The sequence below is a fragment of the Pyrgilauda ruficollis genome, unplaced genomic scaffold, assembly GCF_017590135.1.
Source record: "Pyrgilauda ruficollis isolate IOZ18807 unplaced genomic scaffold, ASM1759013v1 scaffold18, whole genome shotgun sequence".
Classification (NCBI taxonomy): Eukaryota; Metazoa; Chordata; class Aves; order Passeriformes; family Passeridae; genus Pyrgilauda; species Pyrgilauda ruficollis.
The window spans coordinates 340,326-474,680 of NW_024516984.1; the positions used below are offsets into that span (position 1 = coordinate 340,326).

The 134,355-nt window shown below is 40.8% G+C and overlaps 5 protein-coding genes across 9 annotated transcripts in view; 4 read left to right on the plus strand and 1 right to left on the minus strand.

Moving 5' to 3' along the window:
* The window catches only part of VIRMA (vir like m6A methyltransferase associated), a 25,189-nt gene extending 24,670 nt beyond the window's left edge, over positions 1 to 519 (plus strand). For all 3 annotated transcript variants that reach the window (XM_041464418.1, XM_041464420.1, XM_041464421.1), the window contains one exon: positions 161 to 519. In XM_041464418.1, coding sequence (XP_041320352.1) covers positions 161 to 318 — 158 coding nt within the window. In that variant the 3' untranslated portion in view covers positions 319 to 519. The remainder of the gene's footprint in view (positions 1 to 160) is intronic.
* Positions 520 to 8,009: 7,490 nt separating this feature from the next.
* LOC121351918 (RING finger protein 151-like) lies at positions 8,010 to 22,625 on the minus strand. Of its 3 annotated transcripts, none has more exons than XM_041464381.1 (8): positions 21,871 to 22,004; positions 21,048 to 21,121; positions 18,286 to 18,399; positions 17,092 to 17,315; positions 15,723 to 15,862; positions 13,821 to 13,983; positions 11,977 to 12,097; positions 8,010 to 11,017 (listed from the first exon to the last, which is right to left on the minus strand). In XM_041464381.1, the coding sequence occupies exons 4-8, from the start codon at positions 17,295 to 17,297 to the stop codon at positions 10,784 to 10,786; spliced, it is 864 nt and encodes a 287-aa protein (XP_041320315.1). In that variant the 5' UTR covers positions 17,298 to 17,315; positions 18,286 to 18,399; positions 21,048 to 21,121; positions 21,871 to 22,004; the 3' UTR covers positions 8,010 to 10,783. The 3 variants fall into 3 exon arrangements, with proteins under 3 accessions (XP_041320315.1, XP_041320314.1, XP_041320316.1); XM_041464380.1 differs by lacking the exon at positions 21,871 to 22,004 and adding an exon at positions 21,744 to 21,863; XM_041464382.1 differs by lacking the exons at positions 21,048 to 21,121; positions 21,871 to 22,004 and adding an exon at positions 22,510 to 22,625.
* A 158-nt stretch (positions 22,626 to 22,783) lies between these two features.
* Positions 22,784 to 84,152, plus strand: RAD54B (RAD54 homolog B). The gene is made up of 15 exons (XM_041464521.1): positions 22,784 to 22,836; positions 25,797 to 25,957; positions 26,605 to 26,776; positions 61,702 to 61,902; positions 65,114 to 65,401; positions 67,791 to 67,953; positions 68,640 to 68,865; positions 73,462 to 73,669; positions 74,184 to 74,323; positions 74,886 to 75,176; positions 76,612 to 76,787; positions 78,946 to 79,207; positions 80,510 to 80,576; positions 80,899 to 81,099; positions 83,777 to 84,152. The coding sequence occupies exons 2-15, from the start codon at positions 25,820 to 25,822 to the stop codon at positions 84,001 to 84,003; spliced, it is 2,760 nt and encodes a 919-aa protein (XP_041320455.1). The 5' UTR covers positions 22,784 to 22,836; positions 25,797 to 25,819; the 3' UTR covers positions 84,004 to 84,152.
* LOC121351998 (fibrinogen silencer binding protein) lies at positions 40,520 to 46,846 on the plus strand. Its single transcript, XM_041464519.1, has 2 exons — positions 40,520 to 41,000; positions 45,225 to 46,846. Exons 1-2 carry the CDS (start codon positions 40,630 to 40,632, stop codon positions 45,748 to 45,750), a joined length of 897 nt encoding a protein of 298 aa, XP_041320453.1. The 5' UTR covers positions 40,520 to 40,629; the 3' UTR covers positions 45,751 to 46,846.
* A 33,465-nt stretch (positions 84,153 to 117,617) lies between the features above and the next one.
* On the plus strand, positions 117,618 to 126,489 carry GEM (GTP binding protein overexpressed in skeletal muscle). The gene is made up of 5 exons (XM_041464538.1): positions 117,618 to 117,733; positions 119,445 to 119,787; positions 122,856 to 122,932; positions 123,463 to 123,667; positions 125,285 to 126,489. The coding sequence occupies exons 2-5, from the start codon at positions 119,454 to 119,456 to the stop codon at positions 125,560 to 125,562; spliced, it is 894 nt and encodes a 297-aa protein (XP_041320472.1). The 5' UTR covers positions 117,618 to 117,733; positions 119,445 to 119,453; the 3' UTR covers positions 125,563 to 126,489.
* Positions 126,490 to 134,355: the final 7,866 nt, after the last annotated feature.

A 134,355-nucleotide genomic window follows, 5' to 3' on the forward strand; every position in this document is an offset into this window, starting at 1 on the left:
GCAGCAATGCTTGCCTAAAAGAAAAGTGAAAATTAAAAGGAGGAAACAGACGCTGTTTGTATCTCATCCTGGTTTTGTTTCTTACGCTTTCTCAGCAGCTACTCCGCCTAGGGCGTTTTTTTTTTTTTTTCCAACTGAGTATACTTTTCTTTGCTTTAAGGCTACCGACCGAGTCCTCGCGATCGTGCTTCCAGAGGCCGTGGAGGAATTGGACCGTCTTGGACAAGTGCTAATAGTAGTAGCAGTGGTGGCTCAAGAGGGAAATTTGTTAGTGGAGGCAGTGGAAGAGGTCGTCATGTACGTTCCTTCACACGATAAAATAAGACCCAGTGGTGGAACAGCTCAACCTTGTGGACTTCTGTGAAGATGACAAAGAAAGCAGCATCACTAATGGACCAATTCAGAGTTTCTTGTATCTGGAGGACACCAAGAGAATATTTTTGTCTGAAGAAAAAGCTTTTGTTTGATACAAGAATTGAAATTTCAATAAAATTGAAGACTTTTGTGTACAATTGTAAATTTTTTGTTCCTTTTGAAAGAATGTTTCAATTTTTTTGTGGATTTCAATAGACAATACTCAGTAAAGCACCTCTTTGAGTTAAGACTTGAAGGACTTCTTAAATATTCATTGTGCCAAAAGAAAGGTGCAAGTGTTTTGTGTGTGACTTATTACTGCAAGAAAATTAAAATATGTATGTAAGGCAGTTCTGGTTTTTTTTTTTCTCTCAGGTTTAGAGCCATTAGCCCTTTTTTCCTTTGTTATTTTGTTAGCTGGGTTATTAATGAATGAGGTGTGTCTGCCAGCAGATGAAGTAGCCGATGATAGAAGAATAACTGAAAATAATGAAACTGTTAAAGTATACAAATGTAAATGTAATTTATGTAGGTTTTGTTGGACATCTTGGGAAATGAGATTAGAAACTTCTAAGTTCCATACCAGATAAAATTTAAATAAAATCTGTCACTAAGTTCAGGGAGAATAAGTCAACATTCCATCACTTACTTTGCAACTCCAGCTCATGCATTAGGAGCACAGGAGTTATTTCACTGGAAAGCCACATGTACTTTCAGCTGAAAAGCAAATACTCATACCCTTAGAGTACCTGGAGTTAATTTGTTCCCTGCCTCTCCTCTGCCTAACATAGTTGAGGAGAGGGCAGAGACCCAGGTGTATAACCTGAGCCAGCATGTAGTCAGGTAGTGATGTTAAACCTGGTCTATAAAGATCTGGAGTTTTGTTCCTGTGATTAGACTGAGATACAGTGCAAAGAGAAAAAGGAGGAGTAGGAATTCATAAAGAAATATCACTACTTGATTAAATTCTTATTTTCATATTGCATTCAGTGAAGTAAGGTTTTATGTGTTTGCATTCCTTTGGGCTCCATGGGTTTCATAGAATTAACAGATTTTCAATAGCCATTGCATTTTTGGACAGGGTGGAGTGTGGTACTCTAAAAGCCACATGCAATATTAGCAAATGAGTTCCACTGTAAGACTTAGTTTGATTTTCACTTATGCTTGGTCTGTTGACATTACAGAAGTGCTATAGAGGGGTCTTACTCTACTTAAATACTCCCCATATCATATTTCAAGTGTTTCAAAAGTACGGTAATATTTAAATTGAAATTATTTTACCTTTATACTGCCTGACTAAATTAAGTAGGTTTTTCATTTGATACACAGAAGGCTCCTTTCATATTTTTCCTATGTGGAGACTCTGAGACTGTCCCACGGCTTGGGAGGTGATTGCATAACCTATGAAAGTGGGAAACATCCATGAATTGACTGGGTGCACCTATGGGGGGAACAATATCGGCTTAAAGGGTTTAACCTTATTTAAAATAACATGGACAGATTTGGATTGGAAGCCAAACAATTTTCTGAATGGTAAAATAAGAGGGAGATGTAATTTTACTAATTATGACTAAAATGGGTGGAGCTTTCACAGGCGTTACTGTTATTAATACTATTTTTTTAAGGAGCACTGCATAAATATTTTTAAAGCTGACTCACTCCTGTATACCATGTGTTTAAGGTGGTTTTATTTTTTTAGAAATTTTACTGTTTTCGAAACTAGCAGGGATATAAATCATTTGGTTTCTGTCAGGGAATTTGAAATGAAAAGTAAAGTGTCAAGCATGGAATAAATATGTAAATATTCAGTACTGGTTCTTCAGAGTTTAAAATATACAGCATGTCACATTAGTAATTTTCAAACTAGGAGGAAATAAAGGGTTGGTTACATTGGTGTACGAAAACTGTGTAAATTTAAACTTGAAAAAAGAAGTGTGTGTATATAATGTTTTTTGTTTTGTTTTGTTTTTTTACTAATGAATTTAGTTCTGTGACCCTTCAATACAAAGTGGTTCCTTTCATGGATAAATTCAGCATGAAATAATGCTGTTTAAAACTCAGGTGTTACTTGGTTTGCTTTTTAAAATGGGATTGCTACCATGAGTAAATAACACTTCAAAGAAGTGTTCAATTTTGCTTTTTATACTCTGGCTAAAAAAAGACATTTTCAGGTTTTGTTTCCTGACTGGAACAGCTAAGTGGCTAACTTCAGAGACTCCTGTGCTGACTTGATGAGCAGAACAGTGGGAGGCGGGTGAGTGAGGCAGGAGAGATCTCCAATGCAGCACGGACAGACAAAGGCACAGTTTGTGTGTGGCATAAGGGCGAGACAAGTTGTGTGCATTTGTTTTTGTTTCCATTGTCTTTAGCTGCTGTGCACTCTGTAAGGTGGCTGAGGGCCAGGTGCACATGGAGAGGTGTAGGAGATAAACAGGTTATCAGCCCCGATCCTGGGCTGGTCTCTGGTTGTGCCATGTTGGCTTTCAGCCTTTTTTCTTCTGCTGAGTAACTCCTCCATCAGGTAAGAGAATGTGTCTAGTCAGTGAAGGCAGAGGACTGCATGCAGCAAATTCCTGCCTGAGCGCCCCAAGTCCAGATTGCTCATGTTTAAGCAAGTACAACAGCTCCGTTGTTTTGCTCTTGTTACATGTTCCCACCAGTGGCCATAAAAAAATTGCATTGGGGTAAGATTCCTGCAGTTGATGGACAGAGAATGAGTTTTTCCCTCTTGCCCCTTCATTGTCCTATTGCCTGTGCAGGACTGGAGTGTCGTACTCCAGGAATTCTCAAATTTTTGCCAGTGCTTTGCCTTCCAAACTCATCCCATTCAGAAACTCCCATCTGTGAGGTGGGAGGGAAATCCGGAGAAGGGATAGTTTGACTGCACCCCTGCTTTGTTTATTGCTTCCTCTAGGAGGGAAAATGCAGCTTTGCCTACTCCAGGGCACCAAGCCTGTGATTGCAGTGCATTTGTGACTCCTGTGCTCTGCAGGCCAGTGTACCTAAATGTTGCTATTCCATCTGATAAACAGGGTACTCAAACTTCAGTACAGAATGAAGTGAACCAAAGTGCTGTAATTACGGTGTAGACCCTTTATTAGTTCAACTTTTATACAAAGTGTACTTCAAAGTGATACAAAGTGTTACCATTTCTTATACACACTAGAGATTAAGATCTGTTAAGCGCTGGTTTAATTCTTGTGCATATAAAGGTAGAAAATGTAAATAGACTGGCAGCGACCCATAATGCTGGAAGACAGTTCAATGTTTACCCAGTTAATAGAAAGTTGCATAGAATTGTAGGTCTTTATAAAGGCATCTTCTGCGTGGTAAAATCTCCCTGACCTACCGTACTCCACCTGACAACAGTACGGGAGAAAGGCAAGGCTAGTACTGCTCTTGTCAATGCTACCCAGCACTTCTAAGGAAAGCAGCTGTAGAGAAGCACCATGCCAGAAACATCCGAGAGGACAGCACATGGAAAATTTCATTTGCAAGGCTACCAATTTCTATAAATTGTAGGAACTGTTTGCAACCAGGGAGTATTAAAATGCTACTTCATACAAACACCTAAGAACAGTTCAGATAAAACCACTTTTGGCCAGTCAAAATACATCACCATAGCAGGTATTTTGCTTGACTGTGCAATTCCCTTCCCTTCTATGCTGCCAAGAAACTCTGGTATATGCAAGTTCCACCTACCTTACTTAACCACTTGCTCTGAGTTTTGTTTCTGAATCTCCCAGGCTTGGTACTGTGACATTGTGTATCCACCTAACTGGATAAAAGACTTAATCTCCATTTAATTCTAACTCCCTGCCACACACTGGCAACTCACACTGGTAAGCTGGCTGGTGGCACAAACTGGTGAAGCCACATCTCTGCTTTTGGGCTGAAGGAACAGACACACCACACTTTTCTCTCTCTTTGCTCTCTCTTCCAGCTGCAAAGACAGAAGCAGCAATTCAAAATACAATAATTTGCACAGTTACTGGTACACTTGGAGCAAGAGTTCCACTTGTGAGGAAATGGAACTGATTAAAGTGTGATTTAGTATGAGAATAGTAATACCAGTAATTCCATGCTGGAATCCTGTAATGCACTTTCATCAGTGTTTCATATAATGCTAAAGTATGATGATGACTAGGGAAGTGTCATTTTCAAGTGAATGCCTTTAACTTACATCAAGTCTAGTACAATATTTGGAGTCTTAGTTTTTGTGAACAGGATTAACAGACTATTTGAAAGACAGAAAAAAAAAAATCCCTTGCTGCTGCCAACTGCCATTAAGGTCTGCATAATACATGAGACTGGAGAAGCAAGAAGTAGATCAAATATTAACATAATGGGCTATTTAATATCAGTCTAGTCAGTTGTAAGACAGGTCAAATGATGATGATACTTCAGCAATGCCACCCTGTGAGGGGTTCATTAGCAGAGGAAAAGCTGAAATGCAGAACCATTACCAACCCAGAGGAATGGCATAAAGCTTAAAGTCACTAGCAGGACCTGATGCCATTAGCTACCGTGTGCCTATTTAAAACATCTCTGAAAGTGCTTCTTTGCTGCTAAAGGAAACCCAGACTGACAGCCCATGCCAGCAGCTGGTGGACCCAAAGCATTGGCACATTTCCACACTGGAAGTTCAGACTGTCAGAGCTTGATAGCGCAGCAGAAAGTTGTTTCTTGCCACCTAGGACATGTTTTCTCACACTTTCATATCCATCATTTAGGAAAAAGACAGCAGGCCAAGTGCTAGGTGAACATTAAATAAACCCTATTTCCCATACTAGGAGGAATTTAGTCAGAAATGTGTGGGTGAAGTTTCTAAAGCAAACAAATGCAGAGATCCCATTATGGGGAACGCACAGAGAAAATAGCTTGCTTTCTTCTGTGGTCAGAACAGAAGAGATTGGGTTACTGCTCTCTGACTCAGGAAAGATGATCCAGCTCATCAAGTTCTAAAGGATTTTGAAGGAATTTTCTTCTTTACATTAGGCAAAGTAGGTAAAGTCATATCACAACCACACAGTTACAGTACACAGAAAAGCACTAACTGAACCTAACAGCATGAAATTGGTGTTGCGAAAAAGCTTGAAAATTAGCGTGAATGCTGCAATAATGTCACGCAGAGCACAGACACTCACAGCTTGCTAGTCCAGAACAGAGTAACAGCATTCTTACTTTCTACCTATTGCTTTGATACACACATTGATGTAAGTGAACTGACCACTGAACATTTAGTGTGAATGAAGGTCTTCCCAAATTATAGCTACTGGTTTACTGTTTTAGATTATTAAATATGGCTGCTTAAGAGATGTGCTATGGCATGAATTGGTGAGATTGCTAGTGCCCCAAATACTCTCAATTACTTTACAGAAGAGCTATTTATGTCAGTTTTTAAATACACAAGACCAGTTTTTAAATACGTAAGACCTGAATATGTGCACATCTGCCTCAGTGGTACTAAAGAAACAGCAAGTTAGAAGGATTTATTAATGTCTAAAATTCAGACAGCTCTGACCACAAATCTTCATAATGTAGACTATGTGCTAAAGCAGATTGCTGCCTCTCTCTTTGGTTATGCTATTAGCTATAAAAGCACTGCTCTGAGCGACAGCAAGGCATGCACAGTAATGCATGCTTTCTAAACGATAAAATTAACATATTCGGGCTGTTGAACCTGCACACATCTTCCTGAGCCTCCAAAACTGATTTAATACATTCAGTAAACAGAAGGCCAGCTCTCTCTATAGTTAGTCCACTGGTGAGCTGAGAATATGGCTTAGTTACACCACTGAAAGCAACGTGAACAGGCTGTGTAAAAAGTTTGGAGAAAGTCTTTGAACAGATTTCTCATGCAGTGCTTATAGATAAATGCCTCCTTGATTTGTGGGTCTGTTAAAAAAATCCTACTGCAAACTTTGAATCATAGAATCATCAAGGGTGGAAGAGAACAAGTTCAATCGCCAACCCAGAACTAGCCCTGCAACCCCATCACCACTAAACCACTGCTCAGCCCCAGATCCTGACAACTCTTCAACACCTCCAGGGATGGTGACTCCACCAGCTCCCTGGGCACCCTATTCCAATGCTTGACCACCCTACCAGTGAATTTTTTTTTCCTAACATCTAATCTGAATCTCCCCTGTCTGACCTTAAGGCCATTTCCTCTTACCCTCTCACTGTAGACACAGTAGTAGAGACCAGTCCCCACCTGGCTACACCCTCCTTTCAGGGAGTTGTAGAGAGTGAAGAGGTCCCCCCTGAGCCTTCTCTAGACTCACAAACCCAGCTCTTTCAGCCACTCCTCACATGACAAGCTTTCTAGACCTTACATGAACTTTGTTGCCCTTTGCTGGACACGCTTCAGCATTTCAATTTCCTTTTTAAAGTGAAGGGTCAAAACTGGACACAGCACTCGAGGTGTGGCCTCACCAGTGCCAAATGCAGAGGGACAATCACTACCACACTATTTCTGTTACAGGCCAGGATGCCATTGGCCTTCTTAGCCACTTGGGCACATGCTGGCTCATATTAAGCTGGTTGTCAACCAGCACACCCAAGTCCCTTTCTGCTGAGCAGCTCTTGAGCCACTCTGCCCTCAGCCTGTAGCACTGCATGGGGTTGCTGCAAGCCAAGTGCAGGACCCAGCACTTTGCCTTACCTAACCTCGTGCACTTGGCCTTGGCACAGTGATTTGTCCAGGTCTGCAGAGCCTTCCTACCCTTAAGGAGATCAACACTCCCATCTGACCTGGTGGTGTCTGCAAATTTACTCAGGATGCACTCAATCCCCACGTCCAGATCATTAATAACAGTGTTAAAATAGGACTGGCCCAAATACTGAGCCCTAGGGAACACCACTAGTGACCAGCTGCCAATTAGACTTAGCTCCATTCCCCACCACACTCTGGGCCTGACAACCATTGGAGAGTCCACCCATCCAAGTCCTAAGCAGCCAGTTTTTCTAGGAGGATGCTGTGGAAGATGGGGTGAAATGCTTTACTGAAGTCTAGATAAATATCATCCACAGCCTTCTCACCAGGCCACTTAGTCATATGAGATCAGATCAGTCAAGCAGGACCTGCCTTTCTTCAATCTATGTTTTCTGGGCTTGATCCCGTGGTTGTCCCGCCTGTGCCATGTAATGGCACTCAGGATGATCTCTTCCAGAACCTTGCCCAGAGCTGAGGTCAGGCTGACAGGCCTGTAGTTCCCCAGATCATCCCTCCAACCATTCTTATAGATGGGTGTTACATCTGCTAATCTCCAGTCACCTGGAATTTCTCCAGTTAAGCAGGACTGCTGATAGATGATTGAAAGTGTTTTTGCAAATTCACAGAATCACTAAGTTGGAAGAGACCTTCAAGATCATTGAGTCCAACCCATGCCCTAATACCTCAACTACACCATGGCACCGAGTCCCACATCCAGTCTTTTTTTAAACACATCCAGGGATGGTGACTCCACCACCTCACCAGGCTGGCCATTCCAGTACCTTATTGCTCTTTCCATGGAAATCTTCTTCCTAATATCCAACCTATATTTCCCTTGGCACAGCTTGAGACTGTGTCCTCTGGTTCTGCCAGTTGCTGCCTGGTGAAAGAGACCAACCCCACCTGAACTACAGCCACCTTTCAGGAAGCTGTAGAGAGTGATAAGGTCACCCCTGAGTGTCCTTTTCTCCAGGCTGAACACCCCCAGCTTCCTCAGTCGTTCCTCACAGGGCTTTGTGTTCCAAGCCCCACACCAGCCTCATTACCTCCTCTGGATGTGCTCAAACATCTCAACGTCGTTCCCAAACGGAGGGGCCCAGAACTGGACACAGCACTCACCAGTGCCAGTGAGTACTTCTGCCAGTTCCCTCATTACTCAGGGGTGGATCCCATCAGGGCCCACAGCCCTGTGAGTGTCTAACTGGCACAGCAGGTCATTAACCATCTTGTCTGGACTACAGGAGCTTCACTCATTTGTACATCAACAACTTCCATCTCAGCGAGCTGCGTATTCTGAGGACAACTGATCCTCAGGAAGGATTGAAGACTGAGGCAAAGAAGGCATTAAGTACCTCTGCCTTTTCCTCAACGCCTGTTACTACACCACCCTCTGGATTCAACTAATGGTGAAGACACTCCTTGACCCTCCTTTTGCTGTCAATGAACTTATACAAACTTTTTTTGTTGTCTTTAAGTGTAGTGGCCAAAGTAAGTTCTAGTTGGGCTTTGTCCCTTTTAATCTTCTTCCTACATGACCTTGTGACATCCTTACAGTCCTCCCAAGTTACCTGACCCTCCTTCCAGAGATTATATATTCTCTTTTTTCCCCCTAAGTTCCAGCTTAAGTTCTCTGTTTAACCACACTGGTCTTTTCCCCATACAACTTGTCTTTCCACACACGGGGACAGTCTGTTCCTGAATATTTAACAATTCCTTTTTAAAGCCTATCCAGCCTTCCTGGACTCCTTTGCCCTTCAGAACTGACTTCCAAGGGACTTGGTCAATCAATGTCCTAAACAGGCCAAGATCTGCTCACCAAAGTCCACGGCAGAAGTTTTGCTGGTGCCCCTCCTTACTTCACCCAGTACAGAAAACCCTAACACTTTGTGGTCACTCTGCCCAAGATGGCCACTGACCATCATATCACCCACCAGCCTTTCTTTGCCCACAAGGAACAGGGTCCCTTCTCTGTTAGGCTCATTTACCAGTTGTGTTAGTTAGAAAACTGTCTTCCACACACTTCAGGAACCCCCTAGGCTGCTTCCTCTCTGCTGTATTTCCAGCCGACATCTGACAAGTTGAAGTCACCCATGAGCACAAAGGCTGGTGACTGTGACGCCTCTGCCACTCACTGCTTGTAGAACGCCTCACCAGCCTGTTCCTGGCTCGGTGGTCTCTAAGGGACTCCCACCATGACATCTGCCCTGCTGACCTTCCCTGTGATCCTTACCCAGAGGCATTCAACCTTGTCATCTTCATCATCAATTTCAATACAATCAAAACACTCCCTATTGTACAGTGCTACCCAACCACCTCTCCTGCTTCGCCTGTCTCTTCTAAAGAGCTCATATGCAGCCATTGCAGCACTCCCATGATGACAGTCATCCCACCATGTTTCTGTGATGGTGACATCAAAACCTTCCTGCTGAACAATGGCTTCCAGCTCCTCCTGCTTGCTGACCGCACCATGTGTTGGTGTAGATGCACTTTAGCTGGGCCAATGGTTTTGCCTACATCACAGACCTGCCACTCTAGGTTCATCTCTAGTGATCCTCCACTTTCTGAGGTGCATTTGACTGGTACATTTGCCTCAGGGGAGGCAGAGAATGGCTCTATCAGTCACTCTCTTCCTTAGATGCTCTAAGGTCACTTAACCCTTGCACCCCCGCTTTGAGTAGCACTGCTAAGCAGAGCAGATCACTGACCTACTTGCACTAACACAGGTGTTCTGTTACCCTCTGATGCCAGTACCAGGCTCTGGCACTCCCTGAAGCCTGCCTGAGCACTAACACAGATGTCTGAAGCCCAAGTGACTGTGCAAATATTCATCTCTTGTGCATATCAAGTAGCCTTAAACCTGCCACAAGAAAATTAAGGATACTCTAGGTATTTATATATAAAGACATTGAGTACCAAATTACTGGTCTTATGCTTAAAAGATCCTGTAGAAATACCTGATAGTTTTCACATATAAAAGCTTCAAATTCTACAGTAAGAAGCAGATCCATTCCCACAAACTCAAAGTTATTCACACATCTGTTTAAAGGGTTTTAGGTTATTCTACTACCTCAGGCTTTAGTATTAGTCTCTTCAGTGTGTTATCAGCCTCAGAAATGAGAGGAAGCTCTAAAGCTACAGTCAACCTCACCCAAAGCTGTTAGATAGCAGAAGAATTACAATTTAAAGTGCTTACTTTCCACCTTTGAAATAAGACCTTCTACTGACTACAAACAAACAAAATCTTATTAATTTCTATTACTGACTTACTAATTCTACTATTCACTTTTGCCCAAATTAAGTACATCCCAAAGGGTCACATTTGCTTTCTTGTTTCAAACAGCGATACTGAAATGTTTTTTTCTTCCTGGTCCATAATAGTCCACATCTTTGACTTTAAAAGGCTGTAGCTTTCAGTGTTGAAAGATTCCTGTAAGTGATGCAGTAAAGAGAGAACAAATCAAGTATCCTTTCCCTTTTTATAAAAACATTAACTAAAAATATGTCTTCCAATTACTGGTTTTAATGACCAGTATTCCCCTAGGAAAAAAATCTTCTCTTTGTTTTTATGGCCCCAAAGGAAATTCAGTTGTAATTTAGACTTAAAAAAAACCCAAGTAAATAATAAATTATATAAAGTTTACCAATTATTCAAAGATAGTAGTTTGCCAGAAGCCAGTATTTGAAGAAAATGCTTTTTGAGCTTAGTACTATTTAGATAACTGTAACTTCCCTAGGTTTTCTTTTTACACTCTCTAGTCGTGTCAAAGGACGGAAATTTGACTTCCTGCTTCCCTCTGTAGTAGTCAATCTACAGTCCTTCTGCAGCCCCTTCAGCAGCTCCATTAACTCCCGTTTTTCCAGCTCTGCCTGCTCCAGCTCTTGACGGTGCTGCCTCTCCGCAGCCATCAGAGACCGTACATCTGACATCATTCGTGACATCTGGCTCTGAAATGCAAATACAAATTTACTGCAAGAAACAAACCCTCTTCTAATGATGATGCAATGAAGTCAAACTGGCCACACACATAGGGTGGTGGAGTCTTCGGAATAAAAACCACCAAAATAATTTTTTGATAGTGCAACAAATGTAAACAATTTGAGACACAATCCAGCATTCACATTGTGGGATAGTCTTGGTCTAAAGATTCCCATGTTTTTCAAAAATATTTAGTTTTCTTATTTTTTTTCTTACGAAGTATGATAGAAACAGCCAACTTACCCACATGCTGCTTTTATTTTCTATTTCAAGAATCCAAATAAAATATGATTGTGGTTATGTTCAGATACATTCTTCAAGGATTTAACATCAAATCCAGTAAAAATAAAAATGTAAACTATAAATTTTTAAAATCCTTATAAAGCTTTTAAAAATGATTTCTTTAAAAATATTTTTTCTGTGATATACTAAAAAGAGGATGAATAAAAGGATAAGACAGTCTTGCTTGTTACTTGATGAAGTTTACTGTGAACCTTTCCAACCTTCTGGTCACAGTGCAAATACCACTCTTGACAGTAGGGCTCTGTGTCAGCTCTGGACTAAGCCACTCTGCACAGCAATTAAAAATGGAGCTGGATGTTTAATTACATCCAGTTTGTGATGTATACTCTACATTTAGACACTGAAATCAGTTTCAGATTGATCTGTTGACAATGTTACGCACGCACAGAACACGGGTGGAGTACCCAGGTGAGCTCCACTGAACGTGAAGCAGACAAACCACAGGAATACAGCATCCAGCCTGCTCCTCCACAGAGCTAACCTGGAAAAACTTTGATGGTTTTGCTTTCCATACTTAATGCCATTTTCCTCTATATGAGACTTTATTTACAAAATAAGAAACTGCTACTGGGAAAAGCAAAAACCTAGACTGTTAAGAGAGGAAAAAAAAAAGCATTGTATTTACCTTTAGTTCTTCAATTTCATTTTGCAGAATACTCTCTTTTTGGACCATATGCCTTCTCTGTGAATCTAACCTTGACTCCATCTCATGTTTTGCCTCTTCCACTCTGCAGATCATTTCTGACCTAAAAAGTTTATTTCTCCTTGTTAAGTCTTGCAAGCAGAGAAAAGAATGATCTTCAAAATCCAGAAAGCCTTCTGGCAGCCAAGCAGACTGAACTGATTCCCATCAAGCTCTACAGGATGCCTCTGTAGAGGCATGGTTTATTAATTTAAAAAGAAAAACAGCATAAAGAAGTGCATTGTGCCCAGGGGCATTAAAGTGCCCATGAGGGCCTATAGAGGGACAATCATACCATATTCCTCAAATAAAATATTCCAAGAGCTCAAGCAGGTGTATTTATGACTTTAAGTGATTTTCTGCTGTTTGCCTACAGTATGTTCTTCCTGAGTGTTATGAAATAGAGGCAGCCAAGACAAAAAGTCTGAATCCTATAGTACTGCTAAACATGTAAGGAAGTGAGACAGCCTGAGTGTGTGGACATGGCAGGCACAGTTCAGTGGTGGGCCTGGCAGTGCTGGATTAACTGCTGGACTCAATGATCTTAAAGCTCTTTTTCAATCTAAATGATTCCATGGCTCTGTGTAATCTTGTTCACTTTTATGGTGGATACTAAATGATAGTATGCAGTAAACTGTTACAGCCTAGTCACTCACACAGCTCCACAGCCAAAACCAGATGGCACTACATTAACCTTCTGAGTTCAGAAACCAGGTAGCAGAATCACTTGTGTCCCAATGCATTTAAATCCTATTTGAGCCTGACTTCACAGCAGTGTTCAAAAGCACAACACTTAGGAGCTGAAAGATACAAATGGGAAGGAGTGTGAGCGGGGAAAAAAAAAAGTACAGCTGGAATATAATGAAAAGGGAAACCTACGTAAGAGGAAAACAATGATGATGGTAAGAAGAGTCATTCACTGACTGTTTATCTAGAACTTTAAAAAAATCAAAATTAGACCTTCAGTGTTGAATCTACCTGTACCTGCCAAAATAATTAGATTTTTATCTTCTCAATATATAAAAACATAAACTAAATACAATTATTAAATAATGTGGCTTCGTCTGTATAACAGACCAGTGGAAAAATTAAATTGCCAGCTTCCATTTTCTTAGGTTTTTTGTCATTTTAAATAGCAATTCTGTTCAACTGCAAGGTATTTTAAGATTTATGGTAACTTGGAAAAAAACGCCCTGTGGTGTTACATTTTAGCTAAATGGTATGCTCTGTCTCACCCCTTGAAAATGTACAGTTTATTCCAAGCCTGTGATCCTCCCCTGAAGTCTTAGGTATCTGTAATCCCATTGGCACAAGTCTTATTCCGCGCCCACTTTGAATCTCCCTGTGCGAGGGAGATGAGACTCTCTCTTGGCCCTCCTCTCCCTGGGCTCTCCCTCTCTCCCCCTCCCTCCCTTCTCCCTCAGTAACCATGCTGCTCCCGGGGGTGGGACCCCCAATAAACCCTCAGCTAATCAGCACCCTCAGAAGCCGTGTGGAGTCTCCTTGCCTGCTGGCTGTTACCAGGGAACACACAGCTTAGGAGGCCCTCCGGAGACTCCCCAGGGAGCCCCCTCAAACGAACTGCAACAACACCCAACAAAAAAGAATCAAAACAGCAAGAATTTAAAATCTATGCTGACACATAATAAAATTCTGGCCCGTTAGCATCAAGCAATTAATGGACCATTTAACACATACCAGAATGCAGTGCTAGTATTTCAAAGTGCTTGACGCAATGCCCTTAAGCCCAGCCCAAGAGAGACCCGAGAGGAAGAGAAGCTTTGTACCGAAGCAGCTCCAGCTCGGTCCTCAGCTCTGCCACGCAGTTGTGCTGCGAGTCCTCTGCGCTGAGCATGGTGTAGCCGCAGCCGTTGGGGCACTCCCGGCTCCGGTACTCGCACACCGCCAGGTGCCCGTCCAGGTTACGCCGCTCGATCTGCACGGTGCAGCCTGAGCAAGGGGGAGCGAGGCAAGACAGCCGGCTACAACAAAAGCATTTGAGTCTTTCCAAACAAAAACACTCAAGAAAGGAAGGTGAGGGAAGTGATTTCTTTAGGATATGAAATATGACAGTTACACATATGTAGCTACTCATACAATGCTGTTAAGAGGTCTTATTAAGACACCCATTAACTAAAAATACTGAAGGGTTGAAGGAGGTATTTTCTATAAAGTTTACTACTGCTGGTCTGGCATTACATCAACTTCAGTAATGACAATCCTGATGCAAAACTAAGACACTAGCTACCATCATAGATTTCAATGACTGGAATTTATAAAGAATACACATGTGTAAAAAATATTATACTATTAAACTTAAAGAAAAGTCCAAAGACATAGTAAAGAGAGATGTGGGTGAGATGGAAGGTAAACTTGTTTTCTAGACAATTTGTTGGTCTTGTCCATAATGTACTAGACCATAATAATAAGTTAGAACATTTATTTATGAACATTTAATAACTCATAAAAAGATAGAAATATTTCCACAGAAATTCTAGGATACAAACTTTGTCGTTCTGTAGTAATTAAAAGTAAAATGTAAAGAATCAAAAATAAGCACTATGTAAATTATTGCTATATTTAACACTCTAAACTTGAAGTTTGTAGTCTCAACTTATGAAGTCAAATTCAGGAAGTTGTAGTTTAATTGTTGAGGCTCACTTTGTTGAAATACACACTTGCATTTAATTTGAAGAGAATATCAACTTAAGGAAACTGAAACAATGGAGTATTGAAACTTCCTAACAAACCATACCAGAAAATGACAAATGAGTACTAGAAGAGCTTTAATAATAAATATAATGATTTGTCATTGAGGTACTCAAAACACACTCCATGTATTTTTGGGAAAGAGTTGAAGAGATGTAAGAGCTTTCACATGACAAACACCAGACACCCAGTGCGGTGTAAAAACATAAATCTGTAAAAAATTACTGTTTCTGTAGGAAGTAGAACAGGTGAATCAATCATCTGCAGAAGTCACTTCTGAGAAAAATTATAACTTCAAGCAGAGCAGGTCTAGTACCTTAACCATTTCATAATTAATTACAATGGCAGACTCAACTATGCCCTTAGCATCATTAATTAGATTTTAACTTTATCTAGGACCAGACAACATTTCAAATTAATTCAACTTTCAACAGTATGTTCCTTTTTAGAGATATGTTTCTTTCTCAGGAGGTGTAGCCTTGCTTTAAATAAAAACCTCAATTCTACCTAGAATTTAGCTTAGAATAATTCTTTTTTCCAAGCTATATTCTTGTTAAAGCTATGTCCCAGAGTTGATACCTGCACATGCACCAGGCAACCAGGTGTTTTATAAATAAATTATGATCCCTAAGTCTTCTGCAGGGGCTACTGCATCCATTCAAAAATCAAAACATGCAGTCAGAACTGGAAAACAAACTCATAACTTCACAGAGAGCAAAACTAATGCACTACTACATTTTCATGCATTCAAAGTTCACCATATTAATTTTGGTTAGTTTTTAGATAAGAAACAGTTGCTAACCATCATGACTGCCATAAACTGGTATTATATTTTGTTCAAAAGCACTGCTGTAAAGAGCAGATCATGCCAAAGCTTTGCATTTCTGTTAAGAAATAATGGCCATTATTGCAGTTCTATTGATGGGAAGATGACAAACATGTTTGTTTAATATAAAGGATTCAACTTCTTTGTTACTCACCAGCATTGGAGCAAGGTATCTGACTGTACTCACACTCCCTTTCATGCCTGTCTATAGACTCCAGAGAACAAACCATTTCACAGCCATACTCTCTGTTTCTGCAATGTAGCTGAAGACGGTTTAAATCATTTTTCATATATCTACATGCAAAGAAAAGAATTTGTTCTTAAATCTGGGAACATTATTGAAACATTTGTATTTTCAACTTTTGGGAAAAGAAAGCAAGATTCTAATCTCCATTAGGAAAAATTGTGAGTAACTAGCTGAATTTATTTCTTTTTTTAAGAATTCAAGTGACCATATCAGGAAAAAACAAACAAGAAAGAATGAAAGAATGTTAATGGAAAATTCAGTCTCCAAATTTAAATGAGCAAATAAAATCTTTATTTTGGAACAATTTTTAATTGTGACCTTTCACTGGCTCAGCAGATATTATCAATTACAAACACCAGGGCTACTCATTTGCTATTTAAGTTCTGTGGTTCTAAACATGCCAGACTAAAGGACTACAGTAAGTACAGACAAAACAATTTAAAAATTAAACTCTAGTGCTCTGTCTACACTGTAGCTAACTTCCACATAGTAAAATCTCATGAATGAAATTACATTATGAGTACTAACAAAGTTAAATTTACTGTATCTGGAGACTTCAAATACATAACTGTTACTCTGAGCAAGATTAGATAATGCAGATGTTAAACAGCAAGCAGCATCTACTGTTGAAACTGTTTTGTTCTGACACTAGTAAGAATTAACAGTTTAAAACAGAACAGTTTGTTTGGGAAAGACCAACAACAATCATGGTCCAACTGCCTGACCAGTTATAGAAGGCACTAGTGAGAACAGCCTGATTTACATGACAAGGTGGTTCACAACAGACATTCCTATGTCTAAAGATCTTTTTTAAAAAGGATTTGAAGGTCAGAAATTTGGTTAATATCTCCAGGAACTGTTAATTACAAACCCCACTACAGCATCTAAATAAGACTGAAAAGAGATACAGAGTGTGCAGTGACTGTCATCCAGAGTCACTTTGCTTGCTTTCTCTAAAATCAAGCACGGAAAAGTTTTGATGCTGTAAAGGACATTCAGAATAATATCCAGACAGGCATCTAGAATCAGCATTCAAGATATAAAAAGGTGGAGAACAAACTAAGTGTCCCTTCAGTTTTGAAATCCTAACACCCTAACAGTTAGTAATAATAAACAGAAAATGCTAATGCTTTCATGTAAGTAGTTGGTGTCTGCCACAGGCATACCGGATAAAGACAGCCTGAGCAACAGTATCGACAGGAGATGAAGCTGTGCAAGCAAAACAGAGCAATCCTAAATTAATGTAATTTCAGCACACAGCAAGATTATTGGATACCTGTAGAGAGGTCGCAGCAAAGACACATCAATCACTTGTCTGTCTTCAGGGCAGTTACTGTGATGAACAAGCCACCCATGGATACAGGCGGTGCAGAAAGCGTGCTCGCAAGGAGCCTGCAGCGGATCTTCCAACACGTCTCGGCAGATGGAGCACAACAGCCCTTCATTAACATAGCCCACGAAGCGCTCAATATCGTAACCCATGCTCTCCACACCTTCAACCTGATCAAAAACCCCAAACACACAGAAATAAAGCAATCTTTGTGCTGAATCTGTATGGGTAGGTTCACAAAGAGGCCTGAGAGCAATTCTAAAAGCATTGAGGCCATAAAATGAATAAAGAAGTGAATGTGTGAATGCAAACAAACATTTACACACTTCAGAGACTTTCAGATTTAAGTGGGAATTTGAGAATTGTACTGCTGGATGTCAGAATCACAATTTTCTATCGAGAAATTCTGAACTCTGAAAGCAAAGACTTTGGCACAGTGGAGCTGCGCTTCTTCTGAATGCTGTTATTGAACATAATTCAGCCACTGTAGCAGCCACTGTGAAACATACAGTTTCTATTTACATGAATTCTACCTGAAGCAGAAACATCAAAGAAGTTCAAATGCAAATGTTTGCTTTCCATTTTAGTACCTTTCATATAATGCCTAACAAACTTACAAAACTGTGTTCTTACCAACAACAGCTGTGGTACTTTCAGCTAGCAAATCCTGGATTGATGAACTGCACATCACTTAAGATGTTGCTTTCATGCTGAAAAAAAGATTCTCTAGTCACTGTAGACCTCCATTTCAGAGGAAGCAGCATGAGATCTCCACACGCTTAAAGACATACTTAATATTCAGGAAGTAAAAGAAGCCAAAACTGCAGCTAACCCTGAAATCATGAAGAGCTACTGTCTTTTCCTACATGATCTATTTTATAAAACTGAGAAGCTTTTCAATGGATTTCAAAGCTTTGTGAAGAAGAACTAATGGGCAATCTGCCTTCATCTAAATTCTATCACGAAAAACCTTGTGGAATTTGGCAAGACTCCACAGAACTTGCTTAAAAGAATAAGTTTTAGGCTCCACATTGCTCCTTGACATATCAAGTTACTTTTGTAAACCCACTGAGACTCATGAAAGAGGTTTTCATTAGTCATGAGGTTTTCTGAATAAAATAGAAAAGGAAGATATCTTACCTTTGTAGATTTTACTACATATATATGTAGTTTGCCCAAATACTTCAGAAACAGTTTTATGATCAGTAAGGCATGTAATGCTTCCTTCAGTTTCTCTTCACTGCTTTATTATGCCTGTGAGAAAAATTAGAAAGAGTAAGGCTCAGTAGTGTTTCCTAAGTTACTGAATCCTATGTCTAACAAGCCAGCTACTGTCTAACAGCCCATTAAAACCAAGTTTTCCAAAGCAAGCCACTGAAAACCTACAATTCAACACAGAAAAACTGACTAGATTGGGGTGAAAATAATCTTCAGTCTCTGTTTCAATTCCTACTGATGCAGATATTTATCACAAAACTGAACACCCTACTAATGATCAATTTTGAAGCCACTTTTGTTTGTAAGACTGAAGACAACAGAATTAGTATTATTGAAAAGCAGCAACTGAAATCTGGTAAAATTATATTCCTCAAAAAGACAGAAGTTCCTTATCGACCTGTTCTAATCCAGTCATGACAGGCAGTTTATTTTTGAAACAAACCTATTACAGTCAAGTTTGTTGTATTGGCAAATATTATTGCTGTGTAGCATAACTAGGGTTGCTCACTTAAAACATCATAAAAGATGTGATTATTAAACCCCTTAAGTTATGCTAGAGGACTTAAATAGCATATATAGATTAGATAATATGAACTGTAAGCCTAGCAGCTTGATTTGGTTTGGTGGATCCAAGAGGATTCTGCTTTTAGAAAACTTTCAAGTACAGGTAAGAAAGAAAAACTAAGTACTTTTACTGTCCTCCTCTACTGTTCTACTGGAATTGTGGATGCTGTGAGCTAGATTTTGCACAAATACTGCTAGCCCCTGAGGATCAAATCTTCCAAGTCACTCTTCAGCATATTTTAGCGAGTTTGAAGACCAACAGAATGCAAGAAAGAGTATTTTTATCAAATGGGGAACAAAAAACTTTGTTTGTGCTTAACAGAGAAGTGAAGTGCAACAGCAACAACAAAATATATATATTATCTACACGTGCCTCTGTATATAAATATATATTGATGTATAAAGCCCCAGCCAAACTGAAGTTCAAATGAAGGGCGGATGGGAACTTTGAGGCAAAAAATACAATCAAGGGGGATTCTTCAGGACATTTTCAAGACTCATGTTGGAGCAGCAAAACACAGCACTGGAACCCTTGTGGCCATGGATCTGGGACCTATGACAACAGCTGCTACTGAAGTCCCAGCCTTCTCCCAGTAGAAGTTTCCTGACCTGAAGAACCAGAGATGTTTTATTTTCTTATCAACTTCAAGAGGTGCACCTTAGTCAAGAGATAAGCAGAGGGAGAGTATCTGATGAATGTCATGCACTTTAGCAGTACAGATCACTTTACCACAAAATGAGATAATTTTCAGCTTCTGCTTATCCCCAGAAACTTCTCTTTTCTCCATTTGACCTCAAAACTTATTTTCCCAATTCTACTACAATTCACCAATTGTCACACTCCTTTTCTGATTGCACCTAGAAATTATTTTGTTGAGAGATGTCAGTTGCTTAGCTTAAGCAAATAACTTCTAAATAGAATAAGTCACATAGAATTATAATACTCTGTGATTTAGAATGCTGTATGTAGCTTAGGTAGCTGGAAGCCTAAGGCTGAAAACTATGGACTTTGTCCTAGACATGCTTTTGGCTGGAACTGAGTTAATTTCCTTAGCAATTTTCCCAGTAGATGCTACAGAGCTGTGCTTTGCTTTTAGAATGAGAATGTTGCCAACACACCAATGTTTTAGTTGTTGCTAAGTAATATTTATCCTAAGTCTAGGACTTTATTTTAGTTTCCCATGCTCTACCAGGGAGCAGGTGCACAAGCAGCACAAACCAGAAGATAAGGAGCTCATGGTCATCAGCAGAAGCTGCAACTCAAGATAAGAACAGTTAATAGCTTGCCTGCATGGACATGGAGAGAGAATCCAATAAACTGTTAGAAGACCCCAGACCAAAAATCACCACTGGACTAAAAGGGCCGTGTGAAGAGCATGTAGGGAGGATGCATAAATTGTAAGGGTATCATTGTGCACAGATTGCTTTGTTTGGGAGAGAGAGCACACAAACTATGACATGCTATTTGCTTCTTATTGTTTCATGTTTTATTTTTCCCTGCAGACAAAACGGTGTTTTGTCTTCTCCAGGCTTCAGAGGTATCAAGTGATTTTTCAACAGTTGTCATCCCACGCTGTTTGCCACGCAGATGCACATCCAAAAGCTGCCTTGAGTTGTGGACTTCACTGCCCTCAAACAGAGATTTGGTGTGGATATGATAACAGGGAGAATACAGGTGGGATGTAGTTCCCAACATCATCACATAACGATAAATGCCTGGTACTAATGCTAAATGCCTGGTACTAATCAAAGATATTCCACTGTGAAAGTCAGGACACTGAAATGAAATTAGTGATCTTCATTTTTGGATCTGCAGTAGCTTCTGATTTTTAAAAAATGCTTCTTTTTCATGTGACAAAACAAAGCATAACTGTTTGAAAGTCTGGAGTGCACCACACAGAACTACAGATGTGCATGGCTAAGACAGCATTTTCAGAAATGCTGGAGGAACACAGTCTATGCAGGGCCCAGAGATGAGGTGACACTGAGACATGACATTTCTTCAGCCTTTATGTTCACAAAACCTGCTATACAGAAGCAATATTTTAGTGTGTTTTTTTCCCACTTTGACACTGTAAGCCACTCCAAGGCAGCATCAGTGCCCAAAGGGGCAAACTCACCCCTTCACATGTGACTGTACAGTGGTTTCTCAGGCACTTGATGTATCACTCTCAGTAACTGACCTGTTTTAAGACTGAATTGGGGGAAAAAATTAACTTTGGCAGTTTTCTTATGGCAGCCCAAGCCTATCTATCCACAAATGAATGTGCTCCCACCTCCCTCCACCTCCTCCTTTGAATCAGTTAGAACATTTAATGTGCCCCTTTCTGAACTGGCTCATGCAACTCACCAGACAACTATACCCTGATTTGATTTGTTAAGCTAGAATTCCTAGTAGATGGCTCAGCAAAAGCTCTAGGGACTGTGTAAGCAGGGCATGACCAGGGATAAGAAACTGCAGCCAGGGCAGAAAGGGAAGAAAGACAGACAGCAGCAGTAAGGATGCTGAGGGGTGCTACTCCCTCAGCTCAGCTCCCCAGACTGGTACATTGGGGAGTTGGATGAACATTCGTGTAAGAGAAAAGGGACAGAGAAGGGTAAAAATAAATGATCAGCAACACCACCTTACACTGATGCAAACAACTGATTTTTTTTTTAAAAAAAAGCTTATATAAAAAATACGAGGCAACTTAAGGCCTCTTCCAGGAACTACATAACGACTGTAGCTATTCTGACAAAGAACATTTTTGTACAACACTTGCTGTCCTGCTAAGCCTACTCAGAACTGTGCCACCCATGACCTGCCTTGCACAGACCAGAGTCCAGAGAAGGGCAATGGAGTTGGTGAAGGATCTGGAGCACGAGTCCCATGAGGAGCGGCAGAGGGAGTTGGAGTTGTTTAGCCTGGAGAAAAAGAGGCTCAGAGGAGACCTCATCGGTCACCTGAAAGGAGACGGTAGCCAGGTGAGGGCCGGTCTCTTCTCCCAGGCGACCAGCGACAGGATGAGGGGCCACCGGCTCAGGCTGTGCCGGGGGCTGGGTTTCAGGCTGGACAGCAGAAAGAATTTCTTCACAGAAAGGGTGGTCAGCCACTGGAATGGGCTTGATGATCTAGAAATCTTTTCCAATCTAATTAATTCTGTGGCCACCTTCGAGGCGGTGCAGGGCCGGGCTCTGCCATCCCAGCCAAGCCCAGGGCCAGCGGAGCCCGCTCCCCTCGGAGCTGTGCCAGGGGAATTCTGTACAGCAACAGGGGAAAGGCCTTCGGATTCGGCCTGGGAAGGCGCTTCGGGGACGGACAACGATCCTGGTCACAGGGCACAGAGCTGGCCTGGAAACATCTGGAGAAGGGACCCGACACCAAGAAACAGCAGCTGCGCTGCCTCAGGCAGCGACAAACACCCTTACAGCTGCACACACCCTGCTGCTCCCTTCCCCACACGCCAGCGATGCGGCCGCCGGCCCGGCGCAGGGCCCTGACAAACGCTGAGCACAAACCCCGCGCAGCACCTCCCTCCCCGGGCTCCGCTGCCCCGGTCCGGCCCTCGGCTCGCCCCGACCCGCTCGGCCCCGCTCACTCACCCCGCCCGCCGCCGCTCGCTGTCGCGCAGCCGAGCTTCCCTTTACGGCCGCCCTCGCTCGACGGCGGCGTGGCGGACAGCCGCTCCGCCATGCTGTGTGTGGCACAGATGCCGCAGGCCGGCACTGCGCATGCGCAGGACAGCGCCTCCCGGGGCGTGAAACGCCTTTCCAGGGTCCCGTCCCGCGGAACGGCCTGCGCGCACGCGCGCCCGGCGGGAAGGGAAGGGAAGGCTGCGCAGGGCGCACGCGCGGTGCGGCCGGTGAGGCTGTCGGGAGCGCGCGGCGGGACAATTGAGCGCGGAGGCGGGACGGGCGGCGGGAGCGCAGGTACGGGAGCCACGGGCGGGGGTCTGGCGGAAGCGACCCTGGGAAAGAGCCTACAAATAATCTAGCTCCAGCTCCCCTGCCGTGGGCAAGGACAGCTTTCACTAGGTCAGGTTGCTCAGAGCTTTATTCTGCCTGGCCTTCAGCCATGGGGCATCCACAACTTCTCTGGGCAACCTGTTCCAGCGCCTCACCATCCTCAGAGTGAAGAATTTCTGCCTTACATCTAATCTAGACCCGCTCCCTCAGTTTGAAGCCATCCCCCCCTTGTCCTACATGCTCTTGTAAAAATTCATTACAGCTACTTCTGATCTGAAGGGATTTTTCGGTAATGTTGATGTTCAAGGCGATGCACTCGCTGCCTGCAGGTTAACTGAGTAAAAGCTGATGCTGTGTCACGTCTCTGCAGCCTCCCACAGCCGCTGTTCTGCCTCTGCGTGTGTGCCGGCAGTGCCTCTTCAAGCACCCCGGGAGCCGCCTGCAAGCTCGGGGCCGGGACGGGCATTGTGGCTGCCTTTAGCAGAGCTCCGTGCACACCGTGTTGAGCTGCATGTGTAAAATCTTGAAAGTTCTTTGTACGTATATTTAATTTTCAGTGCAGCTACCAATGCACCCTTAAGGACCAAATGACTGAACCGAATTCAATGCGTGACAAAGCAGAGGCGCCCGTGAGACGGTTTGGGCTGTGGTTTCGTGGTGCGCTGGGTTTGGTCAGGCAGGGTTGCTAACAGCAGCTAGGAGCAGTGCTTTTTGCATTGCTTGCAGCTGCTTCCCTGCAGCCAGACCTAACAGTAAGGCAGCTGCAAGGTGCCCTGGTGTATCGGCCTGTCTCTGAGGAAAGGGCATATTTGCATATTCTTTCATTTAGTTGTAGTCTGGAGCTGTTCCTTGCCTTGCTACACTCACTCTGATCTTATCCGAAAGACCTGGCGTCAGTGGTTTCTTGATGTTCTATTCCTATTGGGTAGTAGTGTAAAGGGACAAAATGTAAACATTTTGGTTATTATATTTTTTAACATATTTTATTATATTTTATGAAAGCTTGCATTTTAAAAGACAAATATGTATTTCTGGATGCAGTGTTTAATTTTAAAACCCACAAACCCATAAAGGACTCTGTAATTGCAAGCAGGTAATACTGGTAACAGTGAAGTTATTGAGTTAGCAAGAATAGTGTCTTCAAATGCTTAATAATTTTCAGATCTTCTAATGAGTTTGTTTTTGTGGTTTTAGACCAAATGACAGTGCAATGGCCAAATGGTTTTAGTAATTAGAGCACTTTAATCATGGATATGTGCAATTTATGAATTGTGCAGCTTCTCTGTCCCACAGAACCTCAAGTGCAGTGGGCAGGGTTAGTGTAGCACTGCAGCCATGCTATGCATAGTCCTCATGCAGAGCCCTGGGGTGTCCTGTGCTGTCTTCCCAAGTGTCACTGTGCAGTGTAGGGTTGGGTAGAGAGCTTGTTCAGATTCCCATGGCACCTGAAGATGGCTCTGCTGAGCACTAGCACTTGCAGTCTGCTCTCCCTGAAGATTCTTGACACCTTTGCAGTGTTCACAGTGGCTTTTCACACTACAAATACTCCTGTTATTATAACCAAGCTACTCCCTTATTGCATAGGGTTGCATTTGTTAACCTGTTGTCAGGTTAACCTGTTGTCAGGTTAGCCTAACTTAAGTGAACTGCTGTAGACACAGGCTTCTTTCCTTGTATTTTTAATAACAGCCACAGTGGAAGTGACAACAGTTGAGGCCATTTTGCCCCGAGATTTATGTCTAGTGACAGCATCATATATTTGCTAATTGTGCAGATATGGGGAGAGAGCAGTACTCCTGCTGCCAGTCTCTGCATGTTTGCAAAGTGTTTTGGCAGTGCTCTGTCACTGCTTCAGTGCAAACCTTGGAAAGGAGCGTGGTTGTGCCCCAGGAAGCCACTGGAGTGCAGAGTAGCACCAAAAAAGGTGCAGAAACATGCAGTCTGTTGCAGCAGGATGCAAACATGCTTTTGAGATGGTACAGAAGTTTGATTCTGCAATCTGTATTACGGTTTATTTTTAATCCAGTAGTTGGGGGGAATCATTTAAAATAAATGTGTGTAAACGGAGAATTAAACCTGTAACTGTAGTGTAAGTTGTGCTTGCTTTCTTTATTTTGGCTGCTGTCTCATTCTGTTGGAGTTTTCTTCTTTTCTTTGATTTCTGTCTACTACTTTGAAACATTAAGATTATAACTAGTTTTTCTACTGGTTGCAAAGTAAACTTTGTTGTATTAACATTGGCATATGTTTGGTTTTGCCCTAAGGCTGCTCAAGGGAATAATGGTTTTATATTTTGAGGGAAAATCTGTAATACATTCCTTCCACTGTTCAAGTGGACATAACATGGAGCAATAACATCCACTTCAATTCAGTGATAATTTTCTGCTGAATGTTAATCTTATTATGATGAACCTGAATGACCAATGTAATTGACTGTTTAATGCAAAACACTCATCCCAGGTATGAGACACACCTTAAGATTCATTGTTCACTGTGCACTAATTCACTGTTCATTGTGCACTAATAATGGGCTTTTCAAAATTATGTTTCCTGTGTACAGAATAGTAAGTTTTGCTTAAAATTGTTGTTCTTTTTATAAACTGGTCTAAGTTTGCTAAGTAGCCCTACACTGTCCATCTCCAGAGCATTTACTGCTCTTGGGAACCGCATTAGTGGCTTTTTAAATGAACATCAAGGTGTTCAGCTGCAGAATTTGCTGCAGTCAATCTTTCTTAGTACTTAAAGCATTGCAATGATACTACTTTTTATTAAATGTTATTATGCTTGTGAATATTGTTTGAAGAGCTTGTATGCTCTTTTATATTTTGAAATAGTGCTTTTGTTGTGATCTATGGATATATTTTTATATTTAAAGCCTATCTTGACTACAGTTGTCTTTATCTGCTTCCTTCCTTCCTGTCCAGCCTGCAGAGCAGTACAGCTGAATATGAGGCGATCTGCAGCTCCAAGTCAAGTCCTAGGAAATGCTGGCAAAAAGCCAAGGTTTATACCACCAGGAAAATGTACTGCTGTTTGTCTCAAGAATGAAACTAAGGAGATGGACCAAGAAATTAAGTTAAAGGAGGTAAACTGAACAGTGCACTAACAAGTATTTGTACAATATTGTGATTGCCAGATAACATCTGAGCTCAACACAAACAATCTCTGCTTAGAAAATCTATTCAGAACAAATTTTGACAACTTTGCTGTCAGTACCTTTGTCAGTACCTTGGTTCTCAGGTTAGGTTTCTCTCACTGTGGAGTGGTTGCAGAAAAATGTTTTTCAAATGAATAAAATTAATCAGTATTGAGACCAAATGCAATTCTCAAGAATAAATGAGGTGGGGATTGCATCTTGGCATGGGCTTTATTGTAAAAGCAGTTAAAGAGCTAGGATACTTGTTGTAAAGTCTCAGTATGCTGAGCTGCAGTTCTGCTGCAAAGGGACTTTCTCTGAAACCTTTAATATTGACACAGAAAAGCAGCACAATTTTTATTTATTTATCTACAGAAGACATATTAAACTAAATTAATAAACTATTTACACAAGTGTTTGGCATTTTGGCACAAGTGTTGTTGTGATGCATATAGTTTTGCAGAGATGTGCATATTTATATAACAATTTCATAATGACAATTAATATGTCTTGAAAACCCTTGTTGTTGCTCTTTTCTCTATTTCTTTTCACCTCCATGCAGGAAATGCTATTGTGAACTTATTTCTCTTTTGCAGATAGTTGAGAAAGAGGGAGGTGCTTCATTGCTATCTAAAATAAATATCCAGAATCAAAATGAAAATTGTACACAGTCTGTGGAGTCAACTGGAAAAGTAAAGACAAAAGCGTGTTTCAGCATTGACAAGTGTAGCAAGGCAGAAAAGAAAACGCTAAATGTGCCCAAAACTGGTAAGATGCTCTTTCTTTTTTACTACCATGTATCATAACAGAATTTTAAAGCTTATGAATGATAGACTGCATATACTAAACTTTTGTGAAGTACTATTATAAGTGTTGTGCAGTGGTGGTGTTGTTTGGTGTTATACTGGATAGAGTGAAGGAAACAAGTGTTAAACAAATTTTTTAATAAAAAAGGAAAGAACCAAGGTGTTTTGGAAGCCAATTGGTAGTGTTGCTATTCAGGTTTGTGTCTTCCAGAAGAGAGAGCCTTATAGTCAACTCACTCTAATCTACAGTTGGTGCAATACAAGAATTGTAATACCTTGAATAGTGGGGAAGTGTTGTAATTTGGAGACCTTGCTGACCTCATGCAGAGAAAGCTAATTCTGAATGGATTCAGGTTTTTTTCAGAATTAATGAAGTTTTCTTTTCTTCAGTGTCTCCAGTGGCACTTAAGGTTTAAGCCAACTTTAGCCACAGAGCAGAACTGGCTTTGCTCATTTGTGGGTGTGCACTTCATCAGCTGTGCCCTGGTAATGAATGCCTCCAAAAAACCAGGGTAAGCACTGCAGAGATGTTGAAGTGCCTGAACTATAGCAAGTGCACTTGGATGGACCTGAACAACATTGTGGGGTTGAATGTCTTCATTTCCCAGTATTGGTGTGCCCTGACCACAGACGCAGCACAGTTCTATGTTGTGTGAATGCAAGTGTATGACCTCAGGAGCCAAGTACATCTTGAGAGTCTGGCACTTGAACTGGGTTACTAACATTGATGGATGAAAATTGCTCCTTTTGGAGCCAGCTCAGGCGTTTTAAACACCTGTCTTACAGTTATTTCACTCTTGTTTCTTTGTAATTAATTACACTGATAATGATGGTTTAAGGGTCATTTAATTAATAATACTTGGTGTAGTGAGTGCAGTTTTAAAAGAGCATTTCAGGGCCTCTTATCACCTTGAATTATTGGAAGGCTTTAACAGTTGCATTTAATTTTGTTTGTTATAAGACCTCCTAAATCTTGAAGCCTCATTGAAGCAAAACTGACATAGCTCCATGTCCCAAGGTCCAGCCAATAGTGAGGCTAATTCCCAGAAAGGAATTATTCCCAATAATGCACACATGTGTCCTATATACACATACACACGACTGGTCACATAGGCCAACACGGATGTGGAACACAGCACTTAGGCAAGCACAAGCAGTGCCCATGGACATATCCCTTCCCTTCTCTGACTGCTTGGGGTGAAAGTCTGTTTATGGAAAAACAAATGAACACCCATGTATTTATATGTAAATACACATGCACACAGAGAATTTAGATCCCTCCTTATGCACTCGGTCCGTTCAGTAGCTGGCTCCTTGATTTGTCGGACACCCCAGCTGTGGCCATGAGCCACAGAGGCTCACAGCTCCCAGTCCAGCTCCTGGTACGCAGACCTGCACTCCCAGAGGTACAAGAACACTGGGTCCTGCCAGAACTTGTCTTAGCCACTTGGTCTACTTAGTGGTGGGCTCCTGGATTCAGTGATCTCCCAGTTGCCTTGTGCCCAAGACGTGCACACGTACAAACATTTCTGGCTGAACTTACCAGGAGCCAACCCCCAAGATATCCTGGTCTCTTGAGTACCTTGCATGGACCTTTTGGTCCCTTGACCCTTGACCCTTGACCTTTTGGTCCCTTGACTTGAGGGTCAAGTCTCAGACCCTCTGGTCTCTCCAATATCTGGCCCAGACTCATGGCTGCTCCAGTATTTGGCTTCCAAGCCTCTTACTCTATTTGGCAGCTAGTCCACGTTGGTGTTTGTTAGCAATCTCGCACAGTATATCCAGGCAGTGTTCTTGGTCTCTGGCCTCTCTGCTTGCTGACATATCAGGTACCTGAGCTCTGTAACCTGTCCAACTCCAGCTTTCACCTGGGAAAATATTTAGAAATGTAGTTTAGTAGGAAGATGGGACTTGGTCTGGCAATAGGATGTAGTGCATTGCTGAGGAAGTTTACTGACCTTCAAGTGTTTAAAAGTGGCTGTCTTTTTCCTTTTATTGTTATATGCTTGTTCCTGCCTGAACCATCTTTGTCTGTCCCTTTTGCATATCTTTGTAGTTTTTGATTCTTTTTTTCTCCATCAAAGCTCTTTCTAGCATCTGGAGATTGCACAAATTCCAGGCCCTGGTAGGCAGCAATTCCCTCCATTCTGTAAGGTGCTTTGGAGAGCCTTTCCCATTGACTCTTCTTTCTGGATTTCAGTCCCCAAAATGGGAATGTGTTACTCTGATAGGATGCTGCCACTGGCATGGTTTGTGACCCAGAGTGTATGCATTCTGTTTGGCAGAGCTGATGTGGGGAAGTTCAGCTTCCTTGTATGTCTTTGTCTTATGGCTTTCTTGTTTATCTGCTGCATGCTGAAACTTACAGTTGATGCCTAGACTTCAAGAAAATTTTCAGTGTCTATGGGACATGTTGAGGGGTCATACTTCCCTATAGGTACATCTGCAAAAATTTGTATCTGCTAGTTCTGCTTAGCAGTGCACTTAAAAGATAAATAGTGGATTTAATTCCAAAATAATCTGGGAAATCAGCAGTCATTCCAGCAAAAAATGTTATGAAGTGGAAAAGATACTAAATGTCTTTTACATATCATGAGTTCTGGGTGCAGCTGGTATGGGTCCTCTGTGATGCCTTTAGAAAAGTAACCAAAAAGTTGTGGAGTGAAACTGCGTGAGCTGCTTCTGTTGATGTGCTGTTACCTTTCTGAAAGGCATTTTGTGCCAAAGCCCTTTCTGTGCATGCAGAATGAGGCTAACCCTGCAAGCCTTTGAAAAGCTGTCATGAAATGTGGTATAAAAGAAGGAAGTCTAATGTCAATGTTAGTTATTGTCTTCAGGTTCACTAGCGATGAGAGCACTGTAGTGAGAAAACAAACCTGTACTGAGTCTTCGTTAAATTTTAAGTAATTTTTTAATAACTTAGATTTTCCAAGACAGTTTCTGCCCTTTACATCACTTTTGTCTGCTATTCATTACAGCTAATGTAGCAATTACATTGATTATGTAAATCATAACCTTCTTTGTAGTGTGAAGTTAAATTGTTTTGTCAAAGCTGGCTTTGGTATGAAATTCAGAAGTAATGGAAACCAGTTGTAAAAGCCAGAGTCAGTTGGGGTTTTTTATTATTATTAATATTGTAATGGAATTATGTTTGACTGTCAGTCTCTGGAGCCTCATACTTCTCTGTTAAAGGGGCATTAAAATAATTAAAAGATTGAAAAAGTCTGTGTGTATGCATTATTTTGGTCTCCATATCATTTAGTGCAGATGATAAACAGTTTTATAGTTACACATCACACTCAAAGCTGCTGTGTTTGGGTTTCCAGTGCAGCAGAGGAATGTGTAAATAAATACCCTAGGTTCCATTGAAATTCTTTTGAAACACCTGTGAACCACTGGACAACTGCACTGTTCATAGACCTAATCTTTCTGAAACCCAGCCCTGAAAATGCTGTGCATTCTTTAAAAAAAAACCCAAAAAAACAAAAAACAAACCACCAAAAAAACCCCAACAAAACTCAGTTATCTGACACGTGGTGTCCATTTCTTGGAGCAGACAAGTAAGGATTTTATTAAATGGAATCAATCTTAAAATTATATCATATCTGGTTTAAAAAATATTTGTTTTTCTAAGCATCTTTTAAAAAAACCCTTTTCATTAAAATGCCATTAATGAAAGTGAAGTGCAAGGGACTCTGAAATTCTGTGAGATGATCTATTTCCAGAGACATTTATAAATTTGTAGTAACAGTTGAATGAAACCTACATATGTGTTGTAATTTTAGGAGTGTTTGAACTGTAAGATTTTGAACATGTTCCTTGGGCAGTTTACGACTTGTGATTCTAAGTTCTGAATACTGGAAAACAATGTTACATGTTTCTTTGTAGGAAAATGAACTTTACTACTCCTTTAAGAATTGATATTTGCTTCTTTTTAAAGAGGAATGAACATGGCAATCTCTTTGGTACCTTTGTTTTGTATTCAGAATATAATACTTGTTCACACAATGGATCTTTGGGAGGGAGGTGATTTATTTGACATTGGCATTAATACTTTTTCTCACATGCCTTCAAAGAATTCAGCTAAGTGTGCACACTCTTTAAAAATGAAAATTACTTAAACATTCCTAAACTATTTACCAGTAACTGAAAACAAAACCATTGATGTGTTTGGAAGGATATTATTGTACTTCTCAAGTGCTCGGTTTCTACTTGTCCTCATGACGTTCTGAGTTTCTATTAGCAATAACAAGAAAATACAAACAATTTGCATTTGAAGAAACAACAGATAGGCAGATCCCTAAACTATACTTATTATCTCCTCCGTGTTGCTAGCGAGTGGGATTGGCAAGAATTGAGGTTTTTACCCACATTGCCTTCAATTTAAGGATTTAACATATATTTATTTTATTTGTATAAAGCAAACAATTTAATTAATGTTTATTATCTGAGTTTACAGCTTACTTTCTGTTGGTACATTTAATCTAGAAGAATGTTGCTGTGTTTTGCCCTTTGGGCTTACTGTTTTGTGTGTGGAAATGAACAGCTCTTTCACCTGAACGCTGCTTAGACGCAGCATTCCGGTCGGACTGAGATTTCATTGTTTGAACCGGATGTAGGTGAACAGAAAGAATGGATAAGGAGTTTCATTCTGTTACAGCTCACCACCTGTTTGGTTGGTTTTTGGTTCAAGAGTACCTTGTTTTTCATCTATCACTAACATCTGCTAATGCATCTTCCAAGAGGAATGTTGCCAGAAGTCATGGTCAGATACTATCTTTGAGCTAACAGTGAGGACAAATTGTAACTGTATTTCTTAATGGGGTTAATGTGCTCACCTCATGTCTCTAAATAGATGTTTCTGAATGTCTTTCATGATAATATCAACTGTGCTTATTATTTGCATACAGTTTTGAATGTATTTTCTCTATCTTCTCTGGAATGTTAATGTTTACTGACTACATTTGTCTGTAAGGTTTGGATGCTTTGCATACTTAAGCTTCATTTTTCATAATGTAGTCCCTTCAGCTTTCTAGAACATTTTTACAGGTCTGTCTGATACCTCTTATCACTTGATATCAATAAAGTCATTTTAACAATTAATGTGAATATTTAGAGAAAATCCACTGTTAATTTATGATAGTAGAAATCAATTACCTGTCACTTTTAATCAGAGAATTAAAAAAAAATTATTTTCAGGACTTTCATATTGTCCAGTTTCAATCTAACTGCCTACTTACTGTTTCTAGTAACAGAACTAAAAACATTCATGCCTACTTTGATATCTGCAAAAGTACAAGTATTAATTTAATTTCTGTTGTTGTACTTCACAGATGAACTAGAAAAGATCTTTCAGTCAGTCTGTTTTAGTGGTGGAGCTGCATGTGTAGCTGCAGTTCTGTCTGTCCTTTAAATGTTTTATACACAGCTGGTAAAGCAGTTAAATCTTTGAGTAAAAGATACTCCATAATCATCTGTATCTCTTAATAATTACCAAGCACATCTTAGAACAGCTAAGATGTGACTGGATGTCTGAGTGTAAGTAATTTATTACTGCATTGTTTGCAAGTAATATTTTACAAGTCTATAAATTTTGTTGTAATTTCTTACTCAAAATGGTATCAAATTACTTTGATATACTTTATGATTTAAAATGTTCTTCTTCCTGCAATGTTCTAGAAGAATAGTTTATAATAGCGAACAGACAAATTTATAGACAAGTTTATTCTCAATTCAGGATAGTTTCTTTGCTGTTCAGGTGTCATCTGTGCCTGTTTGATCAGTCCATCTCAAGGGTTAATAAAACTGGACTCATGTAAATTCATTGTGAGATAAATTGTCCATATCTGATTGGATGCTGGTTCCAGAAGTGTTCACTTGTGCATCAGTCACAGTGGGTCTTGTGTTTTCTGCTCTGTAGCTTTGGGATTCTTTGACATCTCCTCAAGACAACACCTTTTACTTGGTGCTCTTCCTTGGGGTGTGAAATGATGTCTTCTACGCTGTGGCTGTCTTAAGGCCTTCCCTAGTGTTTCCCCAGCTGATTGTGCACACTCGGTGGTCCACTGGGCTGTTGTCACGTTCCTAACTGTGTTTATTCATCTTGAATTTGGGATGGCCACCAGCTGAGTGCTGAGCTACACAGTGCTAGTAGAATTAGCAGCCAAGAGTGAGATGGAAAGAAGGAACTTTACAGCTGCTTCACCACCAAAGGCAACGTCTCATAAAATGTTCAGCAACTGCAAAACTACTTTCCTGGATGGGGTATTCATCTGCAATGCTGCTGTAAAACAAATCCAGACTTGCATAATTCTAGTGGGATATTTCCACAGTTAATTTATAATTTGGTATGATCCTATCTTGCTGTCATATGAATAACTAGGTTTTATGCAATTATAGATGATATAACCAGGATATTCACACATTGGAGAAAAGAGCAGTGAATTGGCAGAGAAATGTGCTTTTCATTTGCCCCAGTTAAATGTGCTTTGCATTTGAGCTAATGAAGATAATGAAGGAGAGGGGAAGGAAACCAGAAATCGGAAAGGTATTACATGATCAGAGAATAAAGAAGAAGAATTATATTAGATGTAGGATATTCAACATTTTCCAAGGAAATTGGAGGGATTAAAATGAAAGTTTCACAGTAGTAACTTGTCTCTTAAATGGAATTGTGACTGCTTCTTTACAATGAAAAATATAAGTTTTCAGGTTCTTTACTTTTGAGCAGTGCTTATTTTTACTTTTGAGCATTATTGAAGAAAGCTGTGCTCCATGTAAAGATGATAGTCTTTCATGGATTTTTAAAAAAAAGGCAGTAAGTTATTGAAAGTAAAAATGTGTAAACAAACAAGCAGAAGGACTTAAATAGTCATGCAGAAAGAGAGGTCTACTTGGAAACTGCAGATATAAAGCAAACACCCCTTTCCAAAGGCTGGCTAGGGATATGTTGGGAAATGAACTTACTATCCCAATATATTTATTACAATTTAGCTCCCTAGAGTTGCATGCAAGCACACAGCATATAGTCTGCAATATACAGAAAAAGAAATTATCTAATACTCTAACTTTAAAAGTGAGGCACTTGGAAAATACTCTGCATAGAGATTATTCAGGTTTATCAGTAATAATTCTTTCTATTCCCTCATCCATTCTGAGGGAAGCTGTACACGTAGTTTCTTTCTTCTTACTTCTTTTTTGATTTTCAAAATCTGTTACCAGGCTATACCAATGTAAGATGGGCAAAAGAGAAATGCATGGCTATTCACACTTTCTCACATGTCTTTATTTTCCTTTCTCTCACCCTTTGTAAAGTTCTAGTTTGGAGTGTGGGGAGTTTGTGAGTGTGTATATTCCCAGCTCTCCTGTCTCTAGTAGATACGAAGGTGGACTTAAGATGAGGGAATGCAGTATCAGGTGGAGGGACAAGAAATGCCTTTCTGAAGGGAACTGGGAGGGTTTTTTTTGGCTATCATGAGTATTATGACAGACTAGGCCTGAATGCCTTCAAAGCTAGTTGTCAAATCTTTCTGTGGCTGTGCTCATTGTTTAGATCCCCTTTGTTGCCATGTCAGTCTAACTCGAGTTCAGTCCCAGCTTTTGGCTTTGGGCCTTAAGTTTTCCTTCAAACAGAAGCTTTGTCACAATATGACTTTCCTTGAGCCAACAAGATAATGATAAGATGGTTATCTCACTGTCTTCAAAACAACAACTAAGCAAGATTAGAAGAATGGAGAAAGCTGTTTCTCTGTCAAATGCAGGGAATAGTGCCCAGGGTAGTATTTTCAGGATAGTATGTAAAAGCATAATCTCCAAAATTTTAATCTCTCCATGAAAAGGAAAAACAGGAAACTTGCAGAAACTTGGCTTCTCTAACACTATTTCTTTTCCTAGGGGCTATCTTGCTAGTGAAGAAGTGAGAATTTAGGGAAAATATCCTGGGAAAATCATACTTTCAAACCTTTCTATATTTCTCAGCTGCTTCTGATTAGTCATCAAAAAGCTTGTTGGAAGAGAGGCTCAGAGAAGATATAAGCATGTATTAGGAATGGATGCATTTCTTAATTTGTAAGTAATGGGGCTCTTAGCTTTTCTATTTTTAAGGACACAACTTATGAAGGGAAGAGCTAATTCATGGAGCTGTACAGTCACATAGTCTTATAGAGTCCTGTAGCTTTAAGCCAAAGAGTTTGAAGGATGGTTACTGATCTGAATGTGTGGGTCTTGGAATGTCACACTGAGATGAAGATAAATTCTTTAAAATTTGGCATGGAGGGCATTTTAATTGGCTAATTCATGTATTCCCCATTTCAGTGGACTAAATGTTGAGAGAATGCCTTATCTCAGCAGAGGGGACAGAATTGTATTTATCTTTTATGCTTGGAATTTTAGCTGGTAAGAGCTTTGAAGAAGGCTGGAACCCTTGTTCTTGCAGCAGTTTCAAGAACTGTTAGAGGTTGGAAGTTAATACATGCTAGATGCTGATCACAAAAATAGATGCAGGACAAAGAAAAGAAGTAAAGCTTTGCCTTACTTGTCTCACATCCCATGCAGGACAGAGGTTTAGAAATAATTGTGCAGGAGAAAGGAAAGGAGTGGTCTGAGACGTCCGGGTACATCAAAGATAAGAACAATAAAATATAAAAGTGATGGTCAAAGTGCTGATGAAGACAAGAAAAAAAAATTCAAGTGACATGAGAAAGCCATTTTAAACACAAAGAACCTAAAAGTATTATTTCTAAAGGGTCTGGTGCAAATGTATTTAAGCATTGTAACTTCCAGGTAAAGTTATATTACAACTTTTGGTTCACAAAACTTTGTCATCTTCAGCCCTCTCCTTAGTGATTAATGCCTGCAACTCCTACCTTTAGACACTGCTCATGAAACAACTGTCCCTGTGAGAAACCTTCTGAATTTAAAGTTTTCTTATGCACCCTTTGCTCAGCAGGCTCTTAAAGACAGGCAGATCGAATGACTTGGCACTGTCTTGCTGTCGTGTCAGTAGAGAGGACTATATGATGACCTAATGGAAGTTTTGCAGCCCTTACTACCTATAGACACTCTCATCTTATGCAGCTGCCAAATTCATTTGCAAGGGTAAGCAACTGCCTTGATACTTGCCAAATGTTTCCACTGCCATAATAGCCCAGTATATTCAGTGATGTGTATCATACCCCATCCTAGCTGCTAAATCTTTCTACATTTTTTTGTAAGCACAGGGGTGCCAGGATTCCATTTTGGCTTTGATTCAAATCTTGCAATCATCCTCTTCTTCTCAAGGATTTTCAGGCTCCTAGGTGATTGCAAATGCTAACTCCAGGTCTCTGCAGAGCTGGTTTGCTTGCATATTACTAAATAGGAACAGAAGTCCTTCAGACTTATCCTGGGGCTACACTTTGTGAGTAGAGCACCTTCACAGGGCTTAGCAATCTGGTGATTTGGTATTTTTTGCACTAGAAGGTCCCAGCCTGAATCACTTAAACTGGTGTCATTCCTTTCAACATTCATGTTTGTTCTCTGTTCCAAATAGCATCTTTCAAGAGACATTCTTTCTTAGGGCATCCTCAGTTTTCTCAAATGTCTTTTTCCCTTTGTCTCATGTACCTTAGAGTGATTCTTTTTTAAATTCTGTCATGGAAGGATTTTTTCCTCACTTCTGTGTGACAAAAGATCCTCCCTCTCCCTCCAAAATTCTCCCCTCATTTAAGACATTCTCCTTTTCAGGATGTTCTGCCTTATATAGTGTCTGAATTTACATGGGCCACTTGATGCAGTTAGTGGCTGTGATACAAACCTATCACTTGTAAAATTTGTGGCCATTAAGCTTTTTCAGCAATCCATAGTGATTTGGCTACTTTAATTCCTGACTGTATTATAGCTGTGATTCATTCCTCTCAATAGATCTCCAGGATGCACTGTTTGTATCATTTTCTGGTTTTAATTCTAGACTTTTTCACAGCAAAACCAGGAGGTATAGAAGGCAGTGAAGTGATGGAAGGGGCGCATGTATGTTTATTTCCTTCAGTGGTGAATTCAATTTCTCTCCTGCTACCTGTGGTTTGCTGTCAGTTGCGGTAATACAAGTCTTTAGGAATATGGTTTGCCATTCACCCTGCAATGATTCAAATAGAGTCTGAGGAAGCTTTTTCAATGTATTTCTTTCTGTGGGTTTCTGTGGCATTAGGGAACTGCTGGTGATTAAAACTAACCCAGCTCAGAAAAAAATTAATATGAGTTGTCCAGGTTTGTGAGTGCTGGGGCAGGAACATGACACGATTGGGGGGAGGCAGAAATGACTGTTTTGACAATGTACCACATCTATGTTGACTTAAACCAATTATTAAATTCATATTAAATTCTTATGCTTGCAAAATAAATAGATTATTCTGTAGCTAGATCATCTTGCTGAACTGGCTGTGCACTGTGTTGCATAAGTTGCAAGTGTTGGTGGAAGTTGTAGGATAAAGGGTGGATTGTGGCAAAGTTTTTGTAATTGTCTTGGAGCTACACCTACTGTTTTAGCTCGAAGATGTCTATATGTATCATTAATATCCAGGCTTTTCACATTCTGTGATTTCTCATCCAAGCACTGATATAACCTTAGGCTGATGAGCAGAACTATTTTAAAAACAGGGGAAAAAAATGAAGGAAAAAAATCTTGGTTGGCAGCCAGCTTCATTTTTTACAATGGTTATTTTACACTCATGCAGAACAATATGCAATTCAGGCATTTTATCAGGCTTTTGCTGAAAAGAAAACTTTATAGCAGTATTTTGCTATAATTACATTAGTCTCTCTAGCAACATTAAGCACTAAGGTAATAAAGTAATAAAGTTTAGGTAAGTTTAATATTGGGAGTTGCTGCATCTGGTAGCCCATTATAGAGGAGACTGCTGCAGCTCCTCGTGGCCAGGACCACAAGGATGTATCTTTGAGGCACATGTGCACACTGTATGTGTATATAGGGACAGAATCAAAAAGTTCATCACTCATGCAAATACAAGCAGCTTCAATGGCCTCGTCCTTTCCATTCACTGGCTGACTGTGAAGAAAGCTTGTTTGTGGCAAATGCTTATGTACACAACTTGGATCCTCCAGCAAGTGGCCTTAAATTCTTACTCTGCTCAGTTACTGGTCCCTGGATGCCCTGGTCTCCCAGCTGATGCACAAACATGCATTGGGTCTCTCTGGTAGCTGGTCTGACCTGGCCCCAGGTGTCCTGGTGTCCCTCCAGTAGCCAAATCTCAGACCTTCTGGTCTCTGCAGTCTGGCCCAGACTCATGGCTGCTCTGCTCCCAAGCCTTCTGCATGGCTAGTGTGGCTTGGAGTTTGCCCTAGGCTCCAGCTGCTGGCATCTTTGTTTCTGAACATGGTCACACCCAATGGAGATTTTCTCTCACCCAGGAAAACAGTTACAAATGTAGTTTAACAAACAGATCGGACAATCTGCAGTGCTCAGGCCCAGGGCATGGCTGAATAACCATACTGGGCAGCCAGCCACCTGCTTACATACACCTGGCCCCTGTTAGCCCTTTCCCGCCCCTCCCAGTATCCTCTTATGCTTGTTCTTTCCCAAACCACTTTCATGGTTCACTATCCCTTGTGTTGCCTTCAGTTCTTCTAAATATCCTGTACTGCCTTCTGCAATCCCAAAATACTCTTTCTGGCATCTCACAATGAGTCCCATACCCAGTGGGCAGTAACCCCCTCCTTGTGAGGGGTCTGAGGTGGTCTAGAGAGTGCCTCTCCTGTGGACTCTGGGTCTCTCTTGCCCCTGGGGCCTTGGTTTCTTTCATTTGGGCTGTTGGGGTTCCTCTGCCCACATCGCTCATTTGTGCTCTTTGTGTCTGTGGGGAGGAGCCTTTAATCACTGACTTATTTTTGTCTCTAAAAAGTCAAGAGTCTGGGTGGGCACTGCACAACTGCTCCAGCAGTGGAGGGTGCGCATAGGCTCACCTGTGACTCCTCAATGCTGATACTGCCCGAGTCTAAACTACGAGAAGCACATCCAATTTTTGTTCAGTTACTGAAGAACAACTAAACATAAATTAAAAAAAACCCCCAAAACTCTAACCACCAGCTTTACATTCTTAATATTAGTAAAGTGCAAAGGGAGGGGAAATAGGAGAGGATTAGGTGTTTATAAGTAATTGTTTTCATACAGTGCTTCTAACCACAAGAGTATTTTGTTTCTCAAATTTAAGTGTAATAGGCTTCAGACTATAAAATGCTTTATTTAATCTTGGCTTGAAAGCAATGCCAGCGAAGTGGACTGGTCACAATTTTGTTAGGTGGTACTGACAAGCCAAGTCTTAGAAATCGTTCCAAAAGTGCTTGTTATTCTAAATGCTAATTGATTTTTAGCAGTTAAAAGTCTCCCTTTGTTTAGTGTGAATTTCTTGTTTTGAATGCGGCTTGTGTCTGCTTTGGGATTTTTCCCCTTAGAGCAAACAAGTTTATACCTAGATCTTTATAGCCTTAGGATATTTCAAGCTATAATTATTTCTCTTTCCTTCCCCCTGCTTCTAGGCTCCCTTGTTTTCAAGGCTGGACATGTTAAGCTTAGGAAGCTGTTGCCACTATCTCAAGTGGTGTTTGTTTCCACCCTCCGGACGCTTTCAGTGGAGTACGTCATTTTTCAAACTTAGTTTTTGCTTTTTGTACTTGAGAACACCTTTCCTTCTATCTACTGGGTTTTCTCTTTCTCCAGTTTGTTGCTTTAGTTTAGACCACAGAAATTTAAAGCCTTGCATGCGTTTTTATGTGAAGGCTTGCTTTAAGGTGATACGTTGTTGAGCAAACATTAGAAATGGAGGCACATCTTGTTAATAAAAATCAGATTTATTTTTTTTATCCTGAAAAAACGCCTGAATAAATATAATAAAAGTCAGCTGTTTGCTGCTGGATATTATGAAAAGCCCGGTATGCACACGCTGTAACGCACTCGGTAATCTGTCACGACCGCGGGCAGCCCCAGCCCTTGCTCGCAGCCCCGGCCGAGGGGCGATGCCGGGGTTGGCCCGGGAGCCGCCTCAGGGCCGGCGCGGCGGCGCTCGGGGCCCGCTCGCACCGAGGCGTTCGTGCCGCTCCTCCGGCGCCGCAGCTCGGCCCGGGAGCGCAGCGGGCTCTTTAAGAAGCCCCCGTGCCGGTGGCTGTCGCCGGCTGCCAAGTGCGGAGAAGCCGAGCTTTACGGCGAAGCCCGAGCGTAACCAGCCGGCTGGGGGAGATGCCGCCCCGCAGTGACTGACAGCAGGACCAGCTCTATGCAAATGGCGCCGGGGGCTCTGCCGGGGCTCTCTCCACACGCGCCGCCGCCTCTCGCCTCCCGCTCCCCGTAACGCGCCCTTGCCTCGCACAAAGCAATTGTTGCTTTTTTGGGGGGGCCGTCGTTACATGTAAAATCATCTCCAGCACGGTTTCAGTTTGAGACTGTGTGAGGGAGCTGGGAGATGTGTCAGAGCTTGTTACTCCAGCTAAATTAGGTAATTTTTAGCTGGGTAACGTGCTAATCTTTAAACCTTTATGTTTTTAAATCCTGCATATGTCTGGTCTCTTCATACAAAAGTGTATTTTGCTTGTTTCTTCTCGCCTTCTTCAGTCTGAAGCCTTATGTAGGTCAGGCTTGGCTTAAGCAGATTTCCTGAACCTGCGTCAGCTTAAGCTGAAGGAATTTTAATAAACCCTCCCTTGTAGGCGTGGGCCTAAATGAGACTAGCCTAGTTAAGCCTGATCTTTTTCTGTTTGTGAAAAAGAGCTGAGCAGAGCTAGGGACTGCATGGTGGCTCCAGGAACGGCTTCCTTAATTCAAAGATAACAATGGTTGGAAAGGCCAGATCTTCTAATTTTACCTTATCTGAAAAGCTCGATTTGCTAAAACTCGTGAAGCCGTATGTTAAAATTCTCGAGGAACATACCAATAAGCATTCTGTAATAGTGGAAAAAAACAAATGCTGGGATATTATAGCTGATAACTACAATGCCATCGGAGTAGATCGCCCTCCTCGTACTGCACAGGGCCTGCGCACGCTGTACAAGAGGCTCAAAGAATATGCCAAACAGGAGCTATTGCAGCAAAAGGAGACTCACTCAGATTGTAAAAGCAGCATTTCCGAGCCAACCAAGAAAGTTGTGGAAATGATTCCACAGATTTCCAATGTGTGTTTAAGAGACAGGAGCGGTGTTCAAAGGTGAGACAATTCTTTTTATTTTGTTACTGAATGAAAATTATGGCGCCTCCTATCTACTTTGTAATGCTTTTGCTTGTGCTCAGGCACCTAAAGGAAGTGTTTATCAGAGAAAATTCCCAAATGGGAAACAATGACAAAAATAATACTGCTGTTGTTTTATGAGAAGCTTTATGTTGACTTAGCATTGCATTAATTTTTTTCAGCTGTTTCAAAGCTTGTTTCAGAGTCTTTGTCATACTCTGGAAAGTGAGGGTTAAGAGAGAATCAAAGAGAAATAGTAGCTCCAACCTCTACCCCTCCCCTACCTTTTAATAGGCAGATTATTCAAACACTGGCAAAGTGATGGCTATTCTCCTCCATTTAAGGTAATACTGCAGTCATTTTGCAACGTATGGAACTGTTACCAGTTTATATAGGATTTTTAATAAAGTTAGTTCACAGAGCTAAGAAACCTTATTCACCTTTTTTCTCTCATTTACTTTGGTGTTTGCATGTTACGTTTTAGCTAATCCCAACCCTTTAAAGAAAAAAAAAAATTGATTCTCCACACTGCAGTGCCTTTGTGAGTGCAAATGTTTTTTTAAATTATACTTTTCTTGTACTGACGCTGGTTCCCTGAAGCTGGAGCAAAGCTAATTGCAGTCTAAACTCCAAGCAGTTCTGTGTCGTATGTGAGGTAGTTTAAATACAGAGAGAAACTGAGAGGTGCAGCCCTAGAAGTTTTCTTTTTTTTTTTTGCAAGGTTTCTTTTTTTTACTGCTCAGTAAAGTGAGACACACTGTCTAGATTTGAGCCAGACATAATACAGGCAGGCACTGTGCAGGCTTTCTCCCACAGCTGGCTAATGCCCCTCATATCTGACTTGCAACACTCTGCTGGTTCTGTATTGGTCCTTGAGGGATCAAAAAATGCCTGGGTCGGATTTTGGTTCCTCCAGATACAAAAACTAAGCCAGGGAGTGGGGGAGGGAAGTCAAATAACTCCCCAGCAACCTTGAGAAAGCTCTGATTTTTCTTATTTTCCCAAGCAGATTAATGGGAAGCGAACTTTCCGTATTTTAATCAGATAGACTGATAGTGAGTGCAGCAGCGTAACACTCTAAGAAAAGCTGGCATGCGCACACTTGCTGAATTGGATTCATGGTGCCACTGGTTGAACTGAATGGTAACAATTGTCTAAATCCCAACATGCCAGATGCTCTAAAAATATTCTGTTGTGGGTCCTTTGCGTAAAGAAGTCTAAAGCAACTGGACTGTGCTGCTGCTCCTGATGAATGCCCCTGGAGGAACCATTCCAAAGAATTCTCTGGAGCAAAATGAGGCTTTTAATTGCACTAATAAAGGTTGCAGTGTCTTGACTACCAACTTTTGTAAGGAGGGGGAAAAAACCATAGTGTGAGAACTTTAGTTTGCAGATCGGCTTATAGAAAGCACTGACGCTTTTAGTGAATGATTAAGAGCTAATGATTTCCATAGTTTGTCTCCTGTAATTTAAACAATTTTTGCAGTTTTTTATGGGACTGGGAACACTGACTTGATTACTTCTTACCCAAAATGGTTGTTCCTAGGAACAGCCACTACACTGTGGGCTGAAGAAAAAGAACATAATTTACAAGATTATTTTTTTCCCTGCCTAAATATATAATTATTTTATAGTTCTCTGAGTTGCATTTTATTCTAATTTTATAAACCCAGTGTTGGGTTTTAACTCACCAGGATATGACTTAGGGTTTGGAGGAGGGAAATATGACTTATAACGAGCCCGAATTCTTAATCGCACCTTTAAGGAATTTCTAGCTCGCTGTGATTAAATGAAACTTGGTGAACCATGGGTGCCTGCAGGGTTATAAACACCATGCACCAATTGTGGTAACTGTTGTTTGTCTTTCTTTCAGTCAAGTTGTCAGAAACAACATTAGTAACCACCATACAGGCAGCTCTTTTGTTTCTCAATTCCTTCTTTCTCTCTTTGCTGTCTAATTGTTTTCCACTTAAGAGGCTGACTAAGGGGAAAAAAAAAAAAAAGCCTCATCAGAGTTACCTGAAGATCTGGTAATTTTTTAGTTCTGTGTGGATTACACTATTAAGAGCTCCACTCTTTAGAGGCTTTAGTCTATGCTGCACAAAATCTCACTTTTCTTTCTCCTATTTAACCTCTCTTACTTTCTCTTTCTGCTCTCTCTCCATTTCCTTTTGTCAGAATGACCTGCTTCTCCTGCTGGTTGTTTCCACTTTTCTCAGGCTAGAAGCTGGCCAGGAGCCAGCAAATAAGGAGAGAAGCTTTATTAGAAGCTGTGGTTGGGAAGAGGGGGAAAACTCAGAATTACACTCAGCACAGGGGAAAACAGGTGAAAATTTGTGTGCAGGATAATGCTTCCGATGCTGAGAGGACTAAAACAATGTGAGAAAGAAGCATGTAGGAAAAAGTGAAGCTTTGTGGCTTGAGGTGGAAGAGAGTAAGGTGATATAATTGATACTCTATAGGCAGCTCAGGTAACAGTCAATAGAATTAAAATTATCTTGGTTTTTTCTTCAGGGGATTAATGAAAGGTCAGTTTTCAATACGTGCTTCAGATGGACAGTAGTTTTTAAAGAATCTTAAGTTTAAATAGTTTGTGTGGTTGACAGGCTTTATTTTTGGAAAACATACTGCTCTGCCCCTCATGGGCCTTTTTGCAACTGAGTATTGAGAAACTTTCATGCTTTTATTATAGAAAATGCATTTTCATGTTAATGGATGGCAGGCTAGGTCAGGGTCCTTCAGAAATTGCAGCTATGATTGCTTATTTCTTTTAAACCCAGAGTTTTGAAGACCATGGGAGAACCAGAAGTTATTAAGGAGGTAGTGCATTTATGTGAGAACAGGATGTATAAATTACATTTCTTCTTTGCTTGTGGGAATTTGAACCCACATCTCTTACTAACTAGGATGGTGTTTTAATAATCAGATAGTTTCTCAGTGTGTGGCTTGTAGGGCTCTGAAGGCATTTTAAGGTGTAGAAAAACTCCATTGCTCACCCCCACATTTAAGACGGTGACTCAAGTCCTCCAGGACTGGGGAGCATCTGTGAACATTACGTTAATCACGGATCCACTTGCTGCCTTTGACTGCTAGCAGCAGTTTTTGAAGGTTTCAGAAATGTTTTGAGTCTGCAACCACCAGTTATAGCCTCTGTTTTAGACAGTCCTGGCCATGAGAGTGCACTGATTTGGCTGTCAATCCCAAGTTAATATATTCGTGTTCCCATGTAACTCTATACTGCCATCCCAGTCATGCTGCAAGTATTCTTTGTAGATCTGTACAATAATAGATCAAGAAGCTGATCTGGCTTTAAAAAGCATTACCTGAATAAAGGAGTGATGTGCAGAAGTGTAGGGTTTCAAACACAACTGATGGTAGACAAGTGTCAGGAACAGCTTGAGCCATTATTATCATCAAAGCCAGTGCAATGCCAAATCATGATTTGAGATGCTGCTGACTCAGGGATTTAGACAAAGACAGATGAGTCAAGTGGGTGTTGTTCTTTAAAAAAGAAATGCACAGAACTATAGGCTGCTCTTAATGGAAGCATTTCTGTGTCTTGAAGCTTCAGAAGAAATATTAAGATGGACGATTCAAAGAGAAGCAGCAAGGATTAGCTTGGTTCCCAAATCTACTGGCAAGGGTTGTCTTTTAGCCTCTGGTTTCTTTTCCCAAGGCTCTTTCTGTACTTTTATTTAGTGATATTTTATGTTAAAAAAAAACCCTAAATACTTGGGTGCATGAATCAGAAACAAGGAACACATTAAAACAGGGGGAGACAAATAAGTTTGGGAGATGGAAATGTTTCTGCCATAGTCCACTCCATCTAAATTAATGTGCTTTTAAAATGACCTTTTATATTATATAAAATTTTTCCTCTGTTACTTGCATGACTTGGTGCTGCTTTTTTTTTTTTTTTATATTTTCATTTGTCATTAATAGCCCTTCTTGCTTTTTCACTGTCAGAGGGGTCTACCAGATGAGTTCTCTATTTTCTATACTGCCTTTAGAGCAATAAACTCTGAGTAAGAGAGGGCTGTGTCTGTGTGGTAGGAAGAGGGGCACAAGTGGTGTTCAGGTAATGAAATAGAGTCCTGGACATAGATAGCAGAGCAGTATTCAAATGAAGCTTTGGTTACTTACAGCTATGCCTTTTAAAATAGTTTTTAATGGATTATTTAAATATGATTTTGTGTGTTCTAGTGCTAGTATCGATAAAGAAACAATTGCTGGTACCAGTTCACCACAGGCAATGTTGGATCACCATCCTGCGACAGTCATGATGGACTTGCAGTCGGAAGAGGATGTCAAACCTCCTCCTTCTCTGATTATAGACTCACAGCAAAATGAGAACTTAGAACAAGAGGAAGAACACCAGCTGGTGCATATTATGGAAAGGTCTCCTTCAACATCAGTGTCTTCAGTTGATATGAGAGTGATGATGTCTCCTTCCCCTGTACCAAGAAGAGATGAGTTTTTTAGGCTTGAGGTTGGAGAACGCTTTAGACCAATGTATGGCTATGACCCACAGATGTTACAAATGCTGAAGGAGGAGCATCAAATAATATTAGAAAACCAAAGAAAAATTGGTCTTTATGTCCAAGAAAAAAGGGATGGTTTGAAAAGAAAGCAGCAACTGGAAGAAGAACTGTTGCGAACAAAAATCAAAGTAGAGAAGCTGAAGGCAATACGACTACGCCGTGATCTGCCAGAATACAGCAATATCTAAATATTTTATTACTTGTCATATTCTTTGAAATACTTAATAATAAATGCAAAAGTGTTTCTTATGTTAATATGGATGGATCAAAATCTGGGCTTGAGACATGAAAGCATATGTTGTTTAAGTACCTTAGAAGAATACCTTGTATGGGTTTGAATGCACCAACTCTTCTGGTCTAAAGTATAGTCAAATCCATGTTTAAGTGTTTAGATTGATAAAAATCCAAACTTTAAAAATATTTCCACTTATCTCTAGAGTTGTGATGAGCTAATGGAAATTTAATTATGTTCTTGTTAAAAATTTTGGTCATATGCATTATTTTTTCAAATAATCACCTTTAATATCTTAATGAAGTCGCAGATAAATAAATGCATATAAGAATGAGAAATAAGAGGCTATGTTTAAATGTTGTATTCTTTTGAAGTTGGTAAATCTTATGACAGTAGTGACATTTTGCTGATGTATCAGCTTGGAAAACAAAATTACTGGATTGTTATATTTTTTTAATGTTCAGTAGACAGTTGAATAAATGTACATCTTTTTAAAAGTTAATACTTTTTAATTGTTTCCAGTGGAGAAGTGTTTCCATAGGATGTTATCAAAATAGAGACAATGAATGCAACACTTGGTTTTTAAGACTGCATGCATATGTAATTTGTGTGTACAGTTACCATGATTGTGTATTCAGTTATAGTAATTATACTGGTGATCGACCACATAAATATCTACTTTGCTCATTTGCATGCATAATTACTGCAGTGCATATGCAACCAAGACAGTTGCAGGTGCCTTTGATCAATATCACTATGACTATAAGCTACTGAAATAAAATAGTTTCTGTATGTAAGTAACATGTGACTTGAAATCAACAGAAGATTGTGTTATTCTGGGTCCCTTTTATAGATCCCGTTGTTCCGATCTTTCGATTAGTTTCAAATAAAAAGCCCCAAATGAAAACAAAATTGATTCTTCTGTCTGTCCTGGTAGCAGCTGTTTCCTCTGTAGTTATGATCAGCTTTCATAACTGGAAGAAAAATATGTGAAAAATATCAGTCCCAGCTGATTAATTTCTTCATAATTCTTAGTCTCCTGCCTATTAGAATGGATCCACAGCTGCCTTAGACCTCTGGCTCCTTTTTCCCTGTAACAATGCTTTCCCCTTCCTCTAAGCTTTACAGCAAGAAAAGGAAATGAAGGACAGCATCAAGGAAAAACAACAAAGGGAATGTAATTCCTCTGGTGCCTCCCCACATCAGAGGGTCCCAACAACAGAATGAACAAAAGCAATAGGAAGGAGACTATTTCTTCCTCACTCCTGTCATCACTGTTTTCCCAAATTTGTTTCTTTCTCCACTCCCGCAAACCTCTGCATGCAAGCATGGGGCAGTGGTCTGCATCAGCAGACTCTCAGTGAGGTAAGCCTCACAGCTCCTTGTTGGTCTTCTGAGTAAATCAGATACCACAGGGGTGAGTACTTAATGAAAGCTGGAGACTGGAAGCATGTAAGTGTAGTTGAAGAGCTAATGGAGCTTAAAGAATTGTAGTTAAATTTTGTGATATAATAATCTTGACTGTCACTGCCCAGGATAATTTTAACAAGTTTCAGGTAGGAAAAGTAAAGGGAAGCAATTATTTTATTTACAAACTGAGGAAAACTAAAGAACAGTGAAAACAGGTGTTGACAATCTGGAGTTCCTCAATACTTTGTTTTCTTGAGAAGAGAGTACTGTAAGTGTTCTGGGAATTTTTGTGTGTACTGAAAATGATGATGCCTGGATAAGTGGCCTTTGTTCCAGTACAGTCCTTGGCTTTCTGCTGTGTTTCTTAGTTCAAGGACATTGATCTGTTTTTGTGTAGCTGGAAACGCTTCAAGGAGATACTCACTTCTCTGAGTTTACAAGAATCAAAATGCTGGCTTTAATAAATAAATATAGATTTTATTTGTTCTGCTTCTCAGAAATGGGAAACAGCACTAAATTATCTGCCCATGTCTTGTAGTTTGGATATGTAGGATCTTAACCTTTCAGTTGAAAATCAGAATTCTGGTTTCTAGTGGTAAGGAATAAATTTCTAGTTTCCGTGTTTGTATGTTATGCAAATGAGCAAGTTTTTAACAGTTCATAAAATCATTCCCATACGGCTCGGTGTCTTGCAGTGGTTTTGAATTTTAGGTACTCTTAACACTGGCCACCAAAATGCTCTGGAGACTTCAGGATGTTGTCTTTTGATGATATATGAAGAGGTGACTTGCAGGGTTGCTACTAGCATGGTATTTTTATTTTGAAGACTAGAACTAGAGGAGTTTTCAGTCTTGGAAAGCTTATAGTCTTTTCTCAACTGGCAGGCAAAGTAGTTGCAAAAATAGGACTCTGCATAGAGCAAAGTCTCCCTTGTGTTCTTGATGTTGGAAGGGGAAGGATGCAAATGAGTGAAGAAATAAAATGCATTGTCCCCTTACAGTTGGCGTTCTTCCATGTTTCATTGTTCGGACTTTGTGTCACTTGTTAGTGGAGGACTTTTATTCTTATTTGCAAACAGCACCTCTAGTTCAGAGATCTCATGCTTCTCATTTGCTGTGTTCTGAGTTTTGTTTCTTGTGACTTTTGGGGAGCTTGGGAAAGGGGGAGACATCTCTTGAGTGCCCATGGAGCTTGCTCCTTTCTTTACTAGTGAGATGATTATTTCCTTCCTTACACTTAGAGCTAAGTGTTTCCTCCTTTAGTGCCATTATATTGCTCTCTCAGTTCAGTGTGATGCTGACTGTATCTTATACCTCTCTAGGTTGGTGGATTTGCATTTCTTTCCCACTCCACATCTGCTTTGCAGTATCAGGTTATCTTTCTGAGTCAGACTTCTCACTTCTCTGTGCCTGTTCCTGTTTCTTTTCCATGTATTCCTAATGTTGAGTACACGCACCACAGCTGTGGCTGGTCCTTCTGGACCATGAAGTGCTATGAATTTTTACTGTTCCAGCAAGTGATACTGTGCTAGCATGTGTGAAAGGGATGGTAGGAAGCCCTTCCCTCCTTCACCCTCATTCTTATCCTCTTACTCCTTTTCCTACATCTGGCAGTGCCATTCCCTGTCTGCATGTTTATAATGTACACAGTACAGGCAGAGTAATTTTAGGCAAGGACAAATTTCTACCATATGTTCATGTCCTTCTACTAAGATAACTGCAATAAACAGGCTGTAGGAGTAACTTAATTCCAAACATCTAATGGATTTATGTTTAGGATTAGAATAAAAAATGGTACCTATGATAACCTTGTGATAATTGTGATAGCATCTTGTGTAATTTCATCTATGCAAGTAACTGGTTAGCAAGTCTATAATTTAGACTTTTATCAGTCTAAATTTAGACAACAATCAGTCTATAATTTCATTGCTGCTACCTAATTATCTTGCTTTTTTTTTTGTTTCTGCTTCCCCCTGTAAGCTTTTGATTCCTGTGGAATGTTTGCCTTAGATAAGAATTTTTATCAGGTAAAAATGGTAAGGGAGAACACTCCAAGACTGGGAGAAATTGCTTGTAGCTAATTGTCATACCCCTGTTTTCTAATATTTTCCTCTTAACTAGCTTAAATTTATTTATTTAATTTATACTAATACCATTTTATGACTTGCGATTTCCCCCCCCCTTCAATTAAAATACATAAACTTGAGCTTGCATGCTGTCTTCTTCTGGCAAACTTGTGCTCACTGGATTTCCAGTAGTCAAAGCCATTAAGTTCCTTACAATTAAATGATAGTTATTTCTGAGTGGGAGGAAGAAACAAGAAGTTGTGCTGCCCAGGCTGGCTGGCTAAGCTGTCTTTTAAAATTTCCTGTCTTTTTTAAAGTGCTTTAGGATGCTTCCATGTCAATTTTAACTTCAGTAAAATAATAAAATGGTTACTCAAGAAGATGATAAAATGTTGTTTTCCCAAGATGTTGACTACATTTCCATTTTGCCTATTAAAATAAAATCTCTAAAAAAAACACTTTTAGCATTAGAATGCATTAAATATAGCTTCTCAGTGTGTATTTCTGACAAATATTCTGTTTTCAATATCCAGGTCTTAAATAATTTGAGAGATCTTACTGCCTGTGTCTTAGAGTAAAAAAAAAAAAAAAAGTGCTGTGTACAGTAGTTAAAATAATGTCTGTTAGCTGTCTGTGTAATACAGGACTAAACTTCAATCATTCTGTGACCTCTGTTTCTGTGTTCTATCTCTGCTAAAACCAAAAGTGTTCGCCTTGGTGTCAATCTGTGTGTAGTGATGCTTGCTCTTAAATGGCATCCAGTTTGTCTGGGTAAAGTTTTTCTCCAGCTAAAGATGAAGTTTCCTGAAGTTCTTTTGAATGCTAACTAACAAAATGTGGATTTTCCTTGTAAAACCTACAGTTGTCCGGTGGTAAAATAGTTGAAAACCTTGCTTTTGATTTTTGTATGGGGAGGTGGATGAGGGTCAGAGAGCCCAAGGAGAGCTCAGCCATCTGTAGGCACTGGCATTCCTCACTGCCCCTGCCTTTCTTCCATGCTATGGGATTTTCACACTCTTTTATCCTAGTGATTACACAGAATGATTTGTTGATGCATCCAGATATCTCTTCAGTATAACACCTTGTTTGACTCTGTGTTACTCACGCAAGAAGAATATAATACAATTGTAATTCAATACTTAATCAGCAGTTACTCCACATAATTTATGATTTCTATTTGCTCTTTAACAAAACTGCAGACTTGGAAAATGCTACTGATTTTTTTTTGCATTTTACACATGCAATTATATATTTTTTGAAAAGGAGTCATTGTTTCCTGGCCGTTCCCTTTTGGCTCTTGATTTTCGTTTATAGTTAGGCACAATAATTAGCATAATTTGACATAAAAATAATGAAAAAACAATTCCACTGGCTTACATTGCCCCTCCAGATTTGGTTGACTAGAGGGCCCAGTTTGTTGGGGCTGTTATTTTGTTTACAGTATTCTGTGTCACCATTTGCTTGCTTTGTATATTGTTGAAAGAGTCTTGTCTGTATTGTTATACTTCTCAAAATATGTACATTTTCAAAGTTTGGAACTTTCTACATGCTTGAAATAAGTAAACCAGCTTATAAATGACTGATTTTTTTACTTTTATTTTTAGCTTTCATTTAGCAGAAGCAATTGGACGAAGTGTTTATCTAGTTTGGGGATGGGGAGAAGGGATGTTGGACTGCCTGTGGTTAGTTGCTACAATATTGTTTGTCCTGCATTGCATCACATAACAACTTGCAGTAGTGTCGAGTTGTATTTGTTGTTAATCACTGAATATGTCATGTGAAAGAAGTAATTTATCATAACTCAGCAGCTGTTTGCAGATACATTTTACATAGGCCACTTGTTGATACTATAAAGAATACCATTTTGTAAAGTCAAAGCTTTTACGCGTGGTACAGAAATACAGGATTAAAACCAGTATGTTGTATTGCTATTGATGTGTTTTCCATTGTCATATGGCATTTGTTTCGGGCTGCACTGTAAGCCACCCCCAGACAAAACTGACTTGTAAACTCTGCAGGTTTCACCCAAGTAATGCCTGCACTGCTTTGCACTGTGAGGAGGCTTTGGCAGTAGGTTGTACATGCCAAGATGACCTTAGCAGCATTACCTGTCACTTTGACCAAACTACTTTATGCTGTTACCTCCTCTCCGGCTAGAGTGTGTGTGTTCTATATATGTGTTGATGACTCATCTTTTTCCTGTGAAACAAATTGCAGGGAGAATACTCTGTTTAGCATATATTGAATTTTTATCATCTTTCCTTTGTAGTGTTCCAGTTTCCCTGTGCTTTTGAAAAAGTACTTGAAACTTGGCATCAAGCTGGTCTTTGGCCATTCCTATAAAACCTCACTCAAGTTTGTCTTAATTTGTAGGTCATTAACGAACGCAGAAGGTGATCATTTTCACAACAAGTTTGTTACATTTTGGATGTAGTCCCTAACAACTGATTCTTAGTAAAGCTTGTCCAGCCTAAGCACGCTGCACTCTTGAGGGTGGATCAGGGAGTTCTCAGCTGCGAACACCTTGAATGAAAGCAGGAAAATGTGTCTGTAGTTTTGCCAGTAATGGGACACCCTCAGTGAAGGAGCCACTTTGTTTAGATCCTGAGGTTTGCAGATGGCAACAAGGATCTCAAGCACGTGTCCTTCTTTTGGGGCAGTAAGGATTTCAGAGCTGTTGGACTGTCCAGCTGGATGGGTAATGGCCCAGCTCTTTTCCAAAAAGACCAGCAATAGCCTGGAAAATATGGGTTGTAGCTCTGTGATTCAGAGTGCTGCATAGTGTGTGTGCGGAAAAGGACTGGACTAAGTTCATTTAGGGAATTTAGCCTTTGCTGTTTGTTATAATTATTTCTGCTAGATAAAATCTATTCCTTTCAGAATAGTTTTTGTTATGTAACTGTATGTGCTAGTTTGCTGTACTTGAGTTTTGAAAATACAGAATTCGTAAGTGAACTTCTGAGATGGCACTAAAGATGTTTTTCAGCAGTGCAGGACTTAAATCTACTTGGAGAGTTTAAAACACTTTAGCTCTGAAGATGTAGTGGGCATCTCTAAAACTTGTTTTCAAAGGAAATAGAGATAAATTTAATCTTTTTCTAAATCTCATCCTTTTCTCATGAGTGCACCCAGGCACTTATGTTCGTAGGCATACATATACCCAACGAGATACACGGGGGCAGTTGGTAAGAAGAGCTGCATGTGCTGCAGAGACTTTCCAGTGACACCAAGAGTCAAAGCAGTCCTTTGGGAATAGCAAGTAGAGCTGGGCTGCTGATGGAAAGCTGCCACATCTCCATGTCTTCTAGCGTTTCCTTATATAAGTGGTCAGCTCAGGACCAAAAATAGGCAGGGTTAACATAAAGTAGGCTCTGTTAAAGGAATTATGAATTTTAGCCTTCCTGCATGGAGTTGTCTTATTAATTTGCATTGGAATTTCTATGCAATTTAAGTTGTATTCAGTTTTCTTACATCCAGAGCAAACAAAGGCAGCACAGTAAACACCTCGTATCTCCACAGTGATGAATTTCTTCTGTTCCCTCTTTCATTTTCCTGGTTCTATTTTGCTTTCCTAGTAAGAATTACAACTAAAGCTCTAGGTTTTTGTGTTTGGGCCATAAATATTACTTTTCTGCTTGGACTACTGAATGGATTACATTTATGTAAATCAAAGTTATGTAACTTGATTTGGAAAGATTACTTTTCCCCTTTCCAAATATTTCGTCAGCCACTCTGCAAGTAATCATTGCTGCATAACACATGAAAATTCTAAAAAATATGACTCATCCTTTGTGTGCCTCTTCCCAGGGTAATGTCATAAATTTTAAACAGTCCCGTTTAAATAATTTAGGACAGAAATGTGTTGTGTTTCATGCTTGTGACAGTGGGCATAAGTTTTATTGATTACTTGTATTTTAAAGACTCTTTACTACAATCCAGGAAAATCAAAGATGGCCATTAACAAACACAAACAGGACATTATAAGTGTTTTTACTTCCAATATGTGCTAAAACAGATGTTAATATGAAGGATATGTAATCTTAATAAATCCCTTTCTGCCTGCTTGCTTTTTGTTACAGATCTAAGTCTTTGCACTTAAGAAACAGAGATTTTGTACAGTACAGAAATAGTTCTCTAATAGTTTTGTAAAAAAAAATGACAGAAGTAATGAGAAATGCTTAAGAGAATGCCAAACCACATATTTTCAAAGTACCACATATGGGTTTAGCTGAGTTCCTTCCATTTACATTTAAACACAAAAGGATGAACATTTATATCTCTGCAAACTGCTTCCAAAAATGATTGCATTTTGAGAAGACTACAATTAGCCTGTGATTATATAATAGTCCATTAACTATTTTTTAATAATGTGGGTTTTTTGGTAATTTAAATATTTGGAATATTTTCATATCACATTTACACTATAATTTATTGCAATAACATTCAATATTTACAGAACCCAAGAATGAATTTTGCTTTCGGGTCTCACTTCTGCATTTATTTTTTGAAGTAAAAACCCCTTTACTTGACAAATTAATCAAAACAACTTTCAGTGTGGATGGCAACATTAAGAAGTATAGTAAACAGTCGATTTGGATGGCATTTGACTGGTTCCAATGTTTTACTGAGCTGATCTGGCTCACTGCACCGAATGATGCCTGCAGCCTTTCAGAATTCTCAATGATGCTGCTTTTTCCTTTGATAATAGGACTTGCACATCTATTTCTGTAGACCTGACAGAAGCTTTCAGCTGAGTTCATTAAATTTTTACAGTGAAAGCTGGAGTCGGTTGGATTTTTAGGCAGCTGAGAGATTTAGGAAGAATAGTTTTCTGCCATGGAGCTGTAATTTTGAAAGTATGTGCTCTCCATCCTCCCTCTTCTACAGATGATACCCTTAAGAGGTAAATGTTTCATTAAATGGTGATGAGAGGATTGTTCCTACAGGTTTGAATTAAGTACATGTACCAGCTCTGTTATTGTATATAGAAGGCTCCTATTTGAAAATAAAGGTTACTACACAAGTGTTCAAAAAACTCTCAAATAGCACAACCTGAACCCAGTTTTCACATTCGGTTGGGTATCATCATTGGGTACATGATTAAGGATTGTATTTCTGTGGGCTTCCTTGTCAGGTCACAGAATGGACTGTGTCAACTCAGTGAGTCACTGTTCAGTATTTTCTTTCCACCTCTTTGTTCAGTTATAAAGCTACGCCTTGTTCTCAGCACATTTTTCAAACTATTTTGAATTAATTAGCTAAATTTTTTTACTCAGGTGCTCATTGTGATGGTATCTGAGTGCCTGTGAGGTGTAATTACGTTTCACAACATCCTTGTGAGACAAAAACTTGATGCAACCTCCACTTTCTAGGAGATAAAATGCGAGTTGAGGCAGAGAGAATAACACCAAAAGGCCCTACTTTTATGGATGTTGCAGACTGAATCATGGAGGACTGCATTGTCTCAGTGCTTTAGGATACTGTACAGTTAATCTTTCCTAACCACAACTTCCAGTTACACCCATGAGTGTTCACTATTAATACAAATGAGACTGAATCACAAGTCAGGTGCTCAAACAAATGTTTATTGCTCAAAGTTGGGGTTAAATGACTTTCTTTACGTCACAGAGAAACTCCAGAAGACATGCAAGTGAAGTCCAGTTCTTTATGGCATTATTCAGCTTATCTAACCACAAGATTTGACTATCTGTCCTTGCGGCGTCGTCCATCCCACACCTTTTGCAACTTGCAATAAAGCAGTGCAGGGATGGCAGAGGCAACAGCAGCTTTTTTTCCTACCACTGTTCCTGCCTTTCCAGCAGTTCAGTTCTCTGCACTGAATGAACAAGAGGTCCCATGGCAGTGTAGTGCAGCATGCTTTCTCTGAAGACTTTATCATGGATGTGTGTGCACAGTGGGGCAGATCAGGTCATTGGAACACCTTATTTTTGACATCTTCAAACTTTGCTTGACTTCACAACCTTAGACCTATTCACTCAATGAAGATGGGTCATAAGGTTGGTGGGCAGGTGGGTAGCATAGTTTCTTACCACAAGGTTGTTAATCTTTTGGGTTTTGGAGCAAATTAACATTTCTAAACAGATTATTCCATATAATTTGGTATTTTCATCTATGTAACACAGGGTTGAAAACCTTATCTTTCCCCTTTGAAGTAATAAAATTACTGCATTAAGACATCACTGAATTAGGTGTACACCATTAATATCAAGGCATGCAGTGGTTTGCCCAGTGAGTTTTGCTCAAGTTTGATGGCAGCAAAGCAATAGAAAGACCAAAAATTTTTCATGTTGAGGAGCAGAAGGTACTGAGGGGACTTCAGGGCAAGTGATACTATGATTCAAGATCTAGCTCCTGCTTTGCCTAAGTGGACTTGTCTGCTAGAAGATATGTGTCTGATTCTGGGTCTTGTGCTGGTCCTAAACTCAGAATTGATTTGGGTTTGTCTTGTAGGGAATTATGTGTGAAATGGATCCAGTTCAGGAGCTTAATTACCTCCATCTCTTACATTGCACCTAAGCCTTCCTTTGCAGCCCTATTTACCTGTAGAGCAGGTACCAAACCCGAGTCTGCCTGTATACCAGGATGTTGTGTTTATGTGAGTGCCCTTCATGTCTTTGTGCAGTCAGTGCCCTTCTGTGCTCAACTGCTTGCCATTTTTTATGTGACAATACCATGTTGTCTTTAGTTGGTTTCTTCTGTTGTCATTTTCCACTTCTATTTTTCTTGTCGTTGCCATTTCCCTGTCATTCCCATTGCCTAATCAGCTCCTTTTCTCATTTTTTCTTCCCAAGTTGTCCTGTGATTTTCCTCAGTGTTTTCCAGCTGTACATTTTCATAGCGAATCTTGCATTTTGAGAGTCAGAGATGAGAGGCAGTGAGTCTTTTTTTTGGCACCACCTCCTACTCAGAAAATTCCAACTCTCTGTCTGGTCCTTGACTCTTATACTGGACCCCAATCCCAGTCTGCCTGAGTGGTTCTCCCTAACCATCTCCCTAACATACCCTGTTGTCTTCTTACTCTTTTACTCCCTGTCTGGTTTCTAGCCTTTCCCTGCATACTCTGCTTCCAGCTCAGACTTCCAGTCTTTTACCCAGTTGCCAATTTTCCACTGGTTCAACCTCAGCCTTCCTTTCCAGCAATAGTCTTTCTTGTTTTCAGGCTTCATCTCCAAAATTGCTTTTTCTTGTAGCTGGTCTGTGTCCCTTCTGCCATCCTTATCTGTTTGGTGCCAGGAGAGAGGAACATGGTCTGAAGGAGAGGGTTGTGGAAAAATTCCCTGCTGGAATTGTGGAAGAAACTCAGTTTTGATCTGAGCAGTGAAAGCTGTTCTCAGCCTCAGTTAGAGCATGTCCAGTGTGTAATCCTCAAGAAATTAAGCTGTAGATACTATACAAACTGCATTTTTTCTAAGAGCTTTTAGCTTTCAGGAATGGAAAAAGTTTTAGCTTAGCAAAAAAAAAAAAAAAAAAAGGTGTTATCTCATCCGCAGATTTTTAGATTCTTTGCCAGAGTATTGAGTTAGTAGAACTTCTACAAGAAATAAGAGTTCATTGTGGCTAAGACTGGATTAATCTGTGATTTTTTTTCTTATAAACAGTGATTTTACTTTCACTGCCAGTTTTTATGAATATTGTGCATGTGTGTGAATGTGAGTGCTTAAACTGAGACAACTAGCATAGAAGACGTACTGTGGACTCCTGGAGGCCTGGCAAAGTTATTCGCTTTGTAAAATCAAATCTACTGAAGGAAATCCCCATAGTATTGCATGGTCAGGAATCCAGAGGCTAGTTTGATTGGCATTTCAGATTATTAAGAGACTTTGAAACAGAAGTTTAAAAATCCTAAATTTTTTTAAACTTTTATTTTAAAATAATTTTGCATTTAGAACAATGATGTGTTTTCCAAAGAAAATATTCTGCTTGAAATATCAGTCTTTAGGTGAGTTTGTTATCTATGCTCATACATGAGAAATGAATTACAAATACATTTTGTCTTGGAAAGAGAGGTACAAAGCACTGGTTTGTAGTCAAATCACTGAAATGTAATCCCAGCTGTCATTGATTCCTGTAGGTTTAGGGCAAGGCAACTTGATTCTTACTGTTTGTACTCCTCCTGAGGTCTCACAGAAGTGCCATGGGAAGAGTTATTACATTTTTTTTTTTTCCATCTTGGAAGCACACTGATATACATTTACATGTTAGCATAGTATTAAGTTTATTATTAGACTGAAATAGCTTTGCAAGTGAAAGATAATGCTATCTGACTCATATTTCTTTAAATATTCCTGGGATATCTTAGGAGTGTGTGACATGTAGATCTTCCATAGGCAACTAGACATTTAACTGCTGTGTAAATGTCTGTTCTCAAAATGTTACAAATTAATTAAGGAACTTTTCCATTACTTCCTCTGCTCAGAAGAAAGAGATGGTGCAGGCTGCATGGAGCAGACTGATGGCACCTGAGCAGAGTCACTGCAGAGGCTACAGCAGAACACTGGCATTGAGTTTGGGCTGTGATTCATTCAAAGCCTCAGTCTCCTTTTACTGCAGTTCAGATTTTTTTATTTGCCTTCCTCTACTTCTTGATTATTCCTTAGTGCTATAGAGTGCAACTTGAATCAAAGTTGTCCTCTCTAAGCTGTAATTTTTGCATTGTGACAGTACTTTTTATTGACAAGATTCAGAGCAGTTGAGGGAAAACTTGCCTGTCATTTCATACATGCTTATATCATGGATGTTCAGGTGTGAAGGTGATGGGTAACACAGGACCCTTGGTTTCAAAATCACCCCAACCTAACAGTAGCTGCTACAAAAAGATGGGCAGCCTCCCAGTCTCCTTGGTCCAAGCTGCACGTATCCCTTCCCTATATTGGCTGGAGGTGGTGATGGGATTCATTGGGCTGGCTTTCCTGCAGCTGGTGGATGAGAAGCAGAGCAAGAGAGGGAAGGAAAGGTGAGCTCATGGGCTATGGCAGCAGCCTGCAGTTGGATGGGGTTAAGCCATCCATTAAACCACATCCAGGCCAAGGTGCCAGTGCCTGGCTCACTGGAGCGTGCCCCTTGCTCCGCTCGGCAACGCGCGCGCTTACGGTGCTGCAGCCCGCAGTGCCCTGGAGATGAACGCTGGAGTTACCTTGGGTAGTCTTTCATAGTGCAGCTGCTTTCTTACTGCATTGGGAGTAACCTAATGCACTTAATCGATGCATTTTCTCTAAATCCTGCTCATCAGAAGCTGGTTAAACTGGTTTGCCATTGGAATGCTCCCGTCCCCTCTCCTGGATCCCGTCCCGATTTCTGTAAATCATCACCTTCCTGAGGCTGCTGAAACTTTTCCTCATATCAGCGAGGCTATGGTTTATATCTTGAAACCTAAGCCCTTGTTTTCTCAACCACAGAGAGAAAGCTTTATTTGTGGAAGCTTTTGAAAGCCTTGTTAGCCATGTCTTTAAAGTTCCCAAGCCCTTCCTTTGGGAGGAAAGCCATGCCTCTTGCTACTGTTTCTTCATGGTCAAGCAAACCTCACTGCCAGGCTGGGCTTTTGGCTGCTTGGGAGAGAAATGAGTGGGCATGATTTCCTGATGTTTCTCATACCACAGGGTATGCGTGGTTGCTGTTACTTATTATTTTCACTCTGAACTGATTAACAGCAGAGCCCAGAAGGTACAATTGCAGTTTGTCTTCCAGGGTCTCAGCAAATCCAGCTCTATTTCAGATACTGTCAATGGTCTCTGAGCAGCAAGGGGATTCTCTTGAATCCACTACTCACTGTACCCCTACATCAAACACTGAACTTAGTTCCTGAGCATATCATACCGTTCTCATTTCAATTCCTGAAAAGCTCTTGACACTGTATTTATTGAATTTGAATATTCTGCTATTGCACTGGAATGATCTTTAAAGTTAAATAGGTGTGAAACTGAATACAAACAAAACTGATAAGATAAAAAGAAGGTTGAATGCCAGTACCTAATCAGCATTGTTGGTGAACAGATTTAGGTTTTCTATGCAAGGAAATTATGTGAAAGAAAATTTTGAGAGGATGTAATTATTTTTACATAAAAATGTTTAATAAAAAAAAAGAACCTTACACTTTTATCTGAAAATGTACTGTAGTTATTGGTAAAAGGAAGATAATTTATGTGGCACAGAAACAAATTGTTATTGAATATTTCTGTAAACAGAAGTTACGGTAATTCAGAAGACAAATTGAGGGAAGAAATCTGAACATTGCAGAGGCTATAATTTTTCATTTTCCCCATAGGAGCATGGTAGTATTGCATGGGATATTGGTGCCCAGTTTGCTTCTTACTGGGGAAAGGATGCCTTGGAAATCTTTTTCAGCAAAAGTCACTGTAACAAAAGGCTGTCAATTTCCAGGTTTGTTTCTAAATTATTTGTTTTCTAATTATTTTAAATGAAGCAGGGATAAGAAAAGTTTGAACACTTGTTATTGACTTGGAAGTTAAGCTACTGGTGATTCAGATAATACCGTCCAGGATGCCCTGAGTAAAAGAGCAATGAGCATAACACGGATCTCAGGGGTCACCAAACTCATGTGGGAGGTCAGTGAAAGAGACAAAGAGGTGGTCATTTGTTTATGGATGGCCATCCTTCAAGAGGGAAGAAGAAAATCCTGCAGTGAAATCTCCAGTTCTTGCAGTAATAGTTTAAAATCTTAATATAAGGAAGGTAGTTGTTGATTGAACTAAGAGAATCGCTTTGAAAAGCAAAAAGAAAACCATCTTGTATTTACCTGTTGAATCAATTTACAATTAGAAGCTCAATATAAAATAAAATTAATCTTTTGCAAGGTACAGGTTTCCTCTCTTTCCCCCTCTCTCTTTTATTTCTCTAAATCTTACCAGTTGTGAATACTGAAGATCCAATAGAGCCTTTTAACTCTTACAGAGCTGCAAGGATTTTTTTGTTACTGTCTTGTTCATTTACCAAGATTCATCTACAAAGAATTCCCTACATTTCAAAAAGGGTTACTGAGTTCCATATTCTTATCCTTCTGTGAAATGCCAGTGTTCAGTAGCTACTCTGTTATTCCTTGGGGATGGGAACACATCTGCTACACGAAACTACAGATGTTGGCTAATGCACTGAAGAAACATCTAAGTATGGAAAATCCTGTCTGCTTTAGGCATCAGCATAGAGTTCTGTACAGACAATACAACTTTTGGGGGGGTTTTGGAAAGAAAATTCAACTAGATAAAAACAGCATTTTTCATTTAGATAATACCTTTTTAGTAAACACTAGTCTAAAAAATCGAACTCATTTTAGGTGTGTAAGTTAGGAGTATTTTGCAGTTTTAGGAATATGTAGACTTGATGTAGAAGTGGTAAAGCTGCTTCTTTGTTGGGCTGTTACTGTGAGCAAGAATTTCCTCTTGCTGCTTCTCCTTTAAATACCAGCACACTTGCAAATTTTGGAAAAGTTAGTCTGTGGCATAAGTGCTTTTTTGTAACAGATTTGTATAGTGCTGAATCCCAGATGGAATCAAAGGAGCAAACCTATTTAAGCTTTTAACCAGCATGCAAGGGTATTTTAATGAAAATTAGTCTGATTCTCCTTTTGAAGCTGAGCATGTGCTGAAAAGGAATGCTACAGATATTCCTTTAGGTAATGCTGGTGACTTCTCTACCATTACTTGTCTCAGATTGCTGTCTGTTCTGTTGTCATTTCTTAACCTTATTAACCTAAATATTGCCTATTAGTATTTACATCCATGACACTTATAACTGGGGAACTGCTGACAAATCTAAATCAATCTAAGCCTAACAGTGTTTGAGTTGGTGCATACTCAAGAGATGGTCTGCTTCAAGATTTGCACAATTAGTTATTTTTGAAGGGTGCGAGGAAAGAAGTTGAAATTATATTTTGTGTTATTATAGTTATGGTTATTCTGCTACTTAGTACAGATGACTTCAGCTCCAGATCTGATTCCTGGACTCCTTTGTTCCCTTTTCTGAGTTCTGTGTTCCTGTGCTTACTTTCAGAACATTGCCCAGCACCATCTCACGCGGACCCTGTTTTCATTTTCTCCTGTGGTCATTTCCCTTTTGCTTTTTTTTTCAGCTTTTCCTTTTATTCTTTTTCCATTCTTATAGTTTTGAATATATGTCAAATTGGGAGGTCACTTACTAATGTAACAAATGATCTGATTTCCTTGGAAGTACATACTTTCTGAAACAATGTAACATTGTATTGGTTTTGGTTTTTTTTCAGGATTAGTCCTTGTTTGGTGTTCTGTCTCAATCCAAATTTACCATAAGGACAGGAAATGTACCACTTTGTTTATGTAAGATGAATTTTATAGATTGGTCTTGATTTTTTTGAAATGCAAAAGACTGTACACCTTATCAGGAGAACCTGAGATATTCTTTGTTATTTTATTTCCCTTTTAGATGCACTGTATTTGCCAACATCAGGGACTGCAAAGGAAGAAGCAGCTCAGGAAGCGCCTGACTGTCTTGTGAAATATTTCAGTGTCGTGTGGTGTAAGGCATCAAAGAAAAAGCACAAGAAGTGGGAAGGCGATGCTATTCTCATTACAAAAGGAAAGTCAGTAATATTGAAAGATATGGAAGGCAAAGACATTGGCAGAGGTACTGTAGAATTGCACACTTGCTCAAAGGAGCACCTGGCAGAAAATCACTGTGCTTTGAATTAACAGAGACCCAACTCTTTAGATATTTTAGTTCTTCACACCAGTGTTGACCACAGAATGAAAAAACAGTGGAGATTTTGGGTTTGCTTTTGGTTTGTCTTTTTTCTCGGGGTGGGGAGAAGACTGCAAGACAGCTTTATATTTATTACATATAAGACAGATGCATGGGGGTGGCTGGAGCAGGCTGAATAACATAATTCACAGAAACACCAAATGCTAGTCCAAAGAGAGAATCTGGAAATCAACGGCTGTACTAATTCAGCAGAAATGCTAAGTAACAGCTTTGTCTGCTCACATAATGCAGAAGTGAAGGAGTTAAAATTTGGGGAAAAGATACAGGTAAGTTTCTTGTAGATATTCCAGTCAGCACTAGAGCAATCAGGAATTTCAGAGGTTGGATCTTTGCTTTTAAGCCAGTCAGACAACTAAAAATATTATCTTTGTTGGAAAGACAGGCAAACAGCAACATTTTCCAGCTCAGCCAAAGTCAACTGTGTAGCAATTTTTAGTCTTGTAGTTTTAGCGGCAGCTGCTGCTGTAAGACATAGTTTGGGTTGATATCAGAGTTAAAAATAAGACTTGCAAACCATAGGCTGCCATCAGCTTGAAGCAGTAATTTTTTACTGAAAGCAAAGCAAGAATTAACTTTGGTAATGGAGCCAAAGATATTCTGTAAGGGAGCAGGATTGGACAATGTTTTTGCAAAGCATAATTTGATTTGTTTTAGGTCAGAGATGGCTTCTCTGCTCTTTTGTTACAATCATGACATTGTGATCTCATGACATTGTGAGCCTTGTTAGGACCAGGCAGTTTTGATTTGCAAATCAGTCTGTGACTTAGAAGTTAATTTGAATTTATTTATAGCAAAGCAATATATGTACAGACATGCTTGTTTTTGAAAAAGGCAGAGTGAAAGAGAGTAATGCCTGGAATGCATCAGCCACCACCCTGTTGTTCATGTGTTTTTTCAAGTCCTGTCTTCTTGAATTAGCAGCAAACACAATAGAAAAATGAACATTGTGATTTTCTCTTAAAACTTGACTTAAAAAAAACTTTAAAGCTTTTTTACTGTGTTTGATGGTGTCAGAGAGCACAATACCAATGTCATTAGTGCTAACTTGCCCATTCAGAGTTGCTTTCAATTCATATTGATTCTAAGAAGATAATAAATTGGCCAATTTAAGCAGTGTGAGTCTTAAATTTCTGCAATTATTTAACTCAGTGAGTGAGAAGGAAAGGTCCAGCAGTGGTGCTTGCCTCCAAAATTGTATGTAATACTGGGAAGTTTATAGTGAATGTGTATGAGCCCTTGGGATTATTATTTTTAAATGGGAAGAAAAAGGCAAAGGAAGAATTTTTCTTTTTTTCCTTAGGCTTACCAGGGCAGGATCAAGGATGGCACAAGGGAACCTAAAATCAGCACAGCTTATAGCTCATTTTTGAGGCAGCAGAACATCTTACTGTTCTCCTCTGCAATGTCCTAATTCCTTAATAATGCATTGCAAAGAATTTAGGACATGCTCTCTTGTAAATTGCTGTATGTTACAGAAATGGTTATTTCTGGCAGCTGCATAAACAGTTTTGCTTTTTGCCCTCTCAGTTTCCACCTGCCCTTAAAATCCATCCTGTCTTAGAATTAGACTCTTCTGACCAGAACCTGCACAGGGATACACCTGAATTGAGTATGTTCAGCCTGAAGCGATGTAGAGATAATAACAGAAAACAAAAATGCAGAGCAAAGGAGATCATAAATGCCCTCCCTAAGCATCCTATTTAGGAAGACACATATATTCTTTTGTGTTCAGGCATCTTCAGTTCTTTCCTGAAAGCAAGTGTTCCTTCAAGAGCCAAAAAAGGTTTGCTGTGTGCTTTCTGAATACTTCCAGAGGAGAGGAAGAAAAGTATCTCCCTTTCCCTTTTGGCCCGACTGTTTTTCAGTGCTTGCTTAGACTCTTAGACTGTGAAACACCTCGGTAATTTTTTCCTCTTAAAGGAATTCAAATGCAGAGCTTCATCTTCCAATCTTTCACATTCCTAGAAGGGACAGACCCAAGCTTTGCAAACAGCTTCCAGGAGTCTTTATACTTTATATATGGTGTTTGTTGGATAAAATGTGCCTTGGGAGGCCTTGCTTCTTTCTTCACAACTGAGTGATTTAACTGCTGATCTACACAGTCATGCCTTTTTTTGGGTCTATTCTGTGTTTTTTTTGGTGGGGTTTGTTGTTTTTGTTTTTGTTTTTTTTTCTGGGGGGGGGGTTTTGGTTGGGGGTTTTTTTTTTTTTTTTTTTTTTTTTGGTTTTTTTTTTTTTTTTTTTTGGGGGGTTTTTTTTTTTTTTTTTTTTTTTTTGGTTTGGCCTTGCTAAGCATCCAAGCCTGTTTATCCAAATTTACACAAATTCAACAATTGAGGTAAAGAATTGTGAAACAGAGATGTGGCTTTGACCTCTCTGAGTTAAGAAAATAAATTATATGTCCTCTGTTTCTTATGTGAGAGCTTCAACCAGTAGAATGCTATTTGAAAGATGGAACCCCACTCTTTCCTACACTGTTATCTTAAAAGGAAGAGGCAGCTGTAGCTGTATTTTGTAATGAGACCAGCTGTAGCTGCAGTGAGAATGCCCACCTGACCAAGCCCAACAACTATTGAACTTACTTATAAATCTTGGCAATAATCAGAGCATGTTCCAGAGCATGTGTAGAAATGAAGATTTCAGAGGCATCTGAATCATTAAGTGTAAGAAAACTAATTAAGAATTATTTAAAAAGTAGAATACACTGTTTAGATCATTAGCAAGAGGGGGCATGAAAGAAAGGGAAAAGGACTTAGAATGGTTATTAAGACAAACTTCTGGATTTTACCACATGGGGCTAATTTTTAAAAGCTCTCTTGAACAGTTGTTTCATATTCAGTAGACTTGGTTGGTGATGGGGATGACTGAGTCTCTGCTCATATATTCTGCTATCTAATTCTGTTTATTAGCACTCACATGTCACTCTGTTAAGGAGGGAAAGGCTTTATGTGTAACAATTAAATGTTTCAGAATGAGTTGCTTTTTCCCAGTTTTTCCTTCCTGCAGATGAGTACTAGTGTTAAGGAAGTAGTACTTGCTGTGTTATTCTAATTATTTCATTTTTATGTTCTTTTAGGTACTGGATATAAAGCTAAAGAGCTAGACAGCCTTGATGAAGGTCAAACACTGATGGTTGGTGGAAAAGAAATTGAAGTGATGGGTGTAATTTCAGCAGATGATTTCAGCAGTGGCAGGTGTTTTCAGGCTGGAATAGGGACTCATGACACAGATACAACTGCATTATCTCAAACTAATACAAAACCATTCTGTAAACCATTCAAAAATGTCTGCCAACCCAGTACTAAAGAGAATATGCTCAGGGAATCTCAGAACTGCAAACCTCGCCATGATCCAAATGCTACAAGTAAGATTGAAATTTTAAAGTTTTTTTTAAACATCCTCTGACTCTCAAAAAATATTGAATGTGTAACCAAAATTTTCGTGTTCCTCAATGTATTAGTGAAGTATTTCTGACAGACAGTACTAGTATCTAACCATGCTAGGATTTTGTCATGTGTGTTTCTAACAAGTAAAATACTCTGCACTGAATAAAGTTTTTCATAGTTGTTACAGATGGCTGTGGAAACACATTAGGGTTGTTTCTAAGAGTTTTGCCAAGGAAAATGAGTTTACTGATCATTGAAACAATCTGACGCATACTAGAAATTCTAGATGAGTTCCAGCTTCCCACTGGGGTCAGTGAAATACAGCCATAATGTGGCAGCACAGTAATTGCAGTGGAGGATCAGTAATAGAAAAATTGTGCCACTTTGAGAGAATTGCTTCTGTCAATGCCTGATCCTTCACAGCCAGTGAGTGTAACTAAAACTCAACCAGATATGTTTTGGAATAAATGTTTAGTTTTATAGTGCTAGAAGTAGTATGTGCTGAAGAGCCATGAGAGTTCACATATTGTATAGGAAGAAGCTGGTTGAGCAGTTGTGTAAGTGGTATTGATTATCTTAGCAGAACTATTCTTTTGTCTACAAACCATATAGGAGCTATATTCTGCTGGTAGCTCTGTCTTTCAGATGGAAGATAAAAATGAGCATAAAAAAATGTTGCTAAGCTGTGCAATGCTTATTTAAAAAAATGCAACTTTTTTCTGCATTCTTACTATAATACCTCCATCCAAGTTCTTACATCATATCCTGATACTATGGGACTTTTCAAAGGTGTTACCTGGCTGCTGTGTAAACAGACAATGAAATCTTAGTCAAGTGGTAATTATAAAAGAGCTTCCTTATTAATACCAACTTCTGGTCTTAATTTAACTTGATTACATTTTATCTAAGGATGTTCCTTCCTGAGATTGCAAGATGATGCTGCATTATCATTCTAACTGAAAATCTGACAAAAAAAGGCCAATATATTCAGCATGTAAATTAACAACTTTGCTATTTCTGCACTAGTTTGTTAAAAAGTTACTTTTTGTTCAAGTTATCTTCAGTGACTTCTGGTGAATTTGAATACCTTGTATCATATTTTGTGAGCTCTTAACACATCAATAGGTTGGACTCTCTCAGTCTTTAGGTTTGCTTAGGAGAATCACGTTATTTAATGCCTGATTGCATAACCCCTTTCAGAAGTTGCTGAGATGCTTTACAAGACCTTGATATTGGAACAGTCAGAGGTTTTCACTTCATCATGAAGTCTTATGATTATAGTTGATTAAAATGTAGCTTCTACAGGATGGAAAGCCAGCAGAGCAGAGTGCGGTGACAAAGCTATAAAGCTATGGCTTCCACATAGAATTTCTAAGCTTTTAGTCCAGTGTTTACCCAAGCCTTGTTTCTTCCTCATTTTCATGCAGATTTTTGTCAGAAAAGTTATCTTTTTGTCACTGCTGGCTTTTAAATATATACACGGGCAATTTGTTTTAATCCATCAGAACTCAGCCTTTTGTCACTAGGAAACAAAATCTCCCTGACTGATATAAGCCTTCAACCAACCTATTCCCATGAATAAATTATCAGTATAGATTTACTCTAGTGACATAAAAATACCAGAAGCCATAAATTGCTTTCTCATTCTGTCCTCTGACAATTCAGTTTTTCAGTGAGGGTGTGTAGCAGCAGCAGAAGCAACCCAAGTATGGATATTGTCTAGCAAAATCATAATGTTTGTAAACAGATTATGGCAAGCAAAACTGTTGTTCAGATGTTGCTCAATACTTCATTCTCTCTTTGCCTCTGTATGTCTTCAAACACATCAACTTCTTTTATTCATGCACTGTGGCAGTCTTTGTCAGCTCACACTCAATCCTCCCTTATTTTCCTTTAGCAAATCAGTGGCTTTTATCTCTGTTTCTTGGGCAGAGAAGTCTTTCTGGGCTACTGCAAGAATGTCCCCTTGAAATGAACTATTTAGAGTGTTTAGATTTTATGTAGGTCATTGTTTATGGTTTTTTTCTTAGATTTTCAATTCAGAAGTATTTTGGAACTTCTAATTTGACTCTACGAATTCAAAGTTACCAAACAACTTTTATTAGGTAGGCAGTTTCACCTCATCAGAAAAAAACCCTCATATTTCTCACTTTATCACCTTTACCTTTGAGAAAAACACAAACTAGTTGGAAAACCTCTTTAAAAGAATGTTTTGATGTAGAAGGCAATCTAGGTACTTATAAATGCATTTTCAGTCTGAGAATGGTCAATGTAATATACAGTATTTTAATAGTTATTAGATCATTGACTTTAATAGGTTTTGCTAACAGAATGAAAGTAATGCTTGATTATGTTTTGAACTTGAAGATTCTCTGGTTATGCCACGACCAAATTCAAGTCATCAGTGGATGTTCAATAAGGCTGGTTTACCTGTGGTGGATGTAGTTGTAGATCCTTACATTGCAAGTAATCTCCGCCCACATCAGAAAGAAGGAATTCTATTTCTGTATGAATGTGTAATGGGAATGAGGTAAGGTAATAATTATCCTTTTGGCTTTTAATACCTATAATATTTTCCTGCCCATGTTTGAAATGTGACATCTTGGGAAGTGTTGAGCAATTATTCAGTTAATTAATATTAGTAATTTTCTCCCAAAAGCAGCTGCACAAGTGTTTTCTGACCTAAATGTAGCATCACACTTGCCATGATTTTGCCAGATGTCATGAGAAGCTAGAGCACCAAAAGGCCTGTCATTTCTACATACCAAATTTTGTAAACACAGATATAATTAATGCCATGCTGAAAAACACTGCTTTCTGGGATTTATACTTCATATAATTCAAAATTATTAATGTAATTTGTAATTCTGGCATTTAGAATAAAAAAGATGTTATTTCAACCTGTTAAAAAAAACACTCCATTGTTTTCAAAAGTGTTTTCCCAAGTCATAGATTCCTTAAGCTATTGGATAATTCTAGTTCTAAAGGCAGATTTAAACTTTTGTTTTAGAGGACTAATGAGTTACTGTAGAAAATAAGAATTTTCATTCTAAGATCTCCTAGTACAACTGAATAAAAACCTACAGGAGACATAATAAGTATACATAGGTTCTTTATACTTCAGAAAACAAGCACAGAAGCAAATCCCTAAAGCAGCTGCAGATAGTTATAGATATGTCTTTTAAAATGATACCAGCACCTCATTACCTCTTACAGAGTTAGTGGCAGATTTGGAGCTATTCTGGCAGATGAGATGGGCTTAGGAAAAACCCTGCAGTGCATTGCACTTGTCTGGACTCTCCTGCGTCAAGGGCCCTATGGATGCAAACCTGTACTCAAGCGAGCACTGGTAGTCACCCCTGGGAGTCTGGTGAAAAACTGGAAAAAAGAATTTCAGAAATGGCTGGGAAGCGAAAGGATCAAAGTCTTTACAGTTGATCAGGTAAGATTTATTTCCAAAAGGGGATTAGGTCATTATTGGCTCAGAATATAGGAATTATGAGGTTTTTTCCTCTTCCTTTTTTTTTTTTTTTTTTGACTAGAGACCAAGCCTAGTAATTCTCTGTTAATATTTATTTGTAATACTTTATTTCTTCTTCAGATAATTGTCCATATGGGTATTTTGCTGTCAGTCACCAGGTCATAATGTCATAACCCAAGCTCACATGTAGCATGTGTCTGTCTCACCTTTCTTCTGGTTTCACCTTTGAAGCTGTAAAAGGTGACATGCTTCTCCCTGTGCCTCTTCAGTTTAAGGAGTTTTCTGTTATGTATCAAAGTGCACACCTTCCCTGCTTACATACCAAAGCATCTGCCTTGCACTCTGTTTCTGTGGTAGTTGCTTTTGTTCTGTACTGAAAACTTCTAATTTGTTTTGGCTGCCTGTTTTGGGGTACTTCAGACTGAAAATGCATTTACTGTCACAGTCAAGAGTTAGATCTCTGTTGGGATGATTTAAAGTCTCAAGAGTTTACCAAGCCTAGAGTCTCAGTGTTAGGTAATGAGACTATCTCTCGTCTCTAGAAGAATGCAGACAAGTACAAGTCTTATTAAGAAGCAGGATGATGCTGATCCGTCCCCTCCTGTAGTGAAGCTGTTCCTGCTGGTATTAACATTCACAAGTTCCAGGGAAGTGGAGAGCTTGTAGTACCTCCATTGGTGCTTGCAACAAAGATGAAGATACTTATCTTCCAAAATTATTTCTTAATCTAATAATTTCATACAGGTAGACTGATGAAGCAAATAGCACTTCATTCTAAAGGTTATCCAATTCTTACACCAGCCAGATTTGTCTTTAGTTTCTTCTATTATCCTTAATGGAAGAATGAATATTTCAGATGAAACAGGAGTTTTCAATGGAAGTTTACTTCTTGGTAGACTGTACACAATTTTGTAACAATAATTATTTCTTTAAATTTGACTCATTATTGGCAAACTCTTGAAATTGCTGATCTTCCACTGAAGACAATGCATGTGTAATAGGTGCATTGTGCATCATTTGTTTTTCTTAGTAACTTGTTTCAGGTTGTGGAAATGAAGCAAACTAACTTGTCTGGAACTGTAATATAATATAGGTTGGGATGGGAGGTATGAAATTTCCTAAAAGAAATGGATACAAGGCAAAATATAATACGGCAACATTTTAACCTAAAAGGCTAACGTTTTCTTGCAGTTTTTATAAATAATGTTGGGAGGAGAAAGCCTGAATTTGATGACAGTTGCTGTGTCCTAAAATGACAGTAGCTTTCATTTTCTTTAAATTTAAATAACTTTAAAAATGTTACTCATTGGACCTATTTGACTGGGGACACTCAGCAGCTTTAACAAATGTGTTCCCAAATACCACAGAATACACTGCCATGCAAAAGGAAGACACAATATGACTTGCCTGGTGTATAATAAGATATTTCAAAATAATTTACTGTCTATCTTCTCTGGAAAAACAGCAATTACCATACTGTTATTTCTCCAGTAAAACTTAAAAGAAAGAGCTTGTCTCAAGCATTTTTTTCTGTTCTTGCCTATAAGGAATGCATTCAAAGAACTAATAGATTTTTTAAAATGTTTTCCTCACTTTCACACTGAAATGACACAAACTGATCCTAACCCTTCAGTAATAGACTTTTTAAAACACTAGGGTATTACCTGCTTTTGTAATGTGATTACAGTTTAATTATGTTAATATGCAAATGCCATGTAGAGAACATTGCTTTTAAAATGAAGGCATCCTTGCAAAGGTTGCTATTAGGTCTTGTTAATTCCTATTTTAAGCATTTGCAATGTGTTTGAGAGAATAATTCCTTTATCTGTCTGCAGAGTATAACTTGCTACTGGAGTTGTTTTGATTTGGTTTTTAAGTCAAAATATCTGGAAAAATAATTAATTACAGGTCTACATTGCTTTATGATTCAGCATTTTTGAATTTACACTTTACTAACTACATTGGATTTGAGCTAGTGCAAAGAAAGGTCTGTTCAAAGAGGAAGTCTGGGACATTATGGACCTCTAATACTGATTGATAATTGCTCCATATGTGGCTCCAGGCAACTCACTTAAATCTGTCAAGTCACTTTGGATAATTGCTAAAATGGAGGCTATAATGTAGACATATCTTGGAGCCAGTTAAGAATATGAATTAATTATTTGAAATTAGCTTGTAAATTTATTTTAATCTTTCATCCTTCAACCACTGCTGTTGTTACATACAGTAGGAAATACATTATGTTTGACTTCAGGAAGCTTGTAAGGGGCTCTCCCTTTTTTTTTTTTAGAGGAGTTCAAACTCTCCTGTGCACTTGATATTTTTCCAGGGGAGGGATGTTGGTGGCTGTTCCCCAGTGCCTCAGCACTTTCCCCATCTCAGCTCACAGCCTGAAAGCGTACAAAAAGAAAATGGTTTCTGAACCCTGGGCATCATCTGATGCTTGACCATGCCAGGAGAAGTTCAGAGAGGCATTGCCTCTGTCTGCAAGGCTGCAATGTGGAGCCTGTATACTGGGGTAGGACAACATTGGGTTTTCCCTGCAGGGCTCCTCTGTGTCTCTGTTCCTATGTTGGGAAATTTTCTGCTCCTGTTTTGAAAATGGCAGTAAAAATACAACAAGAAAACAGGCCATGAACTACAGTCCTGGAAACAACAGGGAAACTGAAGTCCAGTCCCAAACACCTGGAGAAATGTGCATGTCCTTGTTACCTGGTCCTTACTACTCCTTGTTTCCTCTGATGTGCTGGGCCCCGTTGTGAACAGCATGTGGGGGACTGAGCTGCTGCACGATACTTTGTCAGATTAATGTGCTGGATTCATCCCATGGATGCGTCTGAATCACCTGCTAGGAGGCTCTAAAGATTGTGATAATTAAGTTGTGCTGCTTTTACAATGTATTACGCCATCTGGCTTCAGACTTAGTTGTCTGTGTTTGGTAACTGATCTTGTTTGGAAATAAGAATACATTCTAAGGCTCTAGACTGATTTGCTTTCACAATTAAAGAGGTTGCAGCTTGTCAGCTGCACCCGTAGCCTGCTTAGTTAGTGAACACCGTTAGGACATAGGAAGAAGCATTCAGGAAATCAGCATCTGGAGCCAAGTGGAAAGGTAAGGGACACATCCACAGTAGATTTTTCCAGTTTTATGCATAATTGCAAGACAGGTAGACAATCGTAGTATATTTACAAGTCTGCACAAAAATATAACTGTTTCTTTTTTGAAGGAAGCTCTCTGTCCCATTACAGTGACTATTTAGTGTGTGCATTTTCTTCAATAGACAGGAAAATTCTTGGTGTTTCTTGAAGGAAAAGGGCTTGAGTGGTATATAAGAGAGGAAATGGTTGCAGTCATTTTTTGACCAGTAATACAAGGATTAGAAATTGACCAGTAGACAGACATGTTTTCTGGGGCAGGTTATAGACTCTTCATTTTCTGAATCCCAGGGTGACCTTACCTGTTGGCGAGCCCATCAATGTTAGGGGCTAGTAACAAGGTTAATTATAGAATAATCATGAAATATCCTATTGAAATGGACCTCAAGGATCATGCAGTCCAACCTTTCTTGGCAAAAGCACTGTCTGGACAAGATGGCCCAGCATCCTGTCTGGACAAATCTCCACCACTCCCCTGCGGAGATTATTCCAATGGCTGGTGATTGCCATTGTGAAACATTTTCCTCATGCGCAATTGGAACTTCCTCAGGAGTAACCTTGTACCCATTATCCCTTGCTTTTCCATGTGACTTCTTGTAAAAAGGGAGTCTCTGTCTTCACTTTAAATAGTGGAACATGGTGATAAGGTCTCCCCTAAACCTTCTTTTCTCAAGGCTGAACAAACTTAGTTCTCTCAGCCTTTTCCCCTGTCATAGTCTTCCCAGTCTGTGGCTCTCTTTTTTTAAAGGGGAGGAACTATTTTCATGCTTCCAGAAGAGCAACCATGAAAAACTCCCAGCATTTGGGAGTAGCTTTTGCCTCCATGAAAGCTCCCTGCAGAATCCCTCCCACCTGAGCTCCAAGCAGGCTGAACTTTACTCTTCTATATCCTGAGGCCTAGAACCAATTCAATAGGTTAAATAATACCAATATAATATAATATAATAATCTACAAAGGGAATTCTGGTAGACTGTGGTAACTTCCTACTGGACATTACCAGGCTGAGATCCAAAGTGAATGTACAAGGAGCTACCTGTGGCCCTTCATTATCTTGGCTTTAATTATTCATTTGAAGCTTACCCAAATGCCAGCAGTGGGAAGCTATTACAGGAACTCTGTGCTTTTCACCTTCATGGTAATGTGTCTCAGAGGATTTAAAGGCTTAAAAGAATAATAAATTTTCTTTTAATGAGGTGGTAAAATTCTAAATTGCTGTATCAGATCTCTTTCACAAATTAAGAAAGAATCAATAATCCCAAGTCATGAAGGGGATAGTAAATATCTGGTGTCATGTGAGAAGAAATTTGTGTAGTTACTGGATTTTTAAGGAATGTGATGATTTTTACGCATGTGATCTTCAATTAAATAGTTATATGATGCATTCTCCTTTATGCCTGCAGGACCACAAAGTAGAAGAATTTATGGGTTCTCCACTTTATTCTGTTATGATAATCAGTTATGAGATGCTGTTGCGATCTTTGGATCAAATTCAGGCTGTGGAATTTAACCTCCTAATCTGTGATGAAGGACATCGTCTGAAAAATAGCGCTATTAAGACAACTACAGCCCTTACTAGTCTGTCTTGTGAGAGGAGAATTATCCTTACTGGTTAGTATCTATAGGTACTTTTAGTATATTTTTATGTTGATAGTGCTAGGTTGGGGTAAAAGAAAAGCATGAGATCAGTTGGAATTTTGGCAATGAGTATTAAATGAAGAAATCTCAGGTGTTGTAAAAACAGGTTATTTCCAATTTTTTTTTACATAAAGGCAAAATATGTCAGTCTTCAGGGGCAAGCAAAGGAGCCTTAGATCTTCTGTAAGAGAATTGGGACTCTGCATACACTCAAATGTTTTCCTTTGTAGTTATTTAATAAATTGATTTAGAACTTTTTAAATTCCTTTGTCAGAACAATTATATCTGCAGTCTGTTTAGTTAGGAGTATGATATCTTGTTATTCATGGCAAAGTTTTAGTGCAATTCAGGACTCTGAGTAATTCACATTGAAATAAAACATCTGTTTTCAAGGTACATTGTCAATATTAACCCCTGCATTCAATGTACTTCCATCAGTTTAAAGAAAAAATAACCAATTGCAGAATTTTTTTTTTTCTCTTTCAAGGTACTCCGATCCAAAATGACTTGCAAGAATTTTATGCATTAATAGAGTTTGTGAATCCAGGAATACTCGGTTCTTTATCCACGTATAGAAAGATATATGAGGAACCAATTGTCAGATCTAGAGAACCTTCAGCAACAGAGGTATTTGGTTTAAAAATTCAGTTATAGAAGAAAATTCATAGTAAAGTGAAATTTGCATACTATGGAGCAAAGTGAAACTCGGGACTACTAATAGTAGCTGAAGCTTTTCACCTTCCTCTTTGACATATAGTCACTTGTTTTCCAAAGGGAGCAGAAGGAAAACACACATGTAAAAATCACCTCATTTCAGCTGCCTATTAATTATCAGGCAACAACTGTGCTTCCAACACCTGCATTCCCCAAAAGGCCATGTGCATTGCCACGTGATGATACTTTATTCATTCTTAGCTTCTCCACAGCACTGCAAGGCTCAAGAAATTCTAGGATATAATTCAGGCCTTGGATGTCATCTGGGATATTATTTTCCTTTGTTTAAGATTTTAGAAACCAGACATAGAACTAATGCAGTGGTACTAATTGGAGAAGAATTGGTCATTACAGTTCCATGTCAGAAAGTGGTATCATACTTTTAAAAGGTTATTTAAATACCTAATTAAAATCATACAGAACATTGTTCTGATGAAATGCAAGATTATAATTTATTTGTGCTTTATTATTTTAGGAGGAAAAGGAATTGGGAGAAAAAAGAGCAGCAGAACTCACACGCCTCACTGGACTCTTTATTCTAAGAAGAACACAGGAGGTTATAAACAAATTTCTGCCCCCCAAAAAGGAGAGCATAATCTTCTGCCGACCAACAGCGCTGCAGCTTGAATTGTATCGAAAACTGCTTAGTTCTCGTGTTATTACATCGTGTCTGCAAGGCAGGCTGGAAAATAGTCCCCACCTAATATGTATAGGAGCTCTGAAAAAACTTTGCAATCATCCATGTCTTCTGTTTAAAGCTATAAAGGTTATAGCTTTATCTATTTATCTATTTAGGTATCTATTTGCATGGGGGTGTGTGCTTGCAATTAGTCATTTCAGCAGACACAGGTGGCTAAAACTGTGTTATCCATGTGCATGTTGCTTAAGCTAATTTCCATACTCTCACATACAGCTTGCTCTAGTAAGTCTGCTTTCAAAGGCACAAGTGTTAGGAAATCTGAATGCACTGAGGAAAGGGATCTCACCAGTTTCCTATTGCCTTGTGCTGTTTTCTCTTTCTTAATGTATTTTCTATCTTAACCTTGTCTCTGAATATTTGTAAAAGTACACATAAATGTGAATTTTACAAAGAGCACTGTTAACAAGAGATCACTAGTCTAGATTACTAGTATGTACTAGCATTACTAGTATGTCTGCTGGTTTCTCTGAAACCTCCCTGTCCACATGATATTTTCACTTTTCCAAGCTTAATGACACTGGGAGCTGCAGGCTCAACATGTCACTGGTACTAGATGTCTCCATCACTACTTCTTCTGGGATTGTACATAAAGAAATGTTCTTATTCCTATAGGCAAATAGTATGATAACTTGGAACTTGGTAATAGTAACTTGGTAATTAGAACTTGGTAATAGTAACTTCTATCTTCTAACACTAGCTGAAGTCCAAGTAAGGGGGGTGGAAATATAAATCTTTCTTAAAAGATATGCTTTATGACTTTGGTGGAATATCACAGTGCAGTATCCCTGTAGCTTTCAATGCTGCCATGTAAAGTTCATTGCCTTTACTTCATAGTATAAGCATTAGAAACCTTCCATATGCAAAAACACAAGGCTTTATTAAATACAGGGATGGAGAGGACTGTATGTGCAAATCATTTATTGCCATTGTGGTTTTGGCATTTGAGTGGTTTGGCCTTTTCCTCCCTGTGAAACTGGTTTTCTAAGTACAGCAAAATATTACATTTATTTCTTCTATTTTATTGCTTTTGCTTACCAGCTTTTCTTCATTTCTAGTAGTATAACTGAATCTTAATAACAGTATTTTCATAAACAGAGTGAATGATTGGGAAGTTTCATAATAAGATATTATGGGATTTAGAAAACTTAAACAAAGTATTAATTTGCTCCTCACTCCCAAATTTAAGATATATTTTTACTGTGGAAATACATTTGTGTGGTTAAGTGGAGAAGTTGTACACATTTTTCAGTTTTAAGTATTTCAACTTTCTACTTAGCTGCAAACAATGTCTTAGATTAGAGAATGTAAACTAAACACTATAAGTATTTTAAAACTTTGCTTTCAATCCTGTGTTAGGAGTCTGTCATGCTCATGCTCACATACTACATTGCTTTGTGGCACCTTTTTATGCCTCCTTTTGTCTTTGTGATAAAAATATAGCAATCTTAAAAAAATATATGTTAGAGAGGATATGGAATTTTAATCCTTTTATTTTCAACAGGAAAAAAGCTGTGATCCTATGTCTGAGGAATATGATGAGTCTAGCCTCTATGAAGGTGTAATAGATGTCTTCCCACAAGATTATACTTCAGACACTTTCTGTGAAACTGATTCAGGAAAATTGCAGGTGCTGGTGAAGTTGTTGGCAGCAATCCATGAGCTCAACTCTTCTGAAAGGCAAGTGTGAAAGAAAGGTAGAAGGGAGGTAATGGGAGTGACCTTCTGGATGTTGATTTACTTTTCAAATGCATGGGAGTATGACTTTCAAAATAAAGGTATTGCAGCTGTTTGCAGGGGTGCCAAATTAATTTAAACATTGTAGTCCTGGCTTTCTTGTTAAATTGTGAAATTAGAATTTGCAGCTGACATAATTTTTAAAGTTGCTCTTCATATTTTTACCAGGTAGTGATACTTGTATTTTTTACACTGTAAAGCAAGTAAGATAGGCTGTAGCAAACTTTGTGCTGCACCCTGTACTTGCAGAGGCTTTCCAGTTCTTTATATCTTCATGAGATGTATTAATCTATGAAATTGCACTGAAATATTTTCATTACTACATTATAAGTTATTTCCTCTTTAATCATGCTTAACTGCTCGCTGCTTGCTGCCTTTTTGAAGTTCAGGGCAACCATTCTCAACAGATGAACTTGCCCAGCAACCACTTATTTCCCCTGTGGTAAATGCCACTGACTTGCAGGAAAACTTCTGGTTGTCACGGGGTGATAGGATGCACATGATTAATTTCTGTGCAATTGCTGATTTGTGGGAATCTCACATGACCTGGTGTCCCAGGATAATTTTTTATGGACTAATGCCTTAAAGCCCAACTGTTCCAAAAGTTTTTAACTTTTATTTCAAGTGATGTTTGAATAGGACACACTGTAATTCAGTAGTGGGAAGTAACAGCAGATATCTTGATACTGATGTAATGGCATATGAAGATACTTTCTTTTCACAAATCAGAAAGTTGAGCCTGTTGCTGGAGTTTATATACTTAGCATCCACTGAAACCAGCGACAGCTGAATATCTAAAGGCACTGACCTTAGTTTGTGTAGGTCAGTGAAACCAGGAGTGTCAGTAAAATGTGCATCTCTCTGTAGCAGTACTTTAGGGGCTGCTGAGTTGAGGCATTACTTTATGCCTTTAAGTTTTGTTGCATTAATTTAGTGTTTCTTTTTCTTTGGTTTCTCTGCTTTCGTTGGTACTGAATAGTTTTTGCAATATACAATTGCAAATAGACTCAATTCCAGTCATAATCTGAAGTTCATATTCTATTTTTGAGTGCAGACAAAGCTGTGAATGTTATATTGATTGACAAAAAAATAAATCTTGCAAAGGCTTTACAAACAGGTCATGGATGTAGTTCAACTGTAAAGTGTAATAATAAAAATATTCTAAAACACTTCTAAAATGTTAATATTTTCATTTTCTGCTGAAATTATTTGTCTCATTCTTCAGAACTTGTTTTTAATCAAAATTATTTTTAAAAAATAATGAAATGTATCATTACTTTAAAAAAAATCAAATATATTGCATTTAGTTTAGATTACTAAAGGCTTCCAAATGAGATCTGGCAGAAAATGCCCTGTTCTTTCACTTATGGCTTAAATTTAAAAGATATTTGTCTACTTAGTAGAATCATCCTCAATATTTGGGAGGGTAGGAATGCTATATTTTCAAACCTTTGAAACCTAATCAGACAAAATTTCAGAGAAAATAGACCAACATAGCTTGGACCATTACTGTAAAGGATCAGACTGATTTTGCTTTCTAAAAGAACTCAGTGTCTGTCTTTCACTAGTCTTCAGCCCTGTTCTTTTCAGCCATAAAATGTTGGAAAGTATCTCTGCTGTCCTACTTGACTTTCATTATGATTTTTTGTTAGAATTTTCTGAGCTTTTCTGTAGAAATTCATAGCAGCTTTTTCAGTAAGTAGAGTTTTATATATATATTATTTATTAGCTCCTACAACATCCTCTGCAAATGCTGTCTTAACAACAGTTATTTTGTATAAACAGATTTAAAAAAAATAAATAAATCTATCTTTGTGATTGGTTCTGAATGCCTGCTGTCTGCATTATGCCAAATTCTGTTGCAAAAGGAGACATTAATTATTTAACATTTGAATGCTTGACAGTAAGTATAAAGCATCCAGATCTGGTATGTGCTTCTAATTAATTGGAAATGCTTTATATTGTAGAAAGTAAAAGTACCCCCAAGTTGTTGTGTAATTTTTCACCTTAATTTTATATTCTTAGATGTGTTCAGTGATTTGTTATTGGACTCTAATTTTACCAAGGTCTAGGTTGATGACTTTGTTTTGCTGTTTGACAGAGTCGTGTTGGTATCCAATTACACTCAGACATTAAATATATTACAAGACATATGCAAACATTATGGATACTCCTATACTAGACTTGATGGCCATACTCCTGTCTCACAGAGACAACATATTGTGGATACTTTCAATAGCAAATTCAGCCCAGCTTTCATCTTTTTGCTGAGTTCAAAGGCTGGTGGAGTGGGACTGAACCTGGTTGGAGCATCTCATTTGATCCTGTATGATATTGACTGGAATCCAGCTACAGATATTCAGGTCTGGTAGCAACTCTGTACATGTGGGTTGGGATGGGCATCAAATGAATTCTTGACTGATTTTGAATTGCCTGACTTTACATGTCTTACTGCTACCAATTATCACATTTTGTCTGGACAAGTACAACAATGAGGGAAAACTCTTCCTGAGAAGAAAAGAAGAAATATTTCTCTGTCATATTATATATATTGGGATCAGTAGAAGCCCTCTTGCAGTAAAAAATAAAAAGATTAAATTCTAGTTTCTTTGGAGGAGTGAGTCATGTATCTTCTTTGTCTCTTGATGTCTTTTTATCTGGAGAGTTGCTGTGTTTCTAAAAAGAAAAGTAAAATGGGATTAGATTGCATAGCAAACGTTGCTGTTGATTTGCAATTCCTGAGAAAAAGGGAGAGACTCTGATCAGAATTGCAAGAATGAGAAAATCACATGGCAGTGATGCCAAAAGAAAGAAAAGAAAGCCAATGCTGTGCTATTCTTGTAAAGGCACTCTTGGCCTCAAGGGATTATTTAGTTGGCTTAAGAGTCTTCAGTTAAAATAGTCCTTAAAAATAACAATTAAAAAAATCTTTTTATGAAGTCAGTAAGAAACTTTTTATTGTAGAGTAATGCTGTGTCCTTAATACCTGAAATAAGCCCTTGCTCATCTTCCCAGGGTGAATTAGTACCCTCATGTGGTCACTTGTCTTGTTGCTTGAAAAAGTCTGGTAAATCAGACAAAATTGGTACAGGTTGCCAGAGACTGCAAACCTGTTGTGTGTGTTTGTACTGAGGATGTAGGTGTAACCCATTCATTTTAAAAAAAAAAGATCATACAGCAGTACTCAGTTTTACATTTTGTTTGTTTAAGAAATAAAGGAGGTGCAAATAATCATTTTTAGAATTTCAATAGAAATGTAAAAGTCACTTTTAAAAATGTATTATGGAAAAAAAACAATTTTGGAGATGGGAAAGAATGATCAGTATTCCTGAAATATTAAATAGTTGTTAATGCTTGGAAAACAAATATGAAGAGGGGATTTCTTTCAGGAAATAATTGAAACACCTACTTTCCTACTTAAGTGTACAGAAAGGAAGTGAAGCATAAATGGCAGAAAGTAAATTATATTTTCAAAACTGTTTACAGTTAATACCAGAAAACTTATAGAAACAATCACAGAGGGTCATTGGGGAATGCATTATCCAGACAACATCTCTTTGAACAAGTGAGCAGAACTGGTAATTGGTCAGTGAAGGCTACAAGCTTTAGTGAAGTATCCTTGTACAGCAGGCTGTTCATGCTCTTCATCTTCTTGCTTTCCTCAGGCAATGGCTAGAGTGTGGAGAGATGGTCAGAAACATGCTGTCCATATCTACAGGCTGCTAACCACAGGTCAGAGATGGTGCTCAGCTTACCCAGAGTGAGACAGATGTTGACATTTTGTCCATAAAAGAAAGAGAGGGAATGGTTTTGGAAATAATTTGTTCTTTAAATATATATATTATTTGTTCTTTAAATATATATATTTGTTCTGAGTGCAGTTAAGATGGAGACATCACACTGATTCATTTGCCTTTGCTTTGTTTTCTCTTAAAAAGCTGAAAATAGTGATTTAGCATTTCCTATGTATATTGTTATCAAGAAATGGATTTGACTTCTTTGTAAATACTGGTCAAAAATTATCCCAATTTATCTGTTTTTCTTTTCAATACAGGTTCAATAGAAGAAAAGATTTATCAAAGACAGATCAGCAAACAAGACCTTTCTGGGGCAGTTGTAGACCTTTCCAAGACATCTGAGCACACACATTTTTCTATTGAGGAGCTTAAAAATCTCTTTACTCTACATGAAGATTCCAGCTGTGTTACTCATGACTTGCTTGAGTGCGACTGTAGGGGAAAGGTTGACCATCAAAGTGAGTTTGTTTTTCATTATCTCTGGCCACTGCTGTGGAATCCATTCTTTATATATAGTCTGTCTCTGGAGAAAACTTTGATTCTCAGTAAAAGAGGATTGAAATAATGAGGTTCATTATGGAATCTTCCACACACTGGCTGATTTATCTAATCCATAGGAGTCCTTCATGAAAGGAGAAGAAGATTAATTCCTTGCAGTAACAACCAGTTCATTTATCATGCAAGTAGCAAACATTCACATCTATCCTTTCTGTAGGGACCTGTCTCCTGTTCTGGCATATCAAAGTTGTTTTCACACCTTGCTGTGTACAGGTATATAGGTTTAAGTTGGAAACAGGATTAAAAAAATAAATGATCATAAGTTATGCTAGCATCTTATCCATTTTAGTTTTTGTAGTTCATCTAGTTTCTTAAAGGAAAGAATGTCTATTGCTTTGGTATGTTTCTCTTTTGGGGCATGAAATATCCACGTACACTATTTACAGGAGTGGTAGTGTGGTACCAGTCCTGATGTCTTCTAAATGCACACAGAAACCTCAATAAAAAGAGCTCAGGAAAGGGGTACAAGAGTGTGTGTTCTCAATAGACAGGGGCAAGAAAAGAAGTAATGCAAACCAAATACTTTTTTGCTTGATGATTTACATGTTTCCAGGTAATCAGTTAGACTTGTACTTCTTTCTCATCTCATTCTACCCAAAATGAGGAGGACTTGGCTAGTGATACCACAGGGCTTCTGTAGCCATAAGAATTTGATTTTCTCCTTTATTTTTGCTCCATATGCTGATTAAATCATCTTTGTATCTTTCTTTAATGATTGAAAAAATTAGACCTTCTGTTTCTTCATAAGTGATTTTCTAAATTTACCATCCTCCATTTAGGTACTATTACAGGATCTGTGTGGGAAAGGCACCTTCTGAGTTAAATGTTGGCCGCATTTTCCCAGTGGTATGCAGTGAGGCATGTGTGGCTCCTGGATTGCAGAAATCCAGAGAAATTTTGTGTTGCTACTGTGATGAACACTGGTGCTTGCAATTTGATTTAGCAGCTTACAATTGTCTTAACATCTTGAATTCTTATCTTATGCTTTGAACATACTTTGGTTTCATCAATTCAATCACCACATTGGCCACTTGGGTTCTGTGACTTTTTCAAGGGTAGTTCCTCTTCCCAGTGAACAAAACCTTTTGGCAGTAAATCATGGAAAAACGTGAAGGCCATTATTAGCCTTAAGTGGTGGTAATGATAGAGTGAGGGGAAGGTTTGACTTCCTCAAGAGCAGAGGACAAGCTGGCTCATTGTCTCCCTAGTCAAATTGTTCTGAGTCATGGGCTTCAGTTTGATCACCCCAGAATGCTACCCCAGTAGCTGGTCTCTTGCCTTTCCTAAGAACAGAAGACTGTCAAATTATTGCCTCTAGGAACCAGATTCCAGGTTACTGGGGATAGATTCTGCTGTACAGAAAAGCCAACAACTTCCAATGAATCGTCTCCTCCATTTCTAGCAAGCATGATTCAAAAGATAAACTAAAGAGGAGCCAAACAGTATAATACAGGTCTCACAACCATCATCTCCTGTGGTCCATTCACACTAGGGTGATCTTTAGAAAACTACAGGGGTCTTGGGAGGAGGATATTTCCTGTGCATGGATCATGCAGATGGATTGCTTGCTATTCTGCTGCCCTTCACTTCAGCTACAAAGCTATAAGCTTGTTGTTTTACCTGAACATAGTGTATTTTAGGAGTCAGGAAGGCAGGATCTGTAAATGCATCTATTCTAAATTTTCTTCTGGCCAGTAAAAAAATATATTTTGAATCTGCTTCAAACATCATATGTCAGTCAAAAGGAAAGTTTTGTGTTTATGAGTCTTTATGGGCTCTCAGAAACTTAAAAATACCAAGAATAGTCTGAGTCATGCTGCTCATGTCACTGGTCTTTCCTAACGAGCACATAATACTGCTGTGAAAATATTTGATGGCAAGTTTTAAACCAGTAACAGTACTGATGCAATTTTTTTCCATACAAAATTATTTCTTCATTTATGCCATGCATCAGGTGAATCATAAAGCCATCAATGTGTGATGTGCACTGCAATGACCTGATGCTATTTGGGGCTTTAGGATCCTCTCTTAAAAGTGAATTAATCTCACAGGAATAGTCTTTCCCTTACTGTGATATACAGTATTGTATATACTGAACAACTTGGCATAATCTGGATGTACAGACTGTACAGATCTAGTGTGCTGAGTCAATGAAACAGCTACTCAAATTATTCTTAGCTGGCTGGAGTGATTCCTCTGGGAAGCAATTGAAGCTAGCGTGAATTTTGCTGCAACATACATCTAGATTCAGATTTACTCAAAGAATGAGAGCAGGCCAAATGTCACAGAATTAGGAAGACAGAGGAAAGGAAGTTGGCAAATAAGATATTTCCTTTCCCATCCATGTGTAAAAGGATTTGTCTTTATGCTAGCATGTGGTAATTTTGATAACCTCAGTCACTGAGCAAGAAGCAGCCTTCCCTCTCTTACTGTGGATATATGTTTGGATTTTGTTGGTACAGAATGATTATATGTGCTGTTCTATTTTCTCTTGTTTGTTATCACCAGCTGTCTTATTGATTCAGACTGAAATTTTCTTAGTTTTCTCTGATTAGTTTACTGCATCATTTTTTTCAGATACTTCCTCAGAAAAGCCTCCCCTATCTAGAAGCTGCCAGCTTGAACAAAACCATGGGAAGCCTAATTCAAAGAAGCCACTTTCCATGTCACAGCTGATGCAATGGAAGCATTTCCCTGGGCAACATCAGACTCTTGCCGACCCTTTCCTTGAAAGGATAAAAGAGAATGTTTCTTTCATTTTCCAGAATGTAACCAATCCTACTTCCCCACCTAATAAATCTTGAGTGTCTTTTTCTGCATCCTCCTTGTCATAGGCCTTGTAAACAACTGATGTGCAGTTACCTATTGCTCTTTTTGCCCAGTCTGTTTTGTGTGTTTCTTGTGAGGTTTTTCGGTAAATGCAATTCCTGGTGTTTATACAAAGTTACAGTTATTACTAAGTTAATAATACCTGCTGTAATTATAATACATATTTTTAAAACAAGCTTTGCTTTCCAGTATTCTGTTCCTTTGCTATCATAATTAATATGCACATAATTTTTTAAGCACATTACTACTGTAAGTCTACTTCGGTTTATAGTTTTCATTTGATCATAATAATTTATTGCCTGTAAAGCTGGCAACTCTTCAGCCAAATTTTATAAATTAGGCAATGCTATATACATGTATATAACAAGACTCTGATTGGACTTTGTTATAACAATGTTATATATCTTTATAAATGCAGCTTTATAACAAGGTAGATGTTTTTTTCTGTTGAATTTTCAATTTCATGAAATTCAGGACAATAGTCACTAATGTCCAAAATTCAGAGGGCACAGCTTGATGCTGTGTCAAAAATATTCTCAAATTCTCCTACTGCTTTTACTTGGGAAAATAAACTATTTCTCAGACATACATCGTACAGGATTATCTTCATTTTGTTAACACATTTAAAGGATGTGTTTTGCCAGACTGAAGTACTGAACATTTTTGTGGTATATTTTTTAATGACTGTATTACCCTTCTTTGAAGACAAAACATTCAAAATCAGTTTGTAGTTTTTAAGTGAAGTACTTTGAAATGCCCACAAGAACAGAAGAATGGATAATTTTCAGAAATACCACAAACTTACAGAATTTGAAAGACTTTGAGCGAGAAGAGGGCTCCACTGTCATAATTCTGCATTGTGTCACATGATGGTATTTGGTATATGTGGCAACAGAGCCTAATTGCCCAACCACATTTCAGAAGCATTTAAAATTATTCCCTGTGTTACTGTTAGTACTGCCTCTTTCCCTAGACTGGCATTGAATTCACAGCCCATCCTAACCCATCATCAGACATTCTCCTTGCATTTTGGTGCAGTCCTGGAACTTGAAAGCCATGTGCACTGACCTCTGTTTGCAATCCAAATTTATTTTGGAGGGTTTTTTGAGTTTCCTGTGACTCTAATATGGGATGATACCAGGAAGTAATGAAGACCAAAGTGAGACAATGACTGAGAAAGTAATAAATTCTGAACTTCTTTTTGGCATGCATGTTGTGTTCTTGGTAATAATTAGAATTATGCTAATAGGTAGAGTTTAAATCTTTAACATTTTAGGCTGGCTGCTAAAGAGCTCGTTCCTCACCCTGTGAGTGGTGGTGTGGTGGCCACGCTTATCCAGCTGCTGTGGTGCCCACTTGCTGTCAGACAAAGTTCACACAGCTTATTTCACTTAGCAAGGACAAGGTTTGCAGCTCTGCATCTCAAGGTGAAGATTCTAGGCACTCTGTATAATGATGGGTATTGTAATTCATAATTATCTGAGACTGGTGATACTTAGATCTGTGCTGCCCATGAATCTCTGTAAGTTCTCTCCTGTCCTTGCCTGTAGGAGCACATGCTGACCTTCTCTGCAGATGCTGTCACACTAGGTAATGCTGCTTCAAGGTCAAGAAGGCCAAAGCAGCCCATACAACCACACTCAGTGGCAGTCACACTTCAGTACGATTCCCTGTCTGTGCCCAGCTATCCAAGCTGCCCCAGATCTCTGGCATTGGCAGCTGCAAGGGAACAGCTCCTCCTGCATCCACCCTGCCAGCCAAGTGTGTCTTCCCGTTCACCTGTCACGACTTCAGGGCATGATGGAAGTGTGCATGTGCTTCTTGGTTGTGTGGGTAAGACAATACTATCCAAGTAACAGGTTGCACATGGCATTACACGTGATGCAGATTGAAAATCTGATTCAGAAATTTTATTTATCCTGAAAAATTATGTTTCACACTGAAAGAATACATCGGAGAAAATATAGGAAGCATGAACACAGATTCTAATTTACTGTGCCATCTGTGAATCTCTTACAGTAGTCTGCAACAACCTTCATAATGAGACCAGGCCATTCTGCTCATGTTTTATCATAGTATAATAATCAGCATTCCTATACAGACTGCAGCAAGTGGACATGTGAATTCCTTCACCCTTAGGAGAGAAATGCCTCCTAGGAAAAGTCCCTGTGGTGAATTTACCCTAATCCAGCTATTGACTGATGAGGTATGTTGGGGATTTCAAGTCTCCAGCTGTGCCACACTGCCCCTTCTCTTAACAAGTCTGAAACCCTAGAGAATGGGGAAAGGTGGCTGGTGTGCTGAAAGACAAATATCAGATGGATCTGATACTTGGTCTAGCAGATGGTCTCAAATGCAGCTTCTGGTTTCCTTGCCAGTGCTGCCAGCTCTAGAACCCTATGTAATTTATGTTGCATGGTCTCACAAATCAGTGTCTTAGATCAAAGACTTCCTCTGCAGAAAGGGGGAGGCAAGGGATGTTGAAGCAAAGGCTGTGTTCTAGTACAATGCTTGAAATACCAGGTGTTAATTAATGTACTTGGTTGCCTTTTCCAGTTTCTGAAGGAGGCAAGCATTAAGCCACCTAATGGTAGTTCTTATGGACAGATGCCAAGGAGCAAGGCAAATCTGCCTAACAACAGGTCTCAAATTGCCTCTTCATTGCAGCATGAAGAGCAGCAGATACTACAGGTGTAAGTGGCAAGCAGCATATTCTTTCAACAACAGCTGAGCATAGATTGTCAATATTTGACATTTATTAGTGCTATGGGACCAGTATAGAGGTATGCCTGGGGCAGCAGGTGGTGAGTGCAGTGCCAGCTACACATCCCAGTGCCTTTATAGGTGTGAGATGTTGAGGGTTATCAGGTCAGAGTGTGCTCCGTCTGAGCTGAGGCTGTTTTAGGGCACTCCCTGGAATAACACTGATTTGAGCTGGTTTTCACCAGTGGCCCAGTGAGGGGTGCTTACCCTGTCAGAAGAGACATCAGGAAGACACACTCTTTAGGGAATGGACTACTAATCTTAGAATAGCTGCTGCAGGACTCTGAATCACACTGGGCAGGGAGGCCTGTCAGCCAGCCCTCAGATACAGCAATCGATACTGTGCTTGTTCCTTGCCAGGTCTTAGATGGGAGGAGGGGATTTTGGAGAATTTCAATTACTTCTGGTACAGGGCATGCTGCCAGAGAGACAAGTGTACTGCGTGTTCCTGCCTGAGACCAACCCTGATTTTAAAAAGCAGAAGGAGTGGTGTTTTATTTATTTCTGTATACTGCAGCAAAGTTTTTTAAAATGGGTTTCATGTGACTGTTTTTGTTGATTCAGCTTTTAACCATCTTGGCACGCATTTCCTTGTCACTGAGATGGTGACCCTTAATCATTATTCTCTTAAAGAATAACAAGCTGAATTATAACTCCATTCACTTCAGTGTCATACAAGTTTGTATGGCAACTGCCATAGATATGTCTTGCACTCTGACAAGAGGCTGACATCAAGTCCAGTTAAGAGTCTGCCTTTTTCAGAGGTCATAAAGTTATTTCACTTGTCATCTGGTACAGAGAGGTGCCAAATGGTGACTGAATGATTCTGTAATGGAAAAAACTCATGGGAAGTTCTTAAAATGCCAAATATGGAACAAGCTTTGACAACTGCTTGGGTTTACCACCAGGAATTTGGAAAGACGTGTTCCAGCCCTTGCAGGCAAGTAACACACAGAAGGAAAGTTCTTTCATGTGCTTTCCATTGAATGAAAAGCTGACGTAAATCACGGTTGTTTATGTGTGGCTTAAATAAATTATGTGTTTGTGGCCAGAAGATCTGGGAAGGCTATAAAGAACAATGAGAAAAACCACTTTGGGCTTTATGGAGTAACTGAATTATAAGCTGAATTCAGAACAGTTTTTTACGCGGCCTTGTGTGCTTTTCCTTGGTACAAAAGCAAGACTGCTTTTGTAGGCACAGGTACTCACAGGACTTAGAATGTGTGATGCAGTGTTCCACTCCTACGAGGTGGTACGTGTTTGCACAAGCAGCACCAGCCAGGACCAGGTCAGTAATCCTGAGCACTGCAACCAGCTTGTGAGTATTTTGCTAGAAATTTCCCTTCCTGGGTACGTTGGTTGCTACTACCTTTCTCCTGGCTTTTCATCAACATGTGGAAATATAAACAGATTTGGAGGAAATATGCCCATCTCTGTGGCTGTTGCTACTTCCAGCCTTTTCTTCTCTCTCAGCCTTGATGTCAGCCTGAGTTCTCCCTGTACTCCTTTGTTTGCTTAGTTTGATTTACACCCACTTGACAACATACGCTCTTCATTCTCCTCTAATTAATTTCCTTCCAAGTAGGCAAAATGTCAGTCACTGTGACAAAAGCCTGGGCCCCTGTGAGCTAGCTTTTGGGTGTTTTCTGTCAGTTAGTCATAGATCTTTTCCCTCTGTTCACATATCCCTACCTTGGCCCAGGTTTTAGTTTCCTAGAGTGTGAGCTATGACATGTAATAGTGAGTTCCCTCTTGACCCTTGACTTTTCAAGGTTCCTTTTGAGGGACAGATTTGCTCAACAATAGAAGTTCAGTCTGAAATTTCCTCCTTCCACCTGGAACATGTTGCCTTTGATGGGGTTTTCATCCTGTAGGTGGTTTGGGCAGACAGGTCTCCACAGCCTCATTGAGTCAGAGTTCTGTGCAGGAATCAAGGCTTAGCCAAAACTTTGCAGAGCCAAGATCTCAATTCAATTCCCAAAGCAATGAGTTAAGTAGATGAACCTATGTATGTTATTCATGGTAATATCACATTTGGTGTATGTACTACAAATGTAGAAGGGGTTAACAGTACTTCCTAATGCTAAAGCTGGCCAGCACTTCCTGCTATACACCACTTTCCTCTTTCCTTTGCTACAATGAAACTTTTCCTCTTTTTTCCCCCATCAGTTTTTTGCTGCCAGGCTGATTTATGTTTGTGTCACATCAAAACCTTCAGCAAAAATATCTGATCTGCCTAAGACAGGGTAGGAGAAAACACTTTGTTTTGTCCTTATTCCAGAACTGGAAACACTTCTGCTGAAATGCCTTCTTGCCTTCATATTTTGGATAAGGACTCAAAATAGAGGTGGGAAAAAATAGGAGGAAAAGACATGGCTTCTGCACTAACATGTTTTTCACTGTTCCCCTTAGTTTCTGCACCAGTTTATAAATATTTGCAAAAAAAAACAGGCAGTAGGAATATTCTTTCTTTTGAGCAGCTAAAATGTCCCCTGATTTCTTCTACACTAGGCTTTTATGAGACTCAGAGCTGCAAAGTGTTATCAGTTTGAGCAAGCTGCATTCCCCCAGAGCTTTGACCAGTGATCAGGTCCTGAATGGCCCACATCCCACAGAGTGACTAAATGCGGTCTGACCAGAGTTGTTTCAAGAGATTCTTTCTGCAGTTCTTGATTCCAGTTGCTCTCTGCTGGGCAGGCCACAGTGCCACAGTTGACAGCAAGGAGCTGTCTCATCCATGTCCTAAATCAGCCATCCCATCCACCTCCAGGAGGAAAAAAGAACAATGTCACTCACTGCAGTAAAACTACAGCCAAGGTGGTTTGGGATAAGGAAACTGGAGAGATCAGGGTTGTCATGGAGAGAGAAAAGGAAGTGGTGGGGACTTAGGAAATCAAGGAGATGATGGGAGAGAGGATGAAAACTGGGCAAACAAAGGCTTAAATGGTGACCTGCTGACTGAGCAGGATGTGTGGGGACAAAAGGTAAAAAAAACCAAAAAAAACAAGATTGGAACCAGATACCACTACTAAACAGAAAGAGGGATTGGGTTTGGTGAAAGGAGTGAGAGTGCTTTCCTCCAGGTCCTGTAATGGACCCCTTGATTCCTGGTCTCACATTCTTCTTGCAGTAAATGCTCATTGTGGTTGGTTAACCTTGATTGGAGACCAGGTGCCCACCAAAGCTGCTCTATCACTCTCCTCCTCAGCTGTACAGGGGTGTGAAAATATGTCAAAAGGCTCACAGGTTGAGATGAGGACAGGGAGAAATCACTCGCTGATTGCTATCATGGGCAAAACAGACTTGACTTGGGGAAATAAATTTAACTTATTGCAAATCAAATTCTAAGTAGGATAATGAGAAATAAATCTTAAAATAACTTCCCACGCCCTCAACTTCACTTTTCTGGGCTCAGCTTCACGCCCAGTTTTCTCTCCCTCCTCCCTCCCAGCAGTGCAGGGGGACGGGGAATGGGGTTGCAGTCAGTTCACAGGTTGTCTATGCCTCTCCTTCCTCTTCAGAGACAGAACTGCTCACACTCTACTCCTTTTTCAGCATGGGGTCTGTCCCATGGGAGGCAGTCCTCCACAGACTGCTCCAATGTGAGTCCTTCCCATAGGCTGCAGAGAGGGTCCCTTCCCTGGGGTACAGTCCTTCAGGAACAGGCTGCTCCAGTGTTGCTCCCCTGCAGGGAGCTACAAAGATGATGAAGGGCCTTGAGGGGAAGCTGCATGAGGAGCAGCTGAGGTCACTTGGTCTGTTCAGCCTGGAGAAGAGGAGACAGAGGGGAGAGCTCACTGCAGTCTGCAACTGCCTCAAGAGAGGAAGAGGAGGGGCAGATACTGATCTCTTTTTTCTGGTGACCAGTAACAGGACCTAAGAGAATGACCTGAAGTTGTTCAGGGGAGGTTTAGTTGCATGTCAGGAAGAGGTTCTTTACCCAAAGGGTGCTTGGGCACTGGAACAGGCTCCCCAGGGAAGTGATCACAGCACCAAACCTGACAGAGTTCAAAAAGTGAAAGCACTCTCAGGCACAAGGTGGTCCAGCGCAGGGCCGGGAGTTGGACTCGCTGATCTTGATGTTCACTTCCAACTCAGTTTATTCTGTGATTCTGTGACTTTCAATTGCTGTCTCTAGTATCTATGCTCCACCTCATAAGTGCAGTTAGGAACTCTTGATCAGATAGCAGTGATGTGAAGACAAATTAGTCAAATTCTGTGCAACACTTGTCTGTCTACGGGAGAAATCAGTAATCCAACCTTAGGTTTAGAGAGAAGGGGGATCTGGACTCTTATCAGAGGTGCACAACAAAAGGGTAAGGGGAGACAGTTATTGACTGTAGAATGAGAAAATCTGAAATCTGACTGGAAATAATAATAACAACAACAACAACCACAACAACCACCCCACACAGCAAAAGAGATTAACATTGAAAGAGGCCTCCCAGAAGTCTGTGGAAGCTCTATGCTTAGCAATTTTTGAAACCAAACTGAAACAAAATCCCAAGTAACCTGATCTAACATTGAAGTTGGTGCTTTTCTCAGTAGAAGGTTAAACTAGAGGACCTCCTAAGGCTCCTTCCAATGTAAGAGATCTCCTGGCCTGTATTAGGAATATGGAGAAAGTACAGATCTGTAAGGCATGTGACTGACTATTGTCAAGGGTTCCTTGGGGTCTAAAATCCATGATAGATGTAGAACAAAAGAATCTTCTCAGGAGCAGTGAGGTTTTAAGACCTGATATGATGAAAGAGTTCAGAAATCCTGCTTTGTGGAGGATATGACCAGGATGAAATCAGCAGGGTGAAAAGAGTTGTGAGGTCTTTTACAAACTGTGTGTTGGCAGCTTCCAGAAGCCAGAGTTAACCGAGGAGCCTGCGGCATGCAGACGAACAGTGGAAGATTGCCTGAACCCAAAAGCCACTTGAAACTGTAGCACCAGCTTTCATCAAGATGCTTTTAGCAATGACTCTACTCTTTGTCTAGCCATTGACAAATTATGTTGTTTTGCATAGTTGTACAATAAAGAAAAGCTTAACTCAAAAGCAATAGTAATCTGTGTATCTCCTCCCAAAGATGTTGCAAGGTTTAATGGTCTGAGAAGCTGTTGAATAAACTGCTGAAGTGTTGCAAAAAAATCTCACCTTTGATTTGAAAGCTAAACACAACACAGAAATTACCTTGATGGTCTCAAAAAACCAACAGACACTGTATTAGAAGGGAAGAATATGCTGAAGGTGAAAATATTACTGAACTTGACACTCCTGTGAACAAAATTTATTTGGAAAATAATTTCTGCTTTCCCCCTACTTTGGCATGCAAGCAACTTCTGGAAAGAAGCTTCCAAGAAAAATATTACTCACCAGCAATCACCTTGAGCATACATTGTCAAGAGGACATGAAATTTCCCCCAGGACATGGCTTATTTAGTTCTGCACTGAGATGTTCCTGTAAAAGTTATCCTCAGACAATTTCTTTTCCTCTTTCTGGGAGAACTGCAGAGGTATCACAGTGCTGAAAAGACCACAAGTATAGCAGGAGAGCAATAAGAGCAAAGATTTGGCTTCAAGGTGTTTTTTGTTTAACTGGCTAAGCAATAAAAGTCCTGGCTTGCAAAGGACTGCCATAAGCCAAGCTCTCTCCACCAAGCTCAACCCTCCTCCTGCAGTGCAGCAGCTCTGGAAGAGAGAAGGCACGTTGCTTGCCTTTGGAGTGACACCCTGCCTCACAGCACTGGAAGTTCTCTCCCCTGTTGCTCTCTCATCTCACCTTTGTCAAGGCCTATGCCCCTCAGCTGGTACAAGCTGAGGTAGGTGGTGCCTGGTGGCACAAATGCAAGCAAAACACTTGTTAAAAAGCAATTAGGATTGCTTGATGCTGTGCTTTTGTCCAGCTTTGGCCACAGCAGTGGTTCTAGCTGCGAAGTGTAAGGATGTGAGTGTCTAATTTCAGCTGGGGATTTATCTGGGGCATTGCTAGTGGGGTATTAAGGTGACTTGGGACCTCCTTCTTCAGCTCTGGTTTCCAGTTTCCCTCTGTAGCTCCAGCCCTTGCAGATATCACGCTCCTGGGGCAGGCACAGCTTGTTTTGAGCTCTGTGTTCCTGCAGGCTGGATGCAGTTGCCCGTCTGGCTGCCCAGGAGTGCTGGGCTGGTTTTGGGAGAGCTGAGGCATCATGCAGCAGAGAGGGACTGTGTGCTGCTCCCTGCCTGCAGGTCTGCACTGCAGCCCCATTCCTGGACCCGAAACTCAGTTGTGAGGATACTCAAGCACTGGAACAGTCTGCCTGGGAAAGGGATGGAGTGGCACTTGGAGACATGATTACTGCTGTGCTTGGCAATGCCAGATTAATAGTTGGAATTTATGATCTTGGAGGTTTTTCCAGCCTAAACAATTCCATGGTTCTATGACTGTGGCCCTGCTGGTCCTCCTGCTCTGCCCTTTTATGTCAGAGATGTCCCTGCCGCTGCTCTGGCACGGAACACGTTGGCACATGATGAAACCTGTTGGCACACCCGCAGGAAGCAATGCCAGCACGCCAGTAAGGTGTGAGAGCCCTGCCAGCAGCAGCTCGGCTGTGCTCGCTTTCCCTTTCCTTTCTTTGTAGAGAGCCTTCCGCAAAGGCAGAAAGCGAGGTTTCCGCAGAGGGTGACCTGAGGGTGGCAGCAGCCGCTCACGGTCCGGCGCTCCCGGCTGCGAGCGCCGAGGCTGCGGGAGCGGAGCAGACCCCGGCCCGGGGGCTCGCCAGGGGGACAAGGATCGCTCGTGCATCGGGAGCTACCGGGAAGGTGACCTTGTGTGGATCTGATCGCTCCTTCCGAGCAGCAATAAAGCGCGTGCTCTCTGTTTCTGCATTGAAATCAGCGGTATCTGGGCCTGGTGACAGGCTCTCTCCTGAGTTATGATGGGATCATACCTCCAGGCCATGCAGGTTGGTAACTCGTGGGAGTGATCAGTCTGTAAATCAAAGCTGCAGCCGACACCTGACCGGGGCCAGCTGACAGCTCCAGGAAACAAGTGAAGACACTGTGGGTTACAGGAGCAAAGGAATTTGGGTACCTAAGTCCTGCCCTAGTCCTGCTGTAGGCACTGAAATACTCTGTCCTGAAATCACTTTGCAGCTGCAGGCTCAGCTGTGAGACATCTGAACGCACTAAACACATACCCCAACTAATAAATTCCCTGAAGATAATCTCAGGTTGGTGTTTAGTTGTCAAAGACTTGGCACCATGATTAAAATGTCCTTGTGTCTTTCCTTTCTCCTCATGCTGTAGGCATTTGTGGACCCCAGGTGAGGTACTCAGCTCTCCCCAGGCATTGCAGAGTGTGCCTGTGCACTGGGCCTGGGGCTGTGATTTCTGAACAGGGGGAGAACACTGAAAAGCTTGATGCCATAATACTGAGTTTCAGAGCATCTGTGCCTCTGCACATCTGGCTGATGCTGGCATCCTTCTCCAAGGTTTGGTTACAAGCCAGGAAGAAAAAGTAGAAATGACTGCATAGAACTGCTCTGTTTCTTTCATTTCCAGGGCCAGCAGAAGTCAGTAGGATCTTGTAAGTGATTTAAGCCTGAGCACTTCTATAAATGACAATGTCTCATAATAGTTTGAAGAAGTTATTCCATCACGACATTATAACCTTCAAACCTTCCCTCAGTGGTGGTTAAGACCACGGAAGGTCCCAACTCCATCCATTACCAAATTTGGCCACTTTGCATCATTCTATCAGGATCCAGGATCTTGGAGTTTCATTTGGGAGGGTCAGAGTCCCCTGGGACATAATTAATTCTTACTGCATTATAGCTAGGCAATAAAATCTTGAGACCACACACAAAATTTCTTTCAGGCCAGGCTTCTCCTGAAATCCTTGGGTAAGAACTGAGCTGAAGAGGATCAACACTTCAAGTTTGGCCTTTTGTTCTTTCTCTGAATCATGAGTGTGCCCAGAGTCAGTTCAAGCAAGCCTGGCATTCTCCAGCTGTTTTTTCCTGTTACCTGTGAGCTACTGCACCTTAGGAGTGCTCACCTGCAAATAGAACAGAATTCAAGGTGCAGGTGGCTGATCTGCTGTGGAAGGTATCTGAAACTACTGTCTTGCTTGTTTAGTCTTTTCAGATATGACCACTTAATTCCACTTCCAGGTGCTCACCATGTGGTCAGTACACGTTCCACTAAGACACATCTAAAGCTCCAGACCAAAACTGACTGGGTTGATTCCAATGTGATGACATCTGAAGTGCACTTCTATGAACTGAGGAAGTACCACCTGAGAAAGGTCACGGGGAAAAGTCTGGTAAAATGTGGGGAAACATTCTCTTGCCTCACTGATAACTGCCCATCAAAGTGGGTGCTGTTTCCTTTTCATTTGGCAGTATGCTGGGCAGATAACTTCTGCTGACTAGAAATCCCTTGCAGAAGTTGTTCATTATTAGCCAAAGCTGTGTGCTGCTCTGCTTTGCCCAAACCCCTGAGAACCTGCTGAGCTGCCTGGAGCTCTCTGATGAGAGCTTGTTCTGAATGAGTACAGCTTTTAGACAGTCTCTGCCAATGGGGCTGATGTACAGACTAGTTTAATGAAAAGTTAAAAATTAATTACCCAATGTCCAGCCCCTGGCTGCTACCAGCAGCTGTCAACAGCAAGTCCTGTTTTGGTGTGGCTGGGGGTGCTTGTGCTGCCAGAGAGGCAGGAGCTGTGTCTGGATCCACTACAGGCTTCTGCTGAGCCCTGCAGAACATCTGCAATAGGAACCCTTTCTCTCTTCTTTGCCCTTTCTTACAAGGAAATAGGTCAGGAAGAAAAAATCAGGAGCTGGGAAGGAGGATGAGAAGTTTCAGTGAGAAAGTGTTCCTCTTAGACTGGAAATTATGCACTCTCAGTGCTGAGCTCCTCTGACACTCCCCAGTTCCCTCTCTGGCTGTGGGAATACCCCTCCTGCTTGTGGCCATGGCCAGCAAGGAGCTGCACCAGGTCAGGTATGGAGACCCAGGCCAGCCCTGGGCATGGCACAGTAAGGCAGGGTAGGAAGGGTAATGGCTTCCTTTCAGGCAGACAATATTCAGAGTAATTTCTCCCCCCTCCTCCAGCTTCCCACATGATTTGTCAGGCCAGGAAATATATGGACCTTTGTCCTTAGGGAGTCTGATGGAAGGAATTCAGAATGTGATTTGCATTGAACAACAGTCGTGCTGGTGAGTAGTGCTGATAAGGAGCTCTGATCTTGCACTGCCTTGGAGCAAGGGCAGCAGTCCCTTGTCCCCCAGCCCAGCTCCTGAGGATGTCCCAGTGCACCTGTGGCTGTGGCAGTGTGGGGATGCTGCTGGTGCAACCCCAGCCCAGGTGCAGTGGCTGCTGCTTTCTGACACCCCACTGTGAAAACCCACCCCAGTATCTTCCCACTCCCACCTCGAGTTTTTCCACCTAATGCTGCTGTGAGTGGTTGGACTTGGGAAAGAACAACTTTCCTCAGTCTTTTGGCTGGCTATCCTCAATAAAGGGCCTCTCTGGCTTTTTTAGGAGGGGAGACACACATTTGTGGTGCTGGAGACACATTTGGTGTGAGAGGAGACTGCAGAGAAGATGACATTACAGCTACTGACGTGGTGCGCTGCTCAGAGAAGACAAATCTGATGAGGAACCATGCTAATCTCCTAAGTGCAGTGCAGCCTGGAGAGAGGAGTGCCAGCACTTCCCAGATCACTTTGACAAGCCTCTCATTACCAGAGAAGAGTTCAGTGACAATAAAATGTATTTTATCATGTTTAAATGGAAAACTTAAAAAACCAGATTTCTAGAATTCAAAAATTATTTGCAAGTGTTAAAACAGGAACATCAATTTATAACCAGTGGTTGCATGGGTGAGGACTCCTGATACACCCTTTTATGCACTCTGGGCTCACAGAATTAATCTGCAGCTGTTAAAGTTGTCCCAGTCTACCAGATGCAATTTCATGCTCCAGTATGTGATGCCAGGCAGGAGCCTTAATCTTGAATATTCTCTGTGTATATTCTTATTTCCTGCAGATCCATTGGTTATAAACATTCATTGGGCTTTCTGGTAATGTAACATATTGAAGTTTAACTAATTACTATTTCAATTTCTGCTCCTCATGTTGATTAATTTCAGCAGAGAAGATGTAAACTGACCCCCCGCAGCTGGGGCAGCACTGCAGGTTGATGTGCACGCCAACGTAAAGCAGTTACTGGAGGTAAATCAACAGCATTGGTGGCAGAGTCTCCTGGTTTGTCTCAAGAGTAAAGGCTGGAGACAGATACTTTTCTCCTCAGACTTCAGCATGGCTGAGATGCCTCTCTCTGCTAACTTTGCTTAACTAGTATTTTCTAGTAAAAGTTATATTTTAAAAGCACAAGGTTACAGACATTCTGAAGTAGCACCTTGAAAACCTGTTGATGCCAAGTCAGGCAGAGGGATGTAATGTAATATTGCAGGAAGTGGTGGGATGGACAGGATGTGACATTACCATCACCAGTGCATCTGAGAAGATTCAGTGGTGGAAGCTCCAGTGGCGTTGGAATATGGAGCTTGAGGACTACTCTCAACAGATAGTGTATGTCAGAGTGACAAAAATCCATGGAAGTTGTGAATTGCCCTGCATCCTGGACAAGCATTTTACCAGTTGTTTATCAGCACTTAACACCATACAAACTCACTGACACAAGTTCAGTGGTTTAGGTGCCTTCCAAAAAGGCCAATCATCTCTGGAATTCCTTGTCATTTGCTGTAGCACACACAGAACTAAAGCCTGAGTGTGGGGCTTCATCAGCCTTTTAGGAGAATGGAAGAGTTGCTAATTAACTACATATGTTAGTACCAGACCCCCTCTTCCTGCCTGCTGTGACTGTCTGTTGGTCCTGCTGTGTGCCCAGACACTGATGGCATCTCAGAGAAAGTGTTGAGGTAGGTAAGGTTTCCTTTAAAGCCCTCTGAGCTCATGAGAGTGAGATAGTGCATTCCCATGTGGTTAAGTTATACACTTACAAGCTCTGGCTAGAAGTGTTAGCATAACAGCCTTGGGTTGCTAGGAGGTGCTGTGTGGGGATTAATTAATCAGGATGGTTGTGCCTTCTGTTTGCCATCATTGCTGATACAGAAGAGAGGTTTTCAAAGCCTAAGGCTGTGATGGACTCTTGTCAGGCTGACAGATTTGCATATAGAAACACACATTAAGGCAGTTGTGGCAAAAGTTAGTCATTGTAAAATACTGCACAGGGAAAACCTGAACTGTGAGGCCCACAAGAGGCTCTGTCTGCTCTAGGCTGCTCCTCGATCCACGCTGTTACGGGCAGCAGCAGCACTGAAACAGCTGAGACTGCCGAACCAAAAGACTTTCCTGTTGCACTAAATGGGTTAAAAAAGCTGATATTTAGCTCACAGATTTTTGGTCCAGTTTTGAAGCAACATCCCAAACTTTCTTAGTGCACAAATAAGAGATTTGGCTTGTCCCTTGCAAGAGCAGGGGATGCTACCTCAGGTTGCATCTCCTTTACTGTAGCCGGCTGAGCTGCCCAGATGGTCACTTTCTGATGTAGTTCCACCCATATGGTTTAAGGCAACAGATGGGAAGGAGCTGGGATAACAGTAAATCAGCAGACAAAACAGAAAATCCATGAAGAGAGTGATAAAATGTAATGGAGCTTGGAGCAATCTCTTCAACTGGACAGCGATGAGTGCCCAAAGCTCCAAACTGAAGTAGATACAAGACAGTCTTGATCACATGCACACAGAGGACTGAATCCACGCAGCTTTTAAATGATTTTAAGACACTAAATTCATTGGACAAGCTGCTAGTTGTCTCCAAGCATCCATTCCCTAGAAGGTACTAGCCAAACAAAAATATTTAGTTTTCTCTCAGATGAAGCCAGGTGTTTGCTCCGCTCTTTGAGAAAAGTGCAAAAGGAAGGCAGGCACAGATTTTTTCAGATTCCAAAAGCCCTTTGCAGGTGACCCTGCATGAGGACCTTCAAGACAACTGGCCTCAAGGGTCCTGTATTCAATATGCCCCTAACCAGGGATGAGTGCTCTAATTCCCTAATGCTTCTCAGAACTGATGCCTGGTAAGTGCTGTGTGAGACTGGGGTTCAGAGTGCCCCACCAGTAGTGTCTGGTGACTGAAGAGCTAAGTCAGTGCAATCACAGCAGCAGGTCCAGCACTTGTTGGGGTGTCAGAAAGGGAGAAGGCTGGATCCAAAAATGAACATGAAGTGAACTCTTCTGCTGCACTGCAGGGGAAGCACAGGGGCCTAGCTTGATAGAACAACCCACAAGATCCCACCTAATACCTGTGTGTGCCCTTCTCTGATGTCTTTATTTCTCTCTCAGCCATGAAAAGAGGGACTTGCATGGAAGGTAGGGCAACCTTTTGGTTAATAGTCAGCTCCTTTCACCATTCTTCCATAGGGGAGCTCCGTATTCTGAAGGTATTCAGCTCTGCAGCTTCCTCTCCTCAGGAGTATGCCTGATCCCCCGGTTCATAGAAGAATTGCGGGTGACTGAGAGCAGCTGTATGCCAAAACTCACGCACCGGGCTGATAATCTTCATGGAAACAATCTGATAGATAAAAGCAGGAATGTAGTGTAATGGTCAAAAGATTTGGTTTGGAAGGGAGGACACGAGCTTCCTCTCTGGGGCCTGTGTCATTTCCTTGGGGTGCAGTGCAGCAGCCCAGGGTGTACATGGCTCTGAGTCCCTTCCAGGGAAAGAGAGGAATATATACTGCTTTTCCTTTCCTGCATGAGTGCAGTGTCCACGAGACTGCTATGAAAACCCTGTTGGAATTCATTTCAGGACAGAAATGACTACTGTTTGGGGTGGGATTTTTTTTTTTGTTTGTTTTTTTTTTTTTTTTGTTTGCTAAATAGATATTGCTGAGTACTTTAGAAGTGTGCTAGAAGTCCCTAAGGGACCAGGCTGTCAAGACAGTGACCAGTCTGTGGTTCTCAGCAGGAGAGTTATGATAATCTTGGCCACAGCAGTGGCACCTGAGGGCATGCATAGTGCAGAATGTTAAACACTGAGAACGTCTGTTAAGGCAAAATCCTGTATGCCTACAACCCCTCTGGTGTACTGTCATTCTGGTGTGGTTTGGTACTTTGTTTTGCTAGTGTTAGTCACCCAAATTCCCACTTGTACTGCTTTAAAACTCACTCACACATTTTTCTCCCTTGCACCATTGCTAGACATGGGGATGGACAGTCATTGCCTTTTCTGCACTCACAGTCACCTACAGGTTACAAGTGTTGGATGTGACCCTAGTAACCTCCCTTCCTGTATGCTGCGTGCTTCCTCAACAGCCTCAGTGCCTAAAGCTGAGAGGGGGAAAGCCGAGCGGGTTTTGCTTTGTTCCCTCCAAGGGGTTTGAGCCCAAGCACTGCAGGATCATGTCCCAGCTGCTGCTCTCACTGCTCTCAGCACTGGAGTAGCAGTGTTGCTCTGTGATCAGCTGTTTCTCAGCCTGCAGCGACGCTTCCTGCTATTTATAACCAATAGTTACTGGAATACCTCGAGACAGTCACAGACCTGCAGAGCAGACACTGGAGCTACGGTAAATTAGCCTGTGGAGTCACGTGTGCACTTCCAGGAAAAAAAAGTTATGCTGATGCCAGAGTAACACATTTCCCCACTGGAGCTGGCACCTCTCCCTGGGCACTGTGGCTTCTAGCAAAGGTTTGCATAAGAGAGTTGTTACTGTACAAGCTTCTGTTTCACATCTGTGGTTACCTGCACCTACTGGGCTTGTTTCTGTATGCCCATCTGTGTTAACAGACATCAGCTGGCCTGCCAGGGTCACGGCAAAGCTGGGGCTTGTGGAAGTCTGGTCACTGCTGCTGCTGAGGTCTGTTAGCCACTGGTAATGGTGGCTTTCAATGCAGAAGGTTGCAAACTGCTTTTTGCTTTGTACCTCTTCAGTGAGTGATGGTAGCCCCAATTCTGCAAGTTATTTAGGTTCCTGCTACTGAAATCTGTGGGGACATAATGTCTAAATTTAATTTTTCAGAAGGTGGGACTGTTCTGCTTGCTGCAATCCAAATGCATAGAAGGATCTCTATAAATATTTCATGGCCTCAGGGACAAACTGTAATGTGGCTGCAAAACTAGGCACACATACATCTCCACAAGAAAAATCACATTGCAGCAGCAATGGAGAAACACTGTGCTCCTAGTCTGTCAGTTCTTACAGCCAACAGATGCAGAAAGACAAAATATAGTTAATGTTTTAGAAATAGGCTTTGCACCAATATAGGTTTTCAGTTTCCAACATGTTTTTAAATGAAGCAGAAATTACATGCCTATCTGCCCTCAGATTTTCCTCGTTAGCATTAATCAAGTACACTTGACTCACTTACAGATGAATTTGATTAGGATCATGTATACTCTTAGGAACCAAAAATAATGAATCACGACTAGAGTGTACGTGCTGTTACAGCCAACATTGTTACTTGCTGCCTGCTGCAGCAGTGAACTACTAGAAAGCTCCTAGAACTGGGTTCCAAACCATTGGCAACAGGAGGTGGTAAATGGCACACATGAAATAAAGCAAGACCGCAGAAGATGGAAAGCTATGAAGTGCACAGCTATTTAAATGCCTATATAATTGGTTGAAATTCTTTATTTTCTGACATAAGAAAAGTTAGAATGGAAACTTCTAACTTTGGAAAATTTGACTGTGTCTACATGAATACACAAATATTTTTTGCATACGTTCCAGCCTCTGGCCCACAGTTGCAGCTTTTAGATCTTTGAGCTCGCTTACATGTTTTGTTTTATAAGGCCAACAGATTTTTCTGCTCATCTTTTAGCACTATGGAAAAAAGATGCCTTCCAAAAAAGCCCCCCAAAACCCCAAAAAACTACGTACAGTAGTATAGCTCTGTGTGTAAATCGCATTTTACACATTCACTGCCACACGTGTAAATTCATGCAAAGTCCATGTGCTCAAGCACTGGTTCAGAAGCAGCCAGGGGATGCAATATTTCACTGCCTGTATAATGTTTGTTGATAAAAAGACAAACACAGAAAAGTGTTTCTGTTGTGACGTTTTATTGATATTCCACAAAATTTATTCTGACCTTCTGTCATCCTCCATTTTTTCTTCTTTTACAGTTAGTTTTATTGTGCAGTAATTCTTGTTACACTCATCTTGCCAGCGAGGTCCATGAGGACCATCTGTGTGATGAAAGAATATGTAATCTCTATTATCATGGCAACTGCCTGGGCCTTTGACAGTTCTGCAATCTACTTAATCATTTACCTAAGCGACTGAAAATGCCTGTAAGAGGAAAAGTAGACATATGAAAAGGGAATAATACATAAAGAAACATCTGCATTGAGATCATTTGTCATTTTTGGAAAGGCTTTGGAGAATGATGCATACATTTAGTATAGTGTCATGCTCATGACACTATGGATCTTTTATTCTACTTGCAGGTCTTATCTGGCATGTATTGAGCTTCTGTCATGTGTAAAAGATCCCTGCTGTGTGCTCTGGCTGCAGGGCCCTCCCTGATCCTGCCCAGTTCTTGCACTGGGTGAGGAGGCACTGCCTCCATACTATTCCATGCCCAGCAATGGTTAATTTGGAGCAGGTGCCTTTTCCACCTTTTCCAAAACTGTTTGCTTTTTTTTTTCTGCCATCTCTGGTTTGCCAAGCAAGCCCCTGGGCTGCTTATGCTGTCACTGCTTTCCAGTCTCTGTCACACTGCTGCAGACCCGGCTGCAGGGTGACTTCTCCCCAAGCCCCCTCTGTCACAAGGGCATCCTGTGCCTTCAGGTCCTCCAAAGCACGTTTTAAGAACTGGTTTTTCAGAAGCAAGAACCAATATATAAGCCAATAAATGCCATGACCAGAGCAGGTATCTGTGCCGCTAAGGAGCAGAGGATGCCTGGGAAGTGAGCATCAGTAAAATAATTCCACATTAATTCAGATCTCTACCAGGGAGTTGCAATTACCTTGAATTCTCTTTGTGATAACAGCAACAGAAAATCTTCCTCTCTCCCACTGCTTGGAGTTTATGGAACACTGGAATGGCCTTGGAGTTAGGTCACTGGCAATTATCAAGATATTAGGAGAATATACAAAGAAAGGAAAGTTTGAAAAGCATAAACATATTTCATGCAAGGTTTTTATGGACATTTCCAAGAGTAGATGTGCCAAAATGTTTCCACTGGAAACTTTATATAAAATTATTGATGTGAAGGCGTTCTGCAATCCTGGCATCTCTCTCCCCTCTCCTGAGAGCTGCTGTAGCTCATGACAACTCTGTTCTGTGTACTGGGAGCATCAGCAGCTGGAATTTATCATCTGTTAGTCTTAGTCTTTATGTAGCTCATTTTAGAGAGCCCACTGGTAATGACAACTCTTGCCCTTTTACCTTCAGGACAGCTTAGAATTCATCTCTTAGGGCCAGAAATCACTCTAGCATCAAGTTATAACCAGAAGAAAAATAACCATTTAGTATAGTATCAGGCCAATTTTTGGCATTCTTTAAATTCCTTCAAAGGACAGTCAGAGGGACAGATGTGTCATTGCAGCTCTGGGCTCTCTTTCACCCTGCTCTGTAATTGCATGATGCTCTTCTGTAAACCTTCCCTTTGCTCTTTTCACTCTTCTGTGCCCGTCTAAAGATTTTACCCAAGAGTTTTCTGATGCCTCATGGACCAACAGCTACCTTTTAACCTCAGGGCTCCCTAATAAAATCCTGGTGATTTTTTTGAAGCTGTGAGCTGCTTTGGGAGTGTGACTATCCTCGGCTGCCCACTGCAGTTCCTGAGCTGGTTTCCTGTTTTGGTGACCAAGAAGTGGAAGGTAGCTTTCTCTGAGAGGGGGAGTTTGGAGATCTGTAAATTCAGGAAACACATCTCCCAGGGCTTCTGATAAGGTGCATTGTGGGACATCTCTTTTGGTTACACCTTTACCATAATATCAAGCTCGACTGGACAGAAGGTTTTCCTGGTGGCTATTTGCCTTCCCAAGAAGGTGGGAAGAGTATATTTTCTCTTCTTGCTTGTCTCACAAGAACTATTTCCATGAAAAGGCTGACACAAATTGAATTCATGCGCAGTAACCAGAGGGACTGCAGTGATGGTGTCAGTCCTATCTGCCAGCATGTGCTGGTTGTCAGAGTTCTTAGAATAAACAGGGTTTGTTCAAAAGAGATTAAAGCTGTCAGCTACAGCCAGTGATAGCCAACAAGGAGGCCTTTCCTTAATCACATTCCATGGAGTGTTGTGCTCTCTGTGCCTCCAGATGGCTCAGTCTGTCCTACTGAGGAGCACAGCATCCTGAGGTCCTCATGCCCCAGGTGTTTTAGACCCAGGAATATCTCTGAGTATCTCAGTGTGGAATCTCCTTCCAGATGGGAGGGGATGCACATCCATGCCTTGTCCTCAGGAAGTTTCCAGCCCATGCTGCCTGTGGGAGAGCAGGGAGGTGGCACTGCCAGCAGGAACCCCACTGCCATGGAGATCCCCCCTTGCCAAGCAGCTCTTTCCAGCCCTTTTTTTCTACTGATGCCAAGGATGTCTGTTTTAAGGAGCCAATGACTCTGCCACAGGAATCTCTTGTATTGGGATTACATGTGCTATTAATAAAAATTGCCTTCAACTTCTAAATCGAGGCACTTAAAACCCACAATGAATGCATTCTGCAGTAATGAAAAAAAACCCCAACGTTTTTGTTGAAATTTAAATAGATCCATGAACTTTTGTATCATGCATGCTATTTTAAAACTGTAAATCTATTCCATTTTTTCCATTGTGGTTGTTTTTATGTTTCATTGTGCTCTTACATAGGAAAGTCTTTGGTCATTTAATAGAAAAGATTTTATGTTTCCAGGCACAGGTTTTTGTGAATAGCTCAATAGGCTTGGTAAGGAACTTCTGACACTCCTTTTTCTGTGGTACAAGATTTAAGAAAGGAATTAAAGAAAGTATTAAAGTACAATTGTATTAATAAATTATTAAGTTCTGGAAACTTAGATTAAGGTGTTCTAAACATTTCTTTTAAATGAAAAAAAGGGACAAAATCTAAATAGTGGCAAGGTGTTCTTTTCTGTGTTTTCTGAGAAATCCAAGCATGACTCAGACTAACAGACTGTCTGAGGCCAAATGCTGCGTTATTATAAACATGGCCTGAAACTGGATGATAAATTCTATAGGTAGTGTAAAGGTGTCCTAAAAACCCCAAAGCTATTTAGAATTCTGCTAGGAAATGTACTCAACTCTGCTCCCCCACCAAAAAATCTGTTATCTGTAGCAATGAAGGAGACTTTATCTACAGTTTTCATTCTTCCATATCTTTTTGTCTGCTGTCCTTTGTGCCTAAAAGATCCTTACAAGATCACAGAGCTATTTCATTCTCTCTTAGTTTGCATAAAAGTAATTGACTTTTCTGCATATATTTGATGCCTGTTGTGATGTTGATTTGCTCTGGCCATTGCCTTTCCTGTTGACCAGTGCTCTCTCTTTGTTTCCTTCTGTTTCCCATGCCTCTAGTTTAATAATAAGGTTGACAGTTGCCTGGGACAATGGTTATGTTTTTGATATATGTTTGTATAGTGCTTGGCACAATGCACCTTGGTCTCTGACTGTGTATGTCAACCAATAATGATGTTGTTTCCAATTGTTTCAGTCTTCAGCTTTGTAACTATTTCAAAAGTCCTCTTTGAAACAGTTAGGAGCAAATTATTATTTAAACAATATTTTCCACATCAGTTATGATTTCTTTAAATAATTTAAGTGCTTTTTCCAATGGTCCTCACAAGCACTGTGTTAGGCCTGTGTCATTTTACTGATTTAAAGCCAAAGACCTATGATACAGAGATCTGCTCCAGATGTCTGAATAAAACTGCACAGTGCAACCACTGAACACCGAGTGCTGCTGCTCTGAAGGGAGTGCCTTGCTAGTGAGAGGCAGCACAAGGAGTGCAGCAGGTGCCTTCTAATACCTGGCAGATGCACTCAGTGTCAGCAATAATTAATCTTCAGCATTATTCCCTTGGAGCATTTACCTGTCTCGTAGTACTTAAGGGATGCCCTTTTTAAGCAGAGGAAATGACACAAACAGCAGAGATGTCATACCACTGTCACTGGAAAACATCCCTGAGCAGGGAAATCCACGACACTCTGGTTCGTCACTGTGTGGGAGCTCTGCTGTTATTGTCAAGTTAATCTCTTTCTATTTCCTAAGAGGAAATCAGGATCTACTTCTGTACAAAGCCGGTCTCTAATCCTTGTTCCCGGCTAAACATAACAACAATCTATTTATATATTGGGCTATCCCCAATCCAACCCAAAAATTAGTATAACCTAGTTCAGCTGTTGGGTAACACCAAGTATTAGCAGTAGTTATTTATATCATTAAGATGTTTTAGCTTCTGCATTAAATAAAAGCTTATACTGAGCTTTTTTATGTTTGCTGTCACTTACAGCCACATTGGCTTGAATATGTAACAATGTGATGATGACCCCCAAATTTTCTGGGCTGGCCTGGCTCAGCTGTGACCTCCTGCATGTTCCCTGGCTGGGGTGGCAGCTGAAGTACCTGGCTTGCCTGAGCCCTACAGGACACAGCTCCTGTGGCAGCTGTGAGTGTTTTCATGAAGCTTTGAATTTGGCAGCTCCTTCCCTCCACTGCAGCTGGCGAGGTGACAGCAAGCAGGAGGGTCTGTTCAACCTGCTCAGGAATTTCTCCATGTATGCTGGTGTTTGATAAATCACTTTTCCCTCAAATGCATATAGGAGAGTTTGTGTATTTAAACAGGTGGGTTTTGGAAACTTGCTGCTCCATTTGCAGGAAAGTATACACTCCACAAGTGCATCATGGAAAGACAATAACTAAAGTAGTGACGCAGACTTTAAATAAATAAAAAGGTCACTACCAGGTGATTTGTACAGCTCTAATATAATTAGTAATTCATTTTAGAGACAGTGAATTGCATTTGACTCTGCAAGGCACTATATCCTACTTTCTTGTGTCTGAGGTTGGGTTTATTCTGTTTTTTGCATTGCTACAGAATGCACAGAGCTGGTGTGGCTGTCAGTCTTCATGCATGACTATGACTGTCACTGTCACTGGATTTAATTTTTTTTTAAATTTTATGATTGTTACTTCCATTACTTCTAGACCAAGCCAGGACCAGGATAAGGCAGCTCCCTTAGCATTGGTGCTGAACTGGTGAAAGTGCAGAGGCATCTTCAGCAGGGACCAATGATACATGCAGCTGCCACTGAGAAAACAGTGGTATCGTCTGGAGGTGACATTAGAGTGATAAAGCCAACAGCAGAGTGTTGCTGAGTGCATTCAAAATACGGAGAACCCATTAAATAGCTCACTTCTCACACGTTGTCTGTTGACTATCTGACCTTGCACTTCCATGACTTTTTATTGCATTTTTCTAAAATTCAGAAACTTTTGTCCTCACTGAGCAAAATGTTTTCCAGTGTTCTTCAGACATGGGAAAAAAAAAAAATCCAAAAACTAGTGGCCTGCAAGCCAGGCATGTCCTTCACAGAAAGTTCCACTATACATTTGATACCTCCAAAACTTGACTGCATCCTGAGTGAGGAAGTAACCTCATCTTCTCTCAGCTCTCATCAATGATAAAATGCTGTTGATGAAGGCTGTCCTCGTCTCCACATCTTCATCCCCACTTTATCCCAGCTCCACAGACTTTAAGCCTCAAGTTGGTTGAATGTGCAGGTTCCCTTTTCTGTTGAATTTGAACAAGCCCATACATGACTTTGCACATTTGCTCCTGAGCCCCTGATGTGGGCAGAGCAGCTGATGGATCAGGTGGATCTGTAAGGGTTTTGGAGTCAGCCAGTGCAAGGGCACCCAAGGGGAAACTTGTGGTTTATCATGAAGCTGGAGATCTACCTCCCCTGCCTGTGTGCTAGGTGAAAAGGGACTGTTCTGTTAGTGATGGTTGAGGAACACTTTGGAAAGCTGAAGTGTTGCAGCACTTAGGTGTCTCCTTGTTCCTTTGGGCTCAGAAGGCTTCGTTCCTTAGTATAGTCACATCACTGGAGCAATAAGAGACTGAGGCACTGGGAGTCTAAGAGCCTCCAAAGAGAGCACTTTCCTGGGATCCTAGTAATGTAAAAAGTGTGAATTACACTCTGCAAATGATATACTATCTGCAAATTCAACACTTCTTGAACCAACATGGTCTCAAGAAGTCTATTCTATGAGAAGGACATGTGTTTCTGACACTCTGTCTCTTGACCTCTTTCTGTCATCTGTTTTTCTTTTTTTATTCAGATAGAGGGTTAGCAAGTGTCAAGGTTTAGGGCAAATTTGGGAAGAAACCTCCGAAGAGGTCCCTCTAAAAAGCAAATTGAAGCAGCTCTTCCGCCCCACCTGTTCGGGAGATAAACCTCCTTAGAGAAAAGTGGAAAAAACAGTTTATTTAATAAGCAAGGTATTCACAAACATGAGAAAATTAATAATATTAAACAATGGAGCACTTCGTTATTCTGAAGAGATGGCAAATTCAGAGAGAGTCCTTCTGTAGGTCAGAGTCCTTTTGGTGGGTGTGCCTGTGGGTGTGCCCGTGGGTGTGTCCATGGGTGTGTCCATGAGTGTGTTCATGGGTCTGTCCATGAGTGTGTCCATGGGTGTGTCTGTGGGTATGTCCATGGGTGTGTCCATGGGCGTGTCTGTGGGTGTGTCTGTGGGTGTGCCCGTGGGTGTGTCTGTGGTTGTGTGTGGGTGTGTCCGTGGGTGTGTCTGTGGGTGTGTCTGTGGGTGTGTCCATGGGTGTGTCTGTGGGTGTGTCCTCTCCATCTCCACAGCTTGGGGGGGTCCCTGGAAGACAGTCCTGGTGTTCCTGGACTAAACAATGACTGAACAGTTCCAAAAAACCTTCTGGCCTCAGCTAATGAGACAAGAACCACCAAAAACAAGGTGGGAAGCAAGGGAACAAGCAAGGGAAAACTCCCCATCTGTCTGCAGAGCGGAGAACTCCGAGAGCACTGCTTATCTCTGTGTTTTGAATACAGCTGTGAAAAAAATTCCACTGCTTTTCCTTCTCCCCCCCTTTGCTCTCAGGTCTAGTTTTAAAGGTGCAGAACTTATTTTTGGGCCAAACAGATGAATGGGGATACAATTCAGCATCATAAAGTCACCCCAGGATAAAAGTTAACAAGCTACATGCAACGTATTCAGAAAATAATCTGTGGTGACGTTGAAGGCCTCCAATGAGGCAGGCAAAGTCAGCAGAGAGTCCAGGGTAGTGAAGGCAGTAGAAATGTTCTGTTCTCTGTGAGAAGTGTGAGCATCCAGCACAGGTGCTGTGCAGTATTGTTGAACCAGAAATGTGCAAGCATATGGGGCAGAGAATCTTCATGCCCTGGAACATGTGGACTTTTACTGCTGTTTTGCCTTTCTATAATTTGGACATGTTTTTAAATCTCAGTTATGCTTGACTCTGACTAAATTTAAGGGTAGCTTCTGATGTGTACCAGTGTGAGAGAAGAAAGAGGTATTTCATAGGAGCAGATATTTGAAGATGTTCAGGTTTTTCAGAGTTTTTCCATATGATCGTCTAATTAAAGAATATTTTGTACCCTAAGGGTGCTTCTCATTTCAGCTTCATCTTTTCCTTAAGCTGTGAGTGAGGGAGAGCATGGGAGGCAATGCAGTGCCAAATCCTGCCTTAGCTGCTCTCCTCTCCTTGCTGAAGGAGCCCATTTCCCTCCACTGACTCACTGAGATGAAGTTGCTCTTCTGCACACCCTGCTAACGAGGCAAAGAGCTACTGGAGGCAGAGTTATACTGGCCAGCAGTGGTGATGTAATTGTTAGCAGCAGAGTCTTGGGTCAGAAGTCAACCAGGAGTGGGCTCGTAACTAGGAGATCAAAATATTTTCTCTGCCTTTTGCAAAGGGACGTGTCTGTATTGTTCCCCCATGCTTCTCTCTTTGTTCACTCTGATATGTTTTATCATCTCAGTCCATGTTTGTGCGTCTTACTTGACAGCGTGACAGAATTGTTTAAAATCTGTCAGAGCAGGGCTGCAGAGAGGGCACAGTGTGGTGGGAGGGACAGTGGGGCTGTGCAGCTGCCCCGCCTGCTCTGCTCCAAATGGGAGCTCATAGAACAGAGATTTGTAGAGCATCAACAATCAGATCCAGTTTACAAGTCACGCTAGAAATACATTCCTTGAGCTTGTGACTTTGAATTAGCTATTTTGCTTTTAGCTTCTCAAACTGCCAGCCTGACCTTTGATTAAACTTCCAGTAACACAGAGGATTTGTGAAAAACAGGGCTCAACAGCCTCAAAAAATCAAAACTTTTTCCTACCAGTTTCCAAATTTTGTACTTCACAGGAACAATGCATGTCAGGGACCCAGTTCAAAGCAGCTCACCTGAGAAATGGGCTTGACACAAAAGTGATAAATTTCCTTTTCTAGTCACACTTTTAATCCATAGCACACTCGGTGAGATGATGAGAAAAAGTCCTCCCTTATTCATAGGAAATGTTAGTGTAGAAAAGGCTCAGAAAGTATTAAAAGATGTGTTAATTGCTGTGAAGGAGGGAAAACACGACTGAGACCTTGCAGAGTCCACTGCTGAGAAGGATGGTGTTGTCCCACACATTATCACAGAGAGGCACATTTTGCCGAAACATGATTTGCACTGGAGCACAATGCAGTGAAATTATTGGAAGTTCTGCTAGTCATCAAGATGGTTGATTAGAGTTATTAATGTTAGCTTCTCCTCTATGCCCAGCTCCTCTGTTTACTGCCTGCTTTCAAAATTAATAAATTTGATTAAAACAATAGAGAGAAAGCAAAAGACAAATTAGCAGTTGTTGTAGGAGGTCACTCTACATGCTTGAGCATCATCATCATACACGTGTGCTTGTGTGTGTCCTAGCTAGAGGGCTCAAGAAAATCCTGATGCAGCTGTGCCTCCCTTTTCTGGCTCCTACAGAATCCAAGAGCCTTCAGTGCCAAGGAACTGGCTTCACAGCATAAGATTGCAACTGACAGCATTGTAACTGCTGCTGTTTTACTGAGTATGTTCCCTGAAAATCACACTGGCTGTGATCTCCCTTTTTCAGGAGGCCTGCTGGATGGAGCAGAACGTGTCTGTAGTGATGCAGCGACAGCAGGCACTGGCTGGAAGCAGGGCAGAAAACTCCACAAGCCATGTTGCCATATGAGAGGCTGTGAAGAAACAGCAGCTGGTGCTTGGTCACTGGGGATGGCAGCAGAAATAATTCCTCCCCAGAAGTGTCTCAGCAGCTACTGGGAAAAGACCCCTGTTGCCATCCATGGTGAACATGGCACATGTACGGGTTTCTCCTGTTTTATAGCCAAGTTGCTTTGTGTATTTATGCACCTTCTGTATGAGAGGAAGAAAGTTCTATTCATGTGCAATGATTAAATCTTAAACCTTGTCTTACTTATTGCCCACCAGAAAGGGACATCAGTAAAAATCATCATCAAAATTAGCCTTTAGGCCATTAGGGATTTCTTCATTTCACTTGACTGCCAGTACAGCTTTCAGACAGTGCAGTATAAAATCAGCATTAGTGCAGAGAGACTCATCTCCTCAACCCTCTGTGTCAGTGGGGAGAGAGACATCTCCATGATTCATGCAACCTGTGTTAGATGAATCACCCTGGAGCTACTTGGTTAACCCTGTCTGCTTTGCTCTGGAAACAAGGCAAGCAGTTTAAATGAGGTGAAATTAATCCTGTCTGCAGGGGCCAACAGTGATCAGTTGACCTGCCATGAACACAGTACATGAGGTGAAGAACACAACAGAGGTGAAGAATTAGATCTTCAAAAAGAAAATAAACAACAAATCTTCAGTTATATGTTCATTATCACATTTTACATTTTGGAAAGTGGAAAGTACATGATGGATGACATAAGGGTAAAGCCATGTAAATAAAAGAGGTGCTGTTGTTCAATTAAGCAGACATTTTTTATGCCTGACTGTGTAGAGCATCTTGCTCAAAGGCATTTTGTATGGCTCCAATCCGCTTAAAGCCTGACACTGGAGAGTGTGTGTTTTGCTGATAAACATGAGCCCAGGAGCCAGAAAATCCAAACAAGCCAGTGAATCACTGAGCAATCACATGAAGCATCACTTTACTAGGTGCTAGTGTGGCAAGCAGGCAGCCGAACGCTGAACCAGGGACACAGGGTGGACGATTCTGTAAACGGAGAGAGATCAGAGCTCCCTCCAAGAAGACCATATTTAGCTGTGGTTTTGTTACTGCTGGTTGACTGCACAATAAAGAGAGCTGAAGAAGGAAATGACACCCAGACCCCACACCCTAGCTCTGACCCAGGGTTTTGGAAGAAGAGCTGGTTTAGCCACTGCCGTGTGTTTTGTGTGACGTGTGTTTTAGCATGACACTTTTCTCCTGATGCAAATGGGAGTAAAAGACCTGGTGTGACCTGGACTGAACCAGACCAAGCAAACTCAGCTCTGCCTCAACCACGTGCCACCACCTTTCCTCAAGGAGTGCACCAAGTGGGGGTTGGGGTCCTGAAGACACCCACAGCCCTGCCCACCCTCCCAGGGCCCCTCCACCCTGCCCATGCCAGCCTTGACCCAGAAGTGGGACTCCTCCACTTAGACAACGAGTCCAAAACATTTTTTGATTATGGAAAACAGAAGGTGTTTTACAAGCCAAGGTGGGTCAGAGAACTCAGTGGTGCTGTTTTGCAATCCCAGGCTGGCTTGTTGTGTAGATAAATGCAATCAGGACCTGAAAGTCAAGATCTGGTGACCACGTGGAATATTTTTAAAGTAGATTTGCTTCTATTGGCAGGGCTTCCTTTGTATTTCTGTGTAAGTATGCCTGAGTATTGATAATTATTGTTGGCTGCACTCACTGTAAGAGTCTTGGAAAGTACAGTGAAGAAGAAATTGCATTTGGAGCAGAAGACCTTTTTCTGGATCTCTCTTCAGCAGGTGTGAAGATTAGAATAAGATCATTGTTCTGCTGAAGTTTCTAACCTATGGTTTGCTGAAGCAACAGTTGCCTATTGTTAAATTATTATCTTCACTTAGTGGTATAAAGCAAGGTATAAAATTCTGTGAATCCTGTAGCTGCAAAGGACACAGTAGCTCCTGAACCTGATTGCACTGAGGACTGTGGCATACTACCAGGATCCCAGCTACATAAAAAAATCTTCTGTGCTGGTGCCATTCATCTAAAGGTTTTTTTAGCTCAGTATTTGAAGAACACTTATGGCTAGCTCACATCCTACTATTATTAGTATATTAAGATTTTTTTTAATTTGCATTGAAAAGCACATTTATTTATGTCATATATGACTTAATCCCATTCCCTGGACAATTATCGGCAGAATTCATTAACGTCATTGAGTGCAAGAGTGGGAAATAGGCAGTCCTTTTGCTAAGTAACTCTTACTGAAATAATCCAGTTTGCCATTTACTCTTTATCATTGTTCTTTTTTTGTCCCCTCAAAGCTGACAGTTGTTTTAATTTCTTTTCAGTTAACTAGACTAAAAAGTAACTTTTATTTTATTATGAACTGAGCTGTATTGCTTCCCCTGGCTTCTCATTTCTCATTTTCTGCTGAGTCTTCCACTGTGCTGGCTTAATGCATTAACGGGGAAAATACCTTTGGACACTGGTTATAGTCAATGGAGCTCTGCAGTGCACAGATATAGAACACACATTCCTTTTGGTACATCAGAATCCAGATTATCTGCAAGTAATAGACTAATAAGAGGTTCTCCAATGAGTCAGCTGATTAAAGGAAATCCTGTTCCCTGAGAACTCTAATGCTGGCTTTACAGCTAACTTGTGCAGATCAGTGCTTCTTCCCTATCCTCGTGCTCATCACCAAAGGGTCATGTTCTACTTTTAGTGCTCAGTTAAAGAATTGCAAAAATGCTGCTGTGATGTGGAAGGAAAGGAGCTGGTGGAACAAATGCAGTACTCCCTGCAAGCAACTCTAGGAACAGGGCCTACCAAATCTACTCCACTGAAAAGAGGAATGGCTGTTTTTTAGATTGGATGCTGGCACTTTCAGGTGCTTCTGATTGTGTCCCTTAAAATGAATCAATGTTTTATTATTCCTTAATTTCTCAGTGTCTTTCTCTGCTCTGTCCCCCTTTTAAGACCCTCAGTAATTTACTTCAGGCATATAATCCTTCATTTCCCTACCTCATACATCCCAGTCTCAGTGTGTTTGATCCCTTGTACCTTTTCAGTCAGTACGAAACTTCACACTGAGTCATCGGATTTGAATTGGGATTGGCAAAGGCAAAGCTAGACATAAGCTGGTGTAAGTAATCCAGTGGTGCCATTGCTGTGGCCCAGTGCTGCTTCATCCCACATCTATTTTTGCCTTTTGTTCTACATTTGCTCTCCAAGCTGCCTGTGGCTGCCTGTGCAGTAGGAATGAATGGTGACAATGGAGCAGCTTCCCTAGGGAGGGCATGCAGTGACTGTGGGCACCCCCAGTGTGTCCAGCACCATTCAGCCCAGCACCCAAATTAATTTCTGTCCATAGCTGCTGTTGTTGGTAGGGCTGAGAATAGCCAGGGGCCTGCCAGCACTGCCAGATGTGAGAAGCAGAGCAAAATGTGAAATGCCACAATGGTCTGGAGGAGAGGCAGACCTCATTCACTCCTGTGCTGGCAACTCACTATTGGGAAGAGTCTGCTATGCCAAGCCTTTTGAGGGGAAAGATGGAGGTGAACTTCTCTGCTGGATGTATAGGGAGAAAGTGCACTTTCAAACATGCTGCATTCAGTTTTCATTGAAAGAAATCTGAATTTTGTTTTTCCTGCTTTTTAAATTTTTTTTTCCTCCCTTGAATTTCCCTCCAACTCTGAGATGTTTTATGTCCTCTCTGTGGACAACCCTTACACCAGAAGGTTTGAGGAACCACTTTTGCCATCATATACATAAATTCAAACTGGCTAATTAAGTGTTAGCTAAAAAGCAGTGCTTTTACATTCAATGGAAAATTTCTGCCTAATTGCTCTGGGCATCACCTGCTCTAATTGTAATTGGCTGGGGAAGGATTGCAGAGCTGCTACTCTGCAATGTTTACTTCATCCTGGCTGCAGGGAGAATTCCTTTAAGATGTGATTAATGAAACATAGAGTGGATAAGGTGGGAGAAAAACAGTGCCTCTGACTTTTCATGCTGCACCAGGCAGTTACGTTCAAGACTCGTGTGCTTTGCGACAGCACTGGCCTTATGGTTTGTCTCTTCTTGTGCCTGTGTCGTGGGCAGGCACGAGACTTGCAGAAGTGTTGGCCAGCAAAGAGTGCAAAAGGGCTGAACAGACCAGGACTGCACCAGTCTCCATCAATCTGTGGGATTGTTTTTGTCCCTGAGAAGGTCCCAGTTCATATATTTCAGTAATCAAGCTGCTGTTAACCCTTGTAAGTACCCAGAGGCTAAAAAGGCTGCACCTCTCCACAGCTTAAAAAACAAGTAAGAAAGTGTTTCCTCCACAGAGAGAGTGAGTGAAGTTCATGAGTGCTGATGGCATTCCCTGAGGAGCAACAACACCACATCCTGTGGATGTGTAGTGCAGAATGGGACCTGGAGAGTTAATGGTCCAGTTGGAAAACCAGAGTAGGCTCAGAAGAGACAATACAAAGGAAAAGACATGTGCAAGTTCCCCAAGTACAAGTACTTCATGCTATGGTGGGACAATTCTTCTGGATGGCTTTAGGGAAGAGATATATTGTGTGGTTCTGGAGAGACGTGTTTTCTTCGTCTGTCTTGAATTTTATGAAAAGGATATGAAAGATGATGTCTAGCAATTCCTAATCTAACAGTAATTACAACTAAACACAAAGGCTTTTCTGACTTTGGTTTATTTCTTCTGTTTGCACTTTCTGCTGTGATATATGTTAAACATTTGGGTGAGACATTGGAGCCTGCAGTTCTGCTGCAATCACTCTGGCCATAAATCTCTCCAGTCCTGCAGTGGACAGGTTTTGCTTTTTTACTCAGCAGTGACAAATTACAGACAGCTTACAGAGAGCTATGCAAACCTGAGGTCCATGGTACTCCAACCACCCACTCACCTTCATGGTTTCCAGCATGTTTCAAACAATGAGCAACTTCAGTTGAGTATGCCAACAGGAAAGGTATTTTTGCAAAGTACTGTCCATGCCACAAACCTTCCTGGATAGAGATGTGGGTACATTTTGTGCAGTAAGTATTACAAGCCCCTCTGTACAACCTACACAGAGGGATGTGGCACTTTGTGCTCTTTGGGATTATCACTCAGCAGCAGAGGCCCAGAGCCTGATGAGTAAGAGACAGGAGAGGTGAAGATGCAGGACCTGGGGCCAGTTTAGCTGCTGCCAAGCACTGAAATACACAAGAAGGAAAATCGGGGCATATTTTTGCTCAATTCTATCCTTGGTAGATCTGCATAATTTTCATGTACATGGATGAGTACCTATTACTTTGTGAAAAGCTCTAGGCTTTTAAAACTTGAGAATGGCTCAGGAGGTCCTTGAAAACCCTCATGAAAGACACAGGAATGCAATAAAGCCAAAGGGGAAACAAAGCAAGGAGATTTCAATTGCAGTGTTAACAAGAGATGTTTTCTGCACATCCCTTCAATAAAGGTACATTACCAGTTACAGATTTGCTTGCCTGTAGCATGGGAAAAAAAATGTCTCCCCCTGTTTAAAACCAAAGTTGTTCAGACTTTCTAGGATAAGAACTTGTCCTATTAGATTCAGGGACAAGGAGATTGTAAATATAAATGTAAATATAAAATGTAAATATGTAAATATAAAAGAAAGCAGTAGGACCTCATTATATTTAATCCAGAGTCTGGATAATTGGGAGCTGACTACAGGGTTTGTCTATACTTATATAAAGCTGTGGTAGCCCTAGCAAGTAGCTCTGCCACAGTTTCTTACTCTTCCTTTGCTAATGAAGAAGCATGTTGTTACAAGTTTCAACAGGTTTGGATTTCTTGCCTTCTGGCAAAATTTCTTCCACCAATCAGCTGTGAGGCTATAAAAATAAATAAAAAAATTTAAGGACCAGACCCTGGGTTTGTGGCCTGTACAGTATATAGTGATTGTACCTGTACACAGTGTCAACATTGTGTGACTTTGTGCAGACTTTGTGTGTTTTGCCAACATCCAGCTGCAGTAACACTGAATTGATAGTTGGATGCCTTTTCAAGCCCTTGGTAGGAAAATATTGAAGCAGAAGTGAGAGAGAGATGGTTTTGCAGTTCAGGAGACTGGGTACGGTCACTTGGAGGCTGAGAGAGAATAACGGGTTTGTTAATAATGGAGCTTTAAAAACAAAGAAACAAACAAAACCCCAACAAAGCCCCTAGAATAATATTCCTACTTCTAAAAAATTTCAAAATAACATTCAGATATTTTATTCCAGAGAAATGTTTTGTCCAGCAGAGGGTTAAGTGTGTTTTGCAGACAGAGAACAGATACATAATCCATTTACAGAATTTCATGCATTAAATAAACTTAGGTAAATTTTAAATCATCATTAATTTTGATAACATTTGTATTAAAAGCTCTCTGAGGCTAAATGACATGTATTATTTATTTTTGTTCCACTTTCCTGTTTTCATCATGCAAGAACCAAAAGTGTTTATTTTACTGGCAATATTAAAACAATCACATGATTTTGAGTAAGTCTTTTGAGATTGTTTGCAAGTTTTTCTCTTCTGCATGTCTGCTTTCCCCCAGCTGGGGGCTGGCTGTTGTATGGAAAGACCAGCCACGTCACGGAAAAGCCCTGTCTCTGATCAGATGGGCTTAATATAAACCAGGTTTGCCGAGAAAGAATTAAAGAGGCAGTCCCAGAGCAGGAGAGGATTTACTCCGGCAGAGCTGCTCAGTGTGTCACAGCCCAGCGAGGGAGAAGGGCAGGGGGAACAAAGGACGGGACCAGCTGCGGAGCCTGGCACAAGTAAGAGTGGATTTGGACCCAGTCTTTTCCTGGAGACCCAGGCAGCTAAATGCAGTATGGGGTAGCAAAACCAGTTTGAGCTTGGAGCACAGTGCGTGACAGGGACTCGTTTGGCTGTTTTTAATGAGGGATGAAAATTTGTTAGAGGAGAAATTGTAAAATGTTTGTGTTTGTGATGGTTTTGTGAGTGACTGCTTGTTGCAGGTTGTGAGTTACTCTCTGTTGTTTGACTGAACCAGATCTGGCTTTTTTCATCTGGTCTTTTCAATGGGGATACTGCAAGGAAAAAGTGCATTTTAGAATTCAACCACAGTAAATATTTAATTTTGTTTGTGAAGAAGCCTTTGCTTAGTGCGTGATTTCTTCTTTAGATGTATTTCTTGCTGACAAAGTTCTGTGACTAGGACCATGTAAATGATCTCCTTTTGCCCCAAAGTACTGCACATCACAGAGAAAATATTGTGTATTCTGTAGTAAATTCAGACAGTGCTTTTTCTATATATTTGTCCTAGGTCCTGCTGGGAATTTATTCACAGAAGTTTTCAGAGAGTTTTGTATGAAGAAGAATAGCAATTTGTACATGTTGCTTTACTGTTCTTTTTTTTTTTTTCATCACCTATTATTGAGGTTTGAAAGTGGTTGGGTGAATTTTATGGACAATTATCCAATTTACTGATATGGAGGAGAGAGCCGAGAAACACCAGATATAGGGCAAAAAAGAAAAATGCCTAAAAAATGGTCACTTTGGGAGCTGGAATGCATCAAAGTAACTTTCCTAAAAATGGTAGGCATTGGCTTGTGAGGCTGACATCATTCTTATCTGCCTCCAAGCAAGGCAAAATAGAGTTTGCTGAGTAAAATATAATTAAGAGCTATGCTTATGTAAGAAGAGTGAACCTATCTAATTAATTGTGTGGTAATGAAGTTATTGATTTAATATCTATAAATTAATGAGGCTTTTCTCACAGTTGTATCTCCTGTAGAAGCTATCATTTGTACCTCCTCAGAAAAGCTGTTGGATTTCACTACATTCTCCCTCTTACCAGCCAAAAAGTCACTGTCTGAGGCAGAATCATTCTTTGTTTACCTGGCCACAGACAAGACCCAAATCCACCCCATCACAGCAAGACTTGCTTGCATGACTTTTTGTACCAGAGCTGTCTCAAGAGTGCGGTGAATTATGACTTATTGCTTTCCCAAGAGTTTCAGCTCTTAACTGAGTCAATGAGAAAGATGCTGCACACCCACCTGCAGCAGCAGTTGGAGGCAACTGAGACCAGTGTCTCTGTCCCCAGTGATGCCAAAAGGAGGTGGACATTGCCTGCACCACAGGCAGGCTCTCGGCAGGGCGGCAGCTGCTGTGCAGGACCGGTGTGGTGAGCACTGTCCCCTCCTTCTCCTCCTGGGACACAGCAATGCCTCCCTCTTTCCAGGACTGGGCTACACCCAGCACAGCCGTGGGCTGGTAAAGGCTAAACAAGATAGGATTTAGCATGTGATGGTGGTATTATCCCTGGGAAACAGGCTCTGTCTCACTAGCTAATAACTAAAATATTTCTTTGTGCACCACCAAGTACACTAGAGTGCAGAAAGGCTAATTTTAATTTTCTCACATATTAGGTCCCTACAGAGGAGCATGATGTGGCCCCTTGAAGACAGTATTTCTAAATATTTTGTGGGTAACATTTGTAATTTCCCTATTTTTCTCTAGGGGTTAAAAATGACTCTCAACAATGTTACCATGCGTCGCACCCACAACAGCGGCCTGCACCAGCAGCAGCAGCGATGGAGCATCCCTGCTGATGGAAAGAATCTGCTGGTCCAGAAAGACTCCAACGAGTACAACCCACAGAAACGATACACCATCAGTCCTGATGAATATTACAGAAGGAGCTGGTCCTCAGAGTCATCCGACTCCGTCATCTCCTCCGAGTCTGGCAGCAACTGCTACCGGGTGGTGCTGATCGGGGAGCACGGCGTGGGGAAGTCCTCCCTTGCCAACATCTTTGCAGGGGTGCACGACAGCATTGACAGTGACTGTGAGGTGCTGGGAGGTAGGTGATTATGTCCTGGGGTGTTGCTGTTTGCTTGCAGTCAGTTCTGCCTGTAGTAATTGGCACAGAAAAGGAGGGAGGCCGTTTAATGTAAACCAGAAGTAACAAGTGTTTGGGTGTGATTATCAAAACTGATTGAGCTCAAGCAGCTCTTTTAGGAAAACAAGAAAGCAAAATAAGATGAGTAAGATACTCTCCAACAATGAGTGAAAGCCACTGAAAGAAAGAAATTCAGATTCCCATGCTATTTCATTCCAAAATACCTGTTGGAAACTGCCTCACTCCTACCTGTGATGATGCTACACAAGAGTCTGCTTCAGCTTTCCTGCTGCTTCAACATTTGTGTCACCACTGGCATCACAGGGCTGACTCCAGCTTTCCTTGTGGGAGAGAAAACAACTGAAGGTCCTCATGATTTACAAGAATTAAATACTTTAAAATCATATATAAAGAAAAAGTCACTTCCAAAATATTTGCCATTAGAAATCGTCTCAGCCTTTCTGTATAAACACATTGCTTTAGTACAGGCTGTATGGACTTCGAGTAAAATATGTAAAATTTTGAGTAAAAACCTTATTTCATGTTATTTGCACAGTATGGGTTCCTCCAGGAGGAAAAAAGATAAAGGTCCTTCAACAGAGTAGGAAAATTCCTGTTGCCCACTGGGGGAAAGACACAAACTGTAGGATTCTCTGATGCTTCCCCCTTGCTTTGTTTAGGATTGCAAAGTGCTCTTTAATCCCAAAGATCAGACCATGCAGAGGGTGAAGCTGTAGCACCAAGTCCTGAGCTACACTGTGTGCAAGATGTTGATGTGGAGGGGTTGTGCTGCCACAGAAACTTCTGTATCTCCAAGGACATAGTCATTGCTGCTATCAGAGGACATGCAGTTTGCTGCTGGGTTTTGTTTGTCACTGTGCAGGGCTTTCTTTGTCTCTCCCTTCTGTCTCCTGCCGGTATTCCCTTGGTGCGATGGCGCCAGTGCTACCACAGAGAATTTCTGGGCTTCTCTTCCAGCCTTCAGTGGAACATAGGCAGGACAGCTTCTTCTTGTGTGTTTAACTCTCCAGTTAGGGGAAGTTTTGCCCAGGATTTAAGAAAGCCTAGTATCAGGAAGGTCAGACTCACATTTTCCTTACTTTACTTGCTGTCTCAGACTGGGGACACAGAGATTTGTGCCTTTGGGGGATTTCAAATTCACTGATTTAGGTGTGCTCTGCCTTCAGCTTCTGCCATCAACTTTTTCCATAGTTCTACCAGCTCCTCAGCCTGGTGTATCTCTGATAAAAGTTTTCCTAGTGCTAAACAACTGAAGTAGAGTAGGATCCTTGGACAAGCCATCAGGAAGTGCAGCTGGTTTTCTTTGCACGCCCCTGTCAGACAGTTTTCTTTTCCCTCAAGTGAAGGTGTGTGGTTTTCTCTTTCCATCACACTCCCAGCAGCATTGCTTGGAGTGTAGCAGTGACAGATTTTCAAGGCCAGCTCTGAAGAGATAATTTGAAGTCTTGCTGTTGTTATCTGTCTCCTTTTTTATTGTCAGCTTCAAAAACAGCACAAAATGAACCAAATGCTCACTTTCGGTGTGTTTTATATCCTATGGAACTTCCCTAGGACTGACCAAGGTGCAGATCAGTGCTGAATATGATTATTTAGGCATAGTATTTTCAAGGAATGTGATTATGCATTTGTAGCTTCTCTGTATGTAATGCAGTGCAGAAGGAGTCTTCTGGATTTTGTCCTCTGGTGTGCATGGAGCTTGTTCTCACACAGATGCTCGGTCACCTGAAGGAACTATTTACTTTAGCTTTACAAACTGGAACTTTAGCTTACACACTGGAAATTTAATTGCATGAGAGGATAGTTTCAGGGTAGCTAGCTTACAGAGGAGTACAGCAGCTTTTATGGAGAGGCTTTGCTACTGACTGTAAGATGAAGCTAACTCATGAATACAAGCCTCATACTCTTGGGACCTCAAGGGAAATCACTCCTAGTGATTAGCTCTGTCTTTTTAATCTTGATATTTTAAGCATGGGCTCCATTTGACTTTATTTGAAATGTGTAATATTTTTGGCTTATTCTTTTACTGGGATGTATATCCCTAGCTCTGAGGAAAGGCTCTGATTACAATTTAGGGGAAAGTTCACTTCATCAGTGCACAGCAGAAATCTTATGAGACATAGGTTAGACACAACTTTATCTACAAGTGTGGATGGGACAGATCCTTCAAATGCTGCAGTACCTTAAGACTGGCTTTTTTTTTCACTGGCCACTAATGTGAGATTAGAAATGGGTCCAAACCTCTCATTGCTCATCCTAATGTCCCCAGCTTTGCGGAAAAGAAGAAAGATTGGTATTTGAACCAGATTTCACAGCAAGGGTTGATCAACATTCAGAGTGGCAACAGCTCCTTAGATCGAGGCAGAATTTTGCCACATGGCACTTATAGTCTAGGTATGAACTTTTATGGCTGCAGTACAAAATAACTGACTTGTGTTTTTTAAAATTTTTGTGCTATTTAACATCAAAGGTGATGTGGGAAACTGTGTAATGGGAGAGAACATGCAACTGAAGTCTCAGTCTGTCTCAAACTCAACAGCTGTTGTCTCACAACACCCTGTCCTCATCACTTGGTCGGCTGTTTGCTGTATTGCTCTCAGCAGCAGTGACTGTTCACCCGTAAATTGTCCATGCTAAAGTGAAAGCAAATATTTTCCATTACTCAGCCTTGCTGGACTCTGCTGCTCCCATGGGGCAAATGTTCAGCCTTTGGTTATTTCTTCCACTGGTTCTATTTTCTCTCTCCCACATAAGATAAAGAGACTATCAGCCAAAATAATGAACGTTTTGTTTCCTGATCTTTCATCTATCATGGAAAGTAAGGCAACGAATAATGAACAGAGTGCAGATTCAGTGCGGATGGAAATGAGGAAAGAACTGGATGTGAGCCGGCCTAAAATTTGGCTCAATAACTCTGTGAATAAATCCCCCAAAATTCAGCAACCTGAATTTTTTAATGTATATGATGACACAAAATAATATATCACCAACCTTTCTGCTTTTCTTTCCAGAAGACACGTATGAAAGAACTCTGATGGTGGATGGGGAAAGTGCGACTGTTATACTGCTCGACATGTGGGATAATAAGGTACTTTAATTTGTTCTAGTCAAACAAATTGACTAGTCTAGTGTTCCTGTCTGCTGACAGGAAGGTGTATATGAATAACTGCTAATATAAAAAGCAAGTTTCCTTTGTGAAAGAAAAATAGGTGTTTCCATACAGCAGATATAGCATTATAGGGATATAGATATAGGGAAGATATAGCATTAACCCTACCCCACATCAAGGCAAGCATGCCTAACGGCTCTGCACTGTGAGCCTGAGAAGTGCAAGTCTTCATTTTTTTAATGATGAAACAAAACATTCAAGCTTTCTTTCCAGACCATTTTCATTCCATCCTAAAGCCAGCACAATAAATTATCTGGGGCAATTTTTTGCCCTCCTTTGTGGTGAAGTATTCATACCATCACCACATTGGAATTACTTGTAGTATAACTGTGATTCAAACCATACCCATTACAGTTTACAGCAGGAATGCATTTGGATTCTCTAATGTTTTACTTTCTAAGTAAAATCTGCTCAGGGCATAACGATGTCTGACCATTTAATTTGAACAGCGGGAGGGAGAATGGATTCGAGACCACTGCATGCAAGTGGGAGACGCCTACTTGATCGTCTACTCCATCACAGACCGAGCAAGCTTTGAGAAGGCCTCTGAACTCCGAATACAGCTCCGCAGGGCACGCCAGAAAGAAGATATCCCCATTATTTTGGTTGGCAACAAAAGTGACCTTGTCAGGTGCCGTGAAGTTTCAGTGGCAGGTAAAGAAATTATGAGCATAAACCCGAGATAAACATTAAAAGTCATCTAGTAGCTTTTGGACAAACTGCAGTGCTCTGGCTGAGGGAGTACATTGTGATCAGGACTAGGCAATAAAAGAGTAATAAAATAAAAGAGGACTGGAACAGTGGGCAGAGGACTGGGAAGGGTCTGCCAGGTCCTTAAGTCTTCCTTGGTAATACTGTTACATGCCAGATAATCCCTTTTCTATATTTATTAAGTACCATCATAAATGGGATTTCTTCCCTTCCAGCTTCTAGTGTTAGACCACTGCAATATGTTATTTCTCTGGTAGCTGGAAACCCTTTGTATTCCCAATGCATGTTTATGCATAACAAGTTTAGCCCCCTTTATTCTGCTGCCAAAAATTCTCTTCTTTATAACCAGTTCTCTGTCCTCCCTGACGAATTGAAATTCCCTCTCAATCTTTGTTTTGCTAGTCTGGGCAGGAACTGTGCAGCCTTTCAGAAGAGGTCTCCTTACTGCCTTGCTTTGGGATGCTAAATCAGCCTTCCCTTGGCTGCACACAAATGAATAACCACTAAGCCCATAAATAGGAATGGAGAGACTGTTGGGAACACTGCTGCTGGCTCTCAACATCTGCAGCCAGTAAAATATCTTCTTGGAGAATCTTTCCTGAGGCTGAGGTGACACATTGTAATACGCAGCCCTGCATTAGATGTTCTCCTCTTGGCCCATCAGAAACATGGGATCTTCTGCTCAGCATTTTCTTCTCTCTGCAGCTGTTCTGCTCTTCTGTTTCCCAGTTGAGCTTGACTTTTTTCCATGTTCTGTGGATGTGTGCAGTTGCTCTGCCTCCTGTCACAGCTGCCCCAAGAGCTTGAACTGAGGGGCTCATAGGGAACCCAGGGCTGCATTCTCATTCCTCTTTGCCCAGCTTGGAAGCTCTTTAGAAAGATGGCAGGTTAATCCATGTCACTTTAATGGCCCTTGCAATGAATTCACAGCAAGCCAGAAACTGGCTTGTGTGGAAGACATCTGTCAGGTTTAGCTTAGGTTCCTGTAATTGAGAATAAGAGCTATGATTTCAGATGTACCCCAAAAGTCATAGACACCTTTATTAAGGGTTTTGTACATGGGTCTGCTCTCACTGAAATTGCCACAGTTCCAGGGCTGTGGTTTACACCCATGGCCCATGAAGGAGGAAAGTGCTGTGCCTCCAATGCTGTGCTGTATGCCTGGAGAGAGCCATCATCACCCTTCAGTGCAGCCTGGGGGAGTCTGCATCGCAGATGGCCAGGCGGTGTTGAGGCATTGCTGGCCTCCCAGCCTTCAGTGTCTCAGCTAAGTCCATCATTCTGTGCTACCTTCACAGCCAGCAGTGCTGGCTGGGCTCTACTGGCAGGGGATTTACCCCCCCATGCACCCCCCACTTCCTCTGGGAAGCAGCTGTGACACAGGGCAGATGGATCCTGGGCTAGCAGGCAGCATCAGGTGATTAAAGGCTTATCTGTGCCTATATCAGGCTTGAGGAATTCCCCGGTGGCTCTGACTCCCCCGCACATGGCAGCTTGTCCCCGCTCCCCCTCCCTGGGCCTGGTGACCCCATGTAACGTGTCCACCTCGGCATTTTGCAGAGGGGCGAGCTTGCGCCGTGGTGTTTGACTGCAAGTTCATCGAGACCTCAGCAGCTGTGCAGCACAACGTGAAAGAGCTCTTCGAGGGCATCGTGCGGCAAGTCCGGCTCCGCAGGGACAGCAAGGAAAAGAACGAGAAGCGACTGGCGCTACAGAAACGGAGAGAGAGCATCCCCAAGAAAGCCAGGCGGTTTTGGGGCAAAATAGTTGCCAAGAACAACAAGAACATGGCCTTCAAACTCAAGTCCAAGTCTTGCCATGACCTATCAGTACTTTAAGAACACTGGACTCTGCCAGAGCTTATGGCATTTTGCGGACATTATCTAACTTTGTCATAGGACAATCAATCAATCTATATTAGATTGGCTATCAGTGACTTAGGTTCACAGTTGTGATTGTGATGATATGTGCTGGCATAAGAACAGCACAGTGCATGGAATGTCAGTAGTTTTAAAAGAAAAGTAAAGACCAGAATGACCCAAAATTATGCTGGGAACTGTTCTGGAGAACACCTGTTCTTTCTCCTCTCACCTTTGGATAATAGTGTAAGAACCTCAAATGCCATAACTTGGGAAGTGAATACTACTGTCTTTACTCTTTCTCCTTGTTATTAATATTTCTTTTTTAAAACTGTGTAAAGAATTGAGGAACTGTCTGGAGATTGGTCCCTTGTCCGTTGACTGGTCAGGCTTGAGCACCCACAGCTGAGAAAAAAAGCATTTTTGTAGAATAATCACAAAGACACCTGTTTGGTATTTTTTCTTTATTTCGAGGATTAGTTTCAGTGAGTTTACACATCTCTTACTTTGAAAATATTTAAAGCAAAAATCCTACAGTCAAACAAATTTTCCTCTCTTGTTTTCATATTATGGGACTGTTTAAAAATTATAGTAAAATTAAAATTAAAGTGCAAGTTGTATCAAAGTGCATCAAGTGCAGGATGCCAAACCTTTAAAAATCACCTGAGCTTTTTTATGCCACCACATGGACTTCTTGTATCCATCCTTGGCCTTTCTCTGTGCCAGAGCTATGCTGTATTTATTGTTGTGCAAAATAACAAGCATTTTAATGTTGAGGGGAAATGTATTTATTACCAATTTTCTTAAGATAATAATGTTAATTTTATTACTGTTTTCTATCTAATATCTTTTTTCAGATATGCAAGTTTTTACTTACATGCCTTGTAATAAAATAAATAAAATATATGACTGCCTTTGAGCCTCAGTGGAAAATCCCTAAGAATGTTTTCAAGTAGAGAAAAGATTGTGCATGCTGGGCAAGCTTGCTGCTTGAGAAGTGCAGAAGTAAAGATTCCTTACATCTCTGAACACGGCTGCATAGCAACCTAGGATCTCAAGGCAGGAAGCACCAGGAGCCTCAAAGATGAGCGCACAATATCCCTCACATTAAAATGGGGTTGTGGTGAGTTAAAAATAAATCACTTCTAGCAAAGGTGTTTGGCCTTTAGCCTGGAAACACTTTAGAAATGTAGATGAGTACTGTTACCGCACTTTTGGAGATGAAGAGAAGTGAAATGCTACATTCAAGGACAGAAAGCAGGTCGCTGGCATGGTGTGCCTTAATCCTCACTTGCTGTTGGGCATCTTTGTGCTATTTTCCTCTTGGCTATGCTGGTCAGAGGTACAGTCATTACATTTTTGGCCACGTGACTCAGAAAAGTCAAGTCTCCAGCCTGGCAGCTCATCTTCCCAGATGATGAAGGCAAAAATGTGCAGCACTAACAAGGTGAAACGTGGATTCCCCATTTTGGGCTGCAGAGTTTTCATGTGCCAGACGCTCTGGACAGCAATGAGCATGCTGAGTGTTTGCCCACAATTTCCTCTGCTGAGGAGATGACTTCTAGCAGTTCTCTAGGGGTAAAACATCCCATTACAGAATGACTCAATGCTTGTGTGGTATTAAGATCTCCCTGGAAGGAAATTTCTGATCTAGAATAAAGTGTTGACAAGAACAGAAAAAAACCCTTCTGAAATGAGCACAGACAAGATCCATGTTGCTGGATTTTGGATGAACGCTTTTGAGCTGTCAGCATGCAACCTAAGGTCAGCCCAGAGCAGTCTAGAGAATTTAGTTTTCAGAACTTTTAAACTCAGAACCTTTCCCCCATTCAAAAAATGAAAACAATATTGCACAAATTAATTTTTAAGATTATATTTATGAACTGATAGTATAGCTGTAAGCAAGCAGCACATTTCCTTTTTCTATTCTATGTCTATTAAGCTACAAATCTAAATCAAGCAGGTTTAGAAGAAATGCAAAATGTACAAATTGATCATACATACAGCCCTTAGGAATAAAGATCATAAGATCATTATGATATCAGGGTACATTGATGGCATGATAAAAATTTGGAATTACCCAGTAAGTTTTCATATCTTTGCTCATCTCCTTTCACTCCTTCCAAGATAACAAAATTTCTTTCTAAAACATATGATTTTTCAAAGAAAAAAAACCAATGAGGTAGGCCCATTCCCCCGAGATGTCACAAGAACTGCCACAAAGAGCTGTGCAGTGGGCATGGCATGTCACCTGACTTTTCCTGTTCACAGCAAGTAGACGCCACTGCAATTGTATCTCCTGGGGCTGCTGCTGGTGTCTAAACAGCACAGTACTGCCCTTGGACCAAAATAATTTAAACACATGCCTCCACCTTTCGTGTCCCAGTCAATCTCTCACCCTGCAGCTCCATCCTTGCCGTAGGTGTTCAGGCGGAGTGTGGGGGAAGCTGCGGAGTGAAAGTCCACAGGCAGCAGCATCTCCTCCATGGAGCTGGAGCTCAGAGAGCACCAGGGTGTGTTATTTCTGACCTGTGGATGTGGAGTGAGAGAGCTGGTGCTGAGCATCTACACTTCGCGTAGTTCAAGGTTTTTCTTGTTTTGAACCTGGTCTGGTCTGGTCCTGTGAATCAAACCTGGGACTGCAGTGCCTGAGATGCACTCCTGAAGGGCACTGTGAGGTCCACCTGAAGGAAACCAAATCATATGCTCTGATCTTAATGGCTACAGCAAGCTGGGCAGGGAGGAAGGGCTGGGGCTTTCCCTTGCAGATCATGAGATTAATCTGAGTCATGGTTTTAGCTGATCATCACCAGATTACCAAATACATCAACTCTTACTATATATAAAAGCTAGGGTACCTGGAATGACTGATTAATACTAATTTACTCTGGAATGCTGATATTTCAAGTCTTTATATATCTTTAACAGCATATATCTTTATATATCTTTAATATCTTTAACAGTCCCTCTGTTCATCTCAGATGTGTGTGTCCAAAACTGTGGAATGGATCAATCAGCAATTCTAATCACTGTTCTGCTATTTATTAAGTCAGGGCTACAATGACAGATCCTAATGTGATAATTACAATGCTGGACCCAGAGATTTGGCAGTGGCTGTGGAATACGTGAGTCACAGCGCTGAGAGCACCAAGGCCAAAATGGCAAAACTCACAGAGTCCAAATAAAATAAAAGAAAATAAGTACAGAAAAAAAGAAGTCTAAGAACACACAGAATGCCAATTATAGCGAAGTAGCTGTTATAAAAAGCTCTCTTCAAGAAGATAGATCAAATCTGAAAGAGGAATTACAGAGCATGTCCAGCTCTGTAATCTTTAATTGTGACAAATGAACTGCATGAAGAAAAGTTTACTTATGCTTTGTGAGAAAACACACTCGTTATTATGGCACTATGTGAATTTGCATGATGCTACAGGATTTTGGATTTGGGAGAATTATTGATAAAATTTAGTTAAGTAAAAGAGAGATATTTTCAATAAAATCAATGGATGTACTGTGCATTTGACCCTCGCATATACAAGCCTTTCAACAGTAACCTCACAGAAAGCTATAAAGACCTGAGTTCTCTCTCTTGGGCTTTTTGGGGCTCAGATACAAATGGGAGAAAGGGCTCCTTACAGGAGCAGTGCTGGTGAGGATAACACAGAGGGATCTACAGAGGGCTGCTGCAGAGGAAGGAAGCAGTTGAGTTCAGTGTCTTTACAATCTGCTGCAGCTCTTCCTTCTCCCTGGGAAGGCTTTTTAGAGAAAGCTATAGCACACAGAGAAGAGACAATGTACTGATGAGATCCCTGGACTAATAAACTATTGACTCTCCAAAAGTACACCCTGCAACTGATTTCTTGCAACACCTCTGCAGACTGTAGAGCTGAATGCATCATGTAGATCATTCCTGTGTCTGACTCACAAGCACAGGAAATAAGCACGGGTGTGAACTCTGGGGCTGGCTCTCCTCTGGCTCTCTTTCCTGGACTAACCCATTGCTCAGTTAGGAGGGCAAATGCTGTGGGCTGAGGTGGTGCTCAGCACACTGTAGGTTTTGTCAGATGTGGCTTCCAAGTGCATTAAATAATATTTAATGAGACCTGTCTGCCTTGCCTGCAGTTCCCACCAGTTCTGGTTCATTGTGCTAGCACAGGACAGAGAGGGCAGGACAAAACACTTCCTTTTGTGTTTTCTCACACTTTCCTTTTGTGTTTTTTTGGGTTTGCAGTAGCACTCAAGGCACAGGTGGCATCTTGTGTTAAAATCTTGCTAAAATGTCGCATTGCTGGTCATACACTGCCAGCACTTTTAAACATGGCAGACTGTGGGAGGTTTAAGAGTGACTTCTAATTCTCTAAATGTAATCCCCTGCAGTTAAAAAAGGGGAACAGCATGTTATCTCTTCAGAATGCTGTGGAGAAGCCTTGTTTCTGCCATTGCTTCCAGAAGGGACCAAGGACCAGATATAGGGATGCAATGCAGGGATGGCTGTAGGAAAAAGGGTGAATCCCAGTATATGGAATGACCAGAGAACCCATGATGTTAGTGTGCAACCTGACAGCTTCCCCACCTGCCCCTCCTGGTACTGTCACTCCAGAAATCTCCCACAGGTGTTGCAGCAAGTCCCACTCCTCCCTCAGTGACCACCTCACATAGAAGCCTGCAATACTTCTGCATTTATCCTCTGTAATCACAAATGTGAGGTCATCAAGGTAATGGGGATTATTTTGCCTAGAGCCACTGAAATTCGCTGCGCAAATTACTTGTGATTTTAGCAGTTTTGCTGCAACAGGTTCCCTGCAGTCAGACAGTGGGGACAACACACCCACGACAGAGCACACAGGTCCTGTGTGCCTTATTTTACTATCTGGAGCATGGTTAATAATTTGTTGAGAAAATTATTAGACACAGGGTGCCCAGAGCAGACCTTTGGCTGCTCTTTGTGCCAACAGGAGAAAGGCAGGTGGGAACTTTTAATGAGAAAATTCAGACTGTCACAAGGATACACTGAAGGATGCCTGACTTCAGCCCCTGCACCTGTACCAAGTGCATGCAGGCAGCAGCCTTTCTTCCCCACTTGCCCTTGGTGCGTGTGGCAAGCCTGGGACACCATGTCCCCCACCAGACCTGGCACTGCCCACCTGAGGCGTGGTGAGCAGTGGGAGAGCAGAGAGAGCAATGGGAAGGCACTGGGATCGTATCCTGCCATGCAGGGATGAGGAGGAGCTTGGTGGCTGCTCCTCTGGAGGAAGGCGCTCCAGCTCTGCTGAGCTTTGCACCCGTTCTCTGATGCTGTGAGTGTTTCACTGAATTGCTCACTGGTCTAACTTCCAATGAGCTCAGATGGAGCTGATGGATAATTTTGGCATGGCCAGGCCAAAATTTTTGTGTCTACCTGTGGCTTTCAGTAACATGTGTATTTCTACAATACACAGCTTTGCTCTCACATTGTTCAGGATGTATTCCCTCTCTGTGCACCTTGAATCCCTGAGCAGTGCCCCAAGGAATGTTCTCAAGCTTTGCTGCCACAATGCCATTTCAGTTGCTTTTAAATTTTATTCTCAGTCTTCTGTGCTTTAAAGTTTCCCTCCTCCTTTTGGTGCAATCTAGTGTCATGAATGGCTGCATTTGTTCCTCCTTGCCTTGCTCCATTCCAAAGTAAGCCACTGGAGCTGGAATGCTCCCTTAGCACCCACAGTAGGATTTTTTGCCAGCAGTAGTATTTAGAAGTTGCCCAGCCCCACCAGGGCCACAGGGATTGTGCAGAACATCTGCATCCCTGGTGTATGGCACCTGCTGCAATGCTGAAGTACAAGCTATCAGTGACAGCTCTGGTTTCTGGAGGGAAAATCCTTGTTCCTGGTCCACCTGTGGGAGGTTACAACACTCTAGAGTGACGTATTCTACATGGTAGAGGAAACTTTTCTGAAGAACTGTAGCCTCAGTCAATGTGCAGGTTCTGCCCCTGTGCAATTGCAGCAGTGATTCTGTCTATCCTTGGCAAAATCTTTGCCAATATTTACTGCAATACAAGTAAATCAACAAACTCTTCCCTCTCTAATTAAAAAATTAATTTAGCATGATGGCAAGAGAATGCATGTAAGACATAGAGTTATATAGTGTTGAGATTTTGACCTTGAAACATGAGATTAAAAATTACACTTGTCTTCAGAAGTCACATTGTTGCCTACATGCAGTATATATTTGAAGCAGTTTCAGAAGTATTAACCACATTTACAGAAATAAAATAACCTTGGTCAAATGTTTACACGTACAGCAAAATCTATGGTGAATACCACCTTAGCTAAAGAAAATTAAACTACTTTAAATGAGAAAATACTGCAATGTTTTTACTGTGCAGATTCCCAGACCTGCATGGATTTTGGTGTAGCAGAAGCCTTCCAGCACAGCACTTCTGAACATCCCTGGGAAGACCACGTAGCACTGTGGCCGTGCTCTGCCTGCTGCAGTCCTGCCCTCCCGGGCCGTGTCAGTAGCTCCAATGCAGCAGGATTGCTCTCCATCACAATCTTTGCTGTTTTGCAGCAGCCTTTTGCATCAAAAGTTATCAGCAAACCCATGGAGCCAGTGGTGCTGCCCAGCTGCCATCAGCTGGTCTGACAGCAGCCTGTGGGGAAGCTCTCCTGTCAGAGCACTGGCTGCCCCTCCGGCAGCCGCGCACCCACCCGCGGGCTTTCCCTGCTCACCGACCCCCGCAGCAGCAGCAGGAGCCCCAGCCACCCCACGGGTGCCCCTCTGACCCCCTGCACATCCCACTCTCATGCAGCCAGACTTCCTTAGCAGCTTGATTCCAGATCTCCCGTAGCAGCATCTCAGAGCTCTGATTCCTTTAATTGATTTAATAGTGGTACAACAACAGAGGGACCCTGAACAAAGGAAACCCTGGGCTTTCATGCCCTCACAGTCTATGTGGGTGTTACTCTGGGTTCTTCCTTGCTCAGCCCCCAGCTGCTGCTGTCTCTGAGCCTCTCTGAGTGCCTGATCACTTGGCTGGTGCCACGAGTCCCTTGGCCTGAGCTACTTGTATCGGATGTATTCCTCCACAGGCTCAGCTAGAAGCTGACCTGTGAAGCAAAAGCCACCTACAGAGATCCCCAATAGCATGAAATATATTTCTGGAAGGCCTCTGATAAAATATAAGATTTTTTTCAGATTGTATAATAATTAGTAACAAAAATTTAGAACAGTGCTACAGGTACTGTTATACAGGTATAATGGAATTGTGCTAAAGATATGAAGTGTTTATATTATGCATATGAGATAAAGAGCAAATACGTAAAAATTAATTAAGGACATAGGAATTTTAAAAAATGAATAAAATATTTATTATTTAAATAGACAATAAAGATATGCTGTTTAAACAGGATTTATTTAACATTTATATAACATTCCTTTATACTTGTGCTTACTCAAAAAATTGCTTTTCTTTCTGTAGACAACCTAGAACATGTCTATGTAAAAATATGGACATACTACTTCCATAGTAGCAAAAAAGCAAAGACAAATTTTAATCCATTAAGACTGACATTCACTATTAAAGAGTAGCAGAAAATCTGCAAATGTGGCATATTTACAACAGGACTTCATAAACAGCAAAAAATAAAGAAAATAAATTTGTTCCTGTCATTCTCACCAAACTGAATTCAGCAAAAGCCTGCAGAGACATGAAGTGACCAATTCTAAGAGTAATTAGCACTTTGTAGAAATTAACTGTAAAAATCCCCTTGTAGTAGAACCATACATACACAATTTCAGCTTTTATTTTTACCTGAAATGCTATACCATTGTGAAAACCTGCTACTTCTCTCAAGGCTGTTTTTAAAAACAACCAGAATATCAAATGCATTATTAGGCTTGCGCATCTCTCTTTATTTCTGAGTTAAAACAATTTGCATTTATGTAAAGAAAATTCAATTCTCAGTAAAAAAAGATACTTTTAAAACAAAACTTCAGTTAAAGAGAATGAATGAAAGAGTCAATGTCTGGCCAAGGTGGTCTTGCTGTTAGTTGATGCCATTGCAGCTGAGTCTTAATGAGAACACCTCTCTCCAGCAAAGCTGGCTGGGGTGAGCAGGGCACACATCAGCATCCACCTGGGAGTGCTTGTGCAGTGGACCAGGCTGGGGAATGCCTGTCTCCCTACACCACCACCCCAGGGGCAAAAGTGATGGACATACCCCTTAAATACAGGATATAATTTTTAAAAATTAGACACTTTTTTATAAGTAGTGAAGCACCATAACCAAAAGATGCAAATGGGTTAAGATTCCAGGTCCATCTGAGGGCTGCAAAGATGATTAAGGGACTGGAGCATCTCTCTTAAAACACTTAACAGAGTTGGGCCTGTTCAGCCTGAAGAAGAGACAGCTGAGAGGGGTCCTCATCAATTCTATCAGCCTCTGGAGGGAGGGTGTCAGGAGGATGGACCAGGCTCTTCACAATGGTGCCAAGCACTAGGACAAGAGGCAGTGGGCAGAAACCGATGCACAGGAAGTTCCACCTGAATATAAGGAAGAACTTCTTTACTGTGTGAGTGACCATGCACTGGAACAGATTGCCCAGAGACTTTGTGGAATCTCCCTCACTGTAGGTGAGCAGGGAGGTTGGACCAGATAACCTACTGTGGTCCTGTCCTTTCCAGCCTTACCAATTCCATGATTCTGTGATTCTAAGAGAAAATCAGCAAAGAAATATACAACACAGAAATCTCAGGGCTGAAGTAAAAGCAAAACATTTTGAAAATATATA

Excerpts from the sequence above, each read along its gene's own strand:
- LOC121351918 (XM_041464382.1), bottom strand. The coding sequence starts at position 17,297 with ATGGGTTACGATATTGAGCGCTTCGTGGGCTATGTTAATGAAGGGCTG. Across the intron at positions 12,098-13,820 it reads ACCGAGCTGGAGCTGCTTCG|GTCAGAAATGATCTGCAGAG; the intron begins GTACAAAGCTTC and ends TAAACTTTTTAG. Across the intron at positions 11,018-11,976 it reads ATGAAATTGAAGAACTAAAG|AGCCAGATGTCACGAATGAT; the intron begins GTAAATACAATG and ends TTTGCATTTCAG.
- GEM (XM_041464538.1), top strand. The coding sequence starts at position 119,454 with ATGACTCTCAACAATGTTACCATGCGTCGCACCCACAACAGCGGCCTG. Across the intron at positions 122,933-123,462 it reads TCGACATGTGGGATAATAAG|CGGGAGGGAGAATGGATTCG; the intron begins GTACTTTAATTT and ends TAATTTGAACAG. Across the intron at positions 123,668-125,284 it reads CCGTGAAGTTTCAGTGGCAG|AGGGGCGAGCTTGCGCCGTG; the intron begins GTAAAGAAATTA and ends GGCATTTTGCAG.
- RAD54B (XM_041464521.1), top strand. The coding sequence starts at position 25,820 with ATGAGGCGATCTGCAGCTCCAAGTCAAGTCCTAGGAAATGCTGGCAAA. Across the intron at positions 68,866-73,461 it reads AAGTCTTTACAGTTGATCAG|GACCACAAAGTAGAAGAATT; the intron begins GTAAGATTTATT and ends TTATGCCTGCAG. Across the intron at positions 81,100-83,776 it reads GGGAAAGGTTGACCATCAAA|ATACTTCCTCAGAAAAGCCT; the intron begins GTGAGTTTGTTT and ends CATTTTTTTCAG.
- LOC121351998 (XM_041464519.1), top strand. The coding sequence starts at position 40,630 with ATGGTTGGAAAGGCCAGATCTTCTAATTTTACCTTATCTGAAAAGCTC. Across the intron at positions 41,001-45,224 it reads GACAGGAGCGGTGTTCAAAG|TGCTAGTATCGATAAAGAAA; the intron begins GTGAGACAATTC and ends TGTGTGTTCTAG.